The following is a 144179-nucleotide window of genomic DNA, read 5'->3' on the forward strand; positions in this document are numbered from 1 at the left end:
CAAAGCGCTGCATTCCTAGTCGGGCTAGAACTGCTGGAAGCAAAGATATTCCGGAGAAATGGCTGAGCCACAGCGTAGGGTCCTTGCGTCGGATCACCTTCTGACACAGAGTTTCAGTTTGTTAGGATGTCTGAAAACATCGCAGAGTTTCGGCGATTCGTTTTGAACCACACAGACGGAAATAGTAACTGCCACATCGTGAACCACCAGTCCGATATCTATCAAACCCTGTACATCAACAACACCGATATGAGGTGTGACCCCCTTGGGCACGAATACGTCCTTTAATTCGCTGTGGCGTGGGAGCAGGGAGCCTCAAATGCGATCTTGAGGAAGCTGTTGTCATGCCTGAAACTGCTGTGTCAGTTGATTAAGACTGCTGACCAGAGGCTGCTATGAAGGTATAGACCAACATCTTCCCATCGAATCCCAAACAAGCTGTGTGGATGACAGACCAGGGGAGCAGGTAGGTCATTAGGGAATATATAGATTCCTCAAGGGGACTTTGTTGTGAACTGTAGTGCGGGGTCTTGCGTTATGCTGTTGGAAAATGCTGTCTGGTATCCTGCTCTTCGAGGATACAACAGGATTTACCGTTCTTGTCACGCAATGTGAACGTTCAGCCTCCTTTCAATAAATACTAAACCAGTCCGGTAGTCACATCCAACAGTTCCTCCAACCACGATCCCAATAGGTCTCGTGAATCACTTGACCATGTCGTCTCCACGTTAGTCTTTATCTGACTGCTGACACCGCTTAATATGATAGACTGCAGCAAAATGTCCCAGTTTGGCTCCAAGCCATTAGAAGACTCTCTATTTGTTACGGCGTCAGTGCTAATTGACACACCGCAACGGAAGATCTCCAGTTTCCGGCAATCTGTTCACCATGGTTCGTGATGACATTCTGCCTGTAATATCTACCGAATTTCAACTGTTGTCATTCGTCTGTTCGTCATAACCACTCGAACAGACCTATAATCTCCTAGTGGCGTAGCCATGCTGAAAGGACCTGAGTTCTGACTCAATCTCGAACACGTCACCACTCGACGTGACTATTTACAGCCGTATTTTCGTTATACTACTACTATTGATAATAAATTATATTTGGTCACGAGAGGTGTCAATGTATTCATCTTAGAAAGAGTTTACTGTTACAATATCCGCTATCTGTGCCACACCACTGAGACTATAAAAAATATATTTTCTGAAGCCAATGACATTGTAGCGATATATCTTACTGCGGCTTGTTAAAAAAATTTGTGGTTGGTCTTCAAAGCTTCCACAAGATTTTCGAATATTTTCGGCGAAACTCTCACTGTTCAATTATGAAGTTTGATAGAGTGGGTTATAATTAAATAACCAAGCCCATACTTAAAATAGTAAACATATTGTAAGAACAACGTACGTAGAACAGAACTGCTCACAGTTTAGTTGCTAATGTTTAGCAGCACAAAACATACACATATAGTATCACAGAGGCAAACTACTGTACAGTATTTACAAAGTTCCCTCCACAGCGCAGGTTTTTTTCTTTTACTTTTTATATGGAAATGGCTCCTCAGATGGAAATATGTCGCATAATTTTTTATTCTGCTCCCTTGTATAGCAACACGCCGTGCTCTTCAAGAGTGCAAAAATGTTTCCACATACCTTGCGTTAGATATATAGCGTAAACATTTACCTTGTGCTTTTTCAGCATTCTTGTTTTGTCTCCTTGTAGTAACACTTACTACACGACGAAGCTTCCTCTACGTTTTGCAGCACACATTGTTGGAAGACAAAAGGTAAACTTATGTAGACTATGTAGCTTTCGTTTCGGTCTCTTGTTGTGCGTCGGTTGACCTTGTATGTGTGTGTGCGTGAGAGAGAGAGGGAGTGAGGAAGAAGGGAGGGGAGAGAGAGAGAAAGAGAGAGAGAGAGAAAGAGAGAGAGAGAGAGAGAGAGAGAGAATAGAGAGAGAGAGAAAGAGTTAATGAAACATGAAAACATTTGTAGACAGTGGAGTATTAATATAAGTATTTTCGAACTATCCTCGTGTTTTCTGTCTTTATGGTGGATGCTTACTTTCATCATATCTTGTGCATATGTTTGCTGATCACTTATGCCTCTCGCTGGCGTTAAACGCTCTTTCAACTCATACAGATACTTGCAGTTGTTTGCCCATCATAAGCTAAGGTACAGTCCTGAGCATTAGAGAGATAATAACAGCTTTGCCATGTTCTTCTTTAGTATCTTGCGAAAGGAACTAGAGCTATGCTCACCATGTATTTATGTCAGTATTTCAGAAATAGCAATGCAGAGAAGTGGAACAGTTAACCTAGGCCTGTTAGAGGTCTCTGAGTGAAAGTAAGTGCTATTAAATCTCTATGTCATTAGCAATGGAGCAGCACAACCAAGAAAAATGGCTCTAAGCGCTATGGGACTTAACATCTGAGGTCATCAGTCCCCTAGACTTAGAACTACTTAAACCTAACTAACCTAAGGACACCACACACATCCGTGCCCGAGGCAGGATTCGAACCTGCGATCGTAGCAGCAGCGCGGTTCCGGACGGAAGCGCCTAGAACCGCTCGGCCACAACGGCCCACAACCGAAAACTTAACGGTCTTTCACTAACTATGCGGCACTGCTGATTAATATTTAACATGCGCATTACACAAATTTGTCGCCTATTGCGAATCGTTACCTTTAGGCTGGTATCAATTTGAAATACAGCTGCAACACAGAACCCACATGTATCTTATCTGTCAAAGTCATCGTTGATTGTTCTTATTAATAAACTGGCCGCTATGTGACTGTACCTTAAAATATCAGCATTCATAGAGGGACACCGTTGCATGAATTGGGACCACATATCTATGAACATCACAAGGCGTAATCCACAGCGCAGCATTTACGACCCGGTAAAGAATTCAGCGTTTTGAACAGCAATGAAAAATAACTATCTCTGTTGCACTTTAGCATCATAACATGTATTCCATTTACATTCACAAACGACTAATATTTTGTAATAAAAATTTATTTTACTCACGATACTTTGAATTGGTCACAAGCATGTAACAGTACGACGGCAAATAATGAAAAAAAAACTGCTTAAACACTGAGAAACAGGATCACTACATGAGGGAGCAAAAGTTCCGTATGCACTTTAAGAATATAGCTACATACTTAGTAGCTCATCTACTTCACAGCATGAAACCACAATTTCGTATACTCCTTAGCCTCAACCACGTCTACGACCATTCTTTGCTCGTGTACTGTATACAGGGTGTATCAAAGAGAATGGCGCAAACTTGCACGGCTGAAAGTACACGATAATAGAAGCACACAAATCAAGTAAACATGGGATCTATAACGCATACCGTAAGAGCTATGAGATATTTTTGATTTTCAATAGTGTGAAACAAATCTCGTCTACTGCAAGCTCTTTGCTTTCGATATTTAGAGAAATGGTAGTATTTAACAAAATAAGAAAAAATGTCCAGTAAATGCTCAAACATGCAAAAGTTATGAACACTTGTTCGTTAGAAGAGTTGTTTTCCAAAGTACCGAAGATGAACAGGTGCTCATAGCTGTTAAGGTATGCATTTTAGAGTACATGTTTACTGGACATTTCTATTCTTATTTTGGTCCATACTACCACTTCCCAAAATATGGAAAGCAAAGAGTTTGCAGTAGAAGAGATTTGTTTCACAATATTGAAAATCAAGAATACCTCATAGCTCTTACGGTACGCGTTTTAGAACCCATATTTACTTGACATTTGTGCTTCCATTATCGTGTACACCTGCCGTTTAAGTTTGCGCAATCCTTTTTGATACACCCTGTATAAGAGCATTTATAGAAGATTAGGCGCCATTAGCAGATCATATCGTGCAAACTCCACAGTATAATTTGTCCAGTAGATTTATGCACGATTCTGCTGTTAGTATCTCGAAGAAGCACACAGTTCATGTTGTATACTGACGACCTGACTGACAATATTAATGGTAATGTCAGAAGATAAAGTTATCTGTATCTGTCTAAAAAAGACTGTACAAACATTCAGATTTCATTGTGATGTACACTTTGGCAGCTTGCTATAAATGTCCAGAAACATAAAATTGTGCACTTCGCAATATGGAGAAACTTTGTATCCTATGACACAAAATCAGTGACTCATAAGTGAAATCGGTTAACTCTTACAGAAAACTGGGTGTAATAATTTGCAAGGATATGAAACAGAACGATCAAGTAGGCTTAGTCGTAAGTGAAGCAGTTGGTAGACTTCAGTTCAATGATAGGATACTGGGGTATTGTTGTCACTCTAGAAAGAGGGTGCGTACAAAACCCTCGTGCGACACATTATAGAACATTGCTCAAATGTGTGAGTCCTATACCTCACAAATGGTCACAGGTTTGTTTGACCAGTGCTTAAGAATGACGAAGATGCTGGAAAATTGTACTGACAGACTCTGAAGACAGACGCAAGGTACCCGGTGAAAGCATACAGACAAATGTGGTGCATATATCCAGGCTGAAAATACGAGGGCAGTTCAATAAGTAATGCAACACATTTTTTTTCTCGGCCAATTTTGGTTGAAAAAACCGGAAATTTCTTGTGGAATATTTTCAAACATTCCCGCTTCGTCTCGTATAGTTTCATTGACTGCCGACAGGTGGTAGCGCTGTACGGAGCTGTTAAAATAGCGTCTGTAACGGATGTGCGTTGCAAACAACGGGCAGTGATCGAGTTTCTTTTGGCGGAAAACCAGGGCATCTCAGATATTCATAGGCGCTTGCAGAATGTCTACGGTGATCTGGCAGCGGACAAAAGCACGGTGAGTCGTTGGGCAAAGCGTGTGTCATCATCGCCGCAAGGTCAAGCAAGACTGTCTGATCTCCCGCGTGCGGGCCGGCCGTGCACAGCTGTGACTCCTGCAATGGCGGAGCGTGCGAACACACTCGTTCGAGATGATCGACGGATCACCATCAAACAACTCAGTGCTCAACCTGACATCTCTGTTGGTAGTGCTGTCACAATTGTTCACCAGTTGGTATATTGAAAGGTTTGTTCCCGCTGGGTCCCTCGTTGTCTAACCGAACACCATAAAGAGCAAAGGAGAACCATTTGTGCGGAATTGCTTGCTCGTCATGTGGCTGAGGGTGGCAATTTCTTGTCAAAGATTGTTACAGGCGATGAAACATGGGTTCATCACTTCGAACCTGAAACAAAACGGCAATCAATGGAGTGGCGCCACACCCACTCCCCTACCAAGAAAAAGTTTAAAGCCATACCCTCAGCCGGTAAAGTCATGGTTACAGTCTTCTGGGACGCTGAAGGGGTTATTCTGTTCGATGTCCTTCCCCATGGTCAAACGATCAACTCTGAAGTGTATTGTGCTACTCTTCAGAAATTGAGGAAACGACTTCAGCGTGTTCGTAGGCACAAAAATCTGAACGAACTTCTCCTTCTTAACGCAAGATCTCACACAAGTCTTCGCACCCGAGAGGACCTCACAAAACTTTAGTGGACTGTTCTTCCTCGTGCACCCTACAGCCCCGATCTCGCACCGTCGGATTTCCATATGTTTGGCCCAATGAAGGACGCAATCCGTGGGAGGCACTACGCGGATGACGAAGAAGTTATTGATGCAGTACGACGTTGGCTCCGACATCGACCAGTGGAATGGTACCGTGCAGGCATACAGGCCCTCATTTCAAGGTGGCGTAAGGCCGTAGCATAGAATGGAGATTACGTTGAAAAATAGTGTTGTGTAGCTAAAAGATTGGGGAATAACCTGGTGTATTTCAATGCTGAATAAAACAACCCCTGTTTCAGAAAAAAAATGTGTTGCATTACTTATTGAACTGCCCTCGTACAAATGAAAATTTGTACCAAGGCCAGGATTCGAACCTGGGACTCCCGTTTACTAGGCAGATACTCTAACCACTTTTTTTTTTTTTTTAGTCTCATTTTGTTCGCTTTCATTCGTTGCATCTGCTCGGGGCGGACGTCGTGACATCCGTTTTAAGTTCGTTGTTGATCTATTAACTCAGTTTTTTTTTATTACAGAGGGCAACTAACCCTCTGACCAAACATGCTGAGCTACCGTGCCGGCAAACCACTAGGCCACCCTGGCACAGTGGCATGGCACAGCTGCACGGCCTTCCCTAGAACGCCTCTCCCCTCAATCCAAATTTCCATTCATATCTCAACCCATTTAGTATTCCCCCGTAACTATTTACCTACTTACAGAGTTTCAAGCCTTCAGTGAAAAAACTAGGAATACCACCAAGGGATTAGATTAGTTTCATCGCCTACAGACGCATGTAAGAAACAGTTCTTCTCAGGCTCCATAAGTGAATGGCACGATAAGAAGCCCTATTAAGTCACACAATGGGAAGTGCTCTCTGCCAGGCATCTCACAGTGGTTCGCAAGGTATGGAACACATTTAGCTATACAATTAGATGCAGCGCTTTATAGTTTCTTCTACAGACTATAATGGTTCCCTTCCGGTTTTCTGTTACGTTAGAATCGTTACGACGAGAAAATTACGCGTGTCATAAATCAGACCTCCACATTTGTTTCTGAAAATTGTCAAAGTAACAGCAGCTAGGCGCCACAGATAGCGGTGTTGTGATCAGCGACACACGGCTTTTACGCGCAATGCCGTGCGCATGTTTATCGTAACAAAAGTTACCGCCGTAATTGTTTCATTTTTCGTTGACAACCAGCGTTTCAGTTAGTCTGTAGTTGGTATAGTAATGTTTGCGCTAGCCAGCTGCATGTACGCAAGGCGCCTCACACCTAAGCTACATTATTTTCCATTTGCTCCTGACAACAAATCTGTTCCATTAACAACAGAAGCAGCTGCTCGACTGTCGTCTGAAAAATTTCTATTTTAGCAGTAGTATTTTTCATGATCTAAAAACGTATTCTGGCGCATTTGTACTAAAAATGCAGAACACTACTGCTAATACAACAGGACTTTCCTTTATCTTGTTACTTTCAGGTCAAAAATATGCTAGTAAGATTAGGATTTAGCACAAAATTATCGCCTTAGTCACTGTAGATCGGGTGCTAGTTCTGTTTCCATAAGGATAACGAACTGAATTCTCATGAAATGATTCAAGAAAATTTTCGTTAATTTCATAATACACTTCTCTTTATTCATGAATCATCACCATGAATTCTAATATGGTAGTACTATTGCACGTAACATTTCTTGCAATCAACCAGGAGGGCAATATTCATACATACTATAAAAACTGATAAACACACACACACACACACACATGCTTGTTCATGTGTATGTATACAGGATGAGTCACAAACTATTGCCACCTAGAATAACTCCGAAAGTATGATAGGAGCTGAGAAGTTTGTGGGACAAATGTTGCATGGGACAACCGGGGCTATAATATGACGCTAGTTTTTTGTTGCTATGTTGGGTTGCGTCGTAGATATAAAGTTCTTTTTTTTTTTTACATAATGGGATGCTACATTTTGGTACTTATTTTCTGGTAGCGGCTATCGAGACGAATCCAATGATGTGTAACAGTAAGGTCTTTGTAGGTCAGCGAAGGTCACAAAAATGACATGAACGTCCATATACAGAAGGTGTTCGAAGTGATGACCATTGGTATCAATGCAGTGCTGCAATCTTCTTATCATAGATTGAGTGGTATTCAAATGGTTCAAATGGCTCTGAGCACTATGGGACTTAACATCCATGGTCATCAGTCCCCTAGAACTTAGAACTACTTAAACCTAACTAACCTAAGGACAGCACACAACACCCAGCCATCACGAGGCAGAGAAAATCCCTGACCCCGCCGGGAATCGAACCCGGGAACCCGGGCGTGGGAAGCGAGAACGCTACCGCACGACCGCGAGATGCGGGCTCAGTGGTATTCCTTAGCACTTCGGCACTTATCGAAGCACATGCTCTGACAATTTTCTCTCATATATCGTGAAAATAGTAAATATACGCCGAATACGGCGTATCCATCTAACGTGCTATTGACATATAAACACCATTCGATGGTTTCGCAATACATCATCGAATCAAGCGAATGTGAATGATGCACTCCTGTGGAGAACAAGTCGATATGCTTCTCATTTGCGGAGAACGCCACAGAGTGATGACACATTTATTTATTTTATTTTATCTACTGACGAGGCTACATTCACGAACCATAGAAATGTTAATTATTGGGCAACTGAAAATCCGTGTTGGCTGCGGCAAGTTGCACTCCAAAAACCGTGGTTGGTGATTGTATGGTGTGGGATTCTGGAGGACAGAATTATAGGCCCCTGCTTCATCGAAGGAATACTTAATGGTAGGAAGTACACCACATTCCTGCAAGAAACATTAGGTCTGTTATTGGAAGAAATACGAGGGCAGTTCAATAAGTAATGCAACACATTTTTTTTCTGAAACAGGGGTTGTTTTATTCAGCATTGAAATACACCAGGTTATTCCCCAATCTTTTAGCTACACAACACTATTTTTCAACGTAATCTCCATTCAGTGTTACGGCCTTACGCCACCTTGAAATGAGGGCCTGTATGCCTGCACGGTACCATTCCACTGGTCGATGTCGGAGCCAACGTCGTACTGCATCAATAACTTCTTCATCATCCGCGTAGTGCCTCCCACGGATTGCGTCCTTCATTGGGCCAAACATATGGAAATCCGACGGTGCGAGATCGGGGCTGTAGGGTGCATGAGGAAGAACAGTCCACTGAAGTTTTGTGAGCTCCTCTCGGGTGCGAAGACTTGTGTGAGGTCTTGCGTTGTCATGAAGAAGGAGAAGTTCGTTCAGATTTTTGTGCCTACGAACATGCTGAAGTCGTTTCCTCAATTTCTGAAGAGTAGCACAATACACTTCAGAGTTGATCGTTTGACCATGGGGAAGGACATCGAACAGAATAACCCCTTCAGCGTCCCAGAAGACTGTAACCATGACTTTACTGGCTGAGGGTATGGCTTTAAACTTTTTCTTGGTAGGGGAGTGGGTGTGGCGCCACTCCATTGATTGCCGTTTTGTTTCAGGTTCGAAGTGATGAACCCATGTTTCATCGCCTGTAACAATCTTTGACAAGAAATTGTCACCCTCAGCCACATGACGAGCAAGCAATTCCACACAAATGGTTCTCCTTTGCTCTTTATGGTGTTTGGTTAGACAACGAGGGACCCAGCGGGAACAAACCTTTGAATATCCCAACCGGTGAACAATTGTGACAGCACTACCAACAGAGATGTCAAGTTGAGCCCTGAGTTGTTTGATGGTGATCCGTCGATCATCTCGAACGAGTGTGTTCGCACGCTCCGCCATTGCAGGAGTCACAGCTGTGCACGGCCGGCCCGCACGCGGGAAATCAGACAGTCTTGCTTGACCTTGCGGCGATGATGACACACGCTTTGCCCAACGACTCACCGTGCTTTTGTCCACTGCCAGATCACCGTAGATATTCTGCAAGCGCCTATGAATATCTGAGATGCCCTGGTTTTCCGCCAAAAGAAACTCGATCACTGCCCATTGTTTGCAACGCACATCCGTTACAGACGCCATTTTAACAGCTCCGTACAGCGCTGCCACCTGTCGGAAGTCAATGAAACTACACGAGACGAAGCGGGAATGTGTGAAAATATTCCACAAGAAATTTCCGGTTTTTTGAACCAAAATTGGCCGAGAAAAAAAATGTGTGGCATTACTTATTGAACTGCCCTCGTACCTTTAGCAACAAGGAACAGAATTGGTGCCAGGCACATTTTTCGCTGATGGCTAGAAATTAGTTGCAGAGACAATTTCCATATCGTTGGATTGGGCACGGAGAAGATGTGTCGTGACCGGCTCGTTCGCCAGACTTGACGCCTCTGGATTTTTTCTTGTGGGGTTTCGTAAAAGACAATGTTCCAACTACACCTGAAGATATGTGAGAGACAATTGTCAGAACATGTGCTTCGATAAAGGCCGATGTGATAAGGAATACCACTTAATCCATGATAAGAAGTTTGCAAAACTGCATTGATACCAATGGTCATCACTTCGAACACCTTCTGTAAATGGACGTTCATGCCACCTTTTTGACCTTCGTTGACCTTCAAAGTCCTTACAGTTACACATCATAGGATTTTCTCGGCAGTCGCTTTCAGAAAATAAAGTGCCAAACTGTAGCACCCCATTTAAAAAAAAACGAAGTTGACCTTCATATCTCTGCAGCGACCCCACCTGATAACAAAGAGCCAACGTCACATTATGGCCTCCGCTGTCCCATGCAACTTTTGTCCCACAAATGTTTCAGCTCCTATCATACTTTCGCAGTTATTCTTGGTGGCAATAGTTAGTGACTCACCCTGTATATATGTATGTATTTACATTTCACATCCACTCCATAACCACTGGACCGAGTTCAACACCATTTTGTCTGCAAACAATCGCTGTGGTAGTAAGAACCATCTACCTACAAAAGGGACGAGGTGAAAAAGTACTGCAGCGAACGACGCGCGAATAGCCACGTTTTAGTCCTCCAGTATTTGAGAATGAGAGCACTCACTAAATTGCAACAAACTTTACACGTAATTTCAAACCATTACGAACCTTTTACTCGCCGACAACCCCACAAAATTATGAAAGGGAAAAAGTTTATCGATTTCTACATTTTCGCTGTTTATGCGGTGGAACTGCCGCACCAGGCATGATGTTTTAATTTTTATATCTTTACTATTGACTATTTTCGCGATCCATTTTGCAGATAGTATTCACTTATACCACTGAATGTACCTGCAAAATTATATCATTTTGCAATACGTAGCGAAACAGACAAGATGTCGTAAACACTGAGATGCGTGAAAAGCTGCCGCACCATACACGACATTTAAATTTATTACTTCTTTCTACTGACTACATTCACAAAACATTTCGCAGACAGTATCTACATATGCCGCTGGATGTACCAACAAAATTATGTAACTGTACGTCGCATAGTTCTAGAGATACGGCATCATAAACATTGAGCTGCGTGAAAACGAAAGTGCATGGCGTAATTCGCTGTGTGTACAAGTATGTGTGAAATATGTTACATACATGTGAAATATATGTGACGTGTTTACGGGAGCAAAGCCACGAGTAGGAGGCTCCTTCTAAACTCCTGGATGGATGTCGGTCAAACATGGTACACATACTACTTTCTGTATGGAAAGAAATACTGTGGGGTAAGAACCAGCAAACTCCTATTGGGGTAGGGTGATAAAGTGGAAAGAGAAAGAGGTAAGAGGACATGGACAGAGAGAGGCGGTGAAGTAGAAGTTGGGCACCAATATGGGGGAGGGGGAGGTGGACAGAGAAAGGAGGAGGGAAGTATGGACAGCAAGGAGAGGACCTGGGCAGAGAGAAGGAAGAGGAGGAGATGGACAGAGAAAGGAAAGATGAGGAGATAAAGGGTGGAGGAAGAGATGGACAAAGAGAGAGAAGGGGGAAGTTGATGGGGAAAGAGAGGGGAGAGGAATAGATGGGCTTAGAGGGGAAAAGAGGAGACGGACAGGGGTGAAAGGAGCAGATACACAGAGGAGAATGAAGCAGATGAAGAAAAGAGCAGAAGATGGACAGAGAGGGAGGGGGGGCGGGGCAGAAGATGGACTAACAGAAGATGGACTAACAGAAGATTTAAATAAATACATACCAGGGTACTCAGTTAGGGTATAAATATTTCTTTCTGCGGTTTCTTTAAATATCGTAATGATCAGCGTAGTGTGATGATAAAACTATCGCGAAGGGACTGTTTTTAGCATTTAAGTCCACGACCTGTTGGGAGAGGAAAGCAAAGGGAAGTCAGGTATGCTGGCCAACGAGTCGCTCGCTAGTGAAGCTAGAAGTCGAAGGGTAGGACGTAGTCAGACAATTCATTTACGCTGGATGAGCTAGGTACAACTGGACAATAAAAAACACTGCCGTTGTTTCCACCTAGGGTCCTGGGATTCATAATTTGATAAGGGGTCTGTTTCGCTTGGCCTTCTCTATTCCACTATGGAGAGTTTCACTTATACATAGACATCGCATTTTAATGATTATATTCTACAGACTTAAAATATTTTAGGGATTGAATTTCTTCTCCAAGAGGTTTCATTTCCAATGGAAATATTTTAGATGCCCTGGCGTTCTCATGGTTTTTTTTTTTCACGAAGATGATCTAGTAAATAAAATCTCGGAACATGCTTTTTTGTCTCTTCATGCAGTATTTCGCTTCAACTACTTAAGTGATGATAATAATAATAATAATAATAATAATAATAAATTAACTAACGAGCATGGACAAAAAAGGAATAAAGAAATTTTTTCACCATTATCAAAATATCTAGCGGCGGAGGACACTTACATGCTTAATTACGCTGACTTCATCTTGGCCATTGGTTATGAAAGTGCGCTAAATAGAGGTAACTTTCAACAGGGTGGGGAAAACAAAAGTGGCTCAGAAAATACGATGGTTGGAACTTCAACAGTGGCAACAATTTATTTACACCTCGTAAAAAATAGATACCTGTTTCAAAGATTTACTGACCTTCAAAGTAGTCATGAGCATTGTGTATAACCCGTTGCCAGCGATGTGGAAGTCGTTAGTTCAAATGGCTCTGAGCACTATAGGACTTAACTTCTGAGGTCATCAGTCCGCTAGAACTTTGCACTACTTAAACCTAACTAACCTAAGGACATCACACACAATCACGCACGGGGCAGGATTGGAGCCTGCGACTGTAGCGGTCTCACGGTTCCAGACTGTAGCGCCTAGAACCGCTCGGCCACTCCTGGCGGCTGTGCAAGTCGTAGGATACTCTTAGCAGTGCCAGTTGTATTGACAGTTTGAGCGGCGCCGTTTATTGCCCGACGAATTTGTAGCAGTTCTCAAGCGAATTCTGTGATGTGTTTCCATCAGTTTAGAAATCGAGTTGAACTTACGAGGGTTTAAATCAGGGGAGTGCAGTAGGTTTTATAGCCCTTAGCAGCCCCATCAGTCAAACAAATCGGTAACAGCTTGCATTGTACGTGCTTGAGCATTGTCCTGCAAAATGGTGGTCAGGTCCTGCATAAAGTGTCATCACTTCGACCTGTATGCTATTCATTTTTGGAACACAACCTTCCACCAGCTTAGAGACAGAAGTGATGACACTTTCTGCAAGACCCGACTATCATTTTGCAGAACAATGCTCAAGCACGTACAGCGCAATCTGTTACTGATTTGTTTGACTGATGGGGCTGCTACGTGCTATACCACCTACTGCACTCCCCTGACATGAGCCCTCGTGAAGTCAACTCGATTTCTAAACTGAAGGAAACACTTCACAGCATTCGCTTCAGAACTGCTGCAAATTCGTCCGGCAATGGACCGAGCCGCTCCAACTGTCAACACGACTGGCACAGCTAAGAGTATCCTACGGCATCCACATCGCTGGCAGCAGGTTACACAATCCTGGTGACTACTCTGAAGGTCAATAAAACTTTGAAACCCGTAGCTATTTTGTACGTGCTGTAAATAAATAGTTGCCACTATTAAAGTTCCAACCCTCGTATTTCGTTCACCTTAACACAGGCACCCCCATTCTCCCCCCCCCCCCCCCTCCGGCACCCATGAACCATGGACCACAGCGATACAGTTAGCCGTACCGTAGGGTAGGTGCAGCCACTGTAGCCACAACGGAGGGGTATCTGTCGAGAGGCCAGACAAACGTGTGGTTCCTGAAGAGGGGCAGCAGCCTTTTCAGTAGTTGCAGGGAACAATTGACAGGAATGGGGGAAAGAAATACAGTAGAAGAAGAATGGGTAGCTTTGAGGGATGAAGTAGTGAAGGCAGCAGCGGATCAAGTAGGTAAAAACACGAGGGCTAGTAGAAATCACTGGGTAACAGAAGAGATATTGAATTGATGAAAGGAGAAAAAATAAAAATGCAGTAAATGAAGGAGGCACAAAGGAATACAAACGTCTCAAAAATGTGATCGACAGGAAGTGCAAAATGGCTAAGCAGGGATGGCTAGAGGCCAAATGTAAGGATGTAGAGGCTTATCTCACTAGGGGTAAGATAGATACTACCTACAGGAAAATTAAAGACACCTTTGGAGAAAAGAGAACCACTTGCATGAATATCAAGAGCTCAGATGGAAACCCAGTTCTAAGCACATAAGAGAAAGCAGAAAGGTGCAAGGAGTATATAGAGGATCTATACAAGGTCGATGTTCTTGAGGACAATACTATAGACATGGAAGAGAATGTAGATGACGATGAAATAGGAGATATGACACTACGTGAAAAGTTTGACAGATCACTGAAAGACCTAAGTCGAAACAAGGCCCCGGGAGTAGACAACATTCCATTAGAGCTACTGACAGCCTTGGGATAGCCAGGCCTAACAAAACTCTACCATCTAGTGAGCAAGATGTACGAGACAGGCGAAATGCCCTCAGACTTCAAGAAGAATATAATAATTCCAATGCCAAAGAAGGCATGTGTTGACAGATGTGAATATTACAGAACTATCAGTTTAATAAGCCACGGTTGCAAAATACTAACACAAAGATCATTTTGGATTCCGTAGAAAGGTTGGAACACGTGAGGCAATACTGACCCTACGACTTTCAACGTCGTGTACAGTTCTGCCACTGGGCACAAGAGAAATTACGGGACGAAGACAGTTTTTTTGCACGCGATCTATTCAGCGACGAAGCGTCATTCACCAACAGCGGTAACGTAAACCGGCATAATATGCACTATTGGGCAACGGAAAATCCACAATGGCTGCGACAAGTGGAGCATCAGCGACCTTGGCGGGTCAATGTATGGTGCAGCATTATGGGAGGAAGGATAATTGGCCCCCATTTTATCGATAGAAATCTAAATTGTGCAATCTATGCTAAGTTCCTACCTAATGCTCTACCGATGTTACTACAAGATATTTCACTGCATGACAGAATGGCGATGTACTTTGAACATGATTGATGTCCGGCACATAGCTCGCGTGCGGTTGAAGCGGTACTGAATAGTATATTTCGTGACAGGTAGATTGGTGGTCGAAGCACCATACCACGGCCCGCACGTTCACCGGATCTGACGTTCCCGGATTTTTTTCTGTGGGAAAAGGGTTCAAATGGCTCTGAGCACTATGGGACTTAACATCTGAGGTAATCAGTCCCCTAGAACTTAGAACTACTTAAACCTAACTAACCTAAGGACATCACACACATCCATGCCCGAGGCAGGATTCGAACCTGCGACCGTAGCGGTCGCGCTGTTCCAAACTGAAGCGCCTAGAACCGCTCGGCTACAACGGCCGGCTCTCTGCAGTAAAAGTTGAAGGATATTTGCTATCGTGATCCACCGACAACGCCTGACAACATGCTTCAGCGAATTGTCAATGCATGTGCGAATATTGCGGAAGACGAAGTACTCGCTGTTGAGAGGAATGTCGTTACACGTATTGCCAGATGCATTGAGGCTGACGGACATCATTTGGAGCATTTATTGCATTAATGTGGTATTTACAGGTAATCACGCTGTAACGGCATGCGTTCTCAGAAATAATAAGTTCACAAAGGTACATGTATCACACTGGAAGAACCGAAATAAAATGTTCAAACGCTCCTACGTTCTGTATTTTAATTTAAAAAAACCTACCTGTTACCAACTGTTCGTCTAAAACTGTAAGCCATATGTTTGTGACTATTACAGCGCCATCTGTCACAAAGCGAAAAAAGTGGTCCAACTAAAACATTCATATTTGTTTACGTACTACACGAATATGTAATAAAAATGGGGGTTCCTCTTTAAAAAACGCAGATGATATCCGTTTGACCTACGGCAGCGCCATCTACCGTGCCAACCATAACGCCATCTGGTTTCCCCCTTCAAGCTAGACAAGTTTCGTTCTTTGCAGTTTTTTTCGTTTTACGCTTATTTCGCGAGATATTTGGCCCGGCCACGATCAATGGACCACCCTGTATATGTATCAGATGGCGTTTCTATAGGCACATAAGGACACTTGAGTGTTCGAATGCAACGCTTTGTCAAAATTTCTAATCAATCCATGTAGTAATTTCGGAGCTTTGAGATTTTGAAGAAACGAACATCTACGTTTGTAGTACGAATACAGACTAATACAGAAGTAATACAGAAGATGTAGGCGTTCCTAATCACAATTCTCCAAAATTTTTTGACCGATTGTTTTGAAATTTTTACAACACATTCCACTGCTATAGGTGCGTGTTTTTATTTACCAATTTAAATATATATATATATATATATATATATATATATATATATATATATATATACAAAATTAATAATAGGGAAACGTTGTTACAAAAAAGCTCAAAAAGTTACGTATACAGATATTATACACCATATATTAAACAGTTAGGTACCTAAAAGAACGTCCATATTCGAATTCAACGTTGTGTTAAAATTTCAAAGCAATCGGTAAAGAACTTTCGGAGATTAACGATTTTGAACAAACCAACATTTACATTTATATATATATAGATCTAGAAAATGAATGTAATCAGCGATAACTGAATTGCCTCGCAAGGTGAGAGCTCAACGTAATAAAAACCAATAGTATGTGCCGCCTCTCACTTTTCGCAATACAAGAATATGCTCTTTGATGGAGACGGTGTCCGTGTGTGATAGTATCCTCCTGCGTACCTAAATCCCAAGTATTAAGTTAATGCAGTCCTACATTCTTCAACCAGTAAATGGCTGGTTGTGCTTAGCTCACAGATAAACAATCAGGATCCGAAACGCAACCTGAAGTTTTTCACTTGACGCAGCTTATACAGCGGAGCAACACAGTAGTGCTTCACTCTGCACCCGTACTACGTATTTCATTCCATTCCATAGACACTACGATTTTTATATGGTAGTCTGTAGTCTCTTCCTCCACAATAAGTGTCTTGGTTCTTAATCACAGCATCACTTCCTTTGGTACTTTTGGAACAGTCTCCAAAAGTAGCAACTAACGAATTCAGCGAACCAAACCTAGGAAAGCAGTTGCATGGTCCTGACAAGAGGGTACATCAGTATCAGAACAAATTTCTCTGGACATAATATATGCCTCCAGTTAATACAGAGGAAGGACATTAACACTTGCTGCACTACTAACAGTTTCATATTTGCTTTTACGACGCACCTACAAATTGTATTTATTTTGTAGCAGGACTTAATGCGATGGTGCGCTGTCGAAATGAGCACTCCCTTAATTAGACTACACAGTTTCATTGGTTGTGACATCACTGTCCGGTGGACAATTTCTCGTGGCGTAGTTTACAGTGGGACGTCAGTTAATTCATTTATACGGCACGGTAACGAGTCTCCGGGCGCTGTAGGCATGATTATTGTCCTTCATTGTCCGTTTATGTTTCATCCGGAACGTAATGAGAGATTGAGATGAAATTGGGGGGGGGGGGGGGGCACATGAATGAGGTCACCTCGTTGAAATTTGCTGCTGAATAATGTCCCGTAACAGCATCACTGAATTAGTACAACAAATCTAGTTACCCTCTACTGCTGTACAGAAACTGCACAAGGCAGAACAAGTGGTAGTTCAGCAAGAGGTATGTGTATAAGTGCAAGCGTACTGGCGCCAACTAACGTGCGCGCACGTATGTGTGTGTGTGTGTGTGTGTGTGTGTGTGTGTGTGTGTGTGTATGACGAGAGAGCAGCATGTGACCTTAATGCTGCAGCTCGTTTTACTTAGAGGATGGAATCTAAACTCGCGCGTAAAGCAGTGTGACGGTAGAAGGCCTGAACTGCATCTCCTGACTTTTTGTTACGTTCAACATTTAGGAATAAAACATGTTTTCCCAATTTGAACTGTGATTATTGAACTGTTGCCGAGGACAAAGGGCGATGTATCGGACTGCGTCAACAAAACTAAGTAATATGTTGATCGATACCAGGTTTGATATCATTACGTGCCGATGTTATGCAATTGAGCTACAATTTTGAGTCATGAGTCCTCTGCCTATTTCGTCACAAATTCCTCTTAAGTGCTAACTATCTCAATCAATTGTACCTTCCGTCCTCAACTAGTTGTTGGATCTATTCCAGTCTCTGCTTTGCTGTATAGCTTTTACCTTCAACGGCTCCATCCAGTATCATGGTTCTCTTCTTTTTTGCGTCGCCCCACAGTCCATGATTCACTACCACACAATGTTGTTCTCCGATCGTCCATTCTCAGAAATTTCTTCCTCAAATTAAGGTCTATGTTTGAAGAAGGTCTATGCTGAAGAATGTCCTCTAGCCCTGTGTTTGTCTCCATTTTATGTCCTCGTTGACTTCTCCGCCATGTCTTACTTTCCTTCAAAGATAGCACAATCCCTTCCCTTTACTTTGTGGTGCCAATTTTTTATATTTTTACAGGTAATCTCATTTCCGTTACTCCTCATTAATTTCGTCTCTCTTCCGTTTACTCTCAAACCATATTCTGTAATCATCAGCTTGTTCACTCCTTCAACACATTAAGTAATTCTTCTTCACCAGGGATGGCAACCTCCTTCATTCCTTTTTCGATGTATAAATTGAAGTACAGGCCAAAAACTGCACCTCTGTCTTTTTAATAGGAGTACTCGTTTCTTGGTTTTCCATTCTTGTTGTTCCCTCTTGGTTCTCTTATATATTATTACCGGTTTTTCCCTAAAACTGAGTCCTAATTTTCTCATAATTACGAACATCTTGCATCATTTTACATTGTCTAACGATTCTTCCAGGTTTACAAATTCTATGAACATGTCTTGACTCCGGTATCCGACAGTTCTGCCTGTCCCTCTGGCGTCTACACCTTCCCGAAAGCAAACCCGATCGTCATCAGTGTATTATCCTCGGCATAAATTAGATGCATGACCCGTTAAGCTGACTATTTTCCCCTGCTATCTTCGTGATTTTGTGGGTGATAATATTACGTATGTTTTGTTCATATGTCTCCATAGTTTCTGAACACTGCCTAGAGTAGTCGTTTGGTTGCCACCTCCCCCTGTGATTTTAGAAATTCAGAAGAAATGTTAACTATGCCTTCTGACCTGATATCAAGTCTGAAAAAGACTCTACTGTATATCCTCTGTCTTTCATGTCGACCCTCATTTCTTCTTTATCACGTGATTAGACAAATCCTTCTCCCGCACAGGCCTTCAGTGTACTGTTTCCACCCACTCGCTGTATCCTCTTCGTTTGAAAATGGAATTCCTCCTACGCTCTTGGTTTTAATTTCACCTTTGATTGTTTTGACTCCATCTGACTATTATCTTATTTTCGATTTCTTCACAGTTTTTGCCCAGCAATTTTCCCATAGCTTCCCCGCACTTCGTATTTACTTCATTTCTAAGGGACTTAGGTTTCTATTTTTCCCTGAACATTTACTTTTGTCGATTAATAGCAAGTATTTCTAGAGTTAGCCAGTGTTCCTCCGGAACTACCTTTTCTTGTACCTTCTTTTGTCGGTCAAAATTCTATGAGAACCGCAGCAGGCAGTTCTTGCTGAAGAGGGATGGACACCATTAAAAGGTGTCTTTTAGAGAAATACGTCCATCCGTCCTCATCAAGAACTGCCTGTTATGGTATTCATAATAGCTGTATCTACAACCTCAGATAACTGAACAAGCAATCTTACATTAGTATTGCATTCCGGACTACTGTATTAAATCTAAGTCAACTCTGCATTCTGCCCTCCGACTCGAAGTATGTTTCATTGGATAGTTAACATTTTTTTAATTGTTACCTCGCCATTATCAGTCCCTTCCCTGAAGTCAGAATGGGGGACTGTTATGTATGAGGCGGAGCTACGGGCCTCATGGAAAAAGGGTGACCCGGCTGAGTCACGAAATTTGACTCTGAGTCTGATCACGAGGTGTGGCCATTAATTGCACTCGTTGATCACGTTGGCTGACATGAGGATCAATGAACTGTACTTGACGGGATGTATCTGGATCATCTTAGGTGATTAAAAAGTTAGTAGACAGGAATACAATTAAATACTTAGCTTTAATTCAGCATCAGCGATGAACGTCGATCTTGACTTTGTACAATAATATTTTACAAGTGCAGTTATAGACTGAACTGCGAATACTTCTTTACAATTCTGATTGCTTCACACATATAGATCAATTGTCAATGCATAAACTGTATGTGGCGCCTGGCTAGGTCATAGCTACTGACTTAGCTGAAGGCTATGCTAACTAGCGTCTCTGCAAAGGAGACTTCTGAAGCTATAACAAGTGAACCATTCCTATTAAAGTAGGATATAGAGCTGGACAGTGCGCTAGCTTGTCTCTTAAGGCCAGCCGAGTGGCGGTGCTCGGTCTGCTAGCGTCGACAGTGACGACTCGCGGGTCCGATTTGAAGCCTGCAACCTAGCAAGTGTGGTGGTTCAGGTGGTTCAAATGGCTCTGAGCACTATGGGACTTAACTTCTGTGGTCATCAGTCCCCTAGAACTTAGAACTACTTAAACCTAACCTAAGGACATCACACACATCCATGCCCGAGGCAGGATTCGAACCTGCGACCGCAGCAGTCGCGCGGTTCCGGACTGAGCGCCTTAACCGCGAGACCACCGCGGCCGGCAAGTGTGGTGCCTTCCGGTGACACCACAGGGACTAATGCGAATATTTTGCCAGTGGATCATCATGACACTTTTCTTAAATAACAGACGACATACTGATAGCGTGTCTTTAATACGGTGCTTTCCATTGGCTTTTGCGCATGATCGAATGCGACTCCATATAAATGGAATATTCCGTTGCAAGTGTTGATGATTTTCGTTTGTAAGAAGCTGGCAAACCGCCATTGCCTGGACAATTTTGCCAATTTTCTATTAGGAGCGAAAACAAAAAATTAACTGTGTTTGTAGTGTAATACTAGAAAAATTAATTTGCCACATATTCGTGAAAACACCTTTGAAATTATGAAACAGTCGTACAAAGAAATATTCATGAATACAAATGTGTAAGTACTCTGTCCAAATTAAGAGATATAGAATGCAAAACCGACATTCTCTGTGATATTTATTTAACTCAGAACTCGATTATAAACGTATTTCTAGTAACATGTCCGGTTACCTGTGAGCAGATGCTTCGCTTGTCTACAACGCGATTTTGCCAACGTCTGTAAAGCAACGCCTCTTTATAGCTCCGCAGAAGGCTGTTGTTTTCGCGCACATCCGTTACCGCTTCGTCTTCTGACTCGTTTGATGCAGCCCGGCACGTAAACCTCTCCTGCGCCAACTTTTTATCTCACTGTAGCATTGGTAATCTACTTCCAAAATTATTTGCTGTTTGTATCGCAATCTCTGTTTTCTTCTACAGTTTTTACCCTGAACAGCCCCTTCTAATATCATGGAAGCTATTCCTTGATGTCTTACGAGAGGTCCTGTTGTCCTGTCCCTTCTCCTTGTCAGTGTTTTCTGTATATTCATTTGCTCACCGATTCTACGGAGAAGCTCGTCATTTCTTACCTTATCAGTCCACCTAATTTTCAATATTTTTCTGTAGCACTACACCTCAAATGCTTCTGTTCTCTTGTGTTCCGGTTTTCCCAAAGTCCATGTCTCACTGCCACTTTCTTTCACAAAATAATACTTGTGTTTGATACTAGTAGATTTTTCTTGGCTTTGAATGCTGTTTTTGCCAGTGCTAGTCAGCTTTTTGTGTCCTCCTTGTTCCGTCCACCATGGGTTACTTTGCTGCCTCGGTGACAACATTCCTTAACGTCTTCTACTTCGTGAAGTTTCTCGCTATTCTCACTTCTGGTACTTCTCATTACTTTTGTCTTTCTTTGATAAAGGCCTTCAATCTACCTTTTCGACCTATCTGCTTTCTCCTCTGTATTTAAGAGTGGAGTTTCCATTGAACTTTTAATGTTACCATCCTTGCTTTTAATTTTACCGGAGGTTGTTTAGACTTTACTATATGGCGACTCAGTCCTTCCGACAATCATTTCTTCTTCGATTTCTTCACATTTGTCATGCAGCTATTTCGCCTTAGCTCCCCTGCACTTCCTACTTATTTCATTCCTAAGCGACATGTATTCCTGTATTCTTGAATTTCCGTGAACGTTTCTGTACTTCCTTCTTTCATCGATCAACTGAAGTATTTTTTCTGTTTCCCGTGGTTTCTTCGCAGTTACCTTCTTTGTACCTATGTTTTTCTCATCAACCTCTGTGATTGCCCCTTTTAGGGATGTCCATTCCTCTTCAACTGTACTGCCTACTTAGCTATGCCTTATTGCTGTATCTATAGCCTTAGAGAACTTCAACCGTATCTCGTCATTCCTTAGTACTTCCTTATCCTACTTCTTTGCGTATTGATTCTCCCTGACTAATCTCTTAAACTTCAGCCTACCCTTCATCACTACTTCATTACGATCTGCCTCTATGTCTGCTCCTGGGTAAGACTTACAATGCAGTATCTGATTTCGGAATCTCCGCCTGGCAATGAAGTAATCTGATTGAGATCTTCTCGTATCTCCCGTCCTTTTCCAAGCATACCTGCTCCTATTCTGATTCTTGAACAGAGTATTTATTATTACAAGCTGAAATTGACTGCAACAGTCAATTAGTCTTTCTCCTCTCTCTTTCCTAATACCAAGCCCATATTCTCTCGTAACTCCTGCTTCTACTCCTTGTCCTACAACCATATTCCAGTCAATCGTGATTATTAGCTTTTCATCTCCCTTTACGTACTGAATAACCGTTCAATATCCTCATATACTTTCTCTATCCCTTCAGTTTCAGAAGCTTGTGACACTCTCATGTAGACCTTACTATAGTGGTCGGTGTCGGTTTTCTGTCGGTTCTGGTGAGAACAACCCCATAACTGAACTGTTCACAGTAACTCTCTGTCCTACCTTCCTGTTCATAGCGAATCCTACTCCCAGTATACCATTTTCTGCTGCTGTTGATATTACCCTGTAATCATCTGATCAGAATTCTTTCTTTCCATTTCACTTCATGGACCCCCACTGTATCTAGATTGAGCCTTATCATCTCCCTTTTCAGATTTTCTACCTTCACTAACACGTCCGTGTCTTGCACCCTCACTTGCACTTAGTTCTCGGACTTACTGTTCTTGTACATACTGTACATTACCCGTCTTTCTCTATAGCTTTCCCCAGTTTCTCTATGTATTTCGAGCATCTTGCGCCATTTTACAAAGGTAGAACGCTTTTTCCAGGCAGACAAATACTAAAAACGTATCTTGATATTTCCTCAGTCTTGCTTCCATTATCAAGGGCAACGTCACAACTGACTCTCTACTGCCCTTACCTTTTCTAAAGTCAAAATGATCATCATGTAACAGATCCTTAATTTTCCTTCCCATTCTTCTGTATACTATTCTTTCAGCAAATTGGATGTGTGAGCTGTTAAGCTGATGGTGCGATAATTCTCAAATTTGTCTTCTCTTGCAATCTTCGGAATTGTTTGGAAGATGTTTTTCCAAAAGTCTAATGGTATGTCGCCAGTCTCATACATTTACACACCAACACGAATAATTGTTTTGTTGGCACTTCCACCAATGATTTTGCCGAGCGAGGTGGTGCAGTGGTTAGCACACTGGACTCGTATTAGGGAGGACGACGGTTCAATCCCGCGTCCGGCCATCGTGATTTAGGTTTTCCGTGATTTCCGTAAATAGCTTCAGGCAAATGCCGGGATGCTTCCTCTGAAAGGGCACCGCCGACTTCCTTCCCCGTCGTTCCCTAATCCGACGAGACCAATGACCTCGCTGTTTGGTCTCTTCCCCCAACCCACCAATGTTTTTAGAGGGTCCGATGGAATGTTATCTATCCCTTCTGCCTTATTTGATTTTAACTCTCCCTTTGCTCTTCTAACACTGGATTGCGTCTCTCTTCCCAATCGACTCCTGCTTCTTCGTCTATCACATCATAAGGTAAGCCCTCCCTCTCATATAGGCCATCAATGTACTCTTTCCACCTATACGCTCTCTCCTCTGCACTTAACAATGGATTTCCCATTGTACTTTTAAGATTACCGTCCATGATTTTAGGTTCACCAAAGATTGTTTTGACTTTTCTAAATGCTGTCTCATTTCTTTTACGATTTCTTCAAATTTTTTGCAACCGTTACGCCTTCTCTATGACTTGAAGCTGGCTGCATCTAAATCCAAGTGGAATGCTTTAACCATTTCGTCACCTCTCTTCGAGGGGTAAAGCCACAACGCTAGACAGGCAGACACTCAAAGACTTCCGTGTAACGCTGTAGTTCCTAACTGGTTCTTCAAAGTATAACCATACATACTCTGTTCTCATACAGTCGCTGATTATGATTTCGAGCCACAGCAATTTGTCATCATTCAAATGCTACAGCCGTAAAAGTGGCACAAAGAATCCTCAATACACTGTACCATGAAAACTACCAACTGCCACGGAATATGAAAATTACAGATTACCAACACTGACACATGCATGGAACAGACTGCAGAAAAGTTTTGAGGGTAATCCAGATCATTGTTGCATATTGTGATGGCCCAGGAACCATGTCATCTCTCCTCCACGATGACCAAATTGTGGTGACTTAAAACGCCGTTCCCCTCCAATCCTGTCCTCCCTCCTGCACTTCCAAAGTCAAACAAATGAAAACGGTTACATCATGTCTGAGCGACAGCAAAGTGGCGCGAGGTCATTAGAGACGGAGCTGTAACTGGACAAAATTGTGAAAGAAAATCTGGGGTGCCGTTTCCAAGGATTCACCCACCATTCGTAACTAGCTATTTGAAACATGGGAAATGACAAAAATGGATGGACGGAAGCGGATTTACACCATGATAGCCCAGAATAGGACTGCACTGTTCTTAATCACTGGGTCACCTCGCTCAGTGACTGGTGTGGCGCAAATGGCAAATTCTGCTAGGTTCCTATCAGAATATGCCGACGAAATATGTCAATTACAGGAATCACAAACACCATCTGCCCAGCACTGAGGCCTGTGTGTGAAATACAGAATAATCATGTAGGTGTAGATGTAGATGAAGGACAAATGACGCCACGCAATACACTTGTTATACTGACGTCGGATGCCAACGCGGCGTGAGTCTGTCCTTGCCCCCTCCCACATACTCTGGGTGAATGAGCTGTCGCACAGTAGTGGGCGGGCGGCCTAGCAACTGTTTCGCGGGGAACCACCGCACAGTGATATAACGTGATAACGCGGAAGGGGTCTCGTCCCGACGTGAGCAGCTTAGCTGTTTACCATCTGCTGGTGGTGAGGGAGTAGAAGCGGTAACAGCCGGCAGCGACGCGAAATACAGCCAGCAGGCGTCCCGGCGGCTTAGTGTGTTTTAAAGACCCTGCTGCCACGTTCATTACGTATTCCACGCTCCGAGGAACACCTCTTAATCCTTAAACACCATGTGATATTTATTTGTCACGCACGTTCCACTCTTTACACACGCGCATGCATGCTAATATACCGCGAACTATTCTCTGTTGATCCATTGTGAATATGGGACAACAGATGGTCAAGTACTTGACAATGAAATTCGCCAGTAGCCGTGCAGTTGAGAAGTTACTTTATTTTTACTACCAGTTTCGGCATCCATTATGCTATCTTCAGGCTCCATATGCATCTATCAAAAACGAACGATATTGGTATACTGGGCCATATGTTCCTGGATGTCGTGGTTGTAATCAGGTCTTCGAAGGAAGCACGGCTTAGAACTCACGAGCCGGCCGTAGTGGCCGTGTGGTTCTAGGCTCTTCAGTCTGGAACCGTGTGACCGCTACGGTCGCAGGTTCGAATCCTTCCTCGGGCATGGATGTGTGTGATGTCCTTAGGTTAGTTAGGTTTAAGTAGTTCTAAATTCTAGGGGACTGATGACCACAGATGCTCAGAGCCATCTTCTTTTTTAGAACTCACGACAACCAGGAACACATACTCCAGTATGACAATATCGTTTATTTTTTAGAGATGCGTATGGGGCCTGAAGATGGCATAATGAAATGCCGAAACTGGTAGTAAAAATAAAGTAAAATAAGATCTCAATTGCACGGCTGTGGCGAAGTCATTATTAAATTCACAGCTATTGGTTCGAAGTCGTGAAAGTACGCCACTGTGCGTCCTAGTCAGGATACAAGATTAGTGGTCCGATTCTGTAATCTGTCATATCCTTGTCAAAGAGTAGTACTCCGAGGCGATGTGAAGTGGGACGAACGAGTGAAACGCTACATTTTGACAAATCGCAGCTCCATCCTATAGCCAGTTTCTGGAAAACAACGCGTTCTCCTGCGAGACTGTGCCAGGAATCGGAACCCCTTCTGTCGTTGTTGCGTAAACCGCATGAACAACGACTCACTTGTCTGTTGAAATCCTAGTTCTTTATAGTTTACGATTAAAACATTCAGAGCATTTCTTTGATGAAAGCTGTTCCAGTTTAAGTTGGTTTCTTCGCCAGTCACCAACACTAACTTCGCCGACACCATGTTCGAGACGATTTTTTATTGTTTTTTCTCCTTTATCAAGTCGCTTTAGTGCTTCTAATTTAGCATTTAACAGCACAAAGAAAACGAAACACAACATTGTACTTTACCAACAGTAACAAACATAAAACTCCACTTTCAACAATAGTATTGCTCGTATAAACGATCGAAAACCCGGGGAAGCGTATGGGTGGTGTCACTGATACATAAACAAGGAAGGGTATGTTTACGCTGCAACCTCGTTGCTTCCTGCTCAGCGTGATTAATTACAGTACCGTGCAACTCGTCAACGTCAAACGCGACACTGCTGCAGTGACCTTGATGTCGCCAATAACGGCTCGAATTTTGCGACATACAGCGATGGCCGCGCTGCGAAAGACAGAACAGCCTAACATCGCCTGGCGAGAGTCGTAGCGAGCAGTGGGCGAGCAGGCGTTGGCGCAGGTCCAGTGGATCGGACTGATGCAGTGGGTTTGTTTTAACATCAACGGTATATTCCAGTGGCGAGCATCAAGGTGGCAGCATAAACGTTAACTAAGTACGCGTACCACAGATTTTTTGTTTATTTACCAGGTGCAGAAGTATGAAATCAGAATTTCCCTATAGATGGTGGTTGCCTTCGGTGTGTAGCCCGTGAGACCGCATCTGCAGCGCCATCTGCTTCCTGTGACGACAAAAAGGAACGTAGAGTATATCTGTTTAAAAAAGCTCATGAAAATATCTTCACGCCATTTTAAGAGACAGCCTTCACCCCAACCGGTTTCTGTGGCCGAGTGGTTCTAGGCGCTTCAGTCTGGAACCGGGCGACCGCTACGGTCGCAGGATCGAATCTTGCCTCGGGCATGGATGTGTGTGATGTCCTGAGCTTAGTTAGGTTTAAGTAGTTCCAAGTTCTAGGGGACCGATGACCTCAGATGTTAAGTCCCACAGTGCTCAGAGCCATTTGAACCATTTTTGAAGTCTTCACTCCTTCCGATCTGATCATGTAAACGTATAGAAGTTGTGCAATGTTTTCAAAGAGATAGTATCGACAGCAATTGAGAGATATGTACCACAAAAATTAATATGTGATGGTACTGATCCCTCGTGGTACACAAAACGGATCAGATTGCTGTTGCAGAAGCAACGAAAAAAAACACGCCAAATTCAAAAGATCGCAAAGTCCCCAAGAATGTGCAAAGTTTTACAGAAGTTCGAAATATGGCGCGTATTTCAATGCCAGATGCTTTTAATAATTTCCACAACGAAATTCTGTCTCGAAATCTGGCAGAATACCCAAAGAGATACTGGTTATAAATAAAGCACGTCAGCGCCAAGACGCAATCAATACCTTCACTGCGCGACAACAACGGTGAAGTCACTGACGACAGTGCCACTAAAGCAGAGTTATTAAACACGGTTTTCCGAAACTCCTTCACCAAAGAAGACGAAGTAAATATTCCTGAATTCCAATCAAGAACAACTGACAAGAGACCGAGCGAGGTGGACTCGCATTCGGGAGGACGACGGTTCAGTCCCGCGTTCTGCCATCCTGATTTAGGTTTTCCGTGATTTACCTAGATCACTCCAGGCAAATGCCGGGATGGTTCCTTTGCAAGGGCACGGCCGACTTCCTTCCCCATCCTTCCCTCATCCGAGCTTGTGTTCCGTCTCTAATGACCTCGTTGTTGACGGGACGTTAAACACCAATATCCTCCTCCAACTGACAAGATGAGAAACATAGAAACAGATACCCTCGGTGTCGCAAAGCAAAATGGTTCAAATGGCTCTGAGCACTATGGGACTTAACATCTGAGGTCATCACTCCCATTGAACTTAGAACTACTTAAACCTAACTAACCTAAGGACATCACACACATCCATGCCCGAGGCAGGATTCGAACCTGCGACCGTTGCGGTCGCGGGGTTCCAGACTGAAGCCCCTAGAACTGCTCGGCTACAGCGGCTGGCGTCGCTAAGCAGCTTAAATCACTTAATAAAGGCAAGGATTCTGGTCCAGATTGTATACCAGTCAGGTTTCTCTCAGAGTATGCTGATACAATAGCTCCATATTTAGAAATTGTATACAACCGCTCGCCCACAGAAAGATCCGAACCTAAAGACTGGAAAATTGCTCAAGTCACACCAATACCCGAAAAGGGAAACAGGAGTAATCCGCTGAATTACAGACCCATATCACTAACGTCGATTTGCAATAGGGTTTTGGAACATGTACTGTGTTTAACATTATGAAGTACCTCGAAGAAAACGATTTATTGACACAAAGTAAGCATGGATCAGAAAATATCGTTCTTGCGAAACACAACTAGCTCTTTATACTCATGAAGTAAAGAATGCTATCGGCAGAGGATGTCAAATTGATTCCATATTTTTAGATTTCCAGAAGGCTTTCGACACCGTTCCTCACAAGCGTCTTCTAACCTAATTGCGTGCCTACGGAATATAAGAATTTTTAGCATATTGCAGCCCATTCAGCAACTGCGATAGACTAATGTTTTGAAGAATCAGCCGCAGTTGCTCAAATTTTCTGGTCTTTACCAGGTTAGGTTGCCAACGTATTTGCCGCTGCCAACCGACCGCGTAGTGAAGAGGCGCCGGGGCTGGACTTCAGTTAAGTAGTTTTAATTCGACATGGTACCACGGTACTACAGGTTTTAATTTTAATGTCGACTGTGCCTTACTCTGGTAGGATATAGTAACTTTATAATTTAGCCGAAACCTGGTAAAGACCAGAAAATGTGAGCAACTGAGGCTGACTCTTCAAAACATTAACCTATGGAACATCGCCTCAGTTGTGCGACTCGATTCGTAATTTCCTGTCAGAAAGGTCATCGTTCGTAGTAATACAAGAAAGTCATTGAGTAAAACAGAAGCAATATCCGGTGTTCCCCAAGGAAGTGTTATAGGCCCTCTATTGTTCCTGATCTATATTAACGACAAAGGAGACAATCTTAGTAGCTGTCTTAGATTATTTGCAGCTGATTACCGTCTTGTAAAGTCATCAGATGACTAAAACGAATTGCAAAATGTATGGCCCTGAATAAAGTAAAGTGTGAAGTTAGTCTCATGAGTACTAAAGGAAATCCACGAAATTTCGATTACGCGATAAGTCACACAAATCTGAAGGCTGTAAATTCAACTAAATACTTAGGGATTACAATCACAAATAACCTAAAGTGGAGCGATCACATAGATAATGTTGTGGGTAGAGCAAACCAAAGACTGCAATCAACTGGCAGAACACTTAGAAGGTGCAACAGGTCTACTAAAGAGACTGCTTACACCACGCTTGTCCGCCCTATTCCTGAGTATTGCTGTGCGGCGTGGGATCCGCATCAGGTGGGACTGACGGATGACGTCGAAAAAGTACAAAGAAGTGCAGCTCGTTTTGTATTATCGCGAAATAGGGGAGATAGTGCCACAGACATGATACGTGAATTAGAGTGGCAATCATTAAACAAAGGCGTTTTTCGTTGCGACGGGATCTTCTCATAAAATTTCAATCACCAGTTATCTCTTCCGATTGCGAAAACTTTCTGTTGGCACTCACAGAAGGGAGAAATGATCATCACGATAAAATAACAGAAATCAGTTCTCGCACAGAAAAATTTAAGTGCTCGTTTTTCCCGCGCGCCGTTCGAGAGTGGAACGGTAGAGAGACAGCTTGAAGGTGCTTCATTGAACCCTCTGCCAGGCACTTAATTGTGAATAGCAGATTAATCACGTAGATGTAGATGTAGATGTAGACAACGAATGTCAACACACAGTAACCCAAGTTCCATACATCGGTATTTGTTTCAAATCCATAAACATGTCGAGTTTTGTGCCTACGAACTACGATTTGCGGACAGCGTTGATTTTCTGTTATCATTTGAGAAAACTACTCCAGAATCGCATCGAATGCTTCTCGAAGCTTTCGGTGAACATTCTCTTGGGAAAACCCGGTGTTTCGAGTGGTTCTAAAAATTAAAAAAATTGGTGATTTTGACGTGAGAAACGACGAGCGCAGGAAACCACCGAAAAAGTTTGAAGACAGCGAATGCAGGCCTTTCTAGACGAAGATGGTACTCAAACTCAACAGAAACTCGCGGAATATTTGAACGTGACGCAGAAATCCGTCTCTCTTCGGTTGTAAGTTATGGGAAACGTGCAGAAAGTGGGAAAATGGGTTCCGCATCAACTGAATGAAAGACAGCAAGCAAATTGAAAGACCACTTGTGAAATGCTGCTCACCAGACACAAAAGAATGTCGTTTCTCCATCAAATAGAGACAGGTGATGAAAAATTGATATATTTTGAGAATCCTAAGCATCGTAAATCATGGATGAAGCCAGACGAACCATCGACATCCAGTGCAAGACCAAATCGTTTTGGAAAGAAGACGATGGTCCGCGTTTGGTGAGATCAGAAGAGTAACATCTATCATGAGCTGCTAAAACCTGGTGGAACCGTTAACACTGATAGCTACCAACAGCAAATTACCGATGTAAATCGGGCACTATGTGAAAAAGGACAGGAATATGGAAAAAGGCAACACAAAGTCATATTGCGCCATGATAACTCCCCATCACATACAGCAAAACGGGTCAGGGAAGCGATCGAGGCGTTCAATTGGGACATACTAGGGCATGCGGCTTATTCCACACACTCGGATACCTCCCATTATCATCTATTTGCAATTTGCATCACTGGGACACGCTCTAGCTGAACAACGCTTGAATTCGTGACTGGTTCGCTTGAAAGAACTTTTTTTTGTTTTTGTTCTTTTTTTTGTGTTGCAGTCTTAGCCAGCCAGAGAGGTGGAAGAAACATATAAATAGCAATAGAGATTATTTTGAATGAAATATTGTTTATCAGTTTCAAACAACAGACGTGAAATTATTGCAGCCAAAGTCCGGTTTCCTACTTCTGCACCTAGTGTTCGTTTACGAGGCTCAAATTTTCGGTATTCTTGAAATATCGACACTCTGCTCTACCGGTGTCTAGCGGCGAATCGTGACACTAAGGGTCGATGCATATTAGACAGCACGTAACATGCTTGGCAACACGGCTGAAACCAGCTATCGACACAATTATGGCCCTTCGACGGCAGATATTTATCGTACACCGCAGACACGTAGTATTTATTGTCGAAGGTGTCGTAGTATAACCATGGGAGCAAGCAAACAGAAGAAGGAGCGATCGTCAAACTTCTCTAAAGACGAGAACGATTTGCTGCTGGCAGTTATGCAGGGCCAATATAAAGACATAAGTGAGCGAAAAAAGTGGTTAGTTTATTTCAACATACCTTCTTATGTTCTGTTTATCAATGCATTTGGAATTGTAGTAGCAGTTTAAGGAGGCGATCGGTGGTTTAAAGTTTAACACGAATTGCGTAGTTACTGCAAGCCGATCCCAAAGAGAACAAGTAAAAGTGATGTTGAATCGTTATTGGCTGCAGTCAAAATTCATTGCAAAGATTTCTAATTTGCCTTTCTTACTCTGGTGCTAGGTGTCTATAAAATGCCTTTGAACTAATCACATAAATTACGAGTCGTCTTCCAAGAGCTGTTATGAGATTGATCATTAAGTACAAACGGTAGCTGGTAATGTCCTTAACCTAACGTCGCGGGTCGAAAAAAAAGCATTTTGAGCATGAGCGGCGCGGAAAGCCGTAGTCAAATATTTACTTTCCATTTTTTGTGTTAATAACAACTTTTTTCATTATTTGAGTTGGTATCTGCTAAAAACAAAAGCGATGAATCGCAGTTCCACTACACTTTAAACTGGCGATTAGAGTTGAGCCTGAATTTGAACCGTCAATTTTCGCCAGTCAAACATGATCCGATTTTACGACGATATGATTTAGGATCAACGTTATACAACGAAAATTTCCAGGTTCAGTTTGATTTGAGGTCATTTTCTGTCTTAACCTTAAGTTAAATGCTTTGTACAATCGGCTCTAAAACAGCACTAACGACACAAATCCTGCAGTGCAGTCTGAACATTGTTCCTACAAGTTTGGTACCCATACAATAAATAGTTATTCGTCTACACTGGCTCAAGTATCGAAGGTTTAATTACAACCCCATCCTGTAATCTCTACATAATGGACGAGTTACAGCAGGACACTTACACTAAGTTCCTTCACATGCCTTACAGTTTATCAAAACGCTGACAAACACAAACACACACATCCACATACAAGTTGTTAGCGATCAGCAATAGACATGTATCTGATCGCTATCCGTTGTATTGTTTATCCAGTATTTCTCGTTTTTTTCATTAGTTTGACACTTCTCACTACAGTCGCCTACGAACAGCTAACAACGCCCTTATACTAGGCCGTCTCCTGCGGAAGGAGACAGGAACACTACCGTGTTTTTGGGACTCACAAGTAATTAGGAGGTCAGGAAAAGGAGCCGGCTTCGTGACACGGTTTTTCTGACTGTAGCGCCGTCTGTCGGCTGCACTAATGCAGTAATGAGATGTACATGCTCCCGTAGCTACTCCTCATATATCCCACATAGCTGCCTACTGTAAGAATACAACGCCAGCGCGCTAACAGTCCGGTTCCAGCAGAAGGGAACTGCCGCCTTACGTGCTTTTAACGACCGAGCGAAATGGCCCGTCTGTTACCGCCCTCTGGTCGCATAAAGAAAGACGGTGGTTTAGAATAAGGTTTTCAATGGGTTCCTTAATCGTTTAAGGAAAATACCGGCTGGATCTTTTGAGCCAAGTATGCCATTCTTTTCTTTCTCCCGTCCTTACCCATTCCGACTTAGGGCTCCACTATAATATCTTTGTTGCAGTCGGGGACTTAAATCTTAAAGTTCTTTCATTTATTTTCGCTTTAAACGCCACCGTTTCCTGCCGTCGGTGTGTTTTAACAAGTTCTGTAATTCCTGATGATTTTAATACGCATTAATCGGCACGAATATCAATTTTGTTGCATGCAGTTTGTACTTCATGTCGTTTGGTCAGCTGTGGAACTCGCACAGTACGGTGGATTCTCTCTCTTAGAGCAATTTATTTGACTATAAACGATAGGATTCCTCTTAGGTAACAGCACAGGCTTGCGTTATCGTGTCATCGCATTACTGTGGCCAATTTGCTAAAATTAGATTCTGAAGGCGGCATTCCTTGTAGTCTCCTGTAGCGGACGCTCGGGTAGGTTTTCACAGTGTCCCACAATACTGTGGCCCGTACGAAATGATCTTCTCCGTGACATCGGAAGCGCATATAAGGAGGTTGTTGGACCCCATGACTCGAATAGGATCAAAACTAACGCTATCTTATGTGTTGTCCATTTAGCGGTGTTGTCAGCTTTGAACGTGAACATCTCGTGATACCGAAAAAGTTAAATCACCGTGACTACAGGACCGAAATCTGTCAGTGTGGTAACGGTACTCATGAATCCAGAGAGTACCGCACCATAATCGATAAAACGCCCACGAAACACCCGTAGGGCAACAGGGTTTGGCAGTACGAACTATACCGAGGTCCGCCAGGGTACGAAGTTGCCAACCCATGGGGATCACGCGATTGGTCGATGCCTCGTTAAATACCGGAGCACTGAGCTACGGTGGACAGTTTTCTACAGTGCGCCGTATCGTGTACAGACTACAGTTACCGTCGAGTCTATAAGCTACAGTGTCCGTCTGTCGTCTCCGAGACTCCGTAAAATCGTAGGCCAGCTGTGGACTCTACGTAGGCATCACTCAGAGGCACAAAGATAGGACTTTAATATTTTAGAAGACTTGTAATAATTTCAAACGTCTAATTGTGCTAAACATTACACAAGAAGAATCATCAGTTAAGTTGAGTATTTATTCGTATTTATGAATGTCATTTTATTACTAATTGTTGGGAATCTTTCTGATTGGGTATAACGTACGCCGTCCACCTGCATTTCCAACAGTCTGTTTCACTTTGGGATATATGATCATAGACATTCATGTTGTTGATGCACAGAATATTACTTTCGAAATGTTGGTAATCTATATTTATTTTGAAACATCCTGGCAGATTAGAACTGTGTGCCCGACCGAGACTCGAACTCGAGACCTTTGCCTTTCGCGAGTAGGAGACGAGATACTGGCAGAAGTAAAGCTGTGAGACCGGGCGTGAGTCGTGCTTCGGTAGCTCAGATGGCAGAGCACTTGCCCGCGAAAGGCAAAGGTCCCGAGTTTGAGTCTCGGTCGGGCACACAGTTTTAATCTGCCAGGATGTTTCATATCAGCGCACACTCCGCTATTTATTCGTATTTATGAATGTAATTTTATTACTAATTGTTGGGAATCTTTCTGATTGGATATAACCTACGCCGTCCACCTGCATTTCCAACATTCTGTTTCACTTTGGGATACATGATCACAGACATTCATCTTGTTGATGCACAGAATATCACTTTCGAAATGTTGGTAATCTATATTTATTTTGAAACATCCTGGCAGATTAAAACTGTGTGCCCGACCGAGACTCGAACTCGGGACCTTTGCCTTTCGCGAGTAGGAGACGAGATACTGGCAGAAGTAAAGCTGTGAGACCGGGCGTGAGTCGTGCTTCGGTAGCTCAGATGGCAGAGCACTTGCCCGCGAAAGGCAAAGGTCCCGAGTTCGAGTCTCGGTCGGGCACACAGTTTTAATCTGCCAGGATGTTTCATATCAGCGCACACTCCGCTCCAGAGTGAAAATCTCATTCTATATTTATTTATTTTTTTGGGTTGTAAATTAAGTCTGATGTAGGTAGATACTATGTCGATGTTGTTGGCAGTGTGTTAGCCACAAAATACTGTGGCTTGACGAAAGAGGTAAATTCTTCCGAATGGCGTACGTATTTATGACACAAGAGCTGCCACATATCCAACAGCTTAAAATCAATGCAAGTAACGCGAAGGTATCGAAACGCAAATACCGCTGTAAAGGCTCAATTTGGCTGAATATTTACAATCATGCGGAATGTGTGCAGCTAAAGCAGAATCTGTAGAATATGCCTTTAATTTTGAGCACGGAGGGTTTGAAACGAGACAGTTCTTACAAGAAAAAATATGTCTTCAATCACTGTAGGAACACGGTTTTACATGCATCAGCACAGCTCAGCGGATACTTTGAAAGTTGTAAATGAAGTTAGGAATTTTTGACCATTTTTGACACAGTATGGGCTGACAGTAAAAAATCGATGTTACATCCATAATTTCTGTTAACGATTGTGTGTAGATTATTACGGCATGTTGCCATTTTCTGTTTTCTTCAGCATCACCATTGCAGGTTTCTGCTTCTCGTTCGCACCAACATACTACAGTTCGTAACTGCATTTGTTTGGAATCTAGCTCTACAAATATATTTTGCGGTTTCGTATGTATGTAAAACTTAAACAACAGATAATGTTCCCTTGAGAATATATTTTTAAAAAATACACATTTTAACACAGCGCTACGCTCAAAATGATCTTTCCACTCAACTGCTTCCCGCTCTTTTTCAGACATTACGTGTCCGCCGAAATACACTTGTGCCTGCGATATTCCTCCTATTGCCAACTTAAGAATCTTGATGTAACACCGCTCCAGATAGCTGCCCAGTGGGACATATTTTTAATATACATCTCCAAGTACTAGAAACCGTTTAACTACTCAAATTATAATATTAATTGTCATGAGTCAGTAATATTGGTCAAACGTTACAAGTTTCAGTTGAACTGAGCAAGAGAGCCGAATTGTGTTCAACAAACGACTGAAAAAAAAACTTTCTATGAATGAACAAAACATACGGATCATCCAATTTTATCTGTACCGTACCACCCAGAAATTTTCATCTAACACTAATTACTGGGATTGGTGGTGGAAAATTTTCAGCGTGAATAGAAAAATTCAAGAGTATCGCCGGAAATTAAATGCACCTTCAAGAAAATAATACGTAGTAATTATTATGTTGATTAAACGACGGTATCGATTATCAGTAAAGTCACTAAATCATCATCCGCTATTATAATTGACAACATTGAGAGGATAGAAGCTGAAAAAAGTAACAGAAGAATAAAAGTGCTTTGGATTTCACTAAGAAATAAAGGTGTCGCAGTTAGCAATAAAGTGACAATGTAACTCGAAAGGGAGACCATTGTGTATTGCGCAGTCGTCCACTCCTGGGACGCTGTAGCATCTACGCTTGTACGATGGCGTGGTGAAAATTGATGACGAATTCATTTTTTTGTGTGAAAACTCTTAAAGCTTTTTGAATGACACAGATTTATTAACATTGCACATCTTTATTCCTCATGCCTAAATATTTATTTCTTAGGATTGTCACCCTGGCGATGAACACATTCCTCCCAAAGAGAGAGCAGGTTGTTGAGATCGTCACTGTAGAATGTTTGACATTGTTGACGGAGCCGCGAACACACCTCTGCTTGCACTACTCCTTCCTGTCAAAGTAAAGTCCTCGAAATGTTCTTAAAGTTATGGAAATAGGTGAAGATTGGAGTACTCAAGTGTCGACTGCATGGAGCGTGATCGATGACAACGAGCCCAAGGCGACGCACTGTTGCAGATGTTGCTGCGCTCGTATGTGTTCTGCCATTCTCCTGTTGAAGGAGATAGTATTCATTTGTGGACGAACACTTCCAGTTTGTGGTTTCAGTTTTATGAGAGTCTCGCTGTACGCTGCAGAGTTTGTTAGTGCGTGTAAGCACACCTTGAACATCCTACAACATCGTGAGCAGGACTTAGCCTGCTGTGGTGGCATGGTGATCCTTTGTAGCCGAACTCCATTGATTCTCTCTTGTTTTCGTGGTCAAAATGGTGAACGCAGCTTTCATCACCAGTCACAGTGGTGTTAAGGAATGTATCACCTCCACGCTCAAAACGCAAAAGAAATTATTGACAGATGTCCAGTCTCGTCTGTTCCGTAACAGGAGTGAGCATTCGAGGCACCCAACTACACACAGTTTTCTGTACCGCAGTTTTTAAATGATGGCCTGTACACGTTCTCGTAATATGCCACACAGCAGTGTGTGTCTTATCTGAAGATTTCCTCACAGGAGTTCATCATTCCGATTGCGATGAATCTCGTCGGTTGCCGTTAGGACTTCTGTTATTTTTGAAAATATCACGAATCCGATATATCGATATTTAAATGAAATATCATTACTGGCTCCAGAAATATCGACAAGACACCGATATATCGGAGGTAAAAGCATCGACGTACCTGCCTATAAAAATATCGTCTGCAGATTGTAAATATACTACTGGTATTGGATTTGTATATTTAACTACTGATTTATTATTAAATAGTCTGTACATCAACTACTAGCTGTCTGCTTATCCCCCCTTAGAGCAACAACTGAAGACGATGCACGTTCACGCATCCCGATAACCACTTTGCTAGTAATGGTAACCGCATGTAAGTGGCACAGTAAAAGGTGTCTTATGGGTCCATCGTTCGGTTTCGTCACATATCGGATTTGTCCGGGGAATACTTCATGTCGACTTCCCTGTTTTTTTCATTTCCGCAAGCGCCGGCGACGTGGCAGTTGCAAAGTCAATATTGTGTGATGAAGTTAAACGATGCAGTTTCTGTTGGTAGCGCCGAGCGTCAATTACCTCGGTATTTCCCCTCTCACGTCTCCGCCCTCCGCAACGACCAGTATTGTTGTTTAGAGTTTTGTTCATCATTTTCAGCGACTGTTTTTGAAGAATGTCAATTCAGCCTTACCTAACTGTGATTATTGCTTTTATAAAAGTCTCTGCTTATGTGCCTCCGTTACCAACAAGAATGAATGAACTGAGACATCGCCCAACAACAGCTGTGGAAGCTGTCGCTCAAGACGTGCTCGCTGTAGTGTGGGAACAATTTGAATACTGCATTGACATATGCCGTGAATCTCAAGGGGGGCATATTGAACACCTATGAAATGGTATGAGAAAAAGTTTTTTGAGTTTCCCTTTCATCAAAAAACACAATTTACTGTATGTATTTATTAGTTTCAGAAATATAGATGTGCCAAATCGGATGTTTCTTTTTGATACAGCCTGACCTTCGTGAGTTGTATGTGTGCTGTGTTTCATTTTTTCTTTCATGCGTCACTCGCATCTCGATCCGTCTGTGTCGTGACAGTTGGTTTATTAGCAATATGGGTAACTGATTCAACTGAGATAAAGAAGGAAGGAAAGAAGAGTCATTATTTACGGAAATAGTTCTGAATGAACATTTCTTAAATACGTATCGTTACCCGTGTCGTAAGACATCCCTGTCAAAGTAATTTGAATTGAGAACGGCAGAATTCTCCCAATACGCCTTGTGCGGTAATCTGGAGAAATCGCAACTCTCAACTGCGTTAATCCTGGTCGCCAGATGCAATAGAGAATGAGAACACGGTTCATGAATCACCTAGTACGTCAAAGAGTATGTAGAAAGTGCTTTTAACGATTCAATAAAATCTTTAATCATATATTATGGATTTTGTATTCCCAAAAGTATAGTTATATCTAACACCAATAAAAACTTCGCAGAAATCCGTCTAAAAAGTTTCTACATATCATATTTTCATACTTCTAAACTGTGAAACGAAACTTGTAATCAATTAGATACTACAGGACGAAGTAATTAGCACGGTAAGCCGTCACAAGTTGAGCTTTTTTATCCCAAATAAATCATTTTTAACAAAAAGCGCGGTGGCGTTAACTGCTATCTGCAGAACATAAATCGCCCCACTGGTACTGTTGGGATATGTGTAAGATCAGAGTTGGCTATTCTAAATCCGGATTATGTTCTATCAAATTATTTGCAGAACATAATTTTTTCTGTAATTGTAGTTTGCCTGCGGTAGAGTACATTACTGTTCAGAGACTTTATTACCTGACATAGGTTCTTATTATTCTGTTTAATGTTTAGATAAATCATATACGTTAATTGAAAGAAAATATCAAAGAAATAATACTGAGAAACTGAAATTTATTTTTCCTAATAGCTGCAGATATTAAACTTAAACGAACTTCGTTTAATTTCTCAAAAGGAACTGATTTCCAGTCTACTGTATCATTAAATAAAAAGCATTAAGGATCATTTACATCATAAAGCAAAATTCTTACGTTATTTTTTTTAATATCTGCGTATTTATATCACTGAATTTCGCTGTGTTGAGTTGTATTTGGTTTTTGGTAAGTGTATTTCATTCTTTCTTCTTAATATTGTATCGCCAAGCGTTTTCAAGCAATAATCTGAAGAGCGAAAAATTCTGCCTAGTGTAAATCTATTACGATAAGCTCTAATATGTTGGATCGTCAGAGCAATTCCGTGCGCAAATCTGTTAAAATTTCGGTAATTATAGTACGGGGTTTTTGTATGGGAGTTTTCCAAATTACTAGGCAACGTGATTCATGATAATTAAATTTGATTACTAGCAGGGTTTGTTTCTGTGCCGCAAAATTACCTAATTGTAGTGTATATGCTATCACGGAATACATACACCATGGCGACGAGTAATTTAATTTTTCTGTAGGGTTTGTCCAGTGAGACCAACTCCCGTTTCCACTCGGTAGGGATCATGTTCTTTCATGCAAATTATTTTTATTAGCACTTTGGCTAGTTTCATCTTCGCTTTTGGTGACCACTATTACTAATCAAACGATTAACAAACTTAACAGAAAAATTTTGATAACTGAGTATGGAGTCTTCAGCATTCTTAGCAGAGACTTGTAGTTATCCACATTTTAATTCGGCTTTAGGCTTATGCGGAATCGATTGCTTCTTCCAAAAATGGAGAGGCTCGTGATTGCACGATCAAGTGAATAACAGACAGACACAAAGAGATGATTGAATACATCAACACTGCTGTTATATAAACAGCAGAGTTTTATCTTTGTATTTTTTTTCTCTTCTTCTTTCGCGAGGAATTTATACTGATGTGGTCAAATGCACAGGAAATGACTCGATAAAGCCGTCGTTCAAAGAGTGATACCAAATTTGGTATTAATTTTGTACTGACAATCGGCGTACCATTCGTGTGTAGGATGGATAAGGTGAACGATACCAGCGCACTTGGTCGCAGAGGGGTGGTGGGAGCCCGACGCATGAAACACTTAATTTATGCGGTCGTGCTGACGCGGCATTTTTCACGTGACACTGTGCAGGCGGAGCGTAACGCGAGGACATCGCTTTGGGAAAACATCCGCCGTCAGAGTTAACGGCCGTGGGCCGGTGAGTGTTGGTGACAGGGACCGCGGTCGATAATCAGGGGTGGTCTGGTAGTGAGTACTGCCTACGTCCACTTACTTGCAAATGATTCGAGTCCCCATCTGTAATTCCTCAAATCCACAACTCCCGTGGACACACCTACTGTGCCGGCCGCGGTGGCCGTTCGGTTCTAGGCGCTCCAGTCCGGAACCGCGCTGTTGCTACGGTCGCAGGTTCGAATCCTGCCTCGGGCATGGGTGTATGTGATGTCTTCAGGTTGGTTAAATTTAAGTAGTTCTAAGTTCTAGGGGACTGATGACCACAGCAGTTGAGTCCCATAGTGCTCAGAGCCATTTGAACCATTTTTGAACACCTACTGTAGTTATTTTGTACAGGGGGACACGAACTGTGCTTCATATGATTACTGAGGTGGATAACAGGCATAAACTTTATGAAGTGTATTTTTATTCTTATAATTAGCCTCCACCACAAATAAAAGCAAGTAACTTTTCAGCAGCGCTTCTCGCTCCGGCCTCAGTTAGTACCACAAACCGACAGACTAATTAATTTGACGCATCACGCACAGAGTCAACAAGCCGATTTGTCTGGTTCTCCTAAAACTCGTATCCACTGTAGCATATACTGTAAACATACGATAAGTGTTTATACTGAAGTCAACATTTCGTGGTAGGGATGGTGCACTGTGAGCGGTACATTAAATGTTCGTAGCTTACAGTGTAATTGATGACGGAAATTAATTTGTGTATTTTTTGTAATCTGCACCCCAAAAACCTTCACAGAGATCACAACTGAAAAGCAATCCTCTTTGCTTCTGTCTCCGTTTCTTCGGCCAGCGTTCGTCTGATGATTTAACTGACGTTTCGACAGCACGAGTGGCTGGCATTGTCAACGCTTCACCCTCCATTGCCTGCGGTGAACTGGAGCCGAGTTCGCAGCCGCAGACTATATGTAATTGGCGCGCCAACGTCCGAGGGCTTCTCCGCAGTCATTTCCGGTGCAGTCCTACTCTTGTTACCTGTGACGGTCGTTCGCTGCACTACGGGAAGCCAGGATCCATTTACCTTAAAGATTTCTTGTTTCTTGTGTATTTCTACAGCTTCTCTGAACACGCGGGTGTGATTGTGCTTCAGCGACACGGAAGTTCTGGCTTTCTTGTTGAAGCTATTGCCGTGTTTGTGTATTTCTACAGCTTCTCTGAACAAGAGGGTGTGATTGTGCTTCACCGACACGGCAGTTCTGGCTGTAGAGAAGCACTATCACATCCGCTTGTTCAGAGAAGCTGTAGTAATACACAAACACGGCAATAGCTTCAACAAGAAAGAAGAAAGCCTTAAGGTAAACGGATCCTGGCTTGCTGTACTGCAGTGAACGACCGTCGCAGGTAGCAAGAGGAGAACCGCACCGGAAATGACCGCGGAGAAGCCAACAATGGTTCAAATGGCTCTGAGCACTATGGGACTTAACATATGAGGTCATCAGTCCCCTAGAACTTAGAACAACTTAAACCCAACTAACCTAAGGACATCACACACATTCATGTCCGAGGCAGGATTGGAACCTGCGATCATACTGGTTGCGCGGTTCCAGACTGGAGCGCCTAGAACCGGTCGGCCAAGTGCGGAGAAGCCCTCGGACGTTGGCGCGCCAGGTACATATAGTCTGCGGTCGCGAGCGCGGCTCCAGTTCAGCACCGGCAATGGAGGGTGAGGCTTTGACAATGCCAGCCACTCGTGCTGGCGAAACGTCAGTAAAATCATCAGACGAACGTTGGCCGAAGAACCCGAGACAGAAGCAAATAGGCAGTTTGTCAACAAGTGGCCACGAAAGCCTAAACAATTTTGAAAAGAGTCGCCAAACTCCTAGTTAAATTTATTAAAAAGGTGGAAAGTGCAACAAAACTTCATCGCTGTATCAGTGTCATATTGCTGTAAATAAGTCTCCCATTCAATACTGCGTTACAATAACTTGTGAACAGCTATGCCTTCCAACTCGTCATTACGGGAGGTAGGTATCACGAGCCCGTATGAGCAAGTCTGCTCATTAAACGTAGCAGGGCACAGATATTAGTGATGAAACAAGGACTACATCACTGGACGTTCGAATATGGAGACGTGTGCAGGTAAGAAACACACTGTGGCCAGGCTACAATAGTTGCGAAAAGCACATGGAGCGACGCTACAGGCATGTCAGTAATGGCACGGTTCAGGCAATCGGTTACACTATTCTCGTGTTCTCGTAGGCTGTGATGTTCTTGATACGTCGTCCGCCGTTGTGCCTCAAAAGCGATCCATGGAGGATCTCCTGTCCGATAGCGTGTAATCGTTCGTTGGCCAACAGGCGACCCATAACTTTCTACAATACAATGCACGACGCTATCACTTCCGTATCATGTCAGTCACAACAAATTCGTAACCTTTCCCACACAAACAATGGTGCAGACTGCTTCGGTTTTTGCGAAAGTGAAACACACCTTCGCTTTGCAAGACAGAAGTCCTGTTTCGATATGTTTTGCTTTAGTTCTGCTATTGCACTACTCGAGTTGACATGTTCATGGTATAAAATGTAGTGAACTGTTAGTCAGTGATCATTCCCGTCGTATCGATTTTCTAGACCTTGGTTTGGATGACGTTTGTATAATTTTGCCTTTCTGGAGGTGCCTAACACATTTTTAACAGAAGTCTCCTTTTCTTTTCAAAAAAGGTCATTATAGCCTCTGCCACAGACATCCTGACTAGTAGGTCCATAATATTCTTTTTCGGTGTCTGGTGCTCACAGCACTGCTCTTTGTAGAATCTACAAAGCGCAGTAAACTCTGGCAAAATGCCATTCAAATCAGAATCTTCTATCAGAGAACGACTCTGATCCTCTGAAAGTAACAAAGCCATTGTGCATAAAAGTTTTCCCATAAAAATTGTACAGGAAATAGAACGAACACACCTCCGTGTTCTTTCAAGGATACAGTTACGCGGTAAACATCTTAGGTCTCCAGTCGTGCTAGTACTACTTTAACGCAAAATTGTGTTGTTTGGACATGAGACTACCAATATACTGTATGTCAATCATACAGCACCACGTAGAACGGATACCATCTTCCTCACGGGAGGCGTGCCAGAGATAAGTCCCTGCAGTCACAGTATCCTCTGTGTCCTCGGTGGCTCAGACGGATAGAGCGTCTGCCATGTAAACAGGAGATCCCGGGATCGAGTCCCGGTCGGGTCACACATTTTCAACTGTAGCCATTGACTTATATCAACGCATGTATGCAGCCAGGGGGTTTTCATTTGATTGTAATTTCACTTACATGTGCCACTATCTGTGAGCTACTAATGCCAGCATAGTCAACAGAAGTACATAGCGGAAAAACTTTCACGATCGTTGTATGTGGGTTGGAAGCAAGGCACCGAGACTGAGGACGGCGAAAGAGAATAAAAACCTAACTCGAACGATCGTCGGAGTTCGGGTGGAAACGATTATCAGCCGAGAACGTGGTTCAATAAGAAATCCTTTCGAAAAACCAATAAATGAAGAAAGGGAGAAAGAGGCTTCTGCTGTTTTCAATATATCGCTAGTGAATAACGCACAGTCACAGTTTTACACAGAGTACGTGAAGGAACTTGCTCCCCTTCTTTCAGTGGTGTACCGTAGGTCTGTAGAAGAGCGTAGCGTTCCAAAACATTGGAAAAGGGCACAGGTCATCCCCATTTTCAAGAAGGGACGTCGAACAGATGTGCAGAACTGTAACCTATATCTCTAACGTCGATCAGTTGTAGAATTTTGGAACACGTATTATGTTCGAGTATAATGACTTTTCTGGAGACTAGAAATCTACTCTGTAGGAATCAGCATGGGTTTTGAAAAAGACGATCGTGTGAAACCCAGCTCGCGCTACTCGTCCACGAGACTCAGAGGGTCATAGACACGGGATCACAGTTAGATGTCGTGTTTTTTGACTTCCGCAAGGCGTTAGATACAGTTTCCCGCAGTCATTAAATGAACAAAGTAAGAGCATACGGACTGTCAGACCAATTGTGCGATTGGAATGAAGAGTTCTTAGATAACAGAACGCAGCATGTTATTCTCAATGGAGAGAAGTCTTCCGAAGTAAGAGTGATTTCAGGTATGCCGCAGGGGAGTGACGTAGGACCGTTGCTATTCACAATATACATAAATAATCTTGTGGATAACATCGGAAGTTCACTGAGGCTTTTTGCGGATGATGGTGTGGTATATCGAGAGGCTGCAACAATGGAAAATTGTTCTGAAATGCAGGAGGATCTGCAACGAATTGACGCATGGTGCAGGGAATGGCAATTCAATCTAAATGTAGACAAGTGTAATGTGCTGCGAATACATAAAATGAAAGACCCTTCATCATTTAGCTACAATATAGCAGGTCAACAACTGGAAGCAGTTAATTCCATAAATTATCTGGGAGTAGGCATTAGGAGTGATTTAAAATGGAATGGTCATATAAAATTAATCGTCGGTAAAGCAGATGCCATACTGAGATTCATTGGAAGAATCCTAAGGAAACGCAGTCCGAAAACAAAGGAAGTAGGTTAAAGTACACTTGTTCGCCCACTGCTCGAATACTGCTTACCGGTGTGGGCTCTGTACCAGATAGGGTTGATAGAAGAGATAGAGAAGATCTAACGAATAGCAGCGCGCTTCATTACAGGATAATTTAGTAATGGCGAAAGCGTTTCGGAGATGATAGATAAACTCCAGTGGAAGACTCTGCAGGAGAGACGCTCAGTAGCTCGGTACGGGCTTTTGTTGAAGTTTCGAGAACATACCTCCTCCAAGGAGTCAAGCAGTATATTGCTCCCTCCTACGTATATCTCGCGAAGAGACCATGATGATAAAATCAGAGAGATTAGAGCCCACACAGAGGCATACCGGCAATCTCTCTTTCCACGAACTATACGAGAATGGAATAGAAGGGAGAACCGATAGAGGTACACAAGGTACCCTCCGCCGCACACCGTCAGGTGGCTTGCGGAGTATGGATGTAGATGTAGATGTAGAAGTGTTTCACATCAGCGAAATGCAGCGAACCCGAGCTTATTCATCTAGAGGAGGCTCCTTTCTTCTGCGAACGCATACTGTTGGAGCTTACCAGAAGTTTAGAGATGCTTCAACAAACTGTTGCTATAGACAGGGGCTTGCAATTTGGGCCTTCCGCCCCCTTACAGTTTTTTTGGTAGCAAAGCAGACGAGCGCACCTTTCTAACCATGTTTCACAGTCCACTGCGTTAGAGAATCTAGATAAATATGAGCTGGAAGGAGGCAAATTCCTCATGATGTTCGACATAACACCTAGTATGAGTTCCGAAGGTTCCCGCAGAATAGTGTAACATCCACGAGATAAATTTTAGCTACAGTGCGACGAGAGGAAATTATGCCTCAAACAGTTATAAACATTATCGATCCGACATGTGGAAAAACAGTGAAATAAAACAAAACGATGATAAATATTAATTAGTTATATAATATTTTATGATGTAATTGGACATATCGATGTGTATCATACAAAGACAATGATAATTGTAAATTCCTTTTATGATCTGCGTTTGTCTTCCGTTGTTTTTACCTTTTTTTTGTTGGCTTTTGTAGGTTGCGGACGCAAGACGCATATCAAACTGAGGTCTTTTAAGAAATTGTAATTATTTGTTAATTATTACTTTCGAATGTAATTCATTATTATTATAAATATGAGTGAATAATTATTTATAACTTTAATCTCTCTCTCAATAAGCATTATCTGTGTTAATTATTTCTTTCCGTTGCAAGAAGCGCAGCCATTGTTGATAGCGGTTTGTATCGCATTTTTATCTGTGTTTCTTACTAAAGTATCAAAGGTTTGCTTGATGAAAATTAACCTAAATAGTGCACAATATAAAAGTAAAGTTTAATAACCATTGTCAGACGGTGCGGACGAAGGTTCTAGGCGCTACAGTCTGGAACCGCGCAACCGCTACGGTCGCAGGTTCGAATCCTGCCTCGGGCATGGATGTGTGTGATGTCCTTAGGTTAGTTAGGTTTAAGTAGTTCTAAGTTCTAGGGGGCTGATGACCTCAGATGTTATGTCCCATAGTGCTCAGAGCCATTTGAACCACTTTTATTAATCATTAATTCAAATACTTAATCTGTTAAAAGGAAATTTGCTCTAACAATACAAAGTCTCTGTCAGTTGTCTGCCACCATATTAACAACTATCTCAGCGGCAAATTCAAATTACGCAACTCTGCAGACATAAATGCCGAAGGTAATAAAAATGTGTAAAAATAACTGTGCACCGGTAGTCCCGAACTCATTTTAATGAAAATAATTTGAATCAGATTGGCTCTTTAAAAACAGCGCTCATAGCACGATCCATATAAAAAACTTTTCTTGCTGATGCATGGAGCCGAAATTAATTACGCACGAGTTGCGAAGAACATTGTTTGAGGTAACATGCGTCAGTGTTGTGCGCGGCTGATATTCGGTGGTTTTAATTATCATTTTGCTGAAGATAACTGTTTCCATCATAATAAATAGTTGTATAGAATCTGTTGTATGAACTGTGATTTAGTGACACTTACACAACTTACAGACAACACTTTAACACAACGTTAACTTGGATTTCTTTAGCAAGTTGACCAAATCTTTAGCCGGGAGAAAAAATTATTTTGTGATTACTCACTGTAATGAAATAACATTCTCATTCTCATTTACAAATTAGTTAAATACCAAACCACTTAATAACACAGCGAACGCCACAATAAGTTGGTTAATTTGGATTTAAAAATTCGCCATCTTCTCACTTTTCACAAAGTGTACCTGGTGATCCGTCTGGAAGTAAAATCCCGGTCGACTTATCCTCCTTCCCAGAGCTCGTTTCACTGACGAGATACCTTCTAAGAAGCAAAACGATCATCGTTACCTCCTGTATGAATTCCAGTGAGGCGACTGATTTACTGAATACTGTTCGCATCTCCGATTTCGAAATTTTCAGCGGATTTCGGGAGTGTTATTTATAGCTGGTGTACCCAACGTCGCTGTCGGTGACTCCCCGCCGTGTCACGGCGTTGTGAAGTATATATGGTGTTTACCAGACGCTGAGGCGTCTGCGCGGAGTGGGAGTCAGTAGCAGCAGTCCACTTGGCGGGAGGAGCTCCTGCTCTGAGGCGAGCGGTGCTGAGGACCTACCTTACACCAAAACATCCGCCTCCCTACCCCACCCCCACCCCTCCTTTCTTCTCGCTCGAAGCGACTCACGCTGTTTTCTGGTGCGGCGCCCGCGGGGCGAAGATCATGAGTGCGGGTCGCGGCGTCACTTATAAAAACGACGCCCGCGTCGGCGACGCCGCCACTTGCCGCCGACACGCAACAAGACGACGCCTCCCACCATGTCCGTGCTACGACAGTTCGCAGCCACCGTCATAGGTGAGTCGTTGGAAGTACGTCTGTCAAGCTCAACTTTTCCGTAACTGTGTAGCACGTGGTCCCATTCGGGGCAGGCAGGCATCGGGAGTTCCGGCAAAGATTTTCGACATCATAAGAAAGGCCACCTGGTCGTTTAGTAGGAACCGACAGCTGTTTCTGTAGTCTTTGCAATTTGCTCAAAGTAGTGCCCTTTCGCGGCGGTGATAGTCGTAATGATTGAAAGAACTTCTCAAGGTTTCAAACACGTGCGTCGCATACCAGATGCGAAATAGCAGTCCCTGTGTTTTTAGGAAGGACGGTGTCGCGTTCCCTCGGACATGCGTACGTGTTTATTCGCCAATACCAGGCTCTCGACTCTCAATAAAAATGTTCTTCCTGGATCTACATCTACATCTACATGGATACTCTGCAAATCACATTCAAGTGCCTGGCAGAGGGTTCATCGAACCACCTTCACAATTCTCTATTATTCCCATCCCGTACAGCGCGCGGAAAGAATGAACACCTATATCTTTCCGTACAATCTCTGATTTCCCTTATTTTATCGTAGGGATCGTCCCGCCCTATGTAGGTCGCTGTCAACAAAATATTTTCGCATTGGGAGGAGAAAGTTAGTGATTGGAATGTCGTGAGAGGATTTCGTCGCAACGAAAAACGCCTTTCTTTTAATGATTTCCAGCCCAAATCCTGTATCATTTCTGTGACACTCTCTCCCATATTTCGCGATAATACAAAACGTGCTGCCTTTCTTTCAACTTTTTCGACTTACTCCGTCACTCCTATCTGGTAAGGATCCGACACCACGCAGGAGTATTCTAAAAGAGGACGAACAAGCGTAGTGTAGGCAGTCTCCTTAGTATACTGTTACATTTTCTAAGTGTCCTGCCAATAAAACGCAGCCTTTGGTTAGCCTTCCCACAACATTTTCTATGTGTTCCTTCCAATTTAAGTTGTTCGTAATTGTAATACCTAGGTATTTAGTTAACTTTACGGCTTTTAGACTACACTGATTTATCGTGTAACCGAAGTTTAACGAGTTCCTTTTAGCACTCATGTGGATGACCTCGCTCTTTTCGTTATTTAGGGTCAACTGCCACTTTTCACACCATTCAGATATCTTTTCTAAATCGTTTTGCAGTTTGTTTTGATCTTCTGATGACTTTATTAGTCGATAAACGACAGTGTCATCTGCAAACAACCGAAGGCGGTTCCTCAGATTGTCTCCCAAATCGTTTATATAGATAAGGAACAGCAAAGGGCCTATAACACTACCTTGGGGAACGCCTGAAATCATTTTTGTTTTACTCGATGAAACTCCGTCAGTTACTACGAACTGTGACCTCTCTGACAGGAAATCGCAAATCCAGTCACATAACTGAGACGATATTCCACAAGCACGCAATTTTACCACGAGCCGCTTGTGTGGTGCAGTGTCAAAAGCTTTCCGGAAATCCAGGAATACGGAATCGATCTGAAATCCCTTGTCAATAGCACTCAGCACTTCATGTGAATAAAGAGCTAGTTGTGTTTCACAGGAACGATGTTTTCTAAAGCCATGTTGACTGTGTGTCGACAGACAGTTTCCTTCGAGGTAATTCATAATGTTCGAACACAATATAGTTCTAAAATCCTGCTGCACATCGACGTTAACGATATGGGCCTGTAATTTAGTGGATTGCTCCTACTACCTTTCTTGAATATTGGTGTGACCTGTGCAAGTTTCCAGTGTTTTGGTACGGATCTTTCGTCGACCGAACGGTTCTATGTGATTGTTAAGTATGGAGCTAATGCATCAGCTGATGCATCAGCATACTCCGAAAGGAACCTAATTGGTATACAGTCTGGACCAGAAGACTTCCTTTTATTAAGTGATTTGAGTTGCTTCACTACTCTGAGGATATTTACTTCTACGTTACTTATGTTGGCAGCTGTTCTCGATTCGAATTCTGGAATATTTACTTCGTCTTCTTTTGTGAATGCATTTCGGAAGGCACTCTTTTCGATTGGAATATCTGTAACGTATGAGTGCAGGTTGTGACACAGAGATGGCGACTTATGAAAGTTTGGATCTGGCCGTGATTCGTGCATCGATAGCAGAAGCGGTTAAGGTGACCGCTCGCTTAAAGCAGCAGACCCGGGTTCGAGTCCCCATCCAGCACAATATTCGTTGTCGTCATTACAATATACAGGCGATGCTGGTTCATATTCACAACTGTGAATAAATTTCGCCACGTGGGGTGACCTTGTGGTTTGAGGCGCCATGTGACGTACTGCGCGCCCCCTCCCGTCGGAGGTTCGAGTCCTCCCTCGGGCAAGGATATGTGTGTTATTCTTACCATAAGTTAGTTTAATTAGTGTGTAAATCTAGGGACCGATGACATCAGCAGTTTGGTCCTTTAGGTACTCATACACATCCGAACATTTTGAATAAATTTCCTGCATTCTAAAAGAATCCACGAAACTTCATGTTGCCTCGAGGACATAGTTTGTCGAACAAAATTCTGTATGTACTGTAGACTACTTATGTAAAACTTTTACGTATATCCCAATAAGAGTCGAGGGGCATGAAAGGGAAGAAGTGGTTTGGAAGGGAGTGAGACAGGGTTGTAGCCTATCCCCGCTGTTATTCAATCTGTATATTGAGCAAGCAGTAAAGGAAACAAAAATTCGGAGTAAAAATTAATATAGAAAGAATAAGAACTTTGAGGTTCGCCAATGACATTGTAATTCTGTCAGAGACAGCAAAGGACTTGGAAGAGCAGCTGAACGGAATGGACAGTATCTTGAAAGGAGGATATAAGATGAACACCACTAAAAGCAAAACGAGGATAATGGAATGTAGTCGAATTAAATCGGGTGATGCTGCGGGAATTAGATTAGGAAATGGGACACTTAAAGTAGTAAAGGAGTTTTGCTATTTGGGGAGCAAAATAACTGATGATGGTCGAAGTAGGCTCTGAGCACTATGGGACTCAAATTCTAAGGTCATCAGTCCCCCAGAACTTAGAACTACTTAAACCTACCTAACCTAAGGACAGCACACACATCCATGCCCGAGACAGGATTCGAACCTGCGACCGTAGCGGTCACGCGGCTCCAGACTGTAGCGCCTAGTACCGCTCGGCCACCCCGGCCGGCGATGGTCGAAATAGAGAGGATATGAAATGTACACTGGCAATGGCAAGGAAAGCGTTTCTGAAGAATAGAAATTTGTTAACGTCGAGTATTGATTTAAGTGTCAGGAAGTCATTTCTGAAAGTATTTGTATGGAGTGTAGCCATGTATGGAAGTGAAACGTGGACGATAAATAGTTTAGACAAGAAGAGAATAGAAGCTTTAGAAATATGGTGCTACAGAAGAATACTGAAGAATAGATGGGTATATCACATAATTAATGAGGAGGTATTGAATAGAATTGGAGAGAAGAGAAATTTGTGGCACAACTTGACTAGAAGAAGGGATCGGTTGGTAGGGCATATTCTGAGGCATTAACGGATCACCAATTTAGTACTGGAGGGCAGCGTGGAGGGTAAAAATCGTAGATCCTAGAGGAAGACCAGGAGATGTATACACTAAACAGATTCAGAAGGATGTAGGTTGCAGTAGGTACTGGGAGATGAAGAAGCTTGCACAGGATAGAGTAGCACGAAGAGCTGCATCAAACCAGTCTCTGGACTGAAGACCACAACAACAAGTTTTATCAAGATCGCTAAGTTAGTACATTACTAGGTTGGTGCCTCTATCTTGTGCACATTGTATGTTCTTATTGTGACAGAGTGGTGTAAATCATTGTATCATGTAACTGTCAATGCTCGGTTTTATGCATCTGATGATGGCATTTTATTTTGCCGAACCGGTAATCCAGTATTGTATGAACATAGCGATCATGGCAACGAATCAAAATATTTTCATAAAAAGGCTACAGTACAAATTCATAGATCGACTATTGCACTCACTGATAATGTCAGTTAACCAAAATTTCTTGTTGTACTTTATTTGAAGCGTCGTGTTTTTATTCTGGGCATGATGAGAACACTGGAAAATAATTGATGTGCGCTGTTTACAAATGTAAATTAGATCTGAAAAACCATAACCGTTACAGTAACATGGGAATAATATAGATATCGTGATTTTGATTTCAGACAGTGCAACCTTCGAAAAAATCGGAAGACCCAAACTGAAAAGGAAATTATTCTAGCTTTGCAAACCGCTAAGCTCGAAGAATAATTAAAGAGAAAGTCTGAAAAGGGTCTACTTACAAAACAGTCGTGCGCCTCATTATTCTTAAGCGTTTGGAATCTATAGCAAATAGCAAGCACTCACAGCATGTACTAATCTAACCTTAAAAAATGCTTATACATTGGACACGTGCGCCGCTGCAACTTGGCATTTTTCTCGTCAATAAATCGTTGCCAGAGGTGAAAAAAATTTGTTGCACCCAACGACTGTGACCCCAATCGTTCTGAACACTAGTCAAGTACTTTAAGATCGAGCTACCATGCCTACTATTGTAACTTAACACATTCTGTCTTCGACTAGTGCACGGGGCGAACATATCTTTTTATAAAACTCCCAACGATAATGATGTTGGCAGGTTCTCAGTTGCAGAGTAAGAATAGGCAGCAATAGCTTTGAGAATTGCAATGAAAATTCCACCTGGAGACGCAAGGAGCTACTGCAGGATCACGATAACCTACAGCAGAGTCATCTATCGGTTCGTGCATGACTAAGCCATCTTTCTTAAGAAATCATGAGCCTTACATTCTCTGTAGTATGCACCAGTAACCTTTCGAGACTGCGCCACTTCGTGAAGGGAAACGCATTATTTATACCTTCACTTAACATCTCTTCCTGTTTTTTTACTTATTTAATTATTTTTGTATATAGAAAGCACTTCAAATCGCAAGAAATTATTTATTTTTAATTCTTGAATTCACGACAGGTACCAGTTGGTAATATACGGCGGCTTCGTGTACTTGCTCCTACCGTCATCTGGAGTCTATGATGTGAAGATAGTTACCCGAGTTGAAAATAAATAATTCATTGTGGTTTGAACTGCTTTCTATTAAAATTATACGGTATCTGTGGTTCCAAAAGATGTAAAAAAGTATGTGTTTCTAGTGCCTAATACTATTTAAGTCGGCGGTTTTTTGACCGTGATGATGCTGTCTTCAGTAATTTCGTGTCTTAGCCTAATCGTTTCGTACTTACCGAACTACTACACCCTACATCTCCTATAATGTTTCACCTATTCCAGAGATGTCCCTATTACTTTTCTCAGTGCCAAGTTAACTAGTCATCGATGTCGTAGCAGGCGTTCCTCTAACCTGTCTCTCAAAGTGGCAAGGAGTCTTAACACATCCCTATAATGGCAAGTTACAAGTATTGTTACCGTATTCCAGGATTTATGAAAGCGAACGTGCAACTAATGGATTTTAAGCAGTTGGTCTGTTGGTTTCGACTCCAAAACATAGCATTATTTTATATTCGAGAATACAGGCTAGAGTGCAGTACTTGTACATGGATTCATTTACCAGCTGTGATTATTTGTAGACAGATACAAATACGGTCGTCATTCCAAACCGGACATGTAATGTTCAAAAAAGTGTTAATAGCTTTAAACTTTAGAGATTCAGTAGGTAAAATGGAACCGTCTAGTATTTATCTCAGGTAGAGACAGATTCGCAAAATCCGTCCTGTCAACAACTTCTACATACCTTCCTACAGCGAGATACGAACACAATAACAAAACTCTCCCTCACAATAACGTGTCCTAACTGAACTATCGAACATTGAAAGAATATTCTCTTACGATATCTATACAAGTAATAAGCGATTGAACATTGAGAATATGGGGGCCTCTCAATACAACATAAGGCAACAAATTTTTGGAACACTCCTAAAGCAGAAATCTGATTCCCAAAATTCAACTTCTGTATCAATTAATTACACCTTCAGAACAGAGAGGAAAATAAGTATTTAATTCCTTAAAGCGTTTATTAATGGTTCTGTCAACAGTTGCAGGCTCAAAACTTGTAGCCTAATACATACTGCAACTGTTGACAGAACCATTAATAAACGATTTAAGGAATTTGAATGAGCCGGCCGAAGTGGCCGTGCGGTTAAAGGCGCTGCAGTCTGGAACCGCGAGACCGCTTCGGTCGCAGGTTCGAATCCTGCCTCGGGCATGGCTGTTTGTGATGTCCTTAGGTTAGTTAGGTTTAACTAGTTCTAAGTTCTAGGGGACTAATGACCCCAGCAGTTGAGTCCCATAGTGCTCAGAGCCATTTGAACCATTTTTTGAATTTGAATGAAATTGCTGTTCCCTGTCAACGAAATGTTGAAACTGAAATAAAATGCTGACTTGTTGAAACTGAAATATTATTTTATTTCCATCAACAAGGAAATGTTCGGTTCTGATAATGCAATTTAAGAAACAAAATCTTTAATTAACTTTATTAGTGATATTACTCCTATTTTTAGCTCTAAGTTATTATTATTCACAAAATCAAACAGCTCTTTAGTAAAACTTCTTTGAAGTTAGGAAGGTAGGAGATGAGATACTGGCAGAAATAAACCTGTGAGGATGGAAGGTGAGTCGTGCATGGGTAGCTCAGTTGATAGGGCACATGCACGAGAATGGTGAAGCTCTCCAGTTTGAATCCCGATGCGACACACATATGGAGTCTCATATGAGCACACATTTCACTTTAGAGCAAAAGTTAATTCTGGAAATAGGCTCCTTATGGGTACATTCAAAGTTATTGACTCTCAGATAACTTTCGGGATTAGGAACAGGATTCTAGTACACAATACGTGACTAAAGTCAATAACTATCACATCTATACATTTACAATGTGATTTGCGGAGTATTCATGAAGATGCAGATAAACTATCCTGGAACACCCGAAGATTAAATTCCAAGAAATGTATTAAATCGCAGCGGATGAGATACCGATTGTATACATTTACAAATGTAGTAAAACAGTACAAGCGATACGTTGAGCTGCAGTTGTTACCGTACAGGACGGTACTGCATAATCATTGTTCGCTTACAAATTGCTCTAATATAATTGTTCCTTCCAAGCAGAAACACTGTAAGGCACTGCTGAAACACGCCGTGCTGCAGTACTCCTATTACATGTCCGTCCGGAGCTTATTTCCAGTAACTTTTCAAAAGCTTATCCTCTCTTCCGCTCCAAGGCACTGACAGTCTAAAAGCTAGTGACTGACTGCCGGCCGTTCCTCCCTTGAACCTCGTGCTTAGGCGCGCTAACCACCTCCTATACACGTTAACCACCCCCTTTACACGAGAGACGGTACTCCAGTTTTTCCTTCCCTAACAATAAATTTCCACCTATCGATCCCGATGCACTAATCAGTAATAGGACTAACTTATTTTCTACACGACAATCACACACACACAAATATTCACCGTTATTACAAACGGCGAAAAGAAATGTACATTTTCAAAATCCTTCTTCATTTCCGTATCAATACTTCACACCAGTAGCGCACTTTTGTTGAAGAAGTCTTTCTTCTCCTGCACCAGTCTATTCCTGATACCTTTTTCACCTAGGCCATCTAGTGCAGTTTTACTTCACCTGAAGATGACGAATAGCAGCCTTATCGGAATGTTGCGACAACAAGATGCCACTACTCTGCAGATAACCTGACAAGATTACATAAATGAAATTTGCCGAGAAAGCCTACAATCCCACGTAATTCTTTCACTTTATCCACTATCGCGTCACTGAAGTTAAACACCTCACTGTTCTGCTTCTAGTATTCTTTGTCACCTTCACCTTTGCCATTTATATCCCTGCTGTGCAGATAAAAGGCAGCGATTTACAAAAATTAAATGATACGAGGAAAATGAAACATTCATTCGACAGAACTGTTACTACTAGTAGCGTTTCCATTATTGTTTTAACATACAAGCAGCCATATCATAAAACTTTTTTCCTCGCTATAAGCGACACAAGCGAGCGTTCCGCGTACTCCCTACAACGTAAAAACATATCGCAGAGCGTACAGACAAGCAGGACTCTACAAGGGTCCAAATAGGAACGTTAATCAAGGGTAAATGTCTCCTCTTCAACCCCACGACTGGCCTATTCCGTCCTTAGGCACTGTTGTCATGTAATATCAAAAAGCTGAGAAATACGTCAGCTGTGACATTCCAAACAGGACACAGCTCATGTCTCAAGCTCGCATCAGTTCTGCTGAACATCATAGCTATCACATTCTTGTCAGTGGAGGCACACTACGTGCACCGAATACACACTTGGTACTGAGGGTCACGATCATAGGTCACACATAAGATGTAGTGTCCTTTTTTATTTCTGCAATCCTTCTCTAGGTAACTATACAATCAACTAGAAATGGTTATGTTGATAAGAATATTTGTCATGCGTTTGTTACGAGGCAGCAAAAATAATGTGCCCTGTTCATGGTAGACATTAAAGGCGTATACGAAAAAATATCTGTGTCGAGAAGTTTTCTACAGCATCAGGAGTAATTTCAGACGAATCAGTAAATTTGTAGTAGGACACTAGCTCAATACATAATATCATACTAGGAAGAAGAACAATCTACATAAAGACCTAAAATCATTTACCGTGGTCGAAATAGGGATCCAATATTCAGGAGCATACGTTTTCAATAAATTACCAGTCACCATAAAAAACTTGGTTCCAGATAAAACACAGTTTAAACTGGGTTTGATAGGCTTTTTGTTACGAAACTCCTCCTACTCCAGAGATGAATATCTTAACAAGGAGTGATAGACCTGCTTGAGGAAAAACTTCTGTTGGATCTGAGTTTTGACAGCATTTGATCACTACAGTCAATTAAGATATTTTGTGTATGATAAATTTATTAAAAGTGCCTAACTATGTTTCGTTCTGATAGTGTATAAATTCTGTAAATATTATCATTTCCCGTTTACTGTAATGATTTCGTATATTCTGACAAGCTATTGATAAATGATCAGGGAAGTACGTATTATATTCAAACGTTCTATGTTTTTTATGTTACACTTTCTGACATGGCCCACACCTACGAGAGTCACCTCATTTTTGCGTCTATGGTAAGAAAACTAAATCTAAAATAGTCTTACGACCGTTAATAGTGATGTGGGGCTATATACTTACAGCAAAACATAAAAACATACACGGAGAGAAAGAGACTGATAGGAGAGAGAGCTAGATAGAGAGAGAGAGAGAGAGAGAGAGAGACAGAGAGAGAAAGAGAGAGAGTGAGAGAGCCAAGAGTAGGTCGGGGGGGGGGGGGGGGGGGATTTGAGACTGCAGCCACAGCTTCAACTTAATATTTGCAGAATCGTACGCGTTCCGTTACTGAACAACGTAACTGTTTAGTGTGTTTCAAGAGACTGCATTTTCAAGGAACAGAGCACTTTCCGACTTATTTACACAACTGTGTAGCATATCAGCAGAGAAGCAGGGCAGTATAGCAATAGTTTACCTATGATTCAAGGAAAATTGTTAAATAAACCTAAACATAAATAACAGATTTTACGAACGGTGAATCGTAGGCAACGTGTAGTCAACAAGGAATGGTATAAGTAAAACATGGCAAAACAAATCCTTAAAAATCTCACTCTTCCAAAGGCGCCACGAACTGCAGATTCTCACTCTATTTCCTAGATGTTTCCTATACCACCCGCTGCATTCCAAAGAAACTTTCTACATTTTGTGCACATTAGTGCCTACCTGGACCTACGTAAACACAGAGTTTCTTCTCATTCTACTACCGGGCTGTAAACCGGTGACTTCTGAAGCCCTTATGCCGCAGGAGTTTGTAACTGTGTTGCCTATTGTGCGTCCGGCACTCAAAGTGTGGTTATACTAAAGAGAGTTGGGTGGACTGCCTGCACTGACCTCCACCCCTTCGGGTCCGTCCTGCTGAAAACTGCTCCGAGGGTGCTTTCTCCGGTTGCCTATAAGACTCTGCTGTTCGCTCGAGCGTTGTCACGTCACACGAATGTCCTCTTACTTATGAAAGCATACAAATTCGAAAAAAATGTAAATTAAGACCATTCATTACTGGCAATCGCTAGTACTGGTATGAATTACATTTTGCAGTGTCGATTACTTATTCGAATCTAGTGGGTCTCTGTATTCTGATTTTATATACTTTATGGGAACGTTTTTGAACAAAAAACGGTCGCCTAACAGAGGCCTTCTTTGCGTGATTTCTTTTTCACTCTATACATTCTCGGTATAACTGAGAGCGAGTCCGTTGGCTGTTCTAGCGTCACCTCTTGAGCCCTTGATTAAGATCTGCATCTTTCGAAATAAGAGGGGCATTCAATAAGTAACGCAACACATTTTTTTAAAATCTGGTTGAAACCAGATTCCTATACACCACGTTATTACCCACTCCTCTGCTCTATTTTTCAAAATAATCTCTATTCAATAAGACGGCCTGACGCCACCTTACTGGAAGGGCATGTACGCCTGCATGGCACCATTCTACTGGTTAATGTCAGTGCCAACATCTTGCTGCATTAGTTATCTCCCAATCAATAATCTCCCCATCGTCCCCGTACTCCTTCCCGTGGAGTGCATCCTTCATAGGGCGAAACAGATGGAAGTCGGAAGGTGTGAGATCTAGCCTGTAGGGTAGACGAATAAGATGATTCCAGTTAGCCGGCCGGTGTGGCCGAACGGTTCTAGGCGCTTAGGTCTGGAACCGCGCGACCGCTACGGACGCAGGTTTGAATCCTGCCTCGGGCATGGATGTGTGTGATGTCCTTAGGTTAGTTAGGTTTAAGTAGTTCTAAGTTCTAGGGGACTGATGACCTCAGATGTTAAGTCCCATAGTGCCCTGAGCCATTTGAACCATCAGTCCAGTTACGTTTTGTGACAAACTACCTGTCACGATCAGACTTGTAACGTGCAGGCAATTCGACACAGATGATCCTTCGATGCTCGCTATGGTCTATTGGTAGCTGGCGGGGACCCAGAGGGCACACAACTTTGAGTATTTCAACTGGTTTCTGGTTTATGGGTGTGTCAGCAGTACCAACAGAGATGTCAAGCTGTGTGGCGAGGTGTTTTATTGTGATCTGTCAATCACCTGGAATGAGAATGTCCGTACATTCTAACTTTGCAGGGGTCACAGGTGTGCCGGAGATAGGACAGGCTTGCGCGTCCTAGTTGCAATAATGACAGATGCCTCATCCAGCGAGTTCACGTTCTTTGTTCACTGCCATGGACCCGGTCGACATTCTGCAAGCGCCTATGAATGTCTATGATGCTCTGGTTTTCCTCCAAAAGAAACTCAGTTACAGCTCTCTGCTTGGATCGCACCTCTCTTACAGATGTCTCCTCAAGGCTACTTATAGCGCTGTGTCGTATCGGAACTTCATAAGACCTTAGGAGCTGTAGCGGTAATACACTACTAGCCATTAAAATTTCTACACCACGAAGATGACGTGCTACAGACGCGAAATTTAACCGACAGGAAGAAGATGCTGTGATATGCAAATGATTAGCTTTTCAGAGCATTCACACAAGGTTGGCGCCGGTGGCGACAAAGTGCCGACATGAGGACAGCTTCCAACCGATTTCTCATACACAAACAGCACTTGACCGGCGTTGTCTGGTGAAACGTTGTTGTGATGGCTCGTGTAAGGAGGAGAAAGACGTACCATCACGTTCCCGAATTTGATAAAGGGCTGATTGTAGCCTATCGCGATTACGGTTTACCGTATCGCGACATTGCTGCTCGCGTTGGTCGAGATCCAATGACTGTTAGCAGAATATGGAATCAGTGGGTTCAGGAGGGTAATACGGAACGCCTTTCTGGATCCCAACGAACTCGTATCACTAGCAGTCGAGATGACAGGCATCTTATCCGCATGGCTGTAACGGATCGTGCAGCCACGTCTCGATCCCTGAGTCAACAGATGGGGACGTTTGCAACACAACAATCATCTGCACGAACAGTTCGACGACGTTTGGGGCAGCATGGACTATCAGCTCGGAGACCATGCCTGCGGATACCCCTTATGCAGCATCACAGACAGGAGTGCATACGATGGTGTACTCAACGACGAACCTGGGTGCACGAATGGCAAAACGTCATTTTTTCGGATGAATCCAGGTTCTGTTTAAGGCATAATGATGGTCACATCCGTGTTTGGCGACATCGCGGTGAACGCACATTGGAAGCGCGTGTTTGTCATCGCCATACTGGCGTATCATCTGGCGTAATGGTACGGGGTGCCATTGGTTACACGACTCGGTCACCTCTTGTTCGCATTAACGGCACTTTGAACAGTGGACTTTACATTTCAGATGTGTTACGACCCGTGGCTCTACTTTTCATTCGATCCCTGCGAAACACTACATTTCGGGAGGATAATGTACGACCGCATGTTGCAGGTCCTGTACGGGCCTTTCTGGATACAGAAAATGTTCGACTGCTGCCCTGGCCAGCACATTCTCTAGATCTCTCACTAATTGAACACGTCTGGTCAATGGTGGCCGAGCAACTGGCTCGTCACAATACGCCAGTCACTACTCTTGATGAACTGTGGTATCGTATTGAAGGTGCATGGGCAGCTGTACCTGTACACGGCATCCTAGTTCTGACTCAATGCCCAGGCGTATCAAGGCCGTTATTACGGCCAGAGGTGGTTGTTCTGGGTACTGATTTCTGAGGTTCTATGCACCCAAACTGCGTGAAAATGTAATCACATGTCAACTGTAGTATAATATATTTGCCGAATGAATACACGTTTATCATCTGCATTTCTTCTTGGTGTAACAATTTTAATGGACAGTAGTGTATTCCACGATGTCCCACAGCAAATTCCACATTTTTCAACCTAAACTGGCCGGAAAAAGTATTGCTTATTGAACGCCCCTCGTATATTGGCCGTAGAGTCCCCCATAGTTCACCATAGATGGGATCATTCACCTTTCGTCACAGTTTTACCGACGTATCTGGCTGTGTACGAAGGCAGAGTGGTCTCGTTGTACTGTGACGGTCTCAGACATAGACGGACGAGTACAGACGCCTTGCGGCGTGGTTTGCAGTGGACGTGTCGTGCTGCATGCTGTTCGGGGTGGTGGCCGGGTGGACGTCGTCGGCGCTGCCGCTGCTGCAGTCGGACGCCTCCCCGCTGGGGGTGCCGCTGACGGTGGAGGAGGGCTCGTGGGTGGGCGCCGTCAGCACGCTGACGGGCACCGTGGGCACGCCGCTGTTCGGGCTCTGCGTGGCGCGCTACGGCTGCAAGCCGTCCGCCTTCCTCGCCGCCGCCCTCATGCTCGGCAGCTGGGTGCTCATCGTGAGTATCCATACCGCCCGCCGGTAACGTTACAACTGTGTGACGGCGGCACACTACAAATGTTAAACTGAAGTTAAAATCATCTGGGTTGTTGGGCTGCGACGTATTTCTTCAAACAATCGGCGTTTCGACCCCTCTGCTGGTGTCATCTTCAGGATCAAAAAATGGTTCAAACTTCTCTGAGCACTATGGGACTTAACATCTGAGGTCATCAGTCCCCTAGAAGTTAGAACAACTTAAACCTAACTAACCTGAGGACATCACACACATCCATGCCCGAGGCAGGATTCGAAACTGCGACCGTAGCGGTCGCGCGGTTCCAGACTGAAGCGCCTAGAACCGCTCGTCCGCACCGGCCGGCTCTTCAGGATCGTGTGGTGTCGACTGTAGACTGGGTGCAGTCAGAGACCAGTGTCGCCTTCACTTATAATGGGAGTTTTCTACATCTACATCCGTACTCTACAAGCCACCTGACAGTGTGTGGCGGAGGGTACTTTGAGTACCTCTATCGGTTCTCCCTTCTGTTCCAGTCTCTCATTGTTCGTGGAAAGAAAGATTGTCGGTGTGCCTCTGTGTGGCCTCTAATCTCTCTGATTTTATCCTCATTTCGCGAGATATACTTAGGAGGGAGCAATACAGGGTGTTGCAAAAAGGTACGGCCAAACTTTCAGGAAACATTCCTCACACACAAAGAAAGAAATTATGTTATGTGGACATGTGTCCGGAAACGCATACTATCCATGTCAGAGCTCTTTTTATTACTTCTCTTCAAATCACATTAATCATGGAATGGAAACACACAGCAACAGAACGTACCAGCGTGATTTCAAACACTTTGTTACAGGAAAATTTCAAAATGTCCTCCGTTAGCGAGGATACATGCATCCGCCCTCCGGCTCATCGAATCCCGAATGCGCTGATGCAGCCCTGGAGAATGGTGTGTTGTATCACAGCCGTCCACAATACGAGCACGAAGAGTCTCTACATTTGGTATCGGGGTTGCGTAGACAAGAGCTTTCAAATGCCCCCATAAATGAAAGTCAAGAGGGTTGAGGTCAGGAGAGCGTGGAGGCCATGGAATTGGTCCGCCTCTACCAATCCATCGGTCACCGAATCTGTTACTGAGATGCGTTCGAACACTTCGACTGAAATGTGCAGGAGCTCCATCGCGCATGAACTACATGTTGCGTCGTACTTGTGAACGCACATGTTCTAGCAGCACAGGTAGAGTGTCCCGTATGAAATCATGATAACGTGCTCCATTGAGCGTAGGTGGACGAAACTAAAATGAGATCTAACATGGAAATTAAGCGTTCCCGGACCCATGTCCACATAACATCTTTTTTTTATTTGTGAGTGAGGAATGTTTCCTGAAAGTTTGGTCGTACCTTTTTGTAACACCCTGTATACTGCTTGACTCGTCGGTGAAGGTATGTTCTCGAAACTTCAACAAAAGCCCCTACCGAGCTACTGAGCGTCTCTCCTGCAGAGTCTCCCACTGGAGTTTATCTATCATCTCCGTAACTCTTTTGCGATTACCAAACGATCCTGTAACGAAGCGCACCGCTCTCCATTGCATCTTCTCTATCTCTTCTATCAACCCTATCCGGTACGGATCCCACACCGGTGAGCAGTATTCAAGCAGTGGGCGAACAAGTGTACTGTAACCTACTTCCTTTGTTTTCGGATTGCATTGCCTTACGATTCTTCCAATGAATCTCAGTCTGGCATCTGCTTTACCGACGATTAATTTTATAGTGTCATTCCATTTTAAATCGCTCCTAATGCCTGCTCCCAGACAATTTATGGAATTAACTGCTTCCATTTGGTGACCTGCTATATTGCAGCTAAATGATAAAGGATCTTTCGTTCTATGTATCCGCTGCATATTACATTTGTCTACATTGAGATTCAATTGCCATTCCCTGTACCATGGCCGGCCAGAGTGGCCAAGCGGTTCTAGGCACTACAGTGTGGAACCGCGCGACCGCTGCGGTCGCAGGTTCGAATCCTGCCTCGGGCATGGATGTGTGTGCTGTCCTCAGGTTAGTTAGGTTTAAGTAGTTCTAAGTTCTAGGGGACTGATGACCTCAGCAGTTAAATCCCATAGTGCTCAGAGCCATTTGAACGATTTTGAACCTGCACCATGCGTCAAATCGTTGCTGATCCTCCTGCATTTCAGTACAATTTTCCATTGTTACAACCTCTCGATATACTACAGAATCATACTCAAAAAGCCTCAGTGAACCTCCGATGTTATCCACAAGGTCATTTACATATATTGTGAATAGCAACGGTCCTACGACAGTCCCCTGCTGCACACCTGAAATCACTCTTACATCGGAAGACTTATCTCCACTGAGAATGAAATGCTGCGTTCTGATATCTAGCAACTCTTCAATCCAATCACACAATTGTTCTGATAGTCCATATGCTCTTACTTTGTTCATTAAACGACTGTGGGGAACTGTTTCATACACCTTGCGGAAGTCAAGAAACACGGCATCTACCTGGGAACCCGTGTCTATGGGCCTCTGAGTTTCCTATACTTGTGCCGGAGAATTGGGGTTATTGGGCAAAATTCTTGGGCTATCATTGCTAGCTGACCGTCACTGTGTAGTAGGAGAAGATTTCCCGCGCTAACGTCCAAGAATGGGGCTACTGGCTAAAACTCCTGTGCCAGCGTCATTAGTTAGAAATGGATTTTTCCCGCTTTTATGCTGGAAAACAGTTATTGGTTAAAATTCCTCCTGCTGCAGTCGGTGTGCACGTAACATTGGCTAGAACTGAAACAGACAGGGCACGAGAGGGAAAAAGTTTATCCAAAATGTTATTGTCCGCGGATGTTGCTTCAGGGCGCGGTTTGTGTTCCTCGCACGCCGCTATGTGATGGATGGGAACAACAATGTCGGAAACCTACCCGTCCTTTCTATTGAAGTTACATGCGTTCTTGGAAATTTCTATTGCTTCCCGGACTTTTCTTTGGTAAATGTTGATTTCCTTAGCCAGCACACGTATCTTATCGAAATCTGTGGCAAGGCCAGATTTCCCTTGATGTTCCGCTACCATCGATTTCATGCTTCGTTTCAGCCGCGTGTGGCGTTCCTATTCCTTAATATGTTCTTTAACAGTCCTTCCCGTTTCACCTGTATACTCTTTGCCGCAACCACACATCACTTCACAGACGGCCACAGTGTGGAGGCAATTGCATCCGTTTTCTATCGGAAAATTCTTTTACTTTGTTTTGACTGAAGACAGTGGTCTGACCACCAGATTTTCTTAGGATTCTGCTTTATATGATCTGTGAACGCAGAAACAAACGGTAACTTCCCCAGTTCAAGCGCTAGAGAACTCCTCTTAATATGAGAACGCGACACTGGTCTCCGACAGTGCCCAGTTTACAGTCAACACCACAAGATCCTGAAGAGTATCAAAGCAGAGGGGTAGAAACGCCGATTACGGCACATCGTCCCAAAATAGCACTGTTAGCTTACCTAGTGTTCATTGATATTCAGTTCCGTAGTATTTACGTCTTTACTTATATGACTAGTTCTCATTCTTACTGGGCTATGCAGTCCTGTCAATTTTATGTTTTGTATAAGTCGGGCCTACAGTGTTTCTTACCCTATTTCAGCGTAATTCAAGATTTAGTTTGATTGCCTCTGTATCGGCGCTATAACTCAGTCCACGAATGTACATCTATATCTATACTCTCCTGTACTTATATTCCTATTTATCTAGCATTCAGATAGTTCTACTCATGGACTAGTTTCCACTTACAAGGGAACCCCCCCATCGCACCCCCGTCAGATTTAGTTATAAGTTGGCACAGTGGATAGGCCTTGATAAACTGAACACAGATCAATTGAGAAAACAGGAAAAAGTTGTGTGGAACTGTGAAAAAATAAGCAAAATATACAAACTGAGTAGTCCATGGACACATAGGCAACATAATGGATAATCTGAGCACAGGAGAGGCGTGGTCTCTTGGTAGCGTGAGCTGCTGCGGAATGAGAGGTCCTCGGTTCAAGTCCTCCCTCGAGTGAAAATTTTACTTTCTTTATTTTTGCATAGTTATTATCTGTTCGTTCGTTCATTGACGTCTCTGTTCACTGTAATAAGTTTAGTGTCTGTGTTTTGCGACCGCATCGCAAAACCGTGCGATTAGTAGACGAAAGGACGTGCCTCTCCAATGGGAACCGAAAACATTTGATCGCAAGGTCATACGTCAACCGATTCCTCCACAGGAAAACACATCTGATATATTCTATACGACACTGGTGACGGCATGTGCGTCACATGACAGGAATATGTTGTCGACCCACCTAACTTGTACACTTGGCGAATGGCTAAAAAGATTCTTCTACCTTGCCCGATTTAGGTTTTCTTGTGGATGTGATAATCACTCCCACAAAAAGTGATGAAAACATAAGAGTTTGTCACGTAAACTGAAAGTAAAAAATTAAAGATTTCACTCGATGGAAGATTTGATCCAAGGACCTTCCGTTCCGCAGCTGCTCACGTTACCACGAGACCACGGCGCTCCTGCGATCTAAATATCCTTGATATTGCTTATCTTCCCATGAACTATTCAGTTTGTATATTTTGCTTATTTTTTCACAGTTCCACACAACTTCTTCCTGTTTTCGCAATTGATCTGTGTTCAGTATTTCAAGGCCTATCCACTGTGCCAACTTATAACTAAATCTGAGGGGGGTGCGGTGGGGAGGTTCCCTTGTTAGTTTGCCCTCCCATGTACAACTAAAACTGTCCTCTGTATCTATTCTTTTGCTATCTGAATAACAATACCGTCTATGCGATAAATGCTCCTAGGCTACGTCACGTAATTTCATTAATTTATTATATAGTAGTTCATCCTTAGTTACCTTCAGAAAGTTTTATCTTGGTGTACTTCAGATGTGACACATTTCTACTACGAGAAACTCTTGCTGTAAACTACGCACGTTTCCCAGACTGTATGTTTTAACACATTGTGGTTGCTTATTTATAAAAGTTTCTAAGTAATATTCTTGAAAATAACGCTTCTTAGCCCATGGTAAACTAACGCCATTGTGGCCGAAACATGTAGTAGGACGCTTTCAGCATGTTTACGATTTGACAGAGTGCACAGACCTGATCCAGCCTTGTGTTCACTCGACCAGATTACACGTCCCGTGAGGTAATTATTCCGCACATTTTTCCGTTTTTTCCTCCTTCACGACTACAGCTTTCAAGAAAATGAGCGGTTGCAGTTCTTGCTTTCAATTCATTCCTTTTATTTCAAGGTTACTGGATGTTATCTTTTTAATAGCATGACGGGAGCATATAGTACTATTTGCCTCGACTATATTTCTTGCACATGACGAGGGCAATATATTTTTGTCGATGTTTTGTCATCGATAGCCATAATTTGCTTATCAACATTTATCGGTAAGTACAATTTCTAATATTTTTAATTTCGTCCAGTCCCAAAGTAAGGTCAAGCCTTTCTAATTCCATAGCATTTTAATGCAGGCCAACCTGAAGATGCCTTGGGCTAAAAGTACATCACTGATCAATAAATGAACCGCAATTTCAACAACGCAACCAACACTGTTTTCTTGTCCTCAACCACAGAGAGTATTTTGGTGGAGTGCCATCTGCACCCTGTAGACTGGGTGGGACAAATAAAACCGCCAGAAATATTTATAAGACTGGTGCAGAACTGACACCTGTCAGCCAGTAGGAGAACTACCCATCACAGAAAGTGCTGGAAACTATAATTTCTATGCTCTAATCGGTTGCTGTCACATGTCTGCAAATGCACAACAGCATGCCCTGCCGCGAGTACTTCGCTGCGTCATTATGTTTGAGTCATTGAGAGGAGCAGGCGTGTTTAGTCACCAGCTGAGTGTAGTACGAACTGGTGTAGACAATAAAACGAGTGTTATGCTAAACACAATATCCATGGAGAACGGGTTTGCAAGAGTTAAAGATTGAAAGTAGTTTTATATTTTCAGAAGGTGGTGACCCATAGCTCTTACATATAAGTCATTTACCACCTTGAGCTGCTGGTAAAATATTTATACAACCAGTTTCAGTCCTCTGACCATCATCAGGTTCCTAAATACTAAATTAAATAATACCCAGTTAACATTACAGACTTAAACTGTCACGGATCTGTTATTTGTTGTAAATGTTAACAACAACACACGTGTAATGGGATTTCACTCACATAAAAGTATTCACAGCTTCATGTTAGGCGAAATACAAAATCGTTATTGTCAGGTGGTAAAATCATGAATACTGAAAATAGTAGTATACCATAATACAGTGATGTGACTCACTACGAAAACCACATAAGATAAAGACGTAAGTGGTTCACAGTTGTACAAAGTTACCTGTTACCTCATCAATCCTCGTGTACCTGTAAGCCATTACTTCTACGCATTTTGTTTTCTGTCACTGCAACTGTTATTGTAACATGCGCAGTTTGCCATTTGGTCAACATACAGACCACCTGTAAAGACTGTCACATGAACTTGTCGTAGCAGCTTAGTAATCGTAAAGTTCTAGTCACTATATCTTTGGCTCTACCAGTGAACAGTGACCAGATGCTTAGTCGCCCCTGAGTGGTATGAATCTCTTCACATCGTTACCGCCGATTACAGTTTTAGCACTGTTTTTATAGACTGACGACGCAGTTTATATTACTATATGATAACAGGTCACTCGGTACACATGTGAACCAGTTACGTCTCTATCTTATATGGTTTTCGTAATGAATCACATCACTGTGTTATGGTATACTTTTATTTTCAGTGTGTCATTCACGATTTTCTCACCTGACAATAACGATTTTGTATTTCACGTAACATGGTGCTGTGAATACTTTTGTGTGAGTACGTTACATTCCAGTACGTGTGTGTTGTTGCTGACAAATTCCTAACAGTCTCAGCCTGTAATGTGACTTAAGTATTATTTTATTTCGTATACAGGAACCTGACGATGTTCAGACGACTGAAACTGGTTGTATAAATAAAATATTTTACCAGGAGCTCAAGGTGGCAATATGAAATTTTTGAAGAGGAAGTGTTTTAGCAAAAGCCCAGCAAAGTCTGCTACGCAAAACTTAAAATGGCGTGAAACGTGCTCTTTGACGAATGAACACGGTAACAATCTGAAACGAGTTGTAACACCAGGCAACACTGCTCTAGTGAAGGGAAGCCTGGCGATAAACCCAAGGAAACCTAAAAACTGTTTATCTGTGCACCTCGAAATTAAGATGTCGTTACGAAAAATTACCAAATAAGGACCTATATTCGTATCCTACAGACTTACTGTTCAGTAAGAGTTCAGGCGATCGCACGTAAACTTGCGTGTTGAGATCTGCCGGTGCCTTATGAGTGGAGTCAGGACACGAGGCAAATTAGATCCTCAGAACAGACGCCAGTATGCAGCAGAAAAATGCTACTTTTAAGAGCTTTTGTTGGTGTTTAGTGTGCAATATTGGTGTCAGCATCGTGACACGGTTCCTTCACCAGACTGAAGATGAACAATTGCTTGCATATTTTTGGCAAGGGGCAGCAACATCGTAACCTCTTTGACAATCTTGTTACGAGCATATGAAGTGCTCGGTCAGGACAAGACAATTAGCAGAGACAGTGCAATCTTCTGGCCACCTCGATCGTATCACATCCCTCCCTCTGATTTGTAACTGTGGCATAAATTGAAAGCTCAGGTGTACCAAAATAATTCTCAAAGACTGCAAGAGCTACAGCAGATAATGAAAACGCTATTGCTGCCATCCCTCTGGTCAGACCTGCTACACATGTCTCACAGTCTGATAAATTGAGGAGAGTGCTGCATCGACATGAAAGGAGGCCTTTTCCGCCATATTCCGTGATGTGCATAACCAAGGGCCAATCCCGCTTCAGTCTGTAAATATTTTCATTTATCTCACGCAGCATTATCTAAAGACTACACAGATTATTTCTCATGTAGATATCGCATTTAAATGTCGTTTCTTTGTGAGAAGGATGAACGTGTCAGGACTCGTGACCTATCGAATTTCTTTTGCACATCTAACGAAACGGATGCTCGTGTGGTTGGAGTCCCATAAATCTCACCAGAATGTGGAATCAGATGGTGGGAGCCAGTGAAGTTGAAATAGAAAGAAGACGAGGATTCTTCGTCAGGCTAGTATAGTGGAAATTCTACAGCAGCAGAAAACGGTGTAAAGGGGTAGGATTCGTTATGAACAGCAAGCTAGAGCAGAGAGTGAGTTACTTTAAATGGTTCAGTGATAGATTTGCGCTCATCAAAATCGAAAGCAAACCAACATCAACCACTGTAGTTCAGGTCGAAAGGAGAGGATGAAGAGACAGCAAGTATGAGAGGACAGTGAACGGGAGATTCAGCATGTAAAGGGAGATGAATGTGTTATAGCCATTGGAGATTAGAGTGCGGTTCTAGGGGAAGGAATACAAAGAAAGGCTACGCGGGAATATGGGCTTGGTAGTAGGAACGAGGCAGGAGAAACATTAACTGAGTTCTGCTATTAAATTCAGCTAGCAACAGCGTACACTTTATTCAAAAAATCTCAATAGAAGGAGGTATACTTAGAAAAGGCTGGAAGACACAGGGAGATTTCAATTAGTCTACGTCAGTGACAGGCATACGTCCCGAAATCAGACAGTGGATTGAGAGAGGTACCCACGATTAGATATAGACTCAGATCACAATTTTGTGTTGATGAACAGCCGGCTGGTGTGACCGAGCGGTTCTAAGCGCTACAGTCTGGAACCGCGCGACCACTGCGGTCGCAGGTTCGAATCCTGCCTCGGGCATGGATGTGTGTGATATCCTTAGGTTAGTTAAGTTCAAGTAGTTCTAAGTTCTAGGGCACTGATGACCTCAGAAGTTAAGTCCGATAGTGCTCAGAGCCATTTGAACCATTTTTTTTAAATGATGAACAGCAGGCTGAAGTTTAATAGAGCGGTTAGGAACAGACAATGGGCAAAGACATGAGATACAGAAGTACTAAGGAATGAAAAAATACGCTTGCCACTGAAGTTCTTTGCCACTATAGATACTGTGATAATGAATAGCCCAGTAGACTGTTCAGTTGAAGAGGACTGGACATCTCTAAAAAGGGCAATCACGGGAAGGAAAACGAACGTGCAGGGAAGGTAACTCCGAAGAAACCACGAATCGGAAGAAATACTTTAATTGGCCATCGCAAGAAGGCAGTACAAAAATGTCCATCGAAATTCAGGAATACAGAAATGCAAGTCACTTACGAATGAAACAAGTAGGAAGTTCAGGACAGAAAAGGCGAAATGGGTGCATAAAAATGTAAAGAAACTGAAGAAGAAATGACTGTCTGAAGGACTGACACAGCATAAAGAAAAGTCAAAAGAACCTTCGGTGATTCTAAAAGTACGTGCACATTAAGAACTCAGCGGGAATTGCATTGTTAACCGCAGAGGAGAGAGCGGATAAGTGGAAAGAGTACGTTGAAGACCTCTATGAGGCGGGGACTTATCTGATCACGTGGTAGAACAAGAAACGGGAGTCTACAGGGAAGATATAGGGGAGCCAGTACTATAACGGCTTTGGGCGACATAAGATCAAATAAAGCAGAACGGGTATATAACATTTAATCTGAGTTTCTAAAATCATTGGCTGAGATGGGGACTATTCACGTTGGTGTGTAGGATGTATGAGTCTGGCGATATGCCTTCTGACTTTCTGGGAAACATCATCGACACAAATCCGAAGATTACAAGGGCTGACAAGTGCGAGAATAATCATACAGCGTAAGAATGCATTCACAGATCTGAAGATGATAACGAAAACCGGTAATTAGCAATAAAAATTGATTACAAGCGATCTTCGCTAAGAGGTTCACCTTCTCTGAGGAATAAATCTAACAAGGGGAGGCCGCCAATTGTGAAATTCAGATTCGATTCATACTGCGCATAATAAAAGCTCATGGCCAGAGGTGTAATGTGGCAAAGCACCAAGATGCACTTCTCAGCCGTTGTCGAGAAAATCGACAGTCAAAAGAAACCGTTGCGGTGAAATACTCTCTACAGTTAATATTTTTCTACAGCGTCGTGGCGCAGCGGTGAGCGCTCGGGTTCGTAATCCGAAGGTCGCCGGATCGAATCTCGCGCCATGCAATTTTTTTTATTATTAGTTGTTTGTAATTCTTATGCATGTTGGTGAAGGCGGATCGCTCTCCAATTTTACCGCCTCCATTTTTCCGTTTTTTTAACAGGGTGTACCAAAACTCTCCCGCCCGCACTGATTTTCGACGATGTTATAAGTTGCGCTAGGGACCGCATCTACCTTCTTTCGAAGTTAGCAGGCAACTACGCTGTTATGCGGCGGCTCGTTTCGGCCCATTCAACATCTGTCCTACAAGTGTAACGAGCGAGTGAAGGAGTTTATATTTCATACCTGCCGCAGCAAGTTTGTGTTCGTGGGGTCTCTATTCTAATTCGAACGTTTGACTTGACGCTATACGTATTCGTTTCGGAATACCGTTTCTACGTCTTCCGTTAACTATACGTGGTTGACATTATGAAGACAATTAACAACATTTGCGAAATACAACTTTGTTTGCGGAAAACATAATGATGTTCGAAGTCGCCAGTTTTTCCACGACAAACGACTTTCAACAACTTATTATATGCATAATTGTTGCAACTGATTGCCGGGAATTATATATATATATATATATATATATATATATATATGTTTGAATTACAAAAAACAAATACTAAAAAAAAGGGTTGCATGGCGCGAGATTCGATCCGGCGACCTTCGGATTACGAACCCGAGCGCTTACCGCTGCGCCACGACCCTGTAGAAAAATATTAATCGTAGAGAGTATTTCACCGCAACGGTTTCTTTTAACTGTCGGTTTTCTCGACAACGGCTGGGAAGTGCATCTTGGTGCTTTGCCACTTTACACCTCTGGCCATGAGCTTTTATTATGCGCAGTACGAATCGAATCTGAATTTCACAATTGGCGGCCTCCCCTTGTAAGTATTAGGAAGTTTTTCTTTTCTGAAGGCATTTGTCTGGAATATAGTCTTATAGTGTGCTGAAGCGCAGTTGACGCAGCTGTGAGCCAGTGGTCCCGTCTACTGCCCGCAGCTGGTGGGCCAGCACGTGGCCGTGCTGATCGTGTCTCGGGCGCTGGCGGGCGTGAGCGGCGCGGGCGGCTTCGTCGTCTGCGGCGCCTACGTGCGTGACATCTCGGAGGACGCAGTCCGCGGGTCGCTCTGCTCCTTCCTCGTCATCGCCTACATAATCGGCCTCCTCTGCAGGTAGGCGTGCTTTCCCTTCCAGCTGTCTGCTCTCTCCTCTTCATCACCTACACGTTCGGCCTCCTCTGCAGGTGGCCATCCTTCCTCCACAACTCTGCCCTGCTCCGTCAGACCTGAACCCGCATAAGTGGCTAAATAAAGGAGCTCTTTATGTATACAGGGTGGTCATTAGTAAAGTGCAGTTACTCACAAAGGTACAATGTGGACTGATATTACGTACGGCAGCGAAACTTGGTAGATGTGCTAAAGTACAGGGTGATTCAAAAAGAATACCACAACTTTAGGAATTTAAAACTCTGCAACGACAAAAGGCAGAGCTAAGCACTATCTGTCGGCGAATTAAGGGAGCTATAAAGTTTCATTTAGTTGTACATTTGTTCGCCATTTCAGCCAATAAAGTTTTTGGTCCCTTTTTCTTCGAAGGTGCTACTGTAACTGGACTACAGTATCTGGAGATGTTAGAGAATTGGCTGTTCCCTCAGCTCGAACAAGAAGCACAACACTTCATATTTCAGCAGGATGGAGCGCCACCACATTGGCACTTATCTGTCCGTAACTACCTGAACGTCAACTACCCGAGGCGATGGATCGTCCGCCAGGCAGCCCGTGACAGAGCACTTCATCACTGGCCTCCAAGAAGCCCTGATCTTACCCCCTGCGATTTTTTCTTATGGGGGTATGTTAAGGATATGGTGTTTCGGCCACCTCTCCCAGCCACCATTGATGATTTGAAACGAGAAATAACAGCAGCTATCCAAACTGTTACGCCTGATATGCTACAGAGAGTGTGGAACGAGTTGGAGTATCGGGTCGATATTTCTCGTGTGTCTGGAGGGGGCCTTATTGAACATCTCTGAACTTGTTTTTGAGTGAAAAAAAACCTTTTTAAATACTCTTTGTAATCATGTATAACAGAAGGTTATATTATGTTTCTTTCATTAAATACACATTTTTAAAGTTGTGGTATTCTTTTTGAATCACCCTGTATTAATGCGGGACCGATTTACTCTGCAATAAGATAACAGTTCCAATTTTGGCCGCCGCGTGCAAATCTGGCTCTGCGAATGCAAGAGAGAATTGTAGACATGTTTCCATATGTAATGGTTCAGGAGCGAGACGTGGGCAGAAGAGATCAACAAAGCGAATAAAGCGTAATATTGCTTGTATCATAACTTCCACTTACACAATTTGTTCAGTGCAGTAGTGCAAGTCAATATATAGTCATGGATATTTGTTGGAAAATTAACATCGTCTCTTGAAGTAGTTGTGCACAGTGTATAGGCAATACTATGAGATCCAGTATACCGACAAATGCAGTCAAACGGTATCGCATCTGATGTCAGTAGTGCAGTATACAGGGTGGTACATTCATAGTGACCGAGCCAAATATCTCATGAAATAAGCACCAAACGAAAAAACTACAAAAAACGAAACTTGTCTAACTAGAAGGGGGAAACCAGATGGCGCTATGGTGGGCCCGCTAGATGGCGCTGCCATAGGTCAAACGGATATCAACTGCGTTTTTTTAAAATAGGAACCCATATTTTTTATTACATATTTGTGCAGTACGTAAAGAAATATGAATGTTTTAGTTGGCCTACTTTTTTCGCTTTGTGATAGATAGCGCTGTAACAGTCACAAAAACATGGCTCACAATTTTAGACGAACAGTTGGTAACAGGTAGGTTTTTTAAATTAAAATACAGAACTTAGGTACGTTTGAACATTTTATTTCGCTTGTTCCAGTGTGATACATGTAAGCTTGTGAACTTATCATTTCTGAGAACGCATGCTGTTACAGCATTATTATCTTTAAATACCACATTAATGCAATAAATTCTCAAAATGATGTCCGTCAACCTCAATGCATTTGGCAAAACGTGTAACGACATGGTGTTTCGAAGACCAATCCACCTGTCATGAAATATGCTATTCAATACCGCTTCAACCGCACGCGAGCTATGTGCCGGACATGCATCATGTTGGAAGTAGGCCTACATCGCCATTCTGTCATGCAGAGAAACATCTTGTAGTAACAGCGGTAGAACATTACGTAGGTAATCAGCATACGTTGCACCATTTAGATTGTCATCGGTAAAATGGGGGCCAATTATCCTTCCTCCCATAAAGCCGCCAAGCAATTCCTGGTGCACAGAAATATGGTACGGGTGCAATCGATGTTGATGAGCATTCTCAAAACCGACGTTTTTGAGATTCACGATTCTCGTACAATTTGTCTGCTACTGATGTACGGATTCGCCGCGACAGCAGCTAAAACAACTACTTGGGCATCATCATTTGTTGCAGGTCGTGGTTGACGTTTCACATGTGGCTGAATTTCCTTAAATAACGTAACTATCCGGCGAACGGTCCGGACACTTGGATGATGTCGTCCAGGATACCGAGCAGCATACATAGCACACGCCCGTTGGGCATTTTGATCACAGTAGCCATACATCAACACGATATCGACCTTTTCCGCAATTGGTAAACGGTCTATTTTAACTCGGGTTATGTATGACGAAGCAAATACCGTCCGCACTGGCGGAAGGTTACGTGATGCCACGTACTTATACGTTTGTGACTATTACAGCGCTATCTATCACAAAGCGAAAAAGTGGTCCAACTAAAACATTCATATTTCTTAACGTACTACCCCCCCACTCCCCCCCGCCCATGAACCATGGACATTGCCGTTGGTGGGGAGGCTTGCGTGCCTCAGCGATACAGATAGCAGTACTGTAAGTACAACCACAACGGAGGGGTATCTGTTGAGAGGCCAGACAAACGTGTGGTTCCTGAAGAGGGGCAGCAGCCTTTTCAGTAGTTGCAAGGGCAACAGTCTGGATGATTGACTGATCTGGCCTTGTAACAATAACCAAAACGGCCTTGCTGTGCTGGTACTGCGAACGGCTGAAAGCAAGGGGAAACTACGGCCGTAATTTTTCCCGAGGGCATGCAGCTTTACTGTATAATTAAATGATGATGGCGTCCACTTGGGTAAAATATTCCGGAGGTAAAATAGTCCCCCATTCGGATCTCCGGGCGGGGACTACTCAGGAAGATTTCGTTATCAGGAGAAAGAAAACTGGCGTTCTACGGATCGGAGCGTGGAATGACAGATCCCTTAATCGGGCAGGTAGGTTAGAAAATTTAAAAAGGGAAATGGGTAGGTTAAAGTTAGATATAGTGGGAATTAGTGAAGTTCGGTGGCAGGAGGAACAAGACTTTTGGTCAGGTTAATACAGGCTTATAAATACAAAATCAAATAATGGTAATGCAGGAGTAGGTTTAATACCGAATAAAAAATAAAAAAATAGGAATGTGGGTAAGCTACTACAACCAGCATAGTGAACGCATTATTGTGGCCAAGATAGACACAAAGCCCGAGCCTACTACAGTAGTACAAGTTTATATGCCAACTAGCTCTGCAGATGACGAAGAAATTGAAGAAATGTATGATGAAATAAAAGGAATTATTCAGATAGTGAAGGGTGACGAAAATTTAATAGTCATGGGTGACTGGAATTCGGTAGTAGGAAAAGGGAGAGAAGGAAACATAGTAGGTGAATATGGATTGGGGCTAAGAAATGAAAGAGGAAGCCGCATGGTAGAATTTTGCACAGAGCACAACTAAATCATAGCTAACACTTGGTTCAAGAATCATAAAAGAAGGCTGTATACCTGGAAGAATCCTGGAGATACTAAAAGGTATCAGATAGATGGTGAGACAGAGATTTAGGAACCAGGTTTTAAATTGTAAGACATATCCGGGGCAGATGTGGACTCTGACCACAATCTATTGGTTATGACCTGTAGATTAAAACTGAAAAAACTGCAAAAAGGTGGGAATTTAAGGAGATGGGACCTGGATAAACTGAAAGAACCAGAGGTTGTACAGAGTTTCAGGGAGAGCATAAGGGAACAATTGACAGGAATGGGGGAAAGAAATACAGTAGAAGAAGAATGGCTAGCTTTGAGGGATGAAGTAGTGAAGGCAGCAGAGGATCAAGTAGGTAAAAAGACGAGGGCTAGTAGAAATCCTTGGGTAACAGAAGAAATATTGAATTTAATTGATGAAAAAAGAAAATATAAAAATGCAGTAAATCAATCAGGCAAAAAGGAATAAAAACGTCTCAAAAATGAAATCGACAGGAAGTGCAAAATGGCTAAGCAGGGATGGCTAGAGGACAAATGTAAGGATGTAGATGCTTATATCACTAGGGGCAAGATAGATACTGCCTACAGCAAAATTAAAGAGACCTTAAAAGAACCACTTGTATGAACATCAAGAGCTCAGATGGAAACCCAGTTCTAAGCAAAGAAGGGAAAGCAGAAAGGTGGAAGGAGGATATAGAGGGTCTATACAAGGGCGATGTACTTGAGGACAATATTATGGAAATGGAAGAGGATGTAGATGAAGATGAAATGGGAGATAAGATACTGCGTGAAGAGTTTGATAGAGCACTGAAAGACCTGACTGACGGCCTTGGGAGAGCCAGTCCTGACAAAACTCTGCCATCTGGTAAGCAAGATGTATGAAACAGGCGAAATACCCTCAGACTTACAGAAGAATATAGTAATTCCAATCCCAAAGAAAGCAGGTGTTGACAGATGTGAAAATTACCGAACTATCAATTTAATAAGCCACAGCTGCAAAATACTAACACGAATTCTTTACAGACGAATGGAAAAACTAGTAGAAGCCGACCTCGGGAAAGATCAGTTTGGATTCCGTAGAAATACTGGAACACGTCAGGCAATACTGACCTTACCACTTATCTTAGAAGAAAGATAAAGGAAAGGCAAACCTACGTTTCTAGCATTTGTAGACTTAGAGAAAGCTTTTGACAATGTTGACTGGAATACTCTCTCTCAAATTCTAAAGGTAGCAGGGGTAAAATATAGCGAGCGAAAGGCTATTTACAATTTGTACAGATACCAGATGGCAGTTATAAGAGTCGAGGGACATGAAAGGGAAGCAGTTGTTGGGAAGGGGGTAAGACAGGGTTGTAGCCTCTCCCCGATGTTATTCAATCTGTATACTGAGCAAGCAGTAAAGGAAACAAAAGAAAAGTTCGGAGTAGGTATTAAAATCAATGGAGAAGAAATAAAAACTTTGAGGTTCGCCGATGACATTGTAATTCTGTCAGAGACAGCAACGGACTTGTAAGATCAGTTGAATGGAATGGACAGTGTCTTGAAAGGAGGATATAAGATGAACACCAACAAAAGCAAAACGAGGATAATGGAATGTAGTCGAATTAAGTCGGGTGATACTGAGGGAGTTAGATTAGGAAATTAGACACTTAAAGTAGTAAAGGAGTTTTGCTATTTGGGGAGCAAAATAACTGTTGATGGTCGAAGTAGAGAGGATATAAAATGTAGACTGGCAGTGGGAAGGAAAGCGTTTCTGAAGAAGAGAAATTTGTTAACATCGAGTATAGATTTAAGTGTCAGGAAGTCATTTCTGGAAGTATTTGCATGGAGTGTAACCATGTATGGAAGTGAAACATGGACGATAAATAGTTTGGACAAGAAGAAAATAGAAGGTTTCGAAATGTGGTGCTACAGAAGAATGCTGAAGATTAGATGGGTAGATCACATAACTAATGAGGAAGTATTGAATAGGATTGGGGAGAAGAGAAGTTTGTGGCACAACTTGACTAGAAGAAGGGATCTATTTGTAGGACATGTTCTGAGGCATCAAGGGGTCACCAATTTAGTATTGGAGGGCAGCGTGGAGGGTAAAAATCGTAGAGGGAGACCAAGAGATAAATACACTAAGCAGATTCAGAAGGATGTAGGTTGCAGTAGGTACTGGGAGAGGAAGAAGCTTGCACAGGATAGAGTAGCATGGACAGCTGCTTCAAACCAGTCTCAGGACTGAAGACCACAACAGCAACAACTACGTACTACACGAATATGTAATAAAAAATCGGGGTCCCTATTTTAAAAAAAACGCAGTTGATATCCGTTTGACCTATGGCAGTGCCATCTAGCGAGCTAACCATAGCGCCATCTGATTTCCCCCTTCAAGCTAGACGAGTTTCGTTCTTTGTAGTTTTTTCGTTTGATGCTTATTTCGTGAGATATTTGGCTCGGTCACTATCAAAGGACCACACTGTATAACGAGACATCAACTACTGAGGTGGTAGAGGGTGTAACTCGGTATGGAGGCAGTCAGCTAAATATGGTGTTAGTGTGTTCATACATGCCTTTACTGCAGGCAGTAAAAATTGGTTCAAATGGCTCTGAGCACTATGGGACTTAACATCTGTGGTCATCAGTCCCCTAGAACTTAGAACTACTTAAACCTAACTAACCTAATGACTTCACACACATCCATGCCCGAGGCAGGATTCGAACCTGCGACCGTAGCAGTCGCGCGGTTCCGGACTGCGCGCCTAGAACCGCTAGACCACCGCGGCCGGCTGCAGGCAGTAAACATACACCATTAGTGACAGTGCTTGTCGTGTACGTAAATCACGATTGTGACAATACCACGCTGAAAACAGTTATCACGTGTCCAGAAAGAAAAAATTATTGCATTCAAGGAGATGGGTCTCTCCAGGATCAAATCATCGACAAATCGAACCGTTTAAGTAGAGTGATCGATAGTACATACAACTATTGCTGCCGGCGAATAAAGCATTTGAGGATACAACAGTGATATTTCCTCAGACAAGGACCGACTTCCTGATCTTGAGTCTCTTCGGCAGTACTATTCTCAGCCGTCCAACTATGACTTTTGTGAAATCATTGATGGTGAGCCACACATTTTTACAGAAAGCCTCGAGTTTCTGCACAGCTGCACTGTTAATTCTTGTTTTCATATCGGATTAATTCAAAGATTAGGTTGAGCAAGATTCATTCAGCTGTGCAAAATACCCAGTACAACGCGTAAATTGTTTGCCGAGGTATTTCAAGCAGTTCAAGACCGCGGCACTTGCGAAAAGCCTCACATAAAATACTGTGGAGCACAAACGAAAACAGCAGAGAGAAAGTCACCTAACTTCTGTTTACCGCGTTCACGGATTACTGCCGGCTTTGTGGCGTAACAGTGGACTCTCGCTGTAGAAGAGCTCGGTGCGAACTGTGGTCTTGCACTCGCTGAACCAAATAAGGGCTCCTCAAATGTCACGTGCGTCTTTGTTTCGTGTCGCGACTAGTCTTACTGCAAACACAGAAGCTCGAAACGGAAGCGACCCTTGTAGTTCCATTCTTTTCGCTTCTTTCGTGCAACTGTCGCTACTTACAACCAGGACAAGAATTGTCCGACCATATCTTAACTGGAAGATAAGGCCGCTTTTACACTAGCCAGATTGAGTGACTGGTATGAAGGTTTAGATAGGAAAAATATCATGTGCTTTTAATGGCGAACCAAATCAAAATCTAGACACAAAGGGATTAATGACGTTGACTGGCAGTGGGCACTGATTTAAATCAATGGTGAAATTGGAAAATTTATGCCAGACTGGTTTTTTTTTTTTTTTTTTTTTTTTTTGGTGGGGTTTAAGGGCGCTCAACTACTGAGGTCATTAGCGTCCAGTCACTGTTCTTAGAGCACATGGAATCTAGTAAAACTCAAGGGGATGGGGGGGACACCAGAAGGACCTGACAAAGATACAGATAAAATAAGTAAAAAGGTTAGATGTATTTGGACAAGCCAGTCAAAGTTATAAAACGCAGAATGCGAGCAGCTGTTGTCCAAGCAGTTGGGAGCGGTTTTACTGCCCGGAGCTTGTTTCCTTGGAGGGATGACCAAGCATCCCACCACAACGACGGACTGGGATTCGAACCCAGGTGTCCTGCTTGTTAGGCAGATGTGCTGATTACTGCGCCATCCAGACATAGTGGTCGTCGCAATTGCACGAACAACCCCAGCATGCCTCCTGTCAGACTCAAATTCGCACGTTATCCTCACACTACACATGCATTGCCAGTTGCCCATTATCCTTGTTACACGCGATATTTCGCCGATTCCCGTAAGTGTTCCAGTGTGGTGTGCATCTGCAGTGAACTGATAATTCGTCGTCCTCTCCTTAAGTATGTATGTGGTATCTGTTCTTTCTGACACGTTGAGAATTTGGGTCTGAAGGGAGGAGTGCTAGGGTAGTAGGTGCAGTTGCACTGGTCGCTGTTTCCGAATGGAGCAGCTGTCAGCGCATCTCCCTAGAAAGCAGGAGACCTGGGTTCGTATCCCGGTCTGATATATATTGTTCACCGTTCCCCATTGCCCGTTGACAGCTAACATCATTAATTCATTTGTGTCTTGATTCATAGCGGCTACATTGGCTACATACAAAAACAAAAGCTGTCGAGTACAACTGCGGCCCATTATTAGGGATGTAACAATTGAGATAGATTGTGCCGCTCACATCTGGCAATCGCAACCCGTAAACATTTGTCCACCGTAACTGTGTCAAAAGCATTTTACGTAGTTGTAGCATAGCTTCATCAATTTTTAAATTTAATTTTTTATTAAGTATTTTAGTTTAGCATATAAAATTTAAAACAATAGTGTTTAACACCGGTTGATGTTTCTGCTTTATTTCTCAGTGGATTTTTGGCATATTGGAAGTATGATATTTCGAAATTACTTGACTAGCAACATGTTATTATGAGATTTAGCATCGTAAAATATCCGTTTTATGTGTAGAGCGCATTATGTCACACATTGCTTACCACTTTCCTCTCTTCATAAGTAACGTATCCAATGACTACGCTGTCGACGGGCCGTTAAACTCTCTCTCTCTCCCTCTCTCTCTCTCTCTCTCTCGTAAGTATATATTGTACGACACGTTGTTAGACGGACTCATTGCATTTACTGACTACATTTCATTAGCATACGTTTCATGAAGTCATATGCAGTAACAATGAAAAAGAAAGCAATTACTGCTGGTTCATTCAATATAGCTACAGCCACATGACATGCCGAAGGGCGTCATCTCCATTCAGCGGCTTAGAAGGGAATTCGCTTGCAATGCATTCTGACTGGCTTCAGTGATCTGCATTATGAGCTGTAGACGCAAATTAGAAAGTAGCCTATACTCAGTTGGGGTTGGGTTGGTTTGTTTGGGGGAAGAGACCAAACATCGAGGTCATTGGTCTCATCGGATTAGGGAAGGACGGGGAAGGAAGTCGGCCGTGCCCTTGCAGAGGAACCATCCCGGCATTTGCCCAGAGCGATTTAGGGAAATCACGGAAAACCTAAATCAGGATGGCCGGACGCGGGATTGAGCCGTCGTCCTATACTCCGACAACTTAGACGTTCAGATATTGGACTCATATTTGTTGTAATCCGGCGTAAAATCTCACACCGGCTATGCTGGTCCCAAAATTTTATCGTTTTTGGTTCCTCGAACAGCGACGTGATCTTTTAATTCTTAGTCTCACATACCTGTGATAATGTGGGGTGTCAACAGGAAGAAACATACAACAATGCAAAAGATGAAAATGGTTCAAATTATGAAACGTCCCCTTAATACGATTATACAAGACTGTGCTTAACCTGACACACAATATTTTTAGCGCAACGCAATCTGACTTTCAAAATTCCCTACTAAAGAATGGCCCTGACAAACATTAAACTATACCTTTCACAAATCACTTACCTCACAAAAATCTTCGCTGCTCAAGCTACTGCAATACAGCGAGCGCCACTACTGCCAGCTAAATAAAAGATTCAAACTATGGAAGGCACTAACTACTGATAGGGGTAGTTAGCAAATGAAAGATATTAATAGAGAGCAAACAATGTATTTACCTTAATATCATCACAAATCATAATATATATATCAGTTCATGACAAACTACAAAACTCCGCCATCTCTCTCCCCACATCCACCACTGCTGGCGGCTCACCTCCAACTGCGCAACGTTACGCGCTGTTCACATCCAGCTGCCGCTGCCCAACACTACAATGGCAGACAACAATGCAAACTAGCCACAGACTGCACACAGCACAGCCAGTGATTTCATTTTGAGCGCTACGTAACGTTGCCAATAAGAAAACAAACAGCCTACTTACATAGCCCCCATGCTCCCCACAAAAAATTTTTACAAATGGGATTGGGCAGTGGCCAATACAGATTTGAAAAATTTTTTTTCATAATTACAATAACAAAGAAATCAAATGCACACACTTATTGATACAATGTTGGTCAAAAGCTAAAAATTTCTCACAGTCCATAAAGACAGTCCTGATTCATCACAGTAAAATTGCAGTGTTTTTCTCAAAGTCTGAGCAGTAAAAGAAAATGCACACAGAAGTAGTGGATTTCCATGCAGTCTTGAAGAAGTAGTGTTGTCCTTCCAACGGAAAGACAGTGCTGGCTCTTGACATGCTGACAGGTAATGGGCCACAATGGAGCAAACCCACAGCAGAGTCATTCGAAGTTTTGAAGAGTATTGGTAGGTAAGTCATCACAGAGCAGACCCACTGTAGTCCTGGTAGAGATTACGGTATTGGTGGGCCACCAGAGGTGCAGACCCACTGCAGTCCTTGTAGAAGTAATGGTATTGATGGATCATAAAAGATGTAGACCCACTGTAGTCCTTGAAGAGATGGCCAGCAGCCATCTGTTGTGACTGTGCAGGTGCACAATCACCATTGAAGAGTCTTGCGGATAATATAGCAAGTCCATAAACCACCACTTGTGCACTCACAAAGTTTTTGAAATTGTCCTTAGAACCAGCAATGCTGTTATCCAGTCCCTTGCTGAGTTATTAACACACGTGCAAACACTAACAGTCCCTACTTCTCACATATTGTCTACATACTATGACCAACAGAAACGTGTGCAGTGAAATGTAACTAACAAGTTAATAATATCATGAACTGGTGACAATTACAATTTTATAACATAAGAATACAATTACAAAGGTACAAAATACATCATTAAAAACATAATAATACAGATAACATTTGTAGTATAGGCTTTACAAAAGAATAGAAATAAACATATACATCAGTGTTACAAAAATAGTGACATAAGTACATACATAAAATAATGAGAACAGTTTTCGAAACATTAATTTCACACATGAACATTGAAACAGAACAGAATTGTAAACAACTTTACAAAGAAAATAACATATTATTAATGCAACTTATATTTGAGGATAACAGTATTCCTCCTCATAGTGAATATAGCTTAGTATTAGAAGAGAGAAAAAATTCTATGAAACAGTACACAGAGACAGGAAGAAAACAAATACTCAAGGGTACACAAACACATAGTGGGATAACACCAATAGGAAAGGACAGGGTTCGTTTTCAGTGTAACATTTGGTACTGCAGTCCAACCCAAAACTTCATATATCTTTCCTCTTATTTCATCCTTTGTTTCCACCAAAAAAAATTCTATCTAAGCATGCTTTCTGTATTTATATGTTCACACATTTCTTACCTCAACATTTATTTCCAAGAAAATCCTACCTAAACCTGTTTTCTCAATGCATTTCTTCCAATTCATCGCAACTCATTCTCTTAGAGGCTACCCCCTCTTAAGCTAACTTAAATCTACTGAGCTCAGATGCTAAACTAAGGGACGAGGCAATGCAGCATCACATAACAAATCAACACAAACAGCAATGCAAAAAAATGCAAATTGGCAAAGCTAGCAGCATAAATGAGCAAAAGTCAAATTCAATAACACTATGCCTGGCAAACAGCAGCAACTTATACCTAAACATGACATAGCGCAAGCAGAAAAAATATTACACTAAACAACAATGCAGATAAGGGAAATGTATCATCTTAATGTCTATGTAATTAAAGTGGTGCACCACAAGAAGTTATTCTACCAAAAAGTTACCAATTACTTGAAAAGAAAATTATGAATGCAGTTACTAGTTCCTTCTTATTGTTCTTTCCTGTCCAAGTGCTCCTTTTTTAAAGAATGTGGATCATAAAATAATTATTTAATAGATCTGTTGACAGAAAGTGTTCACATTAGCAAATGCATTTTATTTTATAAAAGCAATGCTGCAACACAGCTGGAAAATAGATGTCAAATGGAATAAGCAATTACGCAAACCAAAGCATAAAAACATCATTCAATAGCTATGTGGCATTTCGTAAGTCAGTAGCTCTCAATTCTCGTAGAAAGACACTTGTCATTATCAGGTTTGCAGATGTAAGAATATTTCCAAGGATAATGGCCTCCCCTTTTTTTTGTGCTACCTGTGCCGCTGAAAAGGGCTCGCAATAATGGCTTTTTCTCCAGGCGTCTGACACAGCTGGGTGCCCGCGACGCATTACGTGCAGGTGGTCACTTAACTTTCGTACGGAAATATTTACGACAGGAGATTCTGCTACCGTGGTAGTCTCATATAAGAATATTTCACAGGTCAAGAATTAGCGTTGCAAATCTGTAGAAACAAAACCCTATAAATATAACAGTGTCCAAAAAATGTTCAGTGGCATTGTGATACATTCACACATGATTCACACATGTCATAACTCTTAAAGTACGATTCTTGGTTTCCAACATCCTTTTTCACAAGTCAAGAGTCCCTACCCACTATTCATTACTCCTTACCTTATTACACATATACGTATCCATCGACACTCGTCAATATTTCGTCATTATAAATATGAAGCATAATCAAATAACTCATATAGTAGCCTCAGCCTATTAATCGTAAACATACCTCAGCAGCATAATACATATCGTCGTCGCAAAAATAACATCATAACACCTCAGTCAAATCTCAAAATCGTCGTAGCTTCCTCCAATAATTAAAAAAAATTCTCTGCTCATGTCAAAAGTGTCATCTGCCTCAAACGTACTTTAAAAATCATAATCCCTTTACCAAATACATCATTCAAAGCTCTCATAGTATCACAATGGTTCCGAAAAAATATGAACAGTTTCACAAAGTACAGACAAAATACAGTTTCATAAGTGTGAAGTTATCCAGCTGTGTAATTACGTAAACATCTGTCACTGACGTAGTAAAAAAATGTTTATCTCTCAGTTAAATGATCAGATAGCTGTGTAATTTGTGTGTTAGAGAAATATGGTACCGATGTGTAAAGTTGTATAAGCAAATACCATATTAGCTAGGGTTCCTTGTGGTTGCCACACACATGGTACACAAAGTAAGCATGTACCCCCCTAAGGATTAATGTAATTATACCCTCAGGTGTTACAGATTACACCAATGGAATGAAATATATCACGGAAAACTTTCTTTGTAATTCAAAAATCTTTAAAAATAAATGTTTTAAGTACAAAATTAATCACTGAAATGCGTGTCCTGTAGCGCTAAATGTGCGTCTTGTTGCAACATAATCTGTGTGGAAGTGTCGTAGTTATCGTCCTCCGAAAGCTAAGTTCTGCAGAAGCCAATGTACTTACCTCATGACAAACAAAAGTGAAATGCTTTGCGTATAGATATCGTAGTTATAATGCTTATTGGCGTGATGAAGAAATTACTGTACAGTAACGTAATGTTGTGCCACGAAAAAGGCTGTCTCATTGTTGCTATACCACAAAAGTTACTACTAAAACATGTTTTTCTTTCCAGAAGAATTTAGAAAACTGTGCAGATATAAAACAGATACACCGCAAAAGCAACATTGTAAATTGTCACTCATTAGTAGCGTCGTGATAAAATCGTGTAGCTGTCACATAAACTAACTATTGTCTCATCTGGTATCTCACAGAAAGTACTTTAAATCCGGAATGTATTTTCAAGTAAACCAAAATGTTGCATTAAAATCTCATTAGCAGTACTGGTAAATGTTCTAAGTATGTAAGCCTTATAGTCGTTCCATAATCGTGCAACTAACAAGCAAGAATGTACACACACAATAACACTGTGACGTCTGTTCACTATAACAATGCATTCGTCATTTCTGTTTCAATAAGTTCTCTTGGTTCTTGACTGGATATTTAACTTCAAACATTGTTGTATGTTAGCAGTTTCTTAAGTCTAACACAGCATACTAGTAATGTAAAGGGAAAAGTTATATGGGAAAGACAAAGTTAAAAAGCAGATTATCTTTTAATAAACGGTTTTACATGTGGAATGTGGTGTAAACCTTTACTCTTCCTAGTGCACAGAGTTTCAACTTCAAAGCAATTATCATGTTGTATACATCGGTAAAGAATGCTAAAATTTTTCTCCAGGCTAGCGTCTTATGTTATTTTTCTCGGAGCCAGCGGGCGCACGCGGCTGCCTGCTGTGCGAGTCATTGTCTGTCTCTTTGTTGGCGCGCGTCGTTATTGGGATTTGGAGACCTAACTTCTACAAATTCACCTCCTCGAGAGGGCCCTGCCCTGTTTAAATCCCGCCAGTTCTGATGCAATTCAGGTCTGTCGTTACGATCACATCGTCTGTCGTCATGTCGATAACTCCTGTAGTTTCTTTCTTGTCGGTTAAGTGGTGGAGAATTTCTCCCTGAATCGTAACTGCGCGCTGGACCGTTGCGTCTAAAGTTATTCTGTCTCCCTTGATAATAATTGTTTTGGTTCCCATATTGTCTGTTTCTCTGATTGTCTCTGTGATAGTCATTACCACGGAGAGGTGATCTTTCCCTGTAATTATTACTACTCTGCCAACGGTTGTCATACGGGTGGTGTCTGTTTTGGTCACGATATGTGTTGTGAGAATAGCCTTGTCGTGTCCAGTTATTATTTCTTTCATCGTGGAATTGTGACAGATGTGACCTGTAATTATTGTGCTCCTGTTTCCGCGTTCCCCGATTGTCAGTGTCAATTTCCAATTCTTGTAACAGACCCTGAAATGCTTCAATGTCATCTTTGCAACGTCCTGCTAAAATAATATGTCGTAAATGTTCAGGCAATTTGAGTAAGCAAATGCGGATGAGTTCTGAGGGGCTGTATGGGTTTGAAAGATATTGATTCTTATGCAACATGTCTTCAAAATATTTGACAAGACTGGAAAATTCAGATTGTTCAAAGTGTTTCGTCATCATGATGCTATGTTTTACACGGTCTTGTGTAGCTTGAGACCAATATGCTGAGAGGAAGGCACGGTAAAACTCTCCTTCACTGTGGCAATCGTGAATTACCGATCGCATTCTTACAGCTGGTTCATTCTCTAAGTAGCCACACATAAATTCTAATCTGTGTTCCAACGACCAGTTGGGAGGAAAACAATGAGAGAATTGATGGAGCCATGCTTGTGGATGAATGTCGTTGCCAGAATTCTTAAATGTTTTGAATTTACGTGTAGTAATGAACAGCTTATAGTCAAAATCATCATGTCGGCGAGTCGCATATCTGTCATTGTTAGGTCGTGTCGGCCGTTCCATCTCAAAATTCGGTGCACATTCCCAATTTCTTTCATAATTACCGAAATGCCCTGTGTTATTATTTTGTGGCTTTTGCGTATTTCTAAGTTCCTCTTCCCGTATTGGGGCGCGAGTATCCTCTGAAATACGTAATTCTTGTATTAACTGTGTCAGCTGATCTTGTACTTCCCGGATTTCTCTTTGGTGTTGCGTATTAATCTGATTCTGATTTTGTTTGAATTTCCTAATTTGTTCGCACTCTTCAGTGTCAGTGAAGGCTACAGGTCTTGTGTCATTCAGATCATCATCTACCTTTGTAGATAAGTTAGTGACCTGATCCGAAAGTTCGGCTACTTTATCCGATAGTGTACTTATTTCCTCAGTTTGTTTTTCTGAACCAAGTTTCAGAGTGTCCATTTGTGTTGAAATCGTATCTACTGTGTCTTTTAAGTTTTCTTGACTTTTTGCAACTTGCGTAACCGAATCGGTAGATGCAACTGCGTCAATTTTAGCTTGCAAGGTGTTGTGATTTTCATGAACAATAGTTTGCAGTTCTTTTATGGCTGCTTCGTGATTCTGTAATGCATTTTCATGACGCGAAAAAATAGGTTGAAAATGCTCACAAATTTGAGTTTTTACGTCATTACAGACTTTTTGACATTTCGATTCAATGTTATGTAACTCAGCAGTTAAATCCTCACGTGTTTGTTCGAGAGTTTGTTCCAATGAGTCTAACTTTTTGAGATTTTGTTCCACTGTGTCTAACTGTTGCTGTGTTTGTCTCTGGTGTTGTTCCATTGTGTCTAACTTTTTAAGATTTTGTTCCACTGTGTCTAACTTTTGAAGCTTTTGCTGTGTCTGTCCCATTTGTTGTATTAATTGTAATAACAATGCATTAGTGTCTGGAACATGTTCCTCAGTGCTTTTCGGCAGTGAATTTACACCGGAAACATTCACATTTTGACAAGCAGAAAATGTGTCTTGACTTATTCGAGAAAACGGTGAGGATCCAAAACCTGAATCTACAGTATTTGCGAGATCGTGTCGTGTCATTTCGGCTTCCTGAGGCGAGCTATTGCCGACCGGTCGATCGATAATGCTTCCCTCTTCACTAATTGTTTCATTGTCCACGCCATTGTTTGACGCCCGCTCCATTTCCCTGTGCACAGTTACCAAATTACTACTTTGAACATTAGTTAATTCATTACTCGGCGGCGCCGATAAGCTACGCTCGTCATCACTATTATTTCTCAGTTTAGTTTGGAGCCTAGTGTTACGTTTTTCACACGCCATTATTGTCACAGTATTTCACACGACAACACAGAAAAACACAATTTGAAGATCAAAAATAAGAGAACACATTAACATAGCACTAAAATAATATCTAGTTAATTGCAAGCGCAGCTGCGAAATACTTGGTGCAAATCTACATGCATGCCACAACTGTTTTACTATACAACAATGAAAGACTGCAACTACAAAGGAAATTCTCTCTACAATTACGCGCTAGCAATAAACAAAAGCTACACTAAATACACAAACTACAAGAAAAAATCAGAAGATTCCAGTGAGGTATCCTAGGCTAAGGGTCGACATATGAAACGTCCCCTTAGAACAATTTATACAGGACTGACCTTAACCTGACACACAATATTTTTAGCGCAACGCAATCTGACTTTCAAAATTCCCTACTAAAGAATGGCCCTGACAAACATTAAACTATACCTTTCACAAATCACTTACCTCACAAAAATCTTCGCTGCTCAAGCTACTGCAATACAGCGAGCGCCACTACTGCCAGCTAAATAAAAGATTCAAACTATGGAAGGCACTAACTACTGATAGGGGTAGTTAGCAAATGAAAGATATTAATAGAGAGCAAACAATGTATTTACCTTAATATCATCACAAATCATAATATATATATCAGTTCATGACAAACTACAAAACTCCGCCATCTCTCTCCCCACATCCACCACTGCTGGCGGCTCACCTCCAACTGCGCAACGTTACGCGCTGTTCACATCCAGCTGCCGCTGCCCAACACTACAATGGCAGACAACAATGCAAACTAGCCACAGACTGCACACAGCACAGCCAGTGATTTCATTTTGAGCGCTACGTAACGTTGCCAATAAGAAAACAAACAGCCTACTTACAAAATGGCTCTGAGCACTATGGGACTCAACTTCTGCGGTCATTAGTCCCCTAGAACTTAGAACTAGTTAAACCTAACTAACCTAAGGACATCACACACATCCATGCCCGAGGCAGGATTCGAGCCTGCGACTGTAGCGGTCTCGCGGTGCCAGACTGCAGCGCCCAGAACCGCACGGCCACTTCGGCCGGCCAAAAGATGAAATCGCAACAGTATTTGTATGCCCTGACTACAGAAGTCATCTGTCTTAACTGACTGGCGTGGCAAAAGAGATTCCGATTGTAGAATGCAGCACGTCATAACATCACAGACAACTGATTACCCAAATGAGGGATTGGTTGATTTGTTGTAAGCATAGGACGCTCAAACTGAGATTACCAGCACCCTCGCTACAACAATTTCAGATGAATTTATTTAAAATGTTTAAAACATTAATCTTCTTATCGTTCTCCTTCTTCTTCTTATTATTATTCTTGCGGATTGTCTTCGGCTGGCGTCGCTTCTCTGCTCCCAGCAACCATCTCGTTCTGTCTTGCCTTTCCTCAACGTTCATAATCCTTGCTTCCACTGCCTCCTCCACATCATTTTGCCAGTTGCATCATGCGAGTGGGCAACCACTTTTCTTCCACTGGAATCGTATCCATCGCAGAATCCTATGTGGTGCACACCCCTATCCATTTCTTCAATGGTCGGCTTACGTCATTTCTTATCTTATCTATCCTAGTACAGCTTGAGTTGTGTCTTAATTGATCGCTCTGGACCACAGTATTATACATGTTTGAGAGTTTTACAGTGTGTAGATATATCCTTTAGGAACAATATTTTCATTTCTCCACATAATTTCCATCCCTCTCAACTGCCTTACGCCATCTTGGAACCAGCGCCTGTATACCCGCACGGTAAAATTCTGGACCAACCTGTTGGAGTCTCTGTATGGTTAGCGAGCACAAGGGAGTCATCATCTTCAAAACTTGTTCCACGAAGAGAGTCTTTCAGTTTCCCAAAGAGATGACAATCACATGGAGCCAGGTCAGGACTGTAAGGCGGGTGTTTCAGTGTTGTCCATCCGAGTTTTGAGGTCTCTTCCATGGTTTTTTGACTGACATGTGGCCGTGCATTGTCGTGCAACAGCAAAACATCCTGCTTTTGCTGATGTGGTCGAACACAACTCAGTCGAGCTTGAAGTTTCTTCAGTGTCGTCACATATGCATCAGAATTTATGGTGGTTCCAGTTGGCATGAAGGCCACAAGCAAGAGTCCTTCGGAATCGAAAAACACCGTAGCCATAACTTTTCCTTCAGAAGGTGTGGTTTTGAATCTTTTTTTCTTGGGTGAATTTGCATGATGCCACTCCACTGATTGCCTCTTCGACTCTGGTGAAAAATGATCTGCCACAATTCTTCCAAGAAATTCATCTCCACCATTCTCGCACTGTTCCAGAAGTTCGCTCCATACCGTTTTTCTTCTTTCTTTGTGAGCCACTGTCAACATACTGGGAATACACCTGGCACAAACCTTTTTTAACGCCAACACTTTCAGTTTTCTGCAAACACTTCCTTCCCCTATGCCATCGTAGCGTGACAATTCGTTTACTGTGATGCGCCTGCCAGCAGTACCAATTCGTTAACTCTCTGCACATTGTCTGGAGTGTGTGCTGTACGAGGCCTGCCGCTGCGAGGACAGTCCTCAATATTGCCGTGCCCGCTTTCATCACGTAACCTGCTTGCCCACCGACTAACTGTACTGCGATCGACAGCAGCATCTCCATACACCTTTTTCAACCTCTTGTGGATGTTTCCCGCTGTCTCGTTCTTACAGTACAGGAATTCTATGACAGCACGTTGCTTCTGACGAACGTCAAGTGTAGCAGACATCTTGACGACATGCTGTGACGCCGCCACTCACGGGAACAGGTTGAACTAAGTTTGAAAACAAGCGGGAAGGATGTATCTACACACTGTAAAACTTTCACAAGTGCATAATGAAAACTGTATTTTTACAAAAACAGTGTGCATTTCTTTATGAGTGACCCTCGCACATTCTTATTCATTATGCACCCCGCCTACTGCAAGCTCTTTGGTTTGCATATTTTTGGAGGAGTTAGTACGGACACTAACATGAAAAAAGTCCAGTACATGCATCCATTAAAAGCTTTATGTACTTGTTCAGTGGAGGATGTGTGTTTCATAGTAGCAAAGATGAAAAATTGCTCATAGCTCTTAAGGTACGAATTTTAGAGCTCTTGCATCCTCGATACTGTTTTGGTTCACCCTAACACCTCTGATACTTGCCTAACCTACAATCTTCGCAACAAGACTACTGATACACGTATTCCACTCTCAGAAGTATCAGAACGATTTTCGCTTATAACTTGCGACTCGGTGGTCTCCTGAAATTTTGTAACATCATCACCTCGTAAATATGAGCTACCACAGTATTCGTTCAGCAATGAGACGGACCAAGTTTCCTTTATAATTAGTTTGGAGGTAGAGACCCTCGTTTCTATATCTACATCTACATTTATACTCCGCAAGCCACCCAATGGTGTGCGGCGGAGGGCACTTTAACGTGCCACTGTCATTACCTCCCTTTCCTGTTCCAGTCGCGTATGGTTCACGGGAAGAACGACTGCCGGAAAGCCTCCGTGCGCGCTCGAATCTCTCTGATTTTACATTCGTGATCTCCTCGGGAGGTATAAGTAGGGGGAAGCAATATATTCGATACCTCATCCAGAAACGCACCCTCTCGAAACCTGGACAGCAAGCTACACCGCGATGCAGAGCGCCTCTCTTGCAGTGTCTGCCACTTGAGTTTGCTAAACATATCCGTAACGCTATCACTTTTACCAAATAACCCTGTGACGAAACGCGCCGCTCTTCTTTGGATCTTCTCTGCCTCCTCTGTCAACCCGACCTGGTACGGATCCCACCTGATGAGCAATACTCAAGTATAGGTCGACCGAGTGTTTTGTAAGCCACATCCTTTGTTGATGGATTACATTTTCTAAGGACTCTCCGAATGAATCTCAACCTGGCACCTGCCTTACCAACAATTAATTTTATATGATCATTCCACTTCAAATCGTTTCGCACGCATACTCCCAGATATTTTACAGAAGTAACTGCTACCAGTGTTTGTTCTGCTATCATATAATCATACAATAAAGGCTCGGTGTCGTGTTGCAGCTACGCGCTGCCCCTGGCGCTGTCTTACACGATGACGGCGGTGGTGTCTCTGGTGCTGTCCGCCGCCTCCCTGGCGGGCCTCTTCTGGTTGCCGGACACGCCCTGGTACTACTTCAGCAAGGGCCGCCCCGACGAAGCCAAGGCCTCTCTGCGCTGGTTCAGGGTCGGCAAGACCGTAAGTACACTCTCCTCTCTCCATGTACCAATCACACATCATTCTCTGTGTTACTGCGAACTAGATACTGGCAGAAGTAAAGCTGTGAGGACGGGGCGTGAGTCATGCTTGGGTAGCTCAGATGGTAGAGTACTTGCCCGCGAAAGGTAAAGGTCCCCAGTTCGAGTCTCGGTCCGGCACACAATCTGCCAGGAAGTTTCATATCAGCGCATACTCCGCCGCAGAGTGAAAATCTCATTCTGGAAACATCCCCCAGGCTGTGGCTAAGCCATGTCTCCACAGTATCCTTTCTTTCAGGAGTGCTAGTTATGCAAGGTTCGGAGGAGAACTTCTGTAAAGTTAGGAAGGTAGGAGACGAGATAATGGCAGAAGTAAAGCTCTGAGGAAGGGGCGTGAGTCGCGCTTGGGTAGTTCAGATGGTAGGGCCCCTGCCCACGAAAGGCAAATGTCCCGAGTTCGAGTCTCGGTCCGGCCCACAGTATTAATCTGCCAGAAAGTTTCGTATCAGTGCACACTCCGCTGCAGAGTGAAATTCTCATTCTGGAAAATTATTTTATCTGTAAATTTCTAATGAAATGAACTTCGAACATTGACAGTATTAAATGAAATAAAGCTTGTCGGGGAAAGGCTTACTGACAATGACTTAACGTGTCGAGAATGTGTTCGTATCTAGTTCAGAACTGTCGTTTGACAAGTCCTGCATACTGTGCATGCGCGACTGTTACGATGGAGTGATAAACTTGAAATTCACGTCACTTGTGAGCGAGATTTATCTGTTTGTACAACTGCGTGGTGCCTCTTCTTTTGGACATGGCAGAAAGAACAGACACCACGAATTTATGTAACTAATTCGCCTACATGGGCAACGGATCCACCTTCCTCAGTGCGGATGCACACGTACATTTGACCTCCTGTGGGAGTCTCAGAGTAGCGAGTATGTAGGAATTGATAGGGACTGCGGGCAGATGGAGCTCTGTGGGAGTGTGGAAAGGACGTGAGGTGTGCTGAGACAGTCTGTGCAGGTGTGGCTATACAGTGTCCCAGTTGGCGGAGTGGTTAAGGATCCTGCGTAATAAGCAGGAGATCGTGGGTTCGAATTCCGATCCGGTACACATTTTTACTCCTCGCCGCTATTTCCGTGTAACTTCTCAATGCAGTTGACATCAGTAACCCCCTTGTTTGTTTTCTTTTCTCAATTTACATGCAGTATACAGGGTGGTTCATTGATAGTAACCGGGCCAAATATCTCACGAAATAAGCATCAAATGAAAAAAACTACAAAGAACGAAACTCGTCTAGCTTGAAGGGGGAAACCAGATGGCACTATAGTTGGCCCGCTAGATGGCGCTGCCGTAGGTCAAACGGATATCAACTGCGTTTTTTTACATAAGAACCCCCATTTTTTACTACATATTCGTGTAGCACGTAAAGAAATATGAATGTTTTAGTTGGACCAATTTTTTCCCTTTGTGATAGATGGCGCTGTAAAAGTCACAAACGTATAAGTACTTGGTGTCACGTAACATTGCTCCAGTGCGGACGGTATTTGCTTCATGATACATTACCCGTGTTAAAATGGACCGTTTACCTATGCGGAAAAGGTCGGTATCGTGTTGATGTATGGCTATTGTGATCAAAATGCCCAACGGGCGTGTGCTATGTATGCTGCTCGGTATCCTGGACGACATCATCCAAGTGTCAGGACCGTTCACCTGATAGTTAAGTTATTTAAGGAAACAGGAAGTAGCCGGCCAGTGTGGCCGAGCGCTTCTAGGCGCTTCAGTATGGAAGTAGGTTAGTTAGGTTTAAGTAGTTCTAAGTTCTAGGGGACTGATGACCACAGAAGTTAAGTCCCATACTACTCAGAGCCATTTGAACCATTTTTTTGAAACAGGGAGTGTACATCCACATGGGAGACGTCAACCACGACCTGCAACAAATGCTGATGCCCAAGCAGGTGTTTTAGCTGGTGTCGCGGCTAATCCGCACATCAGTAGCAGACAAATTACGCGAGAATCGGGAATCTCAAAAACGTCGGTGTTGAGAATGCTACATCAACATCGATTGCACCCATACCATATTTCTATGCACCAGGAATTGCATGTCGACGACTTTGAACGTCGTGTGCAGTTCTGCCACTGGGCACAAGAGAAATTACGGGACGATGACAGATTTTTTGCACGCGTTCTATTTAGCGACGAGGCGTCATTCACCAACAGCGGTAACGTAAACCGGCATAATATGCACTGTTGGGCAACGGAAAATTCACGATGGCTACGACAAGTGGATCATCAGCGACCTTGGCGGGTTAATGTATGGTGCTGCATTATGGGAGGAAGGATAATCGGCCCCCATTTAATCGATGGCAATCTAAATGGTGCAATGTGTGCTGATGTCGAACGTAATTTTCTACCGATGTTACTACAAGATGTTTCACTGCATGACACAATGGCGATGTACTTCCAACATGATGGATGTCCGGCACATAGCTCGCGTGCGGTTGAAGCGGTATTAAATAGCGTATTTCATGACAGGTGGATTGTTCGTCGAAGCACCATACCATCGCCAGCACTTTCACCGGATCTGACGTCCCCGGATTTCTTTCTGTGGGGAATGTTGAAGGATATTTGCCATCGTGATCCACCGACAACGCCTGACAACATGCGTCGTCGCATTGTCAGTACATGTGCGAACATTACGGAAGGCGAACTACTCGCTGTTGAAGAATGTCGTTACACGTATTGCCAAATGCATTGAGGTTGACGGACATCATTTTGAACATTTATTGCGTTAATGTGGTATTTACAGGTAATCACGCTGTAACAGCATGCGTTCTCAGAAATGATAAGTTCACAAAGGTACATGCGTCACATTGGAACAACCGAAATAAAATGTTCAAACGTACCTTCGTTCTGTATTTTAATTTAAAAAACCTACCTGTTAGCAACTGTTCGGCTATAACTGTGAGCCATGTGTTTGTGACTATTACAGCGCCATCTATCACAAAGCGAGAAAAGTGGTCCAATTAAAACATTCATATTTCTTTACGTACTACACGAATATGTATTAATCCGTTTGTCCTATGGCAGCGCCATCTAGCTGGCCAACCATAGCGCCATCTGGTTTCCCCCTTCAAGCTAGACAAGTTTCGTTCTTTGTAGTTTTTTCGTTTGACGCTTATTTCGTGAGATATTTGTCCCGGTTGCGATAAATGGACGACCTTGTATAGACATGAAGAATAACAGTTTTCACATAAAAATTTCGGAGGCATTACTTTTCAGCAATCACTTCTAAATATTATATTTCTGAAACCTCCTAATATCGTGTCCGACCTCCTTTTGCCCGGCTTAGTGCAGCAACTCCACGTGGTATGGACTCAGAAAGTCGTCGGAAGTCCTCTGCAGAAATATTGAGCTGTGCTGTCTATAGCCGTCCAGAATTGCGAAAGCGTCGCCGGTGCAGGATTTTGTGCACGAACTGACATCCCGAGTATGTCCCAGAAATGTTCGATAGGATTCACGTCAGGATGGCCGGCCGTTGTGGCAGAGCGGTTCTAGGCACTTCAGTCCGGTACCGCGTTGCGGCTGCGGTCGCAGGTTCGAATCCTGCCTCGGGCATGGATGTGTGTGATGTCCTTAGGTTCGTTACGTTTAAGTAGTTCTAAGTTCTAGGGGACTGATGACCTCAGATGTTAAGTCTCATAGTGCTCAGAGCCATTTGAACCATTAATGTCAGAAGATCTGTGTGACCAAGTCATTCGTTCGAACTGTCCAGAATCTTCTTCCAACCAATCGCGAACAACTGTGACCCAACTACACGGCGCATTATCATCCACAAAAATTCCATAATTGTTCAGAAATATGATGTCAATGAATGGCTCCAAATGTTCTCCAACACAGCTCACACCATTCTGGAACCACCATCAGCTTGCACAGTGCCTTGTCGACAACATGCGTCCATGGCTCCTGGGGTCTGCGCCACACTCGAACCCGACCATAAGCTATTACCAGCTGAAATCAGGACTCAGGTGATCAGGCTACGCTTTTCCAGTCGCCTAGGGTCGAACCGATATGGTCAGGAGCCCACGAGAGGCGCTGCAGGCGATGTCGTGCTGTCGCGACATTCGCGTCGGTTGCCTACAGCCACAGCCCATTAACACCAGATTTCGCGGCACGATCCTGACGAATACATTCATCGTACGTCCGACACTGATTTCTGCGTTTATTTCACTCAGTGTTGCTTGTCTGTTAGCACTGATAACTCCACGCAAACGCCGCTGCCCTCGATCGTTAAGGGAATGCCGTCATTCACTTCGTTGTCCGTGGTGAGAGGTAATGTCTGAAATTTGGCATTCTCGGCACACTATTGACACTTTGCACCTGTGAATACTGTATTCCCAAATTATTTCTCGAAATGGAATGTCCCCTGGCTCCAATAACCATTCCGCGTCGAGAGGCCATAATTACGTCAGAAACCTTTTCACATGAATCATCTGAGTAAAAATGACAGCTGGTGCTACATCACAAATTTATATTTAAATGAATGAACACTTACTTTTTCATTTAAAGTTACTGAAGCCCTGTCTCCCTCTTCCCGCCGGTTTACAACTATCACCAATATATCTTTTTCGGGAAATGCCGAGGTGACGCAAACAGAAAGCATACAAGATAGAATTTTTTAATTCGTTAAGTGACAATGACTTGCTTTTTAAGAATATTCTGGAGCTTACCGAAAGCATTTTCTCGATCAGAAATGTTTGTCACCTCCCTTTAATTTTCTTTTAATTTCTTTCATTAATATAGTTTTGGAATGTGACTCATCCCTTCAGATACATTTGTCTAGAGGACCACTTTGTACCCACTCCTGCGCCAGGGAGCGTTTGGCATTTTGATTCAGTCCCGAAGTTGGCTATTAAGTAACCACTAACCCATAAACACGGATGAAAAACTGAACTATTGGTTACGTATTTGGCACCCTGTAAAAAGTAGATATCGTAACGACAGTAACAACAACAACAATGACGACAACAAATAACAGATTTCAACGAACAACAATAATTTGAATATGCATAAACGATCGAATGTTCCCGCTCAGCGCCGAATGCGTCGAGAATCAGCTATGTAGACCGTTTTCATTCCGTTATTCCCACAGACTTCTTTCAATCGAAAGAAATGAATGACTGATAATCCAATCAATACGTAAAATTACAACCAGTTCATCACTACACTGTCCCTTTGATGATGAAAAGTATGACACGATTAGGGCAAACACACAAGAAAACATCAAGAGTCATTTGCAGATGAATTCAATGAATTCAGTCATTAATTTCCAGGGTACAATTTAAACAGAAGCTAAAGTTGGCCAAAACCTGTTTCGCAACCCATTTACCAGCAATGCTGGATAACTTGCAGAAAAAATCCAAAAATAGCTCATTGAAACACCTAAGATTAAACAAGCTGTATGGTCGCATTTCAATCTGATTCTTTTGAGCAGTTTTGTTGTTTAAAAGCAATTTCAAATATTAAAATTCAAGAAATCATCTTGCGCCATCTTATGCTTGCCTCTACAACTTATTTGTGAGAGCAAGGGTTTTCTGCTTCGCTGGTAATCAAAAACAAGTCCAGTAATCGCTTGGAAGTAGTGACAATATTTGTGTAACTCTGAGCAATAATATTAGCCCCAGTATTACCGAACATGTGCAGGGCATGCAAGTTCAAAAATTGAATAGATACAAACCAAATTTCATTTTCTACTAAAGATGTTGTCTCCCGTCATAATAGATCTGTTAAAGTGTGTTAACATGTAGTTTAACGAGTATGTTATAAGTTTCAATTAAGGGGAGTCGTACCGCCCAAAACGACAAAATCTGTTATTCTTCCTTTTATGCAGATTACGAAAATGTAGATATCTATGCTTAGTTTGTTGTTTGTTGTTGTATAGCAATATTCGAACATTTACTGTTTTAAACAAATATTTGAAAATAATCATGCACTGGCATTTCTGAGCACTATGTTTTGCATCATTTGTGGAGAGAAAGCCCTATGGTGACTTGTCTATTTCAAAACTAAAGTGCATTAATCATGTGCACAAGAGGATGAGCACGAGACAGTTCAGGCTTAAACAGGAATCGGGGAGTACTATGTTATCAGGTTGTCTATATATACAGCATCGAGTGACTGATAAAGGAATTGATCAGATTGCACAATATTATCGCATGCGTGTTAGAAGTGACAGGGATGATTTAGATGGTATGAAGAGAGCTGTTTGGGCAATTTATTTCCACCAGCTATCTACAGATGCTGAACCAATCCTCAACCTCTGCTCCAGTGATTGGTGTAAATAACTGAAGGCAAAAGACGAAGATAAACAGACAGTCTCTCACAATATTACTATACGATATGCTGCTGTGCTTGCCATGGAACCTGTGTTTCAGCATCTTGTCGATCCACAGCTGTTGAAGCGATGTCTGAAGGGCAAAACACTAAATGCCAGTGCATCTTTTAGTAATGTTTTTTTGGAAGGTCAGCCTTCGAACTTCGTGGTTTTGACGCTACTTACTTTAAATGATGGTTACTCCGGGAGACTGCGAGTCATGAAGGCAGAGATTGCAGCATCAGTACGCCTATAGAAGCCAGATCGAGGAAAGGAAGGCAGCATTGGCTGAGGAAGATGAAGAAGGAGATGAGAACTACCAGGCAGGAGGAGTCGAACATATTTTGTATATATCAGTTGGATGCGTGTTAATCTTTTTTCTTTAAAATCCAACTTTCTCAAAATGACATTTTTCAATAAAAATGCCTTTTGTTCTCAGAAGCTTCTAAATCTACTTCTCTGAATTATTTACACGTAACATAGATAACATCGTGATATTATTGCAGGTCTACTTTAGTAGCATTTAATTTAATAGTTAAAATTAAAGAATTTATAATTGTGAAAATGTACATCAAAAATTATATGTTTAGGAAATGAAATTGTAACTTTTTCCCTAATTGTCGTTTTAAAGTGATTGTAGAGCAATGCAGAGGGGTTCAAAAAACGTATCCACTCTTTAAAAGTCCATAACTGGCAAAGTAATTGATTGACTTGTCTCATCCTTGGTATTGTAAAAGTTTGTAGTTCCGGCAATCGCCACACAAGCGTTGTAATGCGTTGTTTTGTTTTGTCAGATGACAGTCGCCAGATAGTCAGTGTTTTGTTCTTAGTTGCACCTAGTTACTCGAGTAAACATGGCTGGTGCAAGACTTACATTCGATGAAAGGAAGTCAGTTTTGAAGTGGTATTTTAAGTACGAAAACATTAATGAGGTTCAACGGCAATGGTGAAATGAGTATCAAACAGAGCCACCGACACGTTTAACGATTCGTCGCATTCGAGACAAATTTGAAGCCGAAGGCTGTGTTAAAGAGGTACACAAACAACGATCTGGACGACCTGTAACAGTAACAAGTCCAGCTAACTCCCGTCGTGTGTTACAACAGTTCACTCGCTCACCATATAAGTCTGTGAGACAGTGTGCCCGTGAAACTGGAGTGAATCGCTCAAGTGTTCGGCGAATTTTGAACACAGCAAAGTGGGAGTGCTACATCCCACGATTGCTAAACGCAATGAACGAGGACGACCCAGATCGTATAATGGAGTGCTGCGAGTGGTTTACTAACATGGTGCGCAACGATGAAGAGTTTGCAGAGAAGATTGTGTGGTCTGATGAGGCACAGTTCAAACCCAATGGTACAGTAAATCGCCACAATTGCATATACTGGGCCGCCGGAAATCCGAACGTCCATGTAGACAAAGCCGTGAATTTGCCAGGAGTAAATGTGTGGTGTGGTTTGTCTTACGGGGGCTTGATTGGGCCATTCTTCTTTGACGGCACTGTTACCGGTGAGGTGTACCTTCAGAAGCTTCCGACATCCATTTTACCTGCAATCCAAGACTTGTATGGAGACGGAAGTGTTTACTTTCAACGAGATGGTGCCCAAGCCCACTACCAAAATCGTGTTAGGGCGTATCTCGACGAAAATCTACCACGAAGATGGATAGGCCGTAGAGGTGCAGTGGAGTATCCACCACGTTCGCCAGACCTAACTCCTCTGGACCTTTACCTGTGGGGAACACTAAAGGACGTCGTTTATCGACAAAAGCCACGCACATTGGATGAACTTCGAGAATCCATCGTACATTCATGTGCAAATATCCAACTGAACACGTTGCAAAGTCAGTAGTTCGTGCTGCGTTTCGGCGGCATCGTTTGTGTGTGGATGTTAATGGTGACCATTTCGAACACCTACAGTGATAGCTTTAAGTTGGACTTTAAGCTACACTTTGCCGGCCGTGGTGGCCGAGCGGTTCTAGGCGCTACAGTCTGAAATCGCGCTGCTGCTACGGTCGCAGATTCGAATCCTGCCTCGGGCATGGATGCGTGTGATGTTCTTAGGTTAGCTAGGTTTAAGTAGTTCAAAGTTATAGGCGACTGATGACCTCAGAAGTTATGTCCCAGAGGGCTCAGAGCCATATGACCATTTTAAGCTACACTTTCACCAAAAATGAGAGAACTCCGTCAATGTTATGAACTTTTAAATAGTGGATACATTTTTTTGGACCCCTCTGTATATTCACAGAAAACATGTGGCAAAAAATCTCATATTTATACACTCCTGGAAATTGAAATAGGAACACCGTGAATTCATTGTCCCAGGAAGGGGAAACTTTATTGACACATTCCTGGGGTCAGATACATCACATGATCACACTGACAGAACCACAGGCACATAGACACAGGCAACAGAGCATGCACAATGTCGGCGCTACTACAGTGTATATCCACCTTTCGCAGCAATGCAGGCTGCTATTCTCCCATGGAGACGATCGTAGAGATGCTGGATGTAATCCTGTGGAACGGCTTGCCATGCCATTTCCACCTGGCGCCTCAGTTGGACCAGCGTTCGTGCTGGGCGTGCAGACCACGTGAGACGACGCTTCATCCAGTCCCAAACATGCTCAATGGGGGACAGATCCGGAGATCTTGCTGGCCAGGGTAGTTGACTTACACCTTCTAGAGCACGTTGGGTGGCACGGGATACATGCGGACGTGCATTGTCCTGTTGGAACAGCAAGTTCCCTTGCCGGTTTAGGAATGGTAGAACGATTGGTTCGATGACGGTTTGGATGTACCGTGCACTATTCAGTGTCCCCTCGACGATCACCAGTGGTGTACGGCCAGTGTACGAGATCGCTCCCCACACCATGATGCCGGGTGTTGGCCCTGTGTGCCTCGGTCGTATGCAGTCCTGATTGTGGCGCTCACCCGCACGGCGCCAAACACGCATACGACCATCATTGGCACCAAGGCAGAAGCGACTCTCATCGCTGAAGGCGACACGTCTCCATTCGTCCCTCCATTCACGCCTGTCGCGACACCACTGGAGGCGGGCTGCACGATGTTGGGGCGTGAGCGGAAGACGGCCTAACGGTGTGCGGGACCGTAGCCCAGCTTCATGGAGACGGTTGCGAATGGTCCTCGCCGATACCCCAGGAGCAACAGTGTCCCTAATTTGCTGGGAAGTGGCGGTGCGGTCCCCTACGGCACTGCGTAGGATCCTACGGTCTTGGCGTGCATCCGTGCGTCGCTGCGGTCCGGTCCCAGGTCGACGGGCACGTGCACCTTCCGCCGACCACTGGCGACAACATCGATGTACTGTGGAGACCTCACGCCCCACGTGTTGAGCAATTCGGCGGTACGTCCACCCGGCCTCCCGCATGCCCACTATACGCCCTCGCTCAAAGTCCGTCAACTGCACATACGGTTCACGTCGACGCTGTCGCGGCATGCTACCAGTGTTAAAGACTGCGATGGAGCTCCGTATGCCACGGCAAACTGGCTGACACTGACGGCGGCGGTGCACAAATGCTGCGCAGCTAGCGCCATTCGACGGCCAACACCGCGGTTCCTGGTGTGTCCGCTGTGCCATGCGTTGATCATTGCTTGTACAGCCCTCTCGCAGTGTCCGGAGCAAGTATGGTAGGTCTGACACACCGGTGTCAATGTGTTCTTTTTTCCATTTCCAGGAGTGTATATTCTACAGTTCCTGAGAAAACGGGGCGTTCATATAACCATTTTAAGATTGTCAAGATAGGGTGATACGAGTCCGCTTAAAGTTTATTTTTAGATCGACACAGTTTTTTTATTTTCCTTGAACCTTTTGGTCCTTACTGACAAGAAAGAATACAAAGTGATCCCTGGTAAAAAAAAAGAAAGAAAAAATAATTGGAGACCACTGCTCTATGGTGTTCACGATAGAGAGGGTGCTGATGCGAGGGGCGCTTTGCAGGAGGAGGAACTGGAGACGGAGTTCGCAATGAGGCAGGCGGCGGTCGAAAAGAAGCGGCTGGAAGACGCCGAGCGGCACGTGTCGCTGCGCGACCTGTTCGCCACCAAGGCCAACCGGCGCGCCTTCGCCATTGGGATGGTGGTGTGCGCCAACCAGCAGCTGAGCGGCATCATCGCGGTGGTGTCGTACGCCGAGGGCATCTTCTCGGCGGCGGGCGGCGCCATCGACCCCGCGCTCAGCGCCGTCGTGGTGGGCGCCTCCCTGCTGGGCGGCGTCGCCGTCTCCACGCTGCTGACGGACCGCGCGGGCCGCCGCGCGCTGCTGTTGCTTAGCAACGCGGGCATCGCCGTCTCGACGGCGGCGCTGGGCGCCCACTTCTACGTGACGCGCGCCGGCGGCTGGTCGCCCGGCTGGCTGCCCATCGCCTCCCTGTGCGTCTTCGTCGTGACCGTCTCGCTGGGCGTCTACCCGGTGCCCTACGTCGTGCTCGCCGAGATCTTCTCGCAGCGCATCCGCGAACTGGCCACCTCGCTCGGGCTGACGCTGCTGTGGGGCGTGTGCTTCCTGGTCGCCAAGCTCTACCCGTCTGTGGCCGCTGCCTGGGGCGACCACGTCTGCTACTGGTTCTTCTGCGCCAGCTGCGTCGCCTGCGGGCTCTTCATCGCGCTGGTGATGCCCGAAACCAAGGGCCGCTCGCTCGAGGACATCCAGAACGACCTCGCGGCCGGCAGGCTCTGCGGCAGGAGGGCCAAGACCGAGGAGGCGATCTTCAGCTCGTCCAGATGGCTCACGCTCAGCGGCCAGAATCTCAGCGTCAACAATCAGAAGAAAGAGATCGTCTGGTGACCGTCTCCATCCGTAAGGGGCGTGCCATGACCTCGCGCCATCGGATCCGAATCTTGATCCGTCCATGTGATTCGGAAAGGCTCTACTATTTGTTATGTTGTACCTTTCACTTCGAAGACAGGGTCGATGCAGCTCTCCAAGCTAGTCTATCGTGTGGAAATCTTTCGGTCTCCGCACGAGCACCGCAATCTGCGCCCAATTGCAGAGGTTCAGTTGGTTCAAATGGATCTGAGCACTATGGGATCTAACATCTAAGGCCATCAGTCCCCTAGAACTTAGAACTACTTAAACCTAACTAACCTAAGGACATCACACACATTCATGCCCGAGGCAGGATTCGAACCTGCGAGTGTAGTGCCCAATTGCAGAGGTTTACTGTATTGTTTCCCACTACAATGTTCACCATCAAAGTATCCCTCCACAGCCAAATTAACTATTCGTTGATGCCTCATGATGCGCCCATTAGTCCATCATTGTTGAACTGTTATTTGGAAAAGTACTACTGTTTATGATGGTGCAGTATCCAGTTCGACATTACGTCAGTCCTGCTCTCCACACTAATTTATCTCCAGCTAACCAGCTAACACTTACAACCTTCTTTACGTTCGCAAATGTTTTACTATAGTCAAACTCCAGTCTCCTTTGCACTGCCACTCCTAAGAAAGTCTTTCATAAGCCTTTACAGTCTCTTACCCATGTTGTACTATAAACTCACTACTCTCTCATTCGATAAAGAGCTTAATTTATTACCCATTCTACCCATCCCAACCTCTTCTCCAACCTCACAGTATCTTCCTGGGTGTTCTGTTTATCGTCCATGTTTCACTTACACGTTGTCCGCCCCCGGTAGCTGAATGGTATGCCGGCACGGTAGCTCAGCGTGTTCGGTCAGAGGGTTTAGCTACCATCTGTAATTAAAAAAAACTGAGTGAATGGATCAAAGAACAGCCTGAACGAGTGCCATCGGACATCCGCCACAAACAAAGTCAACGAACAATATAGAACAAAATGAGATTAAAAAAAAAAAAAAGTGGTCAGCGTGACATACTGTCAATCCTAAGGACCCGGGTTCGATTCCCGGCTGGGTCGGAGATTTTCTCCGCTCAGGGACTGGGTGTTGTGTTGTCCCAATCATCATCATCATCATCATCTCATCCTCATCGACGCGCAAGTCGACGAAATGGCGTCAAATCGAAAGACTTGCACTACGCGGGCGGCCTACCCGATTGGAGGCCCTCATCACACGCCATTATTATTACTTACGCGTTCTACAGTTAACACTACAATATACCTCAATTTATATTTGATGTTAACATTTTAGTCCTCTTCAGAAGTGTTTTTCCTACTGACATTCTACATTTTATCTCCTCCCGTTATGATACACAACAGGCATCTGGGTTATTTCCAAGAATGATTGCCTATCGAAGTCGTGGGGTCCAAACGATACATATCGAGCGTGCGATCGTAAGTCGACCATGCGACTCTGGTGGCAGGAGTTATGAGTATGTTTACGTTGGTCACTACTGTAACAACAAAAGAAAAGCGTTACAAAAATACTTGTTACTGCAAAGGAGACAACTTACCTTGCTCGTCGTCGGTGTTGTCGTAATGTGAAAGTCCATTACGGTGGTCTGATGGATAATTTGGATGAGTCGAGCTATGTTTTCTTCCTGAAACTCGTTCGTTTTCCGCGCTGTGCACAATGAAAATGTAACGGTATTTCAGCATCGAAACTGTTCTTACGAAGTTTTACATATTTCGCACCATCACAGTCCACACAGTCCCTTCTATCCTCGTCTAGTAGTACTCCATATTTGTGACAAAAAGTCGAATAATTTTCTACGTTGGATAAACATGGAATTAGATTCTTCCATGTGAGAGAATCCTCCGAAGAAACGTCAAGTACACCAGACAGCCAACTCACTAACGACATAAATCGTCTGGGTTTCCCTAGCAACTCACGAATAATTCGCGGAGATATGTAATTTAGAGAAACTAAGGGAACGATGCAGATAAAAATGACGATCACAAATAATTGATCAGGACGCCCGCCAGCGGAGTCGCACGATAGATTTACAATCGCACGCTCGATATGTATCGTTTGGACACCTTCACTTCGAGAGGCAATCATACTTGGAAATTACCGGTATCTGTGCCAGTCACACGTTTTACCAATATTTATGACGCGATTTGACGATTTGTACCCCGTGCTCAGGCGGATGTAGTTTATCGTGACATACGCATTTCTGGATGAGCCGGTCGCCTGCTTTAGATTTCATTCTAAAGCACCTATCTGGTGCTATCACATACACACATTTCTGTGGTATAATCGTATATAAAACAAAAAAAAATACAAAAAAGACAAACATATTGGCAGGCAAGTACACGAAACGTAATGTAGAGTGATTGTATGCATCCGAAAAACCAGCGAAAAGCTGTACAAGACCTGAATAATACACATGTAGACAGATAGAACTATTTTCTTGGACTCAATGACAGCTTGGTCCCTTTCTTCCAAAATCATTTCCATGATTTTTTGAGACAATGGCTAGGTAAAATATTCATAGCCGTTATCCCACATAATTATTATTTCCTCTTCTAACCACTTTATTGAACCTAAAACCTGAGTGATGGAGTTAATGGAGATACCGGATAACTCCAGTATCCTACATTATCGCGGTTTGAAAAGTATTGCTGATTTCTTGCGGAGTCTTCATGTACAATTCCGCACATACGAGATGCTATCGCTCTTAAGATAACGTCAGCTGGCCTTCAGAAAAATATGTCAACTGGCATTACAGCGAAAGCATGAAATTATTTCTGAAGCGCCCAAAGAAATGAAAACTATGGTTAATATGTTCATTTATTAGAACAACCCTGGACAACTAAACTTTGAGCCAGTAACGTTTACTATCCTCCTCCACTACATCATTATCCCTGATTTATTCTGAATCGTGAATCAGACATCTTCAATAAAATTAGCTCAGTTCGATGAACCCAACGGTAAATTATATCGAGATCAAGGACATCGCGCGAGTTCCTCATAGCATCAACTGAAGATTCCAGTTTCTGATGCAAATGTAACTGGTGATATGGTATTTACGTACAACCTTTCTTTCTTTTCTTTTCTTTCCAACCTCCAACCATTTCGTCTCAGAGAAGCACTTGCAACCTAAGTCCTCAATAATCTGCTGGATGTATTCCAATCGCCGGCAGTTGTGGCCGAGCGGTTTAGGCACTTCAGTCTGGAACGGCGCTGCTGCTACGGTCGCAGGCTCGAATCCTGCCTCGGGCAAGGGTGTGTGTACTGTCCTTAGGTTGGTTGGGTTTAATTAGTTCTAAGTATAGGGGACCGATGACCTCAGATGTTAAGTCCCATAGTTCTTAGAGACAATTGAACGAATTTTATATTCCAGTCTCTGCCCTCCTCTACAGTTTTAAACCCCTACAGCTCCATGAAGTACCATGGAAGTCATTCCCTGATGTCTTAAAAGATATCCTCTCATCCTGTTCCCTTTTTACTGAGGCAAATAACCTAACGAGCAGTCAACCTTTCGATGAATTTTTTGTGTTACAGCAGATTTACTCCGACTTCAAAAGATCCTGTGAAACATGTGGCGATGTAAGACATCCATGGTATTCAACACATCACATGGACTCGTTCTTCTACGTTGTAAAGAGCTCTCAGATCACGTATCACTGAGGGTGCTAACTTTCAGATTTGATATCTGAATTCGACTGAAAATACGCAGAGTTTTAATCTGCAGCCAACGTTACCATGTAATACTCTAATAGCATCTAGCACTTATACTCAGTGGTATGCAAATTTATGTGTGACTGAATAATTTTTGTATATGTACTACTTACAAACAAATCAAAATAATACAAGTAGATATCAAAAAAATTTGTCTTGTTGTGAATTTTAGTATACTGTAAACCCCGGCAGGTAATCGACCTTGTTCGCCACATAATGCAATGGTCAATCTGCTTCGACGGATGCACACAGTTGTTAGTTCAACATGTATGGTAAGGTAAGCCAGAAGAGGTCGCCAAATTACAGGCACACACAGAAAGAAAGAAAGAAAGAAACACACACACACACACACACACACACACACACACACACACACACACACACACACCATTTTGACAATTATGGTGACCACAGCCGGAAAGTCATTTCATGTTTCAGCCCTGTATTAACGAAAGGAATAGACGAGTGGGAGAAGAACTTAGCGTAGTATGGATGCCTGACTCGCAGAGGTGTGCGAGTGGTAAGTACTGCAGTCAGAATTTGACGCTGATTTTCAAGGTACACGCGGTAACTAAGCTATTGTGTTTGTATACTGGAGAGGAAAGCCCTAACCAGACGCGTAGTATGTTCTCGATATACACTTGCTCGACACCAAGTGGATCCTACGACTCGGCGGTAGCTTGTTGTAAGCAATGGGCATCTGATGATCCATTCATACCACATAGCCGTTTCGCTTAATTATATCTAACTCGCTCTTCGATCACAGGTCAAATTAACCGACACTAATCTGTTGGAGTAAAAATACACAACTTAAACACCAGATGTGCGTTCGACCAGGCCAATAAGAAACACTGGATACACACTTCTCTCGTAAAGTTAGAAGATCGTAGATTATCAAATGTCAAGCTAAAAGTAACTGCTCATCTCCAAAGAGATTATAAACATTGCAATGTCGTACCATAATTATTTGAAATTCTTGCACCAGTTGTCCCTACAGATAATTTTTTAAGGTTCCACTGTTAAAACTCGGTCACTGAGAACTAGTTTAGGTGAATCTAGAATGAAAGTTAATAAATTAAAGGCGTTTTGTTTTTTGAACCCATGTCTACGTGCTATTATTTTGACAGATAAGAACGAAACTGTAGATTCAGCGAAGAATGTGTTCGAAAATTACAACAGCGGTGATGGTGCTGCTGTCGGCTGGCTTACTTGAGTTACACTGAAGAGCCAAAGAAACTGGAAGACCTGCCCAATATCGTGTAGGGCCCACGCGAGCGCACAGAACTGCCGCAACACGACGTGGCATGGACTAGACTCATGTCTGAAGTAGTGCTGGAAGGAACTGACACCACGATCCTGCAGGGCTGTCTATAAATCCGTGAGAGTACGAAAGAGTTTGGGATCTATTCAGAACAGCACGTTGAAAGGCATCCGAGATATGCCCAATAATGTTCATGTCTGGGGATTTTGATGGCCAACGGAAGCGTTTAAACTCAGAAGAGTGTTCCTGGAGCCACTCTGTAGCAATTCTGGACGTATGGGGTATCACATTGTCACGCTGGAAGTGCCCAGTTCCGTCGGAATGCATAATGAACATGAATGGATGCAGGTGAGCAGACAGGATGCTTGCATACGTGGCACCTATCAGAGCTCTATCTAGACGCATCAGGGGTCCCATATCACTCCAACTGCACACGCCCCACACCATTACAGAGCTTTAACAACCATCTGGTGACATGCAGGGTCCGTGGATTCATGAGGTTGTCTCCCTACCCGTATGCGTCCATCCACTCGACACAATCAGATATGAGACTCACCCGACGTGTTTCCAGTCATAAAAAGATCAATTTTGGAGTTGACAGGCCCAGGAAAGACGTAAAGCTTTGTGCCGTGCAGTCATCAAGGATACACGAGTGGGTGTTCGGCTCCAAAAGCCCATATCGATGGCGTTTCGCTGAATGGTTCGCACGCTGACACTCGTTGATGGTCTAGCATTGAAATCTGCAGCAATTTTCGAAAGTGTTCCACTCATGTCACGTTGAACGAGTCTCTTCAGTCATCGTTGGTCCTGTTCTTGCAGGATCTTTTTCCGGCCGCAGCGATGTCGGAGATTTGATGTTTTACCGAATTCCTGATATTCACGGTACACTCGTGAAATGGTCGTACGGGAAAATCCCCACCTCATCGCTACCTCGGAGATACCATGTCCCATCGCTCGTGCGCCGACTATAACACCACGTTCAAACTGACTTAAATCTTGATAACCTGCCATTGTAACAGCAGTAACCGATCTAACAACTGCACCGGACATTTATTGTCTTACATAGGTGTTACCGACGGAAACGCAGCGCCGTATTCCACCTGTTTACATATCTCTGTATTTCAATACGCACGCCTATACCAGTATCTTCGGCGCTTCAGTATATTTGTCACGTTATGATATATGAGTTCCGGTGTTAAAACAGACATTCGAAACACATTCTCACAGTCACTGGAGATCGCGTTGGTGCTACAGCAAACTGGAGCTACAGCATACAAAGATAATGTTGGACCTTCGGTAAGGGTACGCTCATCCCTCTCCAAAAATGACAATATTTCAAATTTTTTACCTCATATCTTGACTCTAGTGTAGCTATTACACTGCTAAGCTATAGAAAGAGGAGCGAAGAGACTTGTCGAAAAATTAGGTTGAAGAAATATGGAAAGGACAGCATCAGATGAATTTAGCTTCTAGATGATGATTTATTGCGGTCAATAACACCGTCTTAATAGTTCTTTCTGAATATCAACATAGACATACCGCTGTTCTCAAATAAGAAATTACTGCAGCGTTTTTTCTCCAGGAACTTTTAATAGAAGTTATATTCAAAATGTCGGGCTATGACGAGACAAATATATGATTCATCGCTGATAAAACTACACACATCCAAGAAAGGTTTGCATCACCTCTGTCCCCAGAACTACTGAAGATAGATGTTGACTGTGGGTACTGTATCACAGACATTGTCGCTGTGACTGATCAGAGATGTCACTAAACCCGCCCAAAGATGTAAACAACAGTGCATGAGCAGCGCCTTTTAGACAGAGGAGGTGCTACAGCCGATCACTTCCAACCATTCTACCAGAAGGAGGTACACGGCTCGTACTGTCTTTAGTTCAAGCGTGCCTAGACGGTCAATGCCGCGGTTCGATTTCGTCCGCATTGTTACTTTGTGGCAGGATGGTCTCTCAACGTGGGAAGTGTCCAGGCGTCTCGGAGTGAACCAAAGCGATGTTGTTCGGACATGGAGGAGATACAGAGAGAGACAGGAACTGTAGATGACATGCCTCGTTCAGGCCGCGCAAGGGCTACTACAGCAATGGATGACCGCTACCTGCTGATTATGGCTCGGATGTACCCTGACAGCAACGCCACCATGTCGAATAATACTTTTTGTGGTGTCACCGCCAGACACCACACTTGCTAGGTGGTAGCCTTTAAATCGGCCGCGGTCCCTTAGTATACGTCGGACCCGCGTGTCGCCACTATCAGTGATTGCAGACCGAGCGCCGCCACAAGGCAGGTCTAGAGAGACGTCCTAGCACTTGCCCCAGTTGTACAGCCGACTTTGCTAGCGATGGTTCACTGACAAATTACGCTCTCATTTGCCGAGACGATAGTTAGCATAGCCTTCAGCTACGTCATTTGCTACGACCTAGCAATGCGCCATTATGATTTGCTATTTATCTTGTGATGCATGTACCGTCAGACCGATGTTCACCAATTATGGATTAAAGTTAAGTATTCCAGAAGCTACGTACTTTTTTTACTAGACTCAACACCTTTAACTGTTCCAGACCTCACGCCAGCCTGCGTGAGCTTAAACGCGTGCCTTTCGGCTACCTCATAGTGGCTTGGCTGTCTCGCCAAGTCACAACACTTTTCGTGCAGCTAGAGGACGTGTTACGACTCAAACTGTGCGCAACAGGCTGCATGATGCGCAACTTCACTCCCGACGTCCATGCCGAGGTCCATTTTTGCAACCACGACACCATGCAGCGCGGTACAGATGGGCCCAACAACATGCCGAATGGACCGCTCAGGTTTGGCATCACGTTATCTTCACCGATGAGTGCCGCATTTGCCTTCAACCAGACAATGGTCGTAGGCGTGTTTGGAGGCAACCCGGTCAGGCTGAACGCCTTAAACACACTGTCCAACGAGTGCAGCATGGTGGAGGTTCCCTGCTGTTTTGGGGTGGCAATATGGGGGGCCGACATACGCCGCTGGTGGTCTTAGAAGGCGCCGTAAGAGCTGTACGATACGTGAATGCCATCCTCCTACCGATAGTGCAACTGTATCGGCAGCATATTGGCGAAACATTCCTCTTCATGGACAACCATTCGGCCCCCATAGTGCACATCTTGTGAATGACTTCTTTCAGGATAAAGGCATCGCTCGATTAGAGTGGCCAGCATGTTCTCCATACATGAACCCTATCGAACATGCCTGGGATCAATAGAAAAGGGGTGTTTATGGACGACGTGACTCACCAACCACTCTGAGGGATCTATGCCGAATCGCCGTTGAGGAGTGGGACAATCTGGAGCAACAGTGCCTTGATGAACTTGTGGATAGTGCGAATCGATGCAAGAGGACTTGCTACTAGGTATTAAATGTACCGGTGTGTACAGCAATCTAGACCACCAGCCCTGAAGGTCTCGCTGTATGGTGGTACAGCCCATGCAATGTGTGGCTTTAATGAGCGGAAATGAGGTTCATGGTGATCTCTGTTCCAATTTTCTGTACAGGTTCCGGAACTCTCGGAACCGAGGTGATGCAAAACTTTTCTTTGATGTGTGTATCTACTATCGGATAAACTTCGTAACGACACTCTAATCTGTGAGACTTAAGACCGTCAACTTACTTTTGCACACTGGGTGGTTCATTAGGGTCTTCGTGGTGGAAGAAATTGTACTAATACTGACTTGAGACGCTACTTAAAGGAACAAGAATAAAATGAGCAGATAAATTAAAAGTATTTCATGTGTATTTCAAGTGTACTAATAAAACAAGTGCCGATCCGTGCACTCACAGCCCGGTGTAGCATTTCCTGAACACTGCAGCTATGAGGTGCGGCACAACAGAAAATTTGAAATGGGTTTTGTACTGAAGTCTTTTTCATTTATGGTGGTGGGTAGGTCTCCAGCCGAGACGATGGTTGACATTGTGTTACAACATAAAACACTTGTAGTTAAAATATGTTGTACCCAAAGTGGTATTCCTCATGCATCACATACATTATCTGATCGGAAGTATATGGACACCTAGTTGTAGATATGGAAAGGCCTGATAAAATCGGGCTGTTACTGTCCACAAACCTTTGTCTCACAGATGCTGCTGTGTGATAGGGAAGAATGCAATTATGATACAATGATCATCCTCGAACTGTTCCCCTACTGTAAGCAGCTCACAGTGTTGTAAAATGTTTCCATATCCTTCCACACTTAGCGTTTTCCCAACAGCAGTATGGGTACCACACCGTAACGTTGGAAGACCCCCAACAATAGTAACACCTCTTCCGTATGTCAGTTGTCAATATAAATGATGACAAGCATTCTCCAAACCCAAATTGTTCCATCGGATTGACGTGATGTACAGCGTGATTCAACACTCAAAAGCACTCGTTTCCAGTCATTCATTGTCTATTGCCGCTACTCCTTCAAGCGCCGCTTAACACTGAATAGGGAAATGTATGAGGAACTGGTCGGCCACCCTATCCCAGTCTTCTTAACTTCCTTCGCATAGTCATTTGTGCTAGTTCGACTACTGGCTTCCCTCTGGATGTAACAACTGATTCCTCCCGCTGATTTCACGCTATTTTTTCCAACCACATTCCGCAATGCCCGAAGGTCCCTGTCCGTCAGTACACGAGGACTGCTTAGTCTCGGTTTAGCTGCGGTTATTCCTCCATATTTTCATTTCAGAATCACATCACTTGCTTGGAATGCTTTACAACGCTGAGATGTCCCTGATGGATTTGTTTCTCAGGTGACACCCAATGACTAGTCAACATTCGAAGTCACACAACTCTTCCGACCGACCGCATTCTCTGTGACTGCTTCCCTACTGATAATACTCCTCGCCACTTTTTATAGTGGTGGGTCCACCTCTCGTCACGTCGAGCGGTCAATTCCTAACTACTTAGGGGTATCCGCCAACTTTTCATCAGATGGCGTATATGTGGATCATCCCGCCAGAGGAGGAAGCTGTTTGTCGTTAGATACTGTCCTAACCTTAATCTGGTGAGAACCAGTTCCTTGCTTCGATGTGGCTGGAATGTGGTTCCGCCGTCTCTGAATGGGAAATTCGAATGGTTTGTGTACCAGTTTCAACCATTCGTCTTCCCACCGGCGCCTGATTTTTCTGTCCGACGATGGCAGCTGCGGGAGGCTGGCGCAGTACAGGGGACACTGTTGACTGCGCGTGTACGGTACGTCTTTCTTCTGTGATCTTGATTGCTTTCTGTAGGAATGAAGCGGTACACACTCATTAGAGTACGGACTGATTCTCGCCATTGTTTCTACGTGGGGGAATTTTATCGTTATTTTACGTGCTAAGCGCTGATCTACTGAATAAAACTTTAAAAAATGGTTCAAATGTCTCTGAGCACTATGGGACTTAACATCTATGGTCATCAGTCCCCTAGAACTTAGAACTACTTAAACCTAACTAACCTAAGGACAGCACACAACACCCAGTTATCACGAGGCAGAGAAAATCCCTGACCCCGCCGGGAATCGAACCCGGGAACTAAAACTTAAACCTAAGCAGTTATGTGACTGGGTAGAGATCTGGATATTCCGAAATGCAAAATAATGTAGAACCAAAGACGTAGATACTGAATGGTAGCTTCTTCTGATTAGCCGTGTAACGTCACCAATTACATCGTCAGTGCACACGTGACCTAATTACACCGACTGGGGTCTGCGTAGCAGGATAACTTCACTAATTACTCCACGCGCCCCACCTGATCAAAGGCACTCGTCTCCCCCTTCTCCTTCTTCACCTGAACTCCCCTCATTCTCGAGTTTCTGTCCAAGGACCTCAGCCTGAGATATTGCCATTCTCTTTTTCAAACTTTACTACTTTTTCCGTTTTCCCAGTACTGATGGCGAGAAAAATATGACAGAAGTCTTAAAATGGTGAATACATAGTGGATACATTCCCGACACAGGGAATGGCATTTGGGGGGTCTGGTTACGGCCACCGGTGGATGCATTTAACATTAATTTCGATGTTTCCCTGTATTTCAGCACCTGCACCGCCACCTAATTATTTTTCATTAGCGGCGTTGTGTCCTATGTCAGGCTTTAGTGTCCCAGACACATTACTTTCGTCATTTTCGGGCTATCTAGGAATTAATATCATCGATCCCAAGCCCCTTATACTCCTCCATCCCGTGTTAATGATTCGACACTCAGCAATAGTACGAGGCGTATTTTTTAAGTAAGTACCGTTTTGCCACACCGAGGCTGCAGCGCTATGGTCTGCGTTTTGCGCATGCGCACTGGGTACCTACTCTGTTGTCTACGCACTGACACCATTACAGTCTGATTCTTCCTTGTTTACATTGTGTACTGAGTGTTTAAGATGCCTCCGATAATCGTGAGTCCCGCCGACTGTGAAGTACGGGCTGTTATAAGATTTCTTAGTGCTAAAGGCCTAAAAGCGATCGATATTCATCGTGAGATCTGTGCAGTTTACAGAGAAAACATTATGAGTGTTGGAATGGTAAGAAATTGGGTGAGAGCATTTAAAGATGGCCGCACAAATGTGCATGATGAACAACGGAGTGGGCGTCCTTCGGTCGTTAATGAAAGTTCGATGCAGCAAGTGGACAATAAGGTGAGAGAAAACAGACGATTTACGATTTCCTCCTTGTGGGATGACTTTCCTAATGTTTCTGGTAGTGTTTTGTATGGCACTGTGACCGAGCCCTTGAATTACCGAAAATTGTGTGAACGTTGGGTACCGAAAATGTTGACCAATGTGCACGAAACCAAACGTTTAGACAGTGCATTGACTTTCCATGAGCAGTACCACAACGATGGTGATGATTTCTTAAGCCAAATTGTTACGGGCAATGAAACATGGGTGGCCTACGTCACACCAGAATCAAAGCAACAGTCCATGGAATGGCGGCATTCAGATTCACCCAGAAAATTGAAGTTTAAGCAAACAATTTCTGCCCCAAAAATCATGTGCACAGTTTTTTGGGACAGAAAAGGAGTATTTCTAGTGGAATTTCTGGCTCCTAATGAGACAATCAATGTAGCAGCTTACTGTAAGATATTGCACAATATGCGCCGTTCAATTCAGAACAAAAGACATGGCAAGTTGAGCAAGGGCATCGTTTTACTGCAAGACAATGCCTGTCCGCATGTGGCGAATCAGACCAAAGACCTCATCACATCTTTTCGATGGGAAACTCCAGATCATCCTCCGTACAGCTCTGATCTTGCGCCCAGTGACTACAGTCTGTTCCTGCACTTGAAGAAACACCTGGGCGGTCAGCGTCTTCCAGACGATGACGAAGTCAAATCAGTGGTGATGCAGTGTCTAACAAGTTAGGCGGCAGACTTCTATGAGGAGGGTATTTAAAAACTATTACAACGTTATGACAAGTGCCTCTATATTGACGGAAATTTTGTAGAAGAGTAGATTAAGGTACAGGCTTTCATGTAAAAAAAAATAATTATTGAGATATCTTAACACGTTGTTTTTCACTTTCAAAACGGTTCTTACTTAAAAACACGCATCGTATTTTACAAAATTAACAAAAATTTTATATTTTCTGCTACGCTCGTGCCTGTTCTCCCCATAAGTTAATGTCGGAGATATCGCGCGCTTAGAGTTAGGTAGCATAATTTCCTCACACATTACAAGTATTATATGGCAGGGAAATGTATCCCATCCTCCCATACATATTCTTGACTCTAACATTGCTGCTTTCAGTACCATACACTGCGGTAATTATTGGGCCCGATATTTGATATAGTGTGTTGCTGTGTACAAGTAATTGAGTATTTCTGAAATTCGTTGTAACTACCAAGTTACAACTAATTTCAGAAATACTCAATTACTTGTACACAGCAACACACTATATCAAGTATCGGGCCCGATAACTACCGCACTTTTGAGAGATATTTCTAATTACAGCACACTCACACTGATGCGGTTTTAAGAAGCACTCTAGCCACATTTCAGTTATGTAAACCTGTATTTCAGCGTTTCTCAGCTAATAGTTACTATTCTAGAATTTGTTCATCAACAACAAGTTCCAGCTTTTCAAGCTTACGAAGAGGTAGAGGCAACAATATCACACGCCGTTCAACTTTCCCTGACGGATGGAATTTCTTTTCCTTTTTATATGTACTTAATGTACAAGTCACCTGCTACGTGCAGGGGCTATATCTCATTTAGTAAGGTACCTTACTGACATTAGTTCATTGAGAGACCTATAGTAACGCGCTGATACCCTACCACGTGATGTGCAATTTCCTGACTTTTTTTATGACTGTACGATATCCGCCGTACCGAATAAGATTTTAATTGTCGCAGCAGAGATGCAGTGTCAAATACGTATATGTTTTTGGCTTCCTTATCTATGTTCTTAACCGGCTAGGCATCAAAATAATATCGGTTATTCACGAATTTCAAGTTCTTTCTAATTTACTAATATGCTGGTACTGCGAACTGCTCAAACCAATTGGGTACTGCAGCTGCTATTTATACAGAGGGCATGCAGGTCTACTATACCGTTAAATGGTGATGGCATCATCTTGGGTAAAATATTCCGGAGGTAAAAGAGCCCCTCGTTCGGATCTCTAGGCGAGGATTATTAGGACGCCGTCACTAGGTAAAATAAAACTGACCTCCTACGTGTCGGGGCGTGAAATTTTGGATCCCCTACTCAGGCTGGTAAGCTAGAGAATTTAAAAAAGGATGTAGATATGTTGAAGATAGATGTAGTGGACGATGAAAAGTGGTGGTAAGAAGAACAGAGCAACTGGTCATGTGTGTACATGGCTATAAATATCAAATAAAATACGGGAAATGCAGGTTTAGGTTTAATAATGAATCAGAAAATAGAAAACGGATAAGCTTTTACAAAGAACACAGAGAACACACTATCGTTGCAAAGATAGGCACAAAACCAACACCCATCACAATGGCAGAAGTTTACATACCAACCATAATTTATTGGTCATGAACTGTGGATCAAAAATGAAGAAATTTCAAAAAGGTAAGAAATTAAAGAGAAGGGGCCTGGGTTAATTGGAAGAAGCGAGAGAAGGGGCCTAGATTAATTGGAAGAAGCAGAGGTTATACAGAGTTTCAAAGCGAGCGCTGCACAAATATTAACTGAAACAAGAGACAGGAACTCAATATAAGACGAATGGGCAGCACTGAGAGATAAGATAGTGAAGTCAGTGGATGATCATATCAGGATGGACACAAAGTCAAGTAGATATCCTTGAGTAACGCACGTGATAGCGAATATAATTGACGTAAGGAGAAAATATACAAACAGAGAAAATGAAGGATGCAAAAGGATGTACGAACATCTTCAAAATTAGACTTACATGAAATGCTAAATGGCAAAGCAGAAATGGCTAGAAAAGAAATGTAGCGACATACACTCCTGGAAATGGAAAAAAGAACACATTGACACCGGTGTGTCAGACCCACCATACTTGCTCCGGACACTGCGAGAGGGCTGTACAAGCAATGATCACACGCACGGCACAGCGGACACACCAGGAACCGCGGTGTTGGCCGTCGAATGGCGCTAGCTGCGCAGCATTTGTGCACCGCCGCCGTCAGTGTCAGCCAGTTTGCCGTGGCATACGGAGCTCCATCGCAGTCTTTAACACTGGTAGCATGCCGCGACAGCGTGGACGTGAACCGTATGTGCAGTTGACGGACTTCGAGCGAGGTTGTATAGTGGGCATGCGGGAGGCCGGGTGGACGTACCGCCGAATTGCTCAACACGTGGGGCGTGAGGTCTCCACAGTACATCGATGTTGCCGCCAGTGGTCGGCGGAAAGTGCACGTGCCCGTCGACCTGGGACCGGACCGCAGCGACGCACGGATGCACACCAAGACCGTAGGATCCTACGCAGTGCCGTAGGGGACCGCACCGCCACTTCCCAGCAAATTAGGGACACTGTTGCTCCTGGGGTATCGGCGAGGACCATTCGCAACCGTCTCCATGAAGCTGGGCTACGGTCCCGCACACCGTTAGGCCGTCTTCCGCCCACGCCCCAACATCGTGCAGCCCGCCTCCAGTGGTGTCGCGACAGGCGTGAATGGAGGGACGAATGGAGACGCGTCGTCTTCAGCGATGAGAGTCGCTTCTGCCTTGGTGCCAATGATGGTCGTATGCGTGTTTGGCGCCGTGCAGGTGAGCGCCACAATCAGGACTGCATACGACCGAGGCACATAGGGCCAACACCCGGCATCATGGTATGGGGAGCGGTCTCCTACACTGGCCGTACACCACTGGTGGTCGTCGAGGGGACACTGAATAGTGCACGGTACATCCAAACCGTCATCGAACCCATCGTTCTACCATTCCTAGACCGGCAAGGGAACTTGCTGTTCCAACAGGACAATGCACGTCCGCATGTATCCCGTGCCACCCAACGTGCTCTAGAACGTGTAAGTCAACTACCCTGGCCAGCAAGATCTCCGGATCTGTCCCCCATTGAGCATGTTTGGGACTGGATGAAGCGTCGTCTCACGCGGTCTGCACGTCCAGCACGAACGCTGGTCCAAGTGAGGCGCCAGGTGGAAATGGCATGGCAAGCCGTTCCACAGGACTACATCCAGCATCTCTACGATCGTCTCCATGGGAGAATAGCAGCCTGCATTGCTGCGAAAGGTGGATATACACTGTACTAGCGCCGACATTGTGCATGCTCTGTTGCCTGTGTCTATGTGCCTGTGGTTCTGTCAGTGTGATCATGTGATGTATCTGACCCCAGGAATGGTTCAAATGGCTCTGAGCACTGTGGGACTCAACTGCTGAGGTCATTAGTCCCCTAGAACGTAGAACTAGTTAAACCTAACTAACCTAAGGACATCACAAACATCCATGCCCGAGGCAGGATTCGAACCTGCGACCGTAGCGGTCTTGCGGTTCCAGACTGCAGCGCCTTTAACCGCACGGCCACTTCGGCCGGCCCCAGGAATGTGTCAATAAAGTTTCCCCTTCCTGGGACAATGAATTAACGGTGTTCTTATTTCAATTTCCAGGAGTGTAGATGCGTGTAGATGCATGCATGACTAGATAAAATATAAATGCCGCCTTTAGGAAACTTAGAGAAGCCTTTGGAGAAGAGAGGAAAGGCAGTATGAATATCAAGAGCCCATCTGGCAAGCCACTACCTAGCAAAGAAAGGAAACTGAAATGTGGAAGGAGTGTATAGAAGCATAAAGGTGTTATGCAAGAGTAAATTAGTTTGAAGGTAATATTATAGCTTTTATTTACATTGTATTATCGACTACCTAGGATCTTGTAAAACATCAAAATCTGTTCTTTATTGTCGGTTCTTGTTTTTTTCAGGGGGTTCTCATTTTCTCCTTATGTAGTCTTTTCTTTTCTTCTGTCCACGATGTCCCCGATTTCTTGTTTCTTCTGCTACGGAAACCTTCTAAATTTACAATTTCATTCATAAAAAAGTTTGTTTCTGTTATTCCCAATTATTTGATGTTTTTTTTCCTATTCCTTTCCATACTTCTGTAATCCATGCTGTTGTCGACATCAGTTCCAGAAATACAAGAACGTTTGTTTCATTAGCATGTTCTTATGCATTCTGTACAGGTGCCAAAACACAATTAATCTTCGCACAGTCACTACTTTTTCTCTATGTTTTTGCAGATCTCCTCATTACTTCTCATTTTCTAACCATCTGCATTTTATATTGCACTCGTTATTTTTTCTATTGATTCCTCTCTCAACCAACACTGTTCTGTCGAAGCTATGTTTCACTATTGGGCATTCACATCCATATAAACGTTCTGGTCGTACCACTATGTTCTAGTCTTTCTAGTTTTGTTTTTCTATGTAGGTATTTCCTGTTGAAAATGTTCTTTGTCGAAAAAGACGCTCTTTCCTTTTCGTTATTGCCTACATTTATTGCAAACTTTTCTAGTCCATTCTGCTGTTGCATGATTAAGGCACTGTATTTAAATTTGCTTACGTCCTGTATTTTATCTGTTTGTCTCCCTGTGAATTTTGGTGCCTTTTTTAATATTTGCCATGAATTTTGAGACCAGTTCTATTTGCTATTTTTTCAGAATTTTGTGATTTTAGCTTACAACTCCGAATCATTACATTTTTTTCTAGAGCGCAGTTAAACAGTAAAGGTAATAAACAACCCCCTTGTCTAACACCAGTTTTTATTTCAAATATCTTACTTACTTCCCCCAATAATTTAGCTTTAGATATAGCATTTGCTACAATTTTCACGAATTATATTTGTAAATTTTCCTTTAACACCAAATCCTCTAATGATTTGACCTATAGTTTCTGTGTCTACCGAATCAATGCTTTCTTGAAGTCAATAAATGAGACTATTGTAGGTTTGATGGTTAACATTCTATGGGGAGTCATTGATTTTAAGTTAAAAATATATTCTATCCACAATCTTCCCTTTCGAAAACTATCTTGATATTATCCCAATTGTTTGTGTGAAATTTCTACAACTCTGTCTAGGATAAGCTTTTGTAATATTTCGTATAACACTGGCAGAAATGATTCCTCTGTAACAGCTGGCATTTTGTTGTCGCCCTTTTTATGTAATGGGTGGATTAATTTATTATTATTATTATTATTATTATTACTTTTCCTGTAGAGCGGACATTTGAATAATAACCCATTGAAGAATGAGAAACGTACCACTCAAATATCAGGAGAATTTGTGGGGAATGGGGGTTCTTAAATAGGAATAAATAAATGCGATCGGATATCCCTATACCTCGCAATCGAGTTAGACTTCGCGGAAACCTCGGACAGAACCGGGGCTATATGTCCCTCAATAAAAAATATAACGTGTAATTGATATTGTTGGTGTGCATACAGATTAAACTCGATGATTTTCTTTATGTATGCACTGTGCCTAAGCGGATAAAAAAATGTAATGTTTAAGTGATTTTGTTTGTGTGGATGCAGAGTAAAGTCGATGACTTTTTTCGATGCGTGCACTGTGCCTAAGCGGATGGTCGGTGTCACATTACAGATGGCAAACAAAGCAGATGAAGGCGATTCGCGAGGTATAATGCTGCGAGAAGAATTCGACAGAGCACTCAACCTGTTCTAGCCTAACGAAAAGCGCAGGCACGAAGATGACGAACGGAAGAACAGAGAAGGCGGTAAGACGCCGTCAGCCAATAGCTCGCTGACTAGGACCCCAACACGACAGGAGCGTCCTCTACAAGAAGAGAATATAAGTGCCGCTCCTGCCAGCCTCGGCAGCACAGTACTAGACCGCCACGAGGAGAGCACTACGATAGCAGTTATTAGTGATCCATATCCATTGCTTGTATGGACAGAGTACATAGAGAAAGACACTGACTGTTTGCCTGTCGCGACGAGTTCTTGTGAATACGAAGTTAAGTATCGTCAACCTTCTTTATGGTAATAAAAACTATTAATGTCATTTGCTTGAATTATAGCGAAAGTAGCATCCTTTAGGCACCCTTCAAGCGACGAGTTGGCAGGACCCCACAAAACCTAAGTCGATAGATAAGTGTAAATGTCGTGTGACCAGGGCCTCCCGTCAGGTAGGCCGCTCGCCGGGTGCAAGTCTTTCGATTTGACCCCACTTCGGCGACTTGCGCGTCGATGGGGATGAAATGATGATGATGATTAGGACAACACAACACCCAGTTCCTGAGCGGAGAAAATCCCGACCCAGCCGGGAATCGAACCCAGGCCCTTAGGATTGACATTCTGTCGCGCCGACCACTCAGCTACCGGCGGTGGACACCTAAGTCGATAAAGGCCCCTGGACCAGACGACAATCCCTCAGAATTATTGAAATTCTTGAGAAAGCCATCCTTGACAGAACTATGCCACCTGGTGGAAAAGATACGTGAAACAGACTAAATATCTTCAGACTTCAAGAAGAACTTAATCATGCAAATACGAAAGATGCCAGGTGCTGACAGGTGGGAATAATACCGAGCTACCAGTTTCATACCTCATGAATACAAAACAATCGAATTATTTACAGAAGAACGGAAAATCTAGTAGAAGTCGATCTCGTACATTGCTATCTTTTCGATGGTTACTCAGTACTTTTCTCAAGGTTACCATACCACTGACAGTTCCTACCAGAGAACTGCAAATACGGATTCTTTTGCCAACGGGGAGATCACCATGATACTTTCTGAGCTACAGACCACATGTCGTTTAGATAATTGTGTGTCTTTAATGTGTGGCGTCCATTGCCATCTGCGTTCTCAGTCTGTCGATCGTTGCTGATTCTTCAGCTTTTTAGTGGTAGTTTCCCATCACAAGAGTAAAAGGTGCTCCCACACTTTGTACGCTCCTCCACCCTCTCTGACAAGTCGGTTGACAAAAAGAGTGTGACTCCTTATATCCGGTTTCTTTAGGTGTCATTGCTGATGAAGTAGTGGATGGGTTCCTACAGGAAACATTTTTGATCACTTGTCATCAACGATACCCTTAGTCCACAGGTTAATGTTATTTTTGCAGTTTTACAGAACTCATGGTCCGCCCCGATAGCTGAGTGGTCAGCGTGACGGATTGCCGTCCTATGTGCCCGGGTTCGATTCCCGGCTGGGTCGGGGATTTCCTCAGCTCAGGAACTGGATGTTGTGCTCTCTTCATCATCATTTCATCCCCATCCAGCGCGGAGGTCGCCCAATGTGGCGTCGAATGTACACCACTGGCCATTAAAATTGCTACACCAAGAAGTAATGCAAGAGATAAAAGGGTATTCATTGGACAAATATATTATACTAGAACTGACATGTGACTACATTTTCACACAAATTGGGTGCATAGATCCTGAGAAATCGGTACCCAGAACAACCACCTCTGGCCGTAATAACGGCCTTGATACGCCTGGGCATTGAGTCAAACACAGCTTGGATGGCGTGTACAGGTACAGCTGCCCATGCAGCTTCAACATGATACCACAGTTCATCAAGAGTAATGACTGGCGTATTGTGACGAGCCAGTTGCTCGGCCACTATTGACCAGACGTTTTCACTTGGTGAGAGATCTAGAGAATGTGCTGGTCAGGGCAGCAGTAGAACATTTTCTGTGTCCAGAAAGGATCGTACAGGACCTGCAACGTGCGATCGTGCATTATCCTGCTGAAATGTAGGGTTTCGCAGGGATCGAATGAAGGGTAGAACCACGGGTCGCAAAACATCTGAAAAGTAACGTCCTCTGTTCAAAGTGCCGTCAATGGGAACAAGAGGTGACCGTGACGTGTAACCAATGGTACCCCATACCATCACGCCGGGTGATACGCCAGTATGGCGATGACTAATACACGCTTCATATGTGCGTTCACCGCGATGCGCGGATGCGACCATCATGATGCGGTAAACAGAACAAGGATTCATCTGAAAAAATGACGTTTCGCCATTCGTGCACCCAAGTTCGTCGTTGAGTACACCATCGCAGGCGCTCCTGTCTGTGATGCAGCGTCAAGGGTAACCGTAGCGATGGTCTCCGAGCTGATAGTCCATGCTGCTGCAAACGTCCTCGAACTGTTCGTGCAGATGGTTGTTGTCTTGCAAACGTCCTCATTTGTTGACTCAGGGATCAAGACGAGGCTGCAGGATCAACTACAGCCATGCGGATAAGATGCCTATCATCTCAACTGCTAGTCGTTCCGTATTACCCTCCTGGACCCACCGATTCCATATTCTGCAAACAGTCATTGGATCTCGACCAACGCAAGCAGCAATGTCGCGATACGATAAACCGCAATCGCGATAGGCTACAATCCGACCTTTATCAAAGTCGAAAACGTGATGGTACGCATCTCCCCTCCTTACACGAGGCATCTCAACGACGTTTCACCAGGCAACGCCGGTCAACTGCTATTTGTGTATGAGAAATTGGTTAGAAACTTTCCTCATGTCAGCACGTTGTAGGTATCGCCACCGGCGCCAACCTTGTGTGAATGCTCTGAAAAGCTAATCATTTGCATATCACAGCATCTTCTTCCTGTCGGTTAAATTTCGCGTCTGTACCACGTCATCTTCGTGGTGTAGCAATTTTAAATGCCAGTAGTGTAATAAGACCTGTACCATGGCGGCCGGACCTGCCCCGCAATGGGCCATCCGGATAATGATGCCAAACGCTAATTTCCATTTCCACAGAAATTATGGAAGAGATTTAATATATGATGTCAGACACTCACAGGGCAGAGTGTGAATGTCGCTGTCGTACGTATGGAGTAGTTTTAGCGAGAGAATAAACGAAATCTTACATTATGACAAGAACCGGTATGAAGAACGACTACAGCCCCTCATCATCAAATGACACTATGTCATCCGCATAAACAGGCAGGAAGATGCGGCCTTGTAGAAGCAAACACCGTCGGAACAGGCCTTGAAGACACAACGGTAGCGACGGGCCACCGTGTCATCCTCAGCCCTTAGGCGTCACCGGTTGCTGATACGGATGGGCATACGGTCAGCAAAACGCTCTCCCGGCCGCTGTCAGCTTTCGTGATCTAGCCCTCAATTTCTCGGTCAGGTACCTCCTCTGGTGTCCTGAATGCACCGTGAGTCCACACAGAAGTCCCAGACGGTGACCATCCAATTGCTAGCCAAGCCCGACGGAGCTGAACGTTGGCGATCTGACTGGAACCGTTACTACCACTGCGGCCGTTAGCCGTACACAGGTGACCGATACCGACAGTCACAGCTGCAAGCGGCGTTTATACACATGTTACTTCGAAGGACTGAGTAAACTAACTGGTAGTGGAGAAAGATGAACCGAAGCATTATAAAAGTATACTACATTTATACGAGGGACGTCACCAACTAAACTCTGATCAGATCTACTGAACAATACTGACTAACTGCATAGGACTCTGACGAAGTAAAAGTGACTAATGAGCAAGTCCTACGAAAAACAGTTTGAAGTAGGCTATCACTAATATCGAATAATCTCTGTCGTAAATGTTGTAATAACAACGTTGCACATCAGGAGGGGCCTACATCTCAGTGTTTCAAGAACCCATCTCCAAAGAGACTGAAACGTCCCCTTTGATTTTCAATCAGCTGAGCAAAACTGAACGTACTCAAACAGTTTTCTCTTTACTTATTCTGATAATCACTAAACTGATACACAATATTTTTAGCGCAACACAATCTGACTTTCAATAATCCCTACAAAAGAGTGGCCCCGACTGACAATAACCTACACCTTTCATGAATCACTTACCTCACAAAAATCTTCGTTACTCGAACTACTGCAAAACAGCGAGCGCCAATACTGCCAGCTGAATAAAAGATTCTAACTACGGAAGGCACTAACTACTGATAGGCATAGTTAGCAAATGAAAGATTTTGATGGAGAACAAACAATGTTTTTACCTTAACAATGTTCAAAAGTCATCATATATGTATCAGTTCATGACATCCAGTTTACAAATTTACTGTGTCTGATGGACACATGTCCAGATCGTCCGCTCTCAAAATTCTGTCATCTCGCTCCCCACATCCACCAATGCTGGCGGCTCACCTCCAACTGCGCAACGCTACGCGCTGTTCACATCCAACTGCCCAACACTACAACAGCGAATATTTCAACAATGCCAACAAGCCACACACTGCACACAGCACAGTCAGTGATTTTCATACAGAGCGCTACGTGGCGTTACCAACATAAAAACCTAAACAGCCTACTTACAAGATAAAAAATAAGAAATAACATCTTGCACAAGCTTTTAAATGAGAAAGATTGCATTTCGTGTAAAACAATACTGGCCTTTGTTTTCCCGAAGAACTTTAGAGAAAGATAAAGATATTACGTGAGCAGATCACGCACCAGCGACAAACTGCAAATCGAGAAACGTTCACTTAACTTACATAGGTTTGAAACCGCAAAAGAAAGTGAGTGTATTGTATTGCTAGGAATATTCTCTCTACTGATACGTGCGAAGTTTAATGCGTTTGTGTTACTTTACGCTGTTGTGCAACACACCTTGGAACCAGGAAGTCGTATCAAATAAAAAACAAGCGATAAAGTTAATGGTATACCTGTATCTCATCTTCTGCAATAACATAGCGTAAGAACATCGCGCTCGATTCGTGTTGTGCAACATTTTTTTTAAAAAAAGTGTTGTTACTATGTATGAGACGTTGAAGTAATGTCTTTTGTTTACTGATACACTTCCGGTGAGACTCTATGAATAATGCACTAGGAAGAACGTCACAGGCTCGGAATTTGTGTGTTAAAGATTATCGTCCGCCCCGGTAGCTTGGGGGGGGGGGGGGGGGGGTTCGGGGAAGAGACCAAACAGCTAGGTTATTGGTCTCATCAGATTAGGGAAGGATGGGGAATGAAGTCGGCCGTGCCCTTTCTAAGGAACCATCCCTGGAGCGATTTAGGGAAATCACGGAAAACCTAAATCAGGACGGCCGGACGCGGGACTAAACCGTCATCCTCCCGAATGCGAGTCCAGTGTGCTAACCACTGCACCACTTCCCTCGGTCGACGGTAGCTGCGAGGCAAGTGCCGTGGAATGCTTAGCGAAGGGACACTGTTTCGGAGGTTTTCTCCGCTCTGGGACTGGTTGTTGTGATTTCTTTTCGTTCGTATCACCATAACTGACATTACAGTACTGAGGTGGCTGTATGGGCAATCCTGAAAGCAACGAAAAAAATTATCCGATTGAATATTAACCTGCAAGCCAAACTTCGCTTAACCGTTTGCCACATAATTTTTTTCTACGGTTCACAGAGAAAACTGTCCATGATTTTTCTTCATAGTGAGCAATGATTTCGAAATGCTATTCCTAGCAGGACACAGGTATTTCTGAAAACTTCGTTTAAAATTTTGCTGTATAGATTAGACTGCGTCGCACTGAAGTCTTCTACTTTTTCCTTCGTAAGAGATTTATAATGCAAAGGCACTTTCACAGTAAACGGGTGAGAGACGGCATGACTATAATCTTCATGCCAAAAAATTTTCATTTTTCATTCCCATTGATCCACGTGAACATGCAGAAACGCGTTGGTGTGGAGGAACAGAATTACGACGCCTGCAGTGGTCGTCATCCTTCATTGTTTAAAGCAACACAATCTTTATTCATGAACAATATGCAGGTTGAGCACTATCCCCCACGATTCACATTTTTAACTGTACTGTGTTCAGTGACAGATAATGACATGTCGAAGTTTCGACGTAAGTGATGTAGCCGGAAGTGATTATCTCGCTGTCTTTGTAAGCAGCCCAGAAGCATTGCAGCATACTTTATATGAGTTTGTATATGATGGTTGGAGACAAAATATCGTTGTTACGATTAGTCTGCGAAAACCAGTTCATAGATGTTGGTCACTAATGAATCTTGTATTCGACTGGAGGTAACACCATCACCGCTGTGGCCGAGCCGTTCAAGGCGCTTCAGTCTGAACCGCGCTGCTGCTACGATCGCCGGTTCGAATCCTGCCTCGGGCATGGATGTGTGTGTGTCCTTAGGTTAGTTAGGTTTAAGTAGTTCTAAGTCTAGGCGACTGATGACCTCAGATGTTAAGTCCCATAGTGCTCAGAGCCATTTGAACCACTTGAGTTAACACTGTCGCCACTCACATTGGAACGAGAACCGATATTTTGTGCTTTTATCTCGAGAGAGCTACAGTACATCGTATATTTTTTCTCTTAGCTGTTTTGCTGTGGTGGGTTTTGAAGCTATAAGGTAAATATTTACATTAGTGATCTTGATTTACGTGCAGGCTCCGTTCATAAAAGGTGAAGTTTTACATATGAAGAAGTCCTGCAAGTAAGAATTTCTGAGCATTCCAAGTTGCTACATCACGTTTCGTAAATCAACTCGTGGGAGTTTTCAGAAGATCACGCCAATGAGTGTAGTACAGTACAGCCTGAAAAAGAACAGTGTAGCGGATATACTCAAAACAAAATTACCATATTGACGAATGTAAGCCAGTATATCTAACAAAATTTTTGTTAACCAGACATTCGAACAGCGTAGTAACTTTTCTTTACTTATTCCTACTGTTTCCAGAATGAGAAATGTGAAACTCTGCAGCGGAGTGTGCGGTGTATGAAAGTTCCTGGCAGATTAGAACCGTGTGCCGGAATGAGACTCGAACTCTGGACCTTTGCCTTTCGCGGGCAAGTCCTCTACCAACTGAGCTACGCAAGCACGACTCACGACCCCTCCACACAGCTTTAATTCCGCCAATACCTCGTCTCCTACATTCCAAACTTCACAAAAGCTCTTCTGCGAACCTTGCAGAAGGAGGTACTAGCGGAATTACAGTTGTGAGGGCGGTTCGTGAGTCGTGCTTGGGTAGCTCAGTTGGTAGAGCACTTGCCCGCGAAATGCAAAGGTCCCGAGTTCGAGTCTCTGTCCGGCTCACAGCTTTAACCTGCCAGGAAATTTCATATTCCTACCGTCCTGCAAGTTGCCTGCCTGTACCTACAACCACCAACAAACCACGTAAAAAGTGCCTTTCAAAGGACTTATTTCACATCATTTCTATAGCAGTCTTGCAAATGATCAACAAAACTTATAACTTAGTAAATAATGATATTTCTTGAGGCGATAAAGCATTATTACAGTCTTTAGATGGAATTATGCAAACACTGCACAGTAAGGAACAAAGCTAAGATAATTAAACTTCTGCATTAATTTAAAACTGTCGTCATTTACACGCTACAACGACGGAGACGTTTACACACTCATGGATGTCAAATAAACTGAAATTTTCGTATGCACTCTCGTTCGCGTGCTATAGATCTACATTAGGCGACTTACACTCCCCTGAGGGTATGCTGCAGTATGACGAACAAATAACGTTAACTAAGGTATAATGGAATTTGACACTACCGATACCAAAATCAGGATGAAAGTTCGTGGCATTCGTAAGCTGAGATGATGTGTCAGTCCTAAATTACGATCAAAGGATTCTCTAGTATCCTGCGAGGTAATACATCCTATCATAAGGGGACCAAAGTACATTCTGAGTTGATAATGAATTCAAATGATGTGTGTCATTTTATAACGAACATTACAGTATAATAGATTCCTAATTAAATAATCAAGTTCGTTTTCTACAAAGCGGCGGCGACCACTAAAGCCTCAACAGATGCAGCATGGAATCAGAAGTACCGTATCATTGTTATGCGCTGTAAATTCTACTCCCTGCGGAAGTCATAAGAAGTGATGTATTGGACAGCATTGTTAGGATTCAGACATGAATTTGTATATCCTCCTAACAATAAAGATATTATATATCTATACCAAGAAACAGACGCCGGAAGTGTCCACATCACGGTGATCGAAAGTCTCTTGATTGCGAACTGAATGCACTGTTACAAGAGACTATGTGAGTGACAATAAGAGAGTTTTTGAATCTGGAGATAAGGAACTGTGTGGTCATAATTCTAACCATAGCGAAAGCATTGGAGCTGATTTCAATGGATATAACGCTTCTAATTGCTTAGCGAATATATGTACGCACGTCACGTGTGGCCCATATGTTCAGGACCGGGAAGATGACTCACGAACACAGATATGGGGACGCAGGTGTGAATATCAAACACGGGCGGAGGGCTAAGCGCATTCGCCGAACAGATCTGGCCGATCCGCTACAACCAGCCTACGGGCATCTGGAATGCCAATAACACGCGGAGCCAGCCCAATTACGGCTACAGACTGCCTAGCACCTATGTCCCGACCACAGAGATCATCTGAGCAGCAGCGTCGAAATTGTACAGTAGGTAAAATGCAGATACGGTAACAGATTTTTTCCAGTAAACATTATGATGATGAAAATGAAATGGCAAGATCATGAACTCTTACCTGCCTTAACCATTGAAAACACGTCGATGAAAATCCTTTGCTATGACATACTTGACGACAGTAGTGATTAAACGCTAAGAAATATAAAACTGAGGCCATAATCCTGACAAAAATGTTAGAAGGGTTTTGTACTAAGGCAAAACGTAATCACGAAATTTTTAAGATACATCAGAGCTCAATACATGTAATTAGAAAACTTCTGAAACAGAAGATAAGACATTAAAACGTAATACACACATTAAAAAAGTTCTGCATCACCTCGGTTCCGAGAGTTTCGCTACCTGTACATAAAATTAGTTTATAGATCAACATAAACATCATTCCGCCCTTTTTATTGCTCATGAAAACCACACACCGCATGTTGTACCACCATACAACGAGACCTTCAGAGGTAGTGGTCCAGATTGCTGTACACACCTGTACCTCTAACACCCAGTAGCACGTCCTTTTGCAATGATGCATGCCTGTATTCGTCGTGGCATATTATCCACATGTTCATCAAGGCGCTGTTGGGCCAGATTGTACCCCTCCTCAACGGCGATTCGGCGTAGATCCGTCAGAGTGGTTGGTGGGTCACGTCGTCCCAGCCCTTTTCAATCTATCCCAGGCATGTTCAATAGGGTTCATGTCTGGAGAACATGCTGGCCACTCACGTCGAGCGATGTCGTTATCCTGAAAGTCATTCACAAGATGTGTACGATGAGGGCGCGGATTATCATCCATGAAGACGAATGTCTTTCCAGTATGTCGGCGACATGGTTGCACTATTGATCAAAGGATGGCATTCACGTGTCGTACAGCCGTTTCGGCACCTTCCATGACCACCTGCTGCGTACTTCGGCCTCACATAATGCCACCCCAAAACAGCAGGGAACTTCCACCTTGCTGCACTCGCTGGACAGTGTGTCTAAGGCGTTCATACTGACTGGGTTACCTCCATACACGTCTCCGACGATTTTCTGGTTGAAGGTATACGCGACATTTATCGATGAAGAGAACGTAATGCCAATCCTGAGCGGTCCGTTCGGCGTGTTGTTGGGCCTAACTGTACCGCGCGTCGTGGTTTGCAAAGATGGACCTCGCCATGGACGTCGCAAGTGAAGTTGCATCATGCAACCTATTGCGCACAGTTTGAGTTGTAACACGACGTCCCGTGGCTGCATGAAAAGCATTCTTCAACATGGTGGCGTTGCTGCCAGGGTTACTCCGAGCCATAATCTTTAGGTAGTGGTCATCCCATGCAGTAGTAGCCTTTGGGAGGCCTGAGCGAGGCATGAAATTTCTCTCTCTCTGTATCTTCTCCATGTCCGAAGAACATTGCTTTGATTCACTCAGAGACGCCTGGACACTTCCCTTGTTGAGAGCCCTTCGTGGCACAAAGTAACAATGCGGACGCGATCGAACCGCGGTATTGACCGTCTAGGCATGGTTGAACTACAGTCAACACTAGCTGTGTACCTCCTTCCTGGTGGAATGACTGGAACTGATCGGCTGTCGGGCCTCCTCCGTCTAATAGGTGCTGATCATGCATGGTTGTTTACATCTTTGGGTGTGTTTAGTGACATCTGTGAACGTCAAAGGGACTGTGTCTGTGTTACTATATCTATAGTCAACGTCTACCTTCAGGAGTTCAGAGAACTGGGGCGATGCAAAACTTTTTTGATGTCTAAAACGAGAAAAATTTCTGCGACAGAATCAGTGACTGAAATGTCTTCGCCTTCCTTTTGTTATCCTTCTAATAGTGTTTTTCTAAGTCGATATCTTGTAAGTAGCAACACAAAACTGTATATAGCTGGCCGGAGTGGCCGTGCGGTTCTAGGCGCTACAGTCTGGAGCCGAGCGACTGCTACGGTCGCAGGTTCGAATCCTGCCTCGAGCATGGATGTGTGTGATGTACTTAGGTTAGTTAGGTTTTATTAGTTCTAAGTTCTAGGCGACTGATGGCCTTAGAAGTTAAGTCGCATAGTGCTCAGAGCCATTTGAACCATTTGAACTGTATATATTACACGATCCATTCACACTAATGTGACCACCACCTACGTCCGGTATCAACGTTCAATAACCATTTCTAGGCGACAGGTGGCAGCACTAGTAATCGAGGGTATTTGATGCTAGTCGGGAGGACGCGGAAAACAGTACGGTCGTTGTCGTATCGCAGAAACGGAGCAATTTAACTGACGCCGAAAAGGCATGATCATTGCCTTTTGGGCCAAGGATGGAAGCATTTCCGAAACGCCGAAGTTCGCAAACTGTTCGCGTGGCGTCATGCAAGCAAACTTTGCTTGGCGAATTGGCTATCCAGTACGGGTGCCAAGCAACTGTATTGCACCGTGGGCCGTTGGTGACAGGGATGAAAGACGGCTCTGAAGATGTGTGCAGGCGAATATACGGTCAAATGTTGAGAAACTGCCCACTCAGATGAACGAAGGGGCTACACGGTCTCCTCGACGACCGTGAATGAAAACTGTATGATGTGTACTACCATGTAATGAAAAAGTGTAAATTGATATTATTTTGAGTTGTAATATCATTAGAAAAGTATTTGTACATAACGTCTATGTATTTCTGGAAGTACAAAAAATCAAATCTGTGTAAAAGTTTTACCTTCACAAAGGAGACAATTGATGAGCGAGCTGGTTCAAGACGGGACAGCGTGTTGCAGATTTGAGAAAAGTCTGTTACTTTGTGAGAAAACAGTTATTTTAGTAGTGTGTAAACGAGGAAGAGTTCGGTGAATACTATTTCATCGTGATATATATTGGACAGCCAACTGAGCGTTTTCGTGATATAAAAGGCGAGCTAAAGACTGTGATCTTTGTTGTTTTGCAAAGTGGAAATTTAGCAGAACGCATTCTGAGAACAGAACTGTCACATAATTCGTACAAAAATTGTGTTTAGAAGTGAGACCAAGCTTCCACCCTTTAGTTTTGAGTGGAATAAGAATCCGACGGCTAGTTATCTTAACACGTAGTTACGATGCCGTCATTGTTAAAGAGCAATATCTGTGTATAGGTTTCTAACCCGATAGGATCTAGTCCCGTACCCAGTCTGAAAACAGTTAAAGTTCGTTTCTTCTGTAAATTCTGCTGCTAAATGATGCGACTAGGCAGCCGTATATTTTTAATTCAGGTTTCGTCATTGTTTTAGTAATCATCATTGTTGCCACCGCCATCTTGCAGCACATCAGCGAGCTTCGAGAACAACGGCAGCGGAGACACAGGTTAGACCACAGTCTAATAAATACAGTCGTGACACGCTCTGGGTGAAAGTTTTTAGCGTTTGACAACTGGAGCGACACTAGCGCTCCATGCGGTGAGAAAGCACATAGTTACGTGCCTTGTAATGACAAAGTTTGTTTTAAATTATTTTTCTACTTAATTAACGAAATAGTTGTTATGTTTCATGTTCCATGCATAATTATCGTGAAGGAAAGGTAAAAGCACTGATTTAATCACATAAACTACAACTTACTCATTAAGAAATACTTTGGAATATCTGTATAGCTGCAGCTTATACCACCGGAAGTAAGAGAGTATAAACCCATATTTATGCTTGAGAAGCATATATTTCTGTTTGTTCGTATTATGACAGGTACTTTGCTTGACACGTATGACCTTCTTGCGGGTTCTCACGATTCAGTAAGTTTTACACTTTACTCGACTTTTTAATTCATCACTATTTTCGTAACTGTAATTGCTTCTGCTTCAAAAGCGAATATATTGAAGATTCTTGCCGATTGTGGTTCAGATGTAGCAACTATTGTGGAAATGCTTTCTCGGTGTTGGGAAACAGTTTCATTTCCTTTGACGTGTTGTTATCACGTCTGTGTGTCTCTTCCTTCCGCTACGGCAGTGGTGTAAAGCGCCGTTTCAAACTTCCCAGGGTTGTTAGGAAACTGTAGAACGACATATCTGCTGTCATTTTCAGTTGTATTCGATTTTTATTGCACTACATACGCTCCCTAATGGATAAACTATGTTAAAAATCAAGATAAACTATAGTATTCGCACTCATGCGATATTGCATTGAGAAGCTGGCCGCTTCTCGCTCTGCTATCGCAGTAAGTACCATAAAAACAGATGGAGTGTCACGACTATTATATTCGACTGAGGGTTAGATCTTGAGCTAACGAGCGAATATATCTGTGACTTCAAACCCGACTCCCATCTTTGTTCATATCACGAGACAACAGAATCATTACCTAATAACAGATAAAGTCAAACGAATATCATAACCAGTGTTAGTGATCATATTAATATACTAGTAGCAGCGTTAATCAGAAAGTCGGTCACATCAATAGCGTATAATTTACTCTCGCAGCGAGGGGTTTGCATCGCAGTTTATGCAACTGGTTAAGTATTTCTACTTCGTCTTTGTCTCACTTTGCCATTATGAGAATTATTTACGGAAATATAGTTTCACGGAGTTGAAGATGTGATTGAAGACTATAGCAATTTTCTCAAGTAAGGAGAATTATAGCACCCGCGGTCTAAGGGTAGCGTCTTTGATTAGTAATCAAAACGTCCTTCGTGCCCGGTTCGAATCACTTCACCGCTTACATCTTAATAATCAGCACTGGCGGGGAAGGCTTGCGTGCCTCAACGATACAGATAGCCGTACCGTAGGTACTACCACAACGGAGGGGTATCTGTTGAAAGGCCACACAAACGTGTGGTTCCTGAATAGGGGCAGCAGCCTTTTCAGTAGTTGCAGGGGCAACAGTCTGGATGACTGACTGATCTGGCCTTGTAACACTAACCAAAATGACCTTGCTGTTCTGGTACTGCGAACGGCTGAAAGCAAGAGGAAACTACAGCCGTAATTTTTCCCGAGGGCATGAAGCTTTACTGTATGATTAAATGATGATGGTGTCCTCTTGGGTGAAATATTCCGGAGGTAAAATACTGTAGTCCCCCATTCGGATCTCCGGGCGGGGACTACTCAAGAGGACGTTGTTATCAAGAGAAAGAAAACTGGCGTTCTACGGATCGGAGCGCGGAATCTCAGATCCCTTAATCGGGCAGATAGGTTAGAAAATTTAAAAAGGGAAATGGATAGGTTCAAGTTAGATAAAGTGGGAATGATTGAAGTTCGGTGGCAGGAGGAACAAGACTTTTGGTCAGGGGAATACAGGATTATAAATACAAAATCAAACAGTGGTAATGCAGGAGTAGGTATAATAATGAATAAAGCAATAGGAATGCGGGTAAGTTACTACAAACAGCACAGCGATCGCATTGTTGTGGCCAAGATAGACACGAAGCCCACGCCTACAACAGTAGTACAAGTTTATATGCCAACTAGCTCTGCAGATGACGAAGAAAATGATGTAATGTATGATGAGATAAAAGAAATTATTCGGGTAGTGAAGGGAGACGAAAATTTAATAGCCATGTGTGACTGGAATTCAAGAATAGAAAAAGGGAGGGAAGGAAACATAGTAGGTGAATATGGATTGGGGCTAAGAAATGAAAGAGGAAGCCGCCTGGTAGAATTTTGCGCAGAGCATAACTTAACCATAGCTAACACTTGGTTTAATAATCATGAAAGAAGGTTGTATACATGGAAGAACCCAGAAGATACTAAAAGGTATCAGATAGATTATATAATGGTAAGACAGGGATTTAGTAACCAGGTTTTAAATTGTAAGACATTTCCAGGGGCAGATGTGGACTCTGACCACAATGTATTGGTTATGAATTGTAGATTAAAACTGAAGAAACTGCAGAAAGGTGGGAATTTAAGGAGATGGGACATGGATAAACTGGCTAAACCAGAGGTTGTACAGAGTTTCAGGGAGAGCATAAGGGAACAATTGACAGGAATGGGGGAAAGAAATATAGAAGAAGAAGAGTGAGAAGCTTTGAGGGATGAAATAGTGAAGGCAGCAGAAGATCAAACAGGTAAAGAGACGAGGGCTAGTAGAAACCATTGGGTAACAGAAGAAATATTGAATTTAATTGATGAAAGGAGAAAATATAAAAATGCAGTAAATGAAGCAGGCAAAAAGGAATACAAACGTCTGAAAAATGATATCGATAGGAAGTGCAAAATGGCTGAGCAGGGATGGCTAGAGGACAAATGTAAGGTTGTAGAGGCTTATCTCACTAGGGGTAAGATAGATACTGCTTACAGGAAAATTAAAGAGACCTTTGGAGAAAGGAGAACCACTTGTATGAATATCAAGGGTTTTGGCGGAAACCCAGTTCTACACAAAGAAGGGAAAGCAGAAAGGTGGAAGGAGTATATAGAGGGTGTATACAAGGGCGATGTACTTAAGGACAATATTATGGAAATGGAAGAGGATGTAGATGAAGATGAAGTGGGAGATATGATACTACGTGAAGAGTTTGACAGACCACTGAAAGACATGAATCGAAACAAGGTCCCCAGAGTAGACAACATTCCATTAGAACTACTGACATCCTTGGGAGAGCCAGTCCTGACAAAACTCTACCATCTGGTGAGCAAGATGCATGAGTCAGGCGAAATACCCTCAGACTTCAACAAGAATATAATAATTCCAATCCCAAAGAAAGCAGATGTTGACAGATGTGAAAATTACCGACCTATCAGTTGAATAAGTCACAGCTGCAAAATACTAACGCGAATTCTTTACATACGAATGGAAAAACTGATAGAGGCCGTCCTCGGGGAAGATCAGTTTGTATTCCGTAGAGATGCTGGAACACGTGAGGCAATACTGAACCCACGACTTATCTTAGAGGAATGATTAAGGGAAGGCAAACCTACGTCACTAGCATTTGTAGACTTAGAGAAAACTTTTGACAATGTCGATTGGAATACTCTCTTTCAAATTCTGAAGGTGGCTGGGGTAAAATACAGGGAGCGAAAGACTATCTACAATTAGTACAGAAACCAGATGGCAGGGGTATGAAAGGGAAGAAGTGGTTGGGAAGGGAGTGAGACAGGGTTGTAGCCTATCCCCGATGTTATTCAATCTGTATATTGAGCAAGCAATAAAGGAAACAGAAGAAAAGTACGGAGTAGGTATTAAAATCTATGGAGAAGAAATAAAAACCTTGAGGTCCGCCGATGACATTGTAATTCTGTCAGAAACAGCAAAGGACTTGGAAGAGCAGTTGAACGGAATGGACAGTGTCTTCAAAGGAGGGTATAAGATGAACATTAACAAAAGCAAAACGAGGATCATGGAATGCAGTCGAATTAGATTAGGAAATGAGACACTTAAAGTAATAAAGGAGTGTTGCTATTTGGGGAGCAAAATAACTGATGATGGTCGAAGTAGAGAGGATATAAATTGTAGACTGGAAATGGCAAGGGAAGCATTTCCGAAGAAGACAAATTTATTAACATCGAGTATAGTTTTAAATGTCAGGAAGTTGTTTCTGAAAGTATTTGTATGGAGTGTAGCCATGTATGGAAGTGAAACGTGGACGATAAATAGTTTAGACAAGAAGGGAATAGAAGCTTTCGAAATGTGGTGTTACAGAAGAATGCTGAAGATTAGATGGGTGTATCACATAACTAATGAGGAGGTACTGAATGGAATTGGGGAGAAGAGAAGTTTGTGGCACAACTTGACTAGAAGAAGGGATCGGTTGGTAGGACATGCCCTGAGACATCGAGGGATCACCAATTTAGTATTGGAGGGCAGCGTGGAGGGTAAAAATCGTAGAGGGAGACCAAGAGATGAATACACTAAACAGATTCAGAAGGATGTAGGCTGCAGCTCAATCTAGATATAGTAGGGGTCAGTGAAGTGAAGTGGAAGGAAGACAAGTATTTCAGGTCAGATGAGTATCTGGTAATATCAACAGCAGCAGAAAATGGTATAACAGGTGTAGGATTCGTTATGAATAGGAAGGTAGGGCAGAGGGTGTGTTACTGTGAACAGTTCAGTGACCGGGTTGTTCTAATCAGAATCGACAACAGACCAACACCGACAACGATAGTTCAGGTATACATGCCGACGTCGCAAGCTGAAGATGAACAGAGAGAGAATGTGTATGAGGATATTGAAAGGGTCATTCAGTATTTCAAAGGGGACGAAAATCTAATAGTGATGGGCGACTGGAATGCAGTTGTAGGGGAAGGAGTAGAAGAAAAGGTTACAAGAGAATATGGGCTTGGGACAAGGAATGAAAGAGGAGAAAGACTAATTGAGTTCTGTAACAAGTTTCAGCTAGTAATAGCGAATACCCTGTTCAAGAATCGCAAGAGGAGGAGAAATACTTGGAAAAGGCCGGGAGATACGGGAAAATTCCAATTAGATTACATTATGGTCAGACAGAGATTCCGAAATCAGATACTGGATTGTAAGGCGTACCCAGGAGCAGATATAGACTCAGATCACAATATGGTAGTGATGAAGAGTAGGCTGAAGTTCAAGATATTAGTCAGGAAGAATCAATACGGAAAGAAGTGGGATACGGAAGTACTAAGGAATGACGAGATACGTTTGAAGTTCTCTAACGCTATAGATACAGCAATAAGGAATAGCGCAGTAGGCAGTACAGTTGAAGAGGAATGGACATCTCTAAAAAGGGCCATCACAGAGGTTGGGAAGGAAAACATAGGTACAACGAAGATAGCTGCGAAGAAACCATGGGTAACAGAAGAAATACTTCAGTTGATTGATGAAAGGAGGAAGTTCAAACATGTTCCGGGAAAATCAGGAATACAGAAGTACAAGTCGCTGAGGAATGAAATAAATAGGAAATGCAGGGAAGCTAAGAAGAAATGGCTGGAGGAAAAATGTGAAGACATCGAAAAAGATATGATTGTCGGAAGGACAGACTCAGCATACAGGAAAGTCAAAACAACCTTTGGTGACATTAAAAGCAACGGTGGTGACATTAAGAGTGCAACGGGTATTCCACTGTTAAATGCAGAGGAGAGAGGAGATAGGTGAAAAGAATACATTGAAAGCATCTATGAGGGTGAAGATTTGTCTGATGTGTTAGAAGAAGAAACAGGAGTCGATTTAGAAGAGATAGGGGACCCAGTATTAGAATCGGAATTTAAAAGAGCTTTGGAGGACTTACGGTCAAATAAGGCAGAAAGGATAGATAACATTCCATCAGAATTTCTAAAATCATTGGGGGAAGTGGCAAAAAAACGACCATTCACGTTGGTGTGTAGAATATATGAGTCTGGCGACATACCATCTGACTTTCGGAAAAGCGTCATCCACACAATTCCGAAGAAGGCAAGAGCTGACAAGTGCGAGAATTATCGCACAATCAGCTTAACAGCTCATGCATCGAAGCTGCTTACAAGAATAATATACACAAGAATGGAAAAGAAAATTGAGAATGCGCTAGGTGACGATCAGTTTGGCTTTAGGAAAAGTAAAGGGACGAGAGAGGCAATTCTGACGTTACGGATAATAATGGAAGCAAAGCTAAAGAAAAATCAAGACACTTTCATAGGATTTGTCGACCTGGAAAAAGCGTTCGATAATATAAAATGGTGCAAGCTGTTCGAGATTCTGAAAAAAGGAGGGGTAAGCTATAGGGAGAGACGGGTCATATACAATATGTACAACAACCAAGAGGGAATAATAAGAGTGGACGATCAAGAACGAAGTGCTCGTATTAAGAAGGGTGTAAGACAAGGCTGTAGCCTTTCGCCCCTACTCTTCAATCTGTACATCGAGGAAGCAATGATGGAAATAAAAGAAAGGTTCTGGAGTGGAATTAAAATACAATGTGAAAGGATATCAATGATACGATTCGCTGATGACATTGCTATCCTGAGTGAAAGTGAAGAAGAATTAAATGATCTGCTGAACAGAATGAACAGTCTAATGAGTACACAGCATAGTTTGAGAGTAAATCGGAGAAAGACGAAGGTAATGAGAAGTAGTAGAAATGAGAACAGCGAGAAACTTAACATCAGGATTGATGGTCACGAAGTCAATGAAGTTAAGGAATTCTGCCACGTAGGCAGTAAAATAACCAATGACAGACGGACCAAGGAGGACATCAAAAGCAGACTCGCTATGGCAAAAAAGGCATTTCTGGCCAAGAGAAGTCTACTAATATCAAATACCGGCCTTAATTTGAGGAAGAAATTTCTGAGGATGTGCGTCTGAAGTACAGCATTGTATGGTAGTGAAACATGGACTGTGGGAAAACCGGAAGAGAAGAAAATCGAAGGTGGAAAACACTGATAAGGAGAAGGGACAGGATGATAGGACATCTGCTAAGACATGAGGGAATGACTTCCATGGTACTAGAGGGAGCTGTAGAGGGCAGGAACTGTAGAGGAAGACAGAGATTGGAATACGTCAAGCAAATAATTGGGGACGTAGGTTGCAAGTGCTACTCTGAGATTAAGAGGTTAGCACAGGTAAGGAATTCGTGGCGGTCCGCATCAAACCAGTCAGTAGACAGTAGACAAAAAAAAAAAAAAAAGGGCTGCAGTAGGTACTGGGAGATGAAGAAGCTTGCATAGTATAGAGCAGCATGGAGAGCTGCATCAAACCAGTCTCAGGACTGAAGACCACAACAACAACAACAACAACACCTCGTCTTTGTCTCACTTTGCCATAATGAGAATTATTTACGGAAATATAGTTTCACGGAGTTGAAGATGTCTTTAAGACTATAGCAATTTTCTCAAGTAGAGAGAATTAGAGCACCCGTGGTATAAGGGTGATTGATTAGTAATCAAAACGTCCTCGGTGCCCGGTTCGAATCACTTCACCGCTTACATCTTAATAATCAGCACTGGCGGCCGAAGACGTCCGACGGAAGAAGTCACCTTCATTGCCCATGTCGAAGAGGACATAAGTTCAGGGTACTCTCGTCCCTAGGGTGGGAAACTGCCCCTGAAGGTGAAAAATCAGTAGTGATCAATGGTATGATGATGCAAGAAGGCAATTAACCATTGCATTGAAGACACATCACGTGTAGCCACGGGACATGTGGCCCGTAATTCAAAAAGTATCATGGTCATCTCTCCACTGGCAAAAGATTCCCGAATGGTTCCCCATTCCGATCTCCGGGACGGGACTGCCAAGGGGGAAGTGACCATGAGAAAAGACTGAATAACCAATGACAGCATAACGTTCTAGGAATCGGGATGTTGAATGTCAGAAGTTTGAGCGTGGTAGGGAACTAGAAAATCTGAAAAGGAAATGCAAAAGCTTAGTCTGGATATTGTGTTATTGAAATGAAATGGAAAGAAGACAAAGATTTCTGGTCTGGTGAGTATAGGGTAATATCATGAGCAGCAGAAAATGGTATATCAGGAGTAGGATTCGTTATGGACAGGGGATAGGACAGAGAGTGTGTTATTGTGAACATTTCAGTGATAGGGTTGTTCTTATCAGAATCGGCAGCAAACCAACACCGACAACGATAGTTCAGGTTTACATGCCGACGTCGCAAGCTGAAGACGAATAGATAGAGAAAGTATATGAGGAAAGGCTAATACATTACGTAAAGGTAGATGAAAATCTCATAGTTATGAGGGACTGGAATGCAGTTGTAGGGGAAGGAGTGGAAGGAAGGGTTATAGAAGAATTTGGGAGTGGGACAAGGAACGAGAGATGAGAAAGACTAATTGAGTAATTTAATAAATTTCAGTTTGTAATAGCGAATACTCTGTTCAATAATCACGAGAGGAGAAGGTATACTTGGAAAAAGCCGGGTGTTACTACATCATGATCCGACAGACACTCCGAAATCAGATACTAGATTGTAAGGCATACCCAGGAGCAGATATAGATTAGATGACAGTGCAGTGGTGATGAAGAGTAGGCTGAAATTTAAGACATTAGTCAGGAAGAATCAACACGCAAAGAAATGGGGTACGGAAGTACTAAGAAATGACGAGATACACTTGAAGTTGTCTAAGGCTATAGAAACAGCTATAAGCAATAGCTCAGCAAGGAGTACAGTTGAAGAGGAATGGACATCTCTAAAAAGGAAAATAACACAAGCTGGAAAGAGAAACATAGGTGCAAATAAAGTAACTGCGAAGAAATCGTGGGTAACTGAAGAAATACTTCAGCTGATCGATGAAAGAAAGAATACAAAAATGTTCAGGGAAATGTAGGAATACAGATATAGAAGTCGCTGAGGAATGAAACTGATAGGAAGTGCAGGGAAGCTAAGACGAAATGGCTGCATGAAAAATGTGAAGAAATCTGATGAGAAATGATTGTCGGAAGGACTGATTTAGCATATAAGAAACCTTCGCTGAAATTAAAAGCAAGGGTTGTAACGTTAAGAGTGCAACGAGCATTTCGCTGTTGAGTGCAGAGGAGAGAGCGGATAGATGGAAAGAGTACATTGAAGGTCTCTGTGAGGGGGAAGATTTGTCTGATGTGGCAGAAGAAGGAACAGGAGTCTTTATTTACAAGATATAATAATCCAGTATTAGAATCAGAATTTAAGAGAGCTTTTGAGGACCTAAGATCAAACAACGCAAAAGGGATGGATAACATCCCATCAGAATTCCTAAAATCACTGGGGGAAGTGGCAAGAAAACGACTGTTCACGTTGGTATGTAGAATGTATTAGTCTGGCGACATACTATATGACTTTCGGAAAAATATCATCCACACTACTGCGAAGGCTGTAAGAGCTAAAAAGTACGAGAACTATCGCACAATCAGCTTAACAGATGAATCACGCAACTTTCTGACAAAAATAATATGCAGAAGACTGGAAGAAAAAA

The 144179-nt window shown here is 43.1% G+C and overlaps 1 protein-coding gene across 1 annotated transcript; it reads left to right on the top strand.

The window, feature by feature from the left end:
• Positions 1-48015: 48015 nt before the first annotated feature.
• Positions 48016-104729, top strand: LOC124803401 (facilitated trehalose transporter Tret1-like). The gene is made up of 5 exons (XM_047264584.1): positions 48016-48052; positions 61123-61373; positions 72522-72694; positions 93308-93482; positions 103811-104729. Exons 1-5 carry the CDS (start codon positions 48016-48018, stop codon positions 104654-104656), a joined length of 1482 nt encoding a protein of 493 aa, XP_047120540.1. The 3' UTR covers positions 104657-104729.
• Positions 104730-144179: the final 39450 nt, after the last annotated feature.

Source organism: Schistocerca piceifrons, chromosome 6 (genome assembly GCF_021461385.2).
Source record: "Schistocerca piceifrons isolate TAMUIC-IGC-003096 chromosome 6, iqSchPice1.1, whole genome shotgun sequence".
NCBI lineage: Eukaryota > Metazoa > Arthropoda > Insecta > Orthoptera > Acrididae > Schistocerca > Schistocerca piceifrons.

Coding starts and splice junctions, on each gene's coding strand:
- LOC124803401 (XM_047264584.1), top strand. CDS start 48,016: ATGTCCGTGCTACGACAGTTCGCAGCCACCGTCATAG. Junction 48,053..61,122: donor GTTCGCAGCCACCGTCATAG/GTGAGTCGTTGG, acceptor CGTGGTTTGCAG/TGGACGTGTCGTGCTGCATG. Junction 61,374..72,521: donor TCGGCAGCTGGGTGCTCATC/GTGAGTATCCAT, acceptor TACTGCCCGCAG/CTGGTGGGCCAGCACGTGGC.